At 38.9% G+C, this 144,179-nt stretch overlaps 1 protein-coding gene across 1 annotated transcript; it reads left to right on the top strand.

Annotated features, from left to right (window-relative positions):
• The first annotated feature begins 23,590 nt into the window (after nt 1–23,590).
• FREM2 (FRAS1 related extracellular matrix 2) lies at nt 23,591–140,106 on the top strand. The gene is made up of 24 exons (XM_036385973.1): nt 23,591–28,739; nt 32,377–32,466; nt 85,750–85,896; nt 88,044–88,274; nt 91,018–91,143; nt 92,027–92,278; nt 105,241–105,390; nt 107,309–107,518; nt 107,705–107,902; nt 109,913–110,077; nt 110,160–110,342; nt 113,729–113,859; nt 114,759–114,917; nt 115,808–116,111; nt 117,962–118,093; nt 118,685–119,016; nt 128,302–128,494; nt 130,402–130,506; nt 131,647–131,774; nt 131,864–131,998; nt 136,281–136,407; nt 136,593–136,780; nt 137,674–137,820; nt 139,500–140,106. The coding sequence occupies exons 1-24, from the start codon at nt 23,591–23,593 to the stop codon at nt 140,010–140,012; spliced, it is 9,495 nt and encodes a 3,164-aa protein (XP_036241866.1). The 3' UTR covers nt 140,013–140,106.
• Nucleotides 140,107–144,179: the final 4,073 nt, after the last annotated feature.

The raw sequence follows: 144,179 nt of genomic DNA, 5'->3' as shown, positions 1-144,179 counted from the left end.
AAACAATAGCCTCCTGTTTGTAGCTGCCTCCGGTTCATTTAGTAGAAAATGTATAACCCAAGTTTTATCAGATTCAGCTATAAAGACGAGGTGCTCAATATTTCCTGGGCTAAGTGGAGCTCTTTGATCCATTGTCCTGCTAATTACCAACGGGGTTGACCTCTTCCTGGATTTAACTGCTCTTGCCCAATTTTTTTCTGGCTCCATGTATTTGCTTAATTAGACACAGCCATGAATGCTCCCACAGTTCAAGCCATCTTGAAGTGCTTTGACTTGTCTTTGTGGATCCAGCACCTTATGAGTTAAGAGTCAGTCCTGCTTAAGGACTTGATGCAAAGGCCGGGAAAGTCAAGGAGAGACTCGAAGTCAAATGGCCAGACCCTGGTATGGTAAATAAAATCCAGCATGAGTCCATGAGTGTAACCGGAACCAGGCCAATTTGTACAAGCAGAGAATTTGGTCCAAAAGTTTACATTCTAATTTTAAATTCAGAGTAACATTGTTTACACAACGGACACAAGAAAAACCAAATTAGGCATTGTGGAAACATTCTAACAACAAGCTGAGGAAGACAATGTTTCACTGTCTTTAAAAATGTTCCATTTTCTAGGTGTGATTCAGGTGTGAGATGTGGTAAGAGAGCTTATTTTCCAGTCTATTTAATACTGAATTTTATTTACTTGTAGACAGCTGTTCTGGAAAACATGCTGAAAGGCATTACAGTCCCAGCCCCAAGGAACATGCCTGTGTCAATTCTGGCATTTATTTATCTAGAGTACTTTTAAAACCATGATAGGAACTCCTTTCTCCTTTAGTAATCTATTTTTGTGCTTCTCTGTGCTAGCAATTAGATTGTTTCCCCTTTATAGCTATTTGTCCACAGCTGCAATATAGGCCCATTAGCTGTTATCTTCCCGTTGGATAGGGAAAATTATTTACGCCTTTCTATTTTTGTGATATCCTGTTATATATTTGAAAATGATTCCTATATTCTCTCCCCAGAATAAAGAAACTTCTCTAAGTCATCTTTGTTTCTATTTATCCTGGCAGTGTGTAGGGCAAATTTGTAGGATCTTAGTGTAGCAGAGCTTGGGTTAGACCTTAATTTAATGTGAAGGCCCCATCACCTGTGGGAAGCATGCCCCTCTTCCTAAGTGTTGACTGTCTTAACAGAATGGCTGGACTGGTGTTTAGTTCTCGGAGGAGCCATATGTCTTTCTTGTCCTCACTTTCATTAGGGCCCTGGGCATCCTGAGGGGTGTAGGAATGCAGAATCCCTTGTAGAAACTATGTAAGTTTGCACAATCTATGACAAGATGCATTAATGGGGAAAAACCATACAGATAGTATGGTTTTTAATACCAGCCCTTTTAATACCAACCCATGCTGATGGGCCAGACAGAGACAGAATTGGGATCTTCCTTCCATGAGGGATGAAACCACACAAGTGGGTTCAGGAATTGGAGCAGGAATTTAACAGGAATTTGATGGATTGTGTCATGTTTGAGATAGATCATGAGAAACTCTTCTCAATTTACATTCTGGAAACAAAGATCTGAGATAGAACTGGTTAGACTAAACCTAAATTTTACAGGTAGAGAGAATGAAAGCAGAAGAAAATGGAAAAGGTGGGTAGAGAAACAAGAGGGACTCTTAGCAAGTTTTATTTACTGTGTGATTGCATGCTGGATGTGTTTAAATAAGGTTTAAGATTTTCCTTTGAGAATGAGGCACAGATTACATATCATAGTACATGCGGTCTTCCTTTCATTAAAGATGGAGGGTTTTTTTCATTATCAGGCTTTTGGTGCCTGCAAAATTAGGTGTGAACATTCAATTCATCTATAGTTTTGTGTGTAAATTTATGCTAGGGAAGAGCTTTTCTCAAAACTTAGGATATATCAAAGGCATAGCTTGAGATAGCCACATTGATGAAGGTTAAAAATTAAGTGTTTTACCAGCTTCAAAGTACTCCACTGGTTAATTCTGCCTCAGCAATATCTCAAACAGGAAGCACAGAGAGTTAATAGTTGGTCTTAGTCAGGATTTGAGTTTTTTTCTTTGACTACGGTGCGCAAATGATTTCAAATATGTTATTCAATTTGTTTATATTTTGGGGAATCCATGTGGTTTCTCATATTTTCTCCCAGAAGTCTTGCTAAGAGGTGGAATTCAGAGGATACTCACTTCTACAAGCAATTCCTACACACACATCTCTTTCCAACCCTAGATCCCAGTGCTTATAAATACAAGATATTTTTTATAGTTCTTCCTTTTAATGTTTTTCTTAATTCCCACTTCATAAATGCAGTGTGTGTCATCATCCATGTGTTACCAACAGAAAGCCAAATACTAGGAAAATTCTAAAGCTACACAGTGCAAATACAGGTATGACCTCTGTGTTCTCCTGTCTGCAGAAATATTCTGGTTCTAGGGAATTGTGAATCTCAGACACTGACAACCTTCAGAAGGTGTCAGAGAGTGTAGCTTATTCTTATCTTCAATCTCCTAATTAATGTGTGCTATAGCTCATGGAACAGCTACAGACATCCTCTCTGGGTCACAGGCACTCCATGAAAACACTGAGCCAAATTACATTTTCCTCTGCTTCTCATGAGGTGATGAAAGCCTTTATTTGCGGGTTTTTTTTAATTTGTTTTTTTTTGTTTTGTGTTGCTGTTGTTTTTTTGTTTTCTTTTTCTTCCTAAAAAAAAAAAAAGAAAAGCTATTTTGCACTTTCAAAGCACAGTTCAATTGAATGTGTCATTAATGCCACTGCCAGCTTGGGGAAGAGGTGAATTTTTTATATATTTTCATGGTTAAGGAAACCCATATGGAGAATTGAAAGGGATGATAACTGGATTGTTTCTTGTTATTGTGCACAATCTATACATAAAACTTTCTTCAATTTAATTCTGCCCCTCCTAGGAGCATTATGAAGCACACCAAACTCTGAACTGTCCTTTGAAAGAGCAACAGTTTCCAGTGAGAGAGAAAGACATTTTTTTCACTGTAAAATTTATTTTGCTGGTCTTCTCTCCTGCACACTTGTTTAAATGATGTCGAATTGTTTAAATTTTTACCTGCTGAGCCTTTCTTTGGCAGAGCACTGGTACAGTTTGTACATTAAGTGTTCACACTCCCCGCATCAGAAGGCAGGAGGAACCCACAACATATCTCTTCCCTTCCCTTCCCTTCCCTTCCCTTCCCTTCCCTTCCCTTCCCTTCCCTTCCCTTCCCTTCCCTTCCCTTCCCTTCCCTTCCCTTCCCTTCCCTTCCCTTCCCTTCCCTTCCCTTCCCTTCCCTTCCCTTCCCTTCCCTTCCCTTCCCTTCCCTTCCCTTCCCTTCCCTTCCCTTCCCTTCCCTTCCCTTCCCTTCCCTTCCCTTCCCTTCCCTTCCCTTCCCTTCCCTTCCCTTCCCTTCCCTTCCCTTCCCTTCCCTTCCCTTCCCTTGTGCTTTGCATTCAGCCATACACTTTCTAATCAGGAAAAACTAAAAATTTCAACTGACTACTCTTGAAGTGTTCATCCACACAGATTAGGCTTTTCACAAGTTTTGACTGATGAATCTTAACATCTCTATCTCTAAAATAAAAATAATGTTAGCAACTGGTAAACATCTGAATGGGTTTTTTCCCAGTTGATAGAAATTTCTTTTGAAAATGGTAAATTACAGTTTTACTGCTCCTGAGCTTCGCAGAGATTGATAAAAATACTGCTAGACTTAGGGACTCATCTCCTCAGGACTGACATTCCTGGCAGCACTGTCACCCTCCTTGTATTTATCTTTTCTTTTACTCTAAAATGTAATTCTCAAAATAGCATACGACAAAAAACACTCATCAGCTTCTCTGTTTAGCTGAGACCATTTGAGCAGCTGGCTCACTACTCCTTTCCCAGACAGCATCTTCACTCTTCTGCAGAGTTCAATGGGGGTGTAACATGAAAACATATCCATGGTAAGAGTTGGCATTCAGAGGGAGAATTTAAATTTAGGCCTAGCTATTCTTGCCCCAAGCAAGCAAATGCCTAGAAACTAGCTATATTCAGATGCTAAAAAGTGCTGTACTTGCACAGAAAATCCCATTGGTTCACTAAAGGTCTACAAGCAAAAAGGTGGTTAAGTATGCTGACAGGTCTCCCTAGGGAAGGGATGACACAGGTTGATGTCAACGGGCTGTTGTGACAGCAGAGACTACAGAAACTTGCCAAGATTCAGAAGGCAACCACTTTTTTTCCTCAGAAGATATGATGATAGTTTCTAATAGTGGAAGAATTATTAAGATAAAACAAAACCAAATAAAAATAGTAATAATAATTTTTAAAAAGGGATTCCTTTTTCCTGCTTGCTGGGGAATATTGGTGATGAAAAAGGGTCAAAGGAACCAAGTTTTTAAAAAATTAATCTTGTTAGTAATACTAACATGTTGAGGATTTCTGTTTAATAGAAGCTTACATTCAGTGTCCAAATCTGTTTAGGAAAAGATCCAGTGAGTAAAATGTGGAAAAAGAGGTAGCACATTGTGGAAAAAGTAGCATTACCTTTCCTGAGGCAAAGATAACAGAGAGCAAAGATAGACCACATCTTTGCAGAGCACAGTTCTACCAAATGAGTAAATGTCTGTAGTCCCATCATGTCAATGCAAGTCAGATAGAACAATCCAACTAAGTTTTTTTCTTTTGTTGTTTTTTTTTTTTTCCTTGTGTGTTGGGGTTTTTTCTTTGCTTATTTTGTTGGGAGTTTTTAGTGTCTATGATGGCATTGTGAGGGACTTCAAACTGGAAGGAAATGTTTGAAGGCCCTTCTGCTGCTAATATTAAATCAGCCTTGGAATTTCCTAACTGTGGAGACCACAGTCTCCTAATTCCAAAGTCCTATACCTGAGAAGGGCAAACGCTGAATGAAAGCTCTTCACAAATGATAAGAGGTCACTGAGTTAACAGTCAGACAGTGAGTGTGAGCATTGCTGCATTATTTTCAGCTCTGAAAACAAGAAAGTCACAATGATTAATACTACTCACAAAGCTAGGAATGACTGTGAAGTGAATGAATGAGGAGTGCAGGCATGGGGAAAATTACTATGTGGAAAAAAAGGCTTACTTTTTACTATTTATTTGATATTCCTAAAATAAGATCTGGTAAAATGAGAAGAAAGAGAATCCTAGTCTTAAAAATGAAATTAAAAAGTCCTCACACAAAAAAAACCTGCCCTCCTAAGGAAGAAAATTGAACACAGTTAAGAAAACAAAATGTAAATATAAAATGAGGCATGAACAGGCATGAACATCATTTAGAAATTAGTCATTGTGGGTCTGTACCAATAGAAGCATAAACAGGTGAGTATAGAGAGTTAGTCAATGTACTTATTAACAACAAGAAGGCTTTGAATGATTTCTAATTTTTTTTCTCAAATAAAAGGAACCCCTGTAGTAGGGAGAGAAGGTTTCTGCATTGAAAAGAATGAATTTATCAGTAAGAGAGACACAGCAGTTGTGCTCAGAATGCACATGTTTATGTCATCTAAATAGATGCATTCCTGGACAGGATTTCTTAGAGCTTTCCTTGGCCCTGAGAAGAAAGAGTATTAACACTGATAGACTCTAATTTAGCTAGCTAGTATGAATTGCAGTATGACTTTTTAAATCTGAAAAGTGGTGTTTCAGGCAGATAAACTATTCTAACTTACAAGATAAACCAGCTTATCTACATTTTCACTGTCAAACGTTTAAGGATGTCAACATTATTCCCAAATAAACTAGAGGTCCACACTTAACGCAAAAATAATTTAAACAAAACAAAGGTTGAAAATGAGCTAATGTTTCTTTTATTTCTTTACCAAAATTAGAATTTTCCATTTCATTCTAGGACTTGCATAAAGCAGTATAATTTTTCTTGATTTGTGCAAAATTGTAAAGATTTTTCTTGCTTTGAAGACTAATAACTGAGCATTTAAGAGGAAATAAAGCAGTAATGTAATGCTACAAGTCCACATCACAAAAATGGAAGGAAAATTTTTGTTCTCCACATTCTTTCTGCAGGACTGCAAGACTACTTTTTAAATTCTATTATGCAAAGAAGAAGAGAAAGCCTTGAGATCCCACTGGGATCAGGGAAATTATTTAAAGGCAGCATGAATGGGACTAATTTAGCTGATTATTGGTATCTGTATCTGATACATTTAAGTTCCTAACACAATCAGTGAAGGTCTAACCATTGAAATGAGGTTAATTTCACCAAGTGTAGCCTTCTGCTTTAACATGAGATGAATCTCACGCTCAGCTTCACAAACTGGCTTAATGTCTGGCCGTTGAGGGAACTTGCATAACTGGTTTGGATGTGGCCCTTTGAGTTGCAGAAATCCACATTTGAACAGGACAGATCAAACCCTTCATGTGTTAATGCATTCTCTTTTGCTACTTATAAGAATGTCCACAACTGAGAATAGCATTTGCTACATCATAAAAACACTTCATTCCTAAGTACTGATTACCTTTTTTCAGATTTCCAGGTACTTTAATAATTTGTTGATGAGAACAGGGAAAAAATGTCTGAGAGCAGATGGTTTCATTTTGGCATTAAAGTAAGGAAATCCACAAATTAGTCAGAAAAAATAATTTACAGCTTTATTGAGCAATGAAGATACAATCCCTCAAAGTGTACATTCCCACTTCTGAGGGGCTCATCACTTCCCACTCTCTTCAGTGAGGCTTGCATGTACTGAATCTTTCTCAAAGACATTTAAATTAAATGCTTGTAGTCTGGATTAAAAGCATCAAAATGTCCACAGAGCAGTTATATCAAACTGCTTAAACAAATTTGGGTCAATGATTTGGAAACTTTAGATAGGAGCAATTTTCTTCTGCCCAGGAAAGAGGGCCCCACAAATGATGTCTTTGTTAAATATTTAGTCATGAATTAACATGTAGTGCCACACTAAAACATTCCATTTGAGATCAGAGACCAGAAAGTTTATTTGAGCCTGCAGCCCTGCTTGACAAGATTTGTAGCAAACACTTATCAAGCAGGTTGGTGTATTCACAAAAGTACAAAAACGTTCCCCCTTACACATAGCTATGGATGCCATCCATCTTATGATGCATTTTAACCCTGCTCTTTTCAGAAATATATAACCTGATGCCCAAACATGCTTATCACAATCTACTAGAAATCTGCCATGAAGAAATTAAAAGAGAAGGGGTTTTGTTTGCCATCACTTTCAGAAAGTGACTTGGGAGAGATTGACCAGTATATTTTAAGTATTGAAACACATCTATCAAAGAGCATAGCAGTAGCCTTTGGAGTTACTGCATTCATTCCAGGATAATTCTGAGGTGAATAGAAGAAAAGAAGAAAAAGAGCTGAATCTTAGAGATCATTTGAGCTGTAAGTATTTTAAATATATTATTTATTTGCCCTTGTTTTCTTGAATGAATTCATGATTGACCTGTACACAATGACGTTCTCTGGGAGTAAGGGCAGCTGTTCCATAAGGATCACACAGGGCTGGCCACAACTCTTCTGCAGTGATTAACAGAAAAAATAAACTAACTGCCTTTGAGTACATGGGCAGGTGGCAACACCAGCAGAGGTTTCTTCTCCTGCAAAAGTAACATTCATCTTGGCATTTACATATTTGTGAATGTTTGACTTTGAAGATTTATTCATCTATTAATTTAGCAGGAGGAGTGAAGGGAGGAGAGAGGGAATGTTAATGGAAAATCCTGTGTTTTTTAAAGAACAAGAAACTGACCTCCTCAGAAATCCATTATGTAGCATTACAGTGACCCACAAGGTTCATCATCAGAATTGTGCTCTTTGGATCCTTTTTAGTTAATAGGGGCACATTTGTCAACTTCTGCATAAATCAAGAAGAGACACATTTTGCCAGTAGTGTTTAAAGCTGGCAGTAGAGGAGGCTCAGGAATCCTGAATCACTTCTTGGCTTCATTTGCTAGAGACCCTCCTGACCAAATCCAAATTTTGCTCCATTTCCTCCCTTGTTCAAACAGGAGGAAATTCCTGCTCTTTCCACATTGCTATTTTATTTTATCACCTTCAGGCAATACTTGTTCACCTCACAGTCCCTGCTGCTTTCTGGTTTAATCACTTTAATGCTTCTTTTTCAACTAAGAGAAAAACAGAGACAATCTCTTTGTGTGCCTGGTGCCACAGGGGCCATTAGCAGCCAGAGGATGATTTTCAGAGCAAGCCTGGCTCAGCTGATGGCCTTCCAGACAAATCCCTCCACCTTTTACCATCATGACTCATACTACCCCATGTGGGACCTGCATCCCTGAACCTGCTGCCCCGTAGCAGCATTGTTGGTGTGTCTGTCCCATGCCTTCTCTCATGGGTGAACCTTGTGCCTGTCTGCTGAATGGACCCATCATAAATGTGTCTCATGTTAAATGAGAAATGTGTGTCAATCACATTGCTCCAGGGTTAATACTTCTGAGTCTTATAATATAACTAAAATGCAAAGAAGTTACAAACACATTACCAACATGAAAAGATGTGGAAGTTACAAAAGATGAATATATTCATCTAAAACAAGCTTCTCAAGCACTGAAGCTTTATTTTCTGAGATTACTAATGGAAGTATTTTAGAGTCTATAAAAAGGCTTGCAATGTCTACCAGGATCACGATTAGATGGTTTTCTGAAGGTCATCCCCTCTCCAAATGGAAAAACTCTGAAAGTCTATCTTGGTTCACTGCTGTTACTGTCACTAGATACTTCTGTACATGCATGTGAAAGCATCAATATATTTAGGGCTGGCTGCTGGGCATGTGCATATGAAAAAGAACAGAGCTCCACTCTACTGTAAAGGCACTGCTCAGGTTATCAAGCCTTCCACTTGTTCTTGTACCTATAAATAGACCATAAATTTTAGTTACTGTACATTCCTGACAATTTAAGAATTTCTGAGAAGAAAAGTCAGGAATAGCTGTGGGCAGGAACAGCCAAACCCTTTTGCTGAATTGGTATAAAGCACTAAACCATGCTACTAATGCTCACTCTGTCAAATTACCTGTCAGAGTTAAGCTCTGTTATCTTTGCTTGGCCTGCACATAATAAAAGCAAGCACAAGATTCCAGCTTAATGACAAACTATAATAGCTGTAGTCATCTTTGCATTTAAAAACACAACCAAAAAAAATCCCACATAAAATAGACACAATGTAATATTTCATTGCAACTGCTACTTTTGAGACCTCTGCTAGCAAAAATAGACATTTTTAACTTAACACAAGAAAGCATGGCAGAAACTACAAGGGTTTGGAAAGAGTCACTAATGATTCAAATTTTTTTCCCATACTGCCTTATCTTCCCTCAGGTTCCTTGTCCATTCTTAGCCACTTCTGGGTTTTTTGCCCCACCTCTCTCTCCTTTCCTGCCCAATTTGGACAACTTTCAATATTTCACAAGCACTAATCAGAGTACCATGAGGTGTTAACATCTGTGGTGCCAAGCCTTACCTTCCTTCATCCACCTGTCCTGTTGTTTATTTCTCCCCTTCCTCCCATCGTCTCTGCTCATGCAGACCTGAGGCCCTTGTTCCTTGAGAGCAGCAGCAAGAGGAAGAACATGCTCATCTCTACTGTGTGGCCTCTCCTCACCTCACACTTGTTGCAGCTCTGAAGAGATTATTTTGTTTAGGCAATGCTCAGATCTGTTTTGCAGTCCTTGTTTGGCAGCCTGCAGTAGCCCCATACACCCCTACTGATCATGCAACTGTGTGATTTATCGAGAGATCATGATTCAGTCAAATCTGAATGATTTCAACACTCTCCGGCTGTTTCTAACAAAGTTTCAGATATATTTAGTCATTCCTAGTATTACCAAATCATGGATTCTACTGAAATTACCTACAGTAGTTCTCAACTATTTCTCTGATTTTCGTCAGGCCCAGCAGTCTTGTCCTGGAAATGCAGAATGAACTCCATGTGATATCATTATAACTGCTTTCCATGTGCGAAGGTCTCCTTTGTGTCCTGATCTCAAGGAACATGCTTGAGCTGGACCAAGGGTGGGAATGCTTGTGCTGCTCCCTCCTCTGCTTCTCTCAGTTGGGAAGGTCTGCAGCTCTTATTTTGCTGTGCAAGAGGCACAGCAGAGAAGCTGCAGCCCTTCATGGTGTAAGAGTGAAGGACAGACAGAAGGTTAAGACTGTGAGAGCAGCAAGGACTTGATGGGAGTCAGAAACCGGGGAAAAGAGAAGAAGCTGCAGGGTGAGGTGGCAACTGAGCTGCACTTTTGCTTTAGCAGTGAAGAGGGGAGTCCATAGAGTGTTTCTTGGGTGTTTTTTAACAAGCTGAGGCAGGAGGGATCAGGTCAGCAGGTGATGTCATTGCCTCCTGAGTCTGACAGTAGTGAAGAAGTGGAGTTGATTCCCTGGCCCCAGCTTTGCTAATGACTGCTCACCACCTGAGAATTACGGCCTGTGTGTGTTTAGGAGGAAGCTGCTAATAATAAATAATAAATAATAAATAATAAATAATAAATAATAAATAATAAATAATAAATAATAAATAATAAATAATAAATACTTATACTGGATACAGGAAATTAAGACCTGAGACATATGAAGGGTGCTACTAAGCATGCTCAGTAGCATTGTTTTAGATGCCTTTCTGGTCTTTTTCTTGCCTCTGTGCTTCATAAGACTGTAGATGCTGTTCCATATGTCCTGTACCATATTTACTAGCCCAATTTGTTGTCTCATGTTCTGTGTGGCACCTGAGAGCACTAGACACCTATGCTTAAGCATTTGAATACCTCTCAAGGTATCTAACAAAAACATTTCAAGGAGAAAGGACATGGAGTGAAGACATGAACACCTAAATAGCTGCATTTTCCAGCATTAATACTTTATTATTACTTTACTTTTTTTTTTAAAGCAAACTAGATTTATATCAATATTTACTGAGAGTTCATATACTACCAGCATGACATGCTACACATGTACTATAAATATCTAACAAATAGATCACTCCCTGAGAGATTTCCGAGGCGGGGCTGATCAGCCCTGGGTATTACCAAATCTCTCTGGCTGCTTGTTAGGGCAGAATTAACCTCTTTAAATAAAAATAGATCAAATTGGTGGAGTGGGGGATGTTTCTATGTGTGTGCTTTTGGGTGGAAGGGAGTTTCATCAGTTCTCTCCTGAGCCCTTAGTCTAATGGTGGCTCTGGTTCATGAGAATCTTCAAGGAATACCTACGGTCTTTTGGACATATATTGGGCACATTTCAGATGTTTTAAAGGAAATTCAGGCAGTACAGCCCTGGAAGGAATACAGGACAAGCCTATGACCCCTCGAGCCAGAAGACAGGATGTCACTGTTTAGGTGGCCTGTAATGCAAGAGTTTGGCAGGAGTGCTAAGATATGCATCTAAGAGCCTCGGAAAGCACTTCTGGAATACAGCTTGAACCACATATTTGCACTTTGAATCTTAGCAAGATTAGGAAACCTTTGTTTACTCCTCTGTCTCTAGAATTATGTTTTCAGTGGGAGACACTAATGCAGATGTATGTATTTAGAATTTGAAGGAAAAAATAAGAAAACTCTGCTTGCCAATGAATATCCATGCGTGTAGTGGGTCCTGTATCTCTACTGCTTATAAAAGTTGTTTCATATAAAACAGGCTTCATTTCTTGTGTGTTCTATTACATTTTCATTTTAGATCCAGTATATTACCACTTGTTTGGATTTTTTTCCTTTTTTAATACAAGAGTCCTGCCTAGAACCACCCAAAGAGTACACTTCTGCACAGAAACACAGATTCCTGTTAGTCCTGTTAAGAAAGCAATGGAAGTAGGTATGAAATGTAGCAATTAGAAAAATGTACCAATAACTAGAAACAGCAATTAAATAAAGACAGCAAAAGTTCAGCTAGTGGTAACACAGAGGTATTCTCATTATTCCAATCAGACCTCCTTGACTACTGATGCCAGAACATTTAAAACAGTGGGAAACTAAGACGCTTTCTAGAAAAGCATTGTCATTTCTGCAAAACGCAATAATAAAACTGCATTCTCTTTAAACAAATCATAACTGAGCTACTAACACCAAGTGTTAGAAAGCAACACTGATCCTTCATGGACACATACAAAGCCAGAACATGACAGAAGAAGCTACTCCCAAAGCAGCACATATTCCATTAGCACCCTTATTTTCAGATGGATTGACTATTTTAAAAGGGAGTGATGGAAAAGAACATTATTTTTGTCCTTGGTTTTGTTTCTTTTATGTAAATAAATGTTCTTTAGGACTCTATGGTAGAAATACATGTTTTGGCACAGGCAACCTTCTGAATTCTGCAGTCTCTCCTGTGTCAGGTGGATCTGTTCCCATCAAAGAGTTTTCCTGACATCTCAGCCTTTAGACTGTATCATTAAAGATCTCCTGGGATTTAGCTTGTCCTTCCTTGAGTACCATGTGTGCATGCTTGCTCTAAGGCAGAGAGGTTTTGATCTGCACTGTCTCTATTTATGATTGACTAGCAGAGATTGCATGGCCTCCCCAGGCAATCTGCTTTGTTGGATTAGACAAATAGGTATTTGGTCTAGGTTGAGTTAATCCCACCCTAAGGCAGGAAGGTGGACTACTTGACCACCTGACATCCTTTTTAGTCCTATTTTTTCCTACAGTTTTCTGATTCTTTCCTGATAAGTAGGCTGCTGGGCTCTTCACAAGGTTAGGCACTGGAAAAATATGAGGATGAAAGGCTGAATCTATGAATGTATATACAAGCTTAAACTTCATTTATTTCTTGGAAACTGAGATCCTAAAGACTGCCCTAGATCAGAGACCAAGCCCAACATTATCACTGCATCCTGAATAAAAAAAAAATTAAAAAAAGAGATATCATAAATTGCAAATGGATGCAGAAAAATCAGTTATCTTAGTTAAGGCTGGACCACAATCTTCCCTGAATAGCACTGACAAGCTTTGACCACTGAATATTCCAGCTCCATTTTCAGGTGTTCATGATAATCTACCCAGCAGAGTTATGTCTGGCAGTAAGCTCCCCACATGATGATATTTCTACAGAAGATATCAAAGGAATGACAATGCACTGACTTTCCTTAGCAATTGTTTCAGAAATAGGGAAAGTTTCCTGATGGATTGATGTCAGATTGAGCTCCATTTTAACAATGAATTTAACCATACTTTGGACTGCTGCCAGACCTTGAATTGGGTGCTCCCAAGGTCAGCTCACACCCACAATCACCTGGCATGGGAAGAGACCTACGTCATAGGTTCTAAGCTTCAATGCTTTGTAAATAAGTTCCTTACCAAAGAACCCATAACATTAAAAAAAAAAGGAATTTTGTTTACTGAAAAGATCTAATCCTTTAGAGAGATTCATGTAAATATTCTATGCAATATTTAGAGAACCATCGAAGTTCTCTAAGACAGAAACTGTATTTCAAGTGTACAGAAAAGGTAAAGTGCAATTTTACTGCATATTTACATAAAAAGCAACACTTTATGTGCCCATGGCTGTCTACCTTTGAGCATTTTATCCTGTGAAATATTCCTGCAAAATATAACAAGGTTTCCACTTAACTCAGTATATATACACGTAATATTCGTATGTATACATGTCTTGGAAAAGTATTTATTACAATATCTGTGTTAGTATAGTAAACCATCCTATTCCATATCAAATATAGTTTATAGGAGATTGTGCTGTTGTGCTGAATAATGAGCAAAAATACAGATATGGTGTAGCACCTAATCATGAATGCTGCAAAAAACCCCAAATTAGGAAAGACAACATGAAATGCACTGTTTTTCAATGTGTTTCATCAGTTACTGTCAAAAAATTTCTGCTTCTCTTCAGAAATACGCACTTTGACCACTGTAGTTTCAGGGCATTTCAGAACTTCTAACATACTGTTAACATCTAACATACATAATCTCTTAAAAGATTACATGTTATTATTGCTACTTTGTAGCATATAAGAGAAAATAACCACAGACATGTAAACATTAGGCCTCTAATACAAGCAATGATTTCAGGTTCCCTGTTGTATATGGCTCAGCACTGATAAAGGGCAATTCAGTCTCATGTCTCCAATGTTCCCATTTTCAGGATAGAAAGGATGCTCTTTTAGAGGTGTCTGTCTATTTTCATCCCTGTACTGCACCTGACCTACTCACCCAGGTTTTTCTTGCAGTAAATGGAGACAGAGATGCTTTCAGAGCATTATTCATCTTATTCTAAAGTTGATACCCAAGGTAGGTATGATGAATTGCAAATTAAAGCAGCTTTTCTTTCCACTGATAACAAAAGGAGCCTGGAGTGATGAGCACAGAAGAACCTTCACTGTAGGCATCTGAAGTCAGATGAGACATTTCCATTCATCCAAATTCCCAGATATCCTGGGGAGTGCACTCACTTGAAGGGGATTGATGGTTTTTGTGAAGTACACAGCAAGAAAAGCTCCAAAGAATATTTCTTCTTTTTTTCCTGGGTCCCGTCTAATTTTCAGGGCTGAGGTAAGGGAGTGAAGTCTTTAGTCATTAGATGGGAGATTAACCAGCCCTTCCTTTCTTCTCCCTGCTAGGCACCAGGAAGGACAGGTCTCAAAACTGTTCTGTAGCTGGAAGTTCAGGTAATTGAGAGGAACATTTTAAGTCCTTTTTGATAGTCAAAAAGTCTAAAATCAACCTCCAGTATTTCTGGAGTGTTTATTTGTACATACCAGCTGATTTACCTCTTCCTTACAACAAACAGATCGTAAAGACTCAAAATCTTCATGACAAACCACTTACTGTATTATTCAGACATTTTACATTAACTCTGTAACAAAAATAAATTCACAGTGGATGGTCTATGATCACTGACACTTTATTTTGGAGAGAGATCTGAATGGATTCAGTTGTTTGTGTAGATATTTTGGGATTTTTTTTCAGCATATATATCATACTCATGTCCTTTTCTCTATTTTCTTTCAGACCATTTGTTTTAGTTATTGTTTCTCTTTCTTTACAGTATTCTAGACTGCCTGGTTTAAGATGTGAGAAAGAAACATTTGCTTCTTAGCAGAAAACTTCATCACTGAGAAGTCCTGCTGTAGTTATGGAAAAACAGATCTATAAGAAAATCTCTGTTACAGACTAGAGAAATTTAAGTAAAAGTGATGGAAGAAATTTAACTTCCACAAGTCCAAAATATTTTATTAAACAAAACAATGTAAACTTTCGGGGCGTTTAAATGGGTTCTGAACTAGAAATAACTGATCAGGGCAACATTGTGTTGTATTCACTACTGACCTCTTACCAGTCTACAGTAAGGGGCAGAAAAGCAAATCTAACCTAGGCATATTATGAAAGGTGTAACATTACAGTGATTAAGTTTTTTACATAAATGAGTGGCCTGGAATACTGCACAGAGAAATGGCAACTTGCTTTGTGAGAATTTTGGTTAATTCAAATTCTTTCATAGATGAGAAACCCTGGGAAGGGAGAATTCTCCTATGGATATGTATTATGTGTTTAGTGCTGATTTGGACCTTGAAGGTGGGATTTAATCCATATTGGGCACAGAGCAGATGGGGGGGGGGGGAGGGAAGTAGTTTCTTTAATCCTACGTGCACAATACTAAAGACCAAGGGCTTGAAAAGTAATGGGGAAAAGTGCCATGTCTAGCAATCTGGCAATGGTGCAAAGATACAAAGGTGCTTGTTTGGGTGCAGGGCAATCACAAGGCTGTAGGTTAAGCACACATCTCCCATAAAGTCCCAGCACCATTTATAGAGATTCAGTGAGCATAAAAGGCCTCCTGGTGATGTAGTTCAAAAATATTCTGTGAACAGTGGATCTACCAAGCACAGTGGATATACCAACCACATACACCTCACCTTCCGGCTGAGAGTGTTTCAAATCAAGCTGCCAATTTTACTTCCCTGAAATTGGCTGGAAATAGCCTAAACACTGCAAATACTAAGGTTATCTGACTGCAAATACTGATTTAGCTATCTAAGGCAATTGGCAGTGCTGTTGCATAGTCCCTGCTGGGGTTCTTGGTTTAGCTGCTGAGCTGCAGGTTTACATGTTGCAGCAAGGGTAAAGTTTATGGTGGGTCAGATACTGGTGGCCTCTGACCCTCATTATTTGGTGAGTGTATGTTTGCTAATTGGCCTTTTTTAAAAGAAAATAAGTTTTATAGCTAACTGCTTTTAAAACTGGCAAAGGAAGCTGTTGTGTGTTCAGTCTTTAAGCATGTCCAGAAACTCTTACTGCAAAATCCTACTTGCTCTCTCAATTTTGTGCCATTTGGCTAAACAAGTTCCCATTGCACTTGTCAGAGATTAAACGTGGTAAATTTGGTTTACCAAGTTGTGTTACACAAGTGCATCCAAAAACTTTTTTTTTAATAATTTAAGAATAAGAGTCCTGGAGGCAACAGGCTTAGAGCTTCTGAATCTCTCATAATGTGGAATGGCCTTTTGCACATTTAATTTTGCAGGTTTAGTATTTAAGCACCTAGTCTAAGCCAGGAACACAAACTTTCCATAGAAGGGATGGAAAGAAATGAGCACTTTTTAAGCACCTTTCACAGGATGAGGTATCCCTAACCGCCACCTCACTTCACTTATTATAGGAGGAGTGGTGTCTGGCAGTTGTCAAAATTTCTTAATTTCTAATATAAAGGCAGCAATAAGTGATTCAGATCTCTTCCTATCAGGAAGATAGACCCTGGTTCAACATACTGTCAATAGAGGAAGTGAGGTGCAAGGTCTAAGTCAGACATCCAAAATGGCCTGCATGCAGTCTTTCTATGTCCAAAGGGGTAAGGAATGACACATCTCATATTTCCTATTTAAGGTACATTTGCAAGACTGTCTCCTTACTAAAATGCTATAAACTCATTTAACTACAAAATTCCAGTTTATAAAGGGGCATGTACCAAAGGATCATTCAGCTTAGGCAGCTATATTCTGCCTCTCAACCAACATATTCATAACTGAGATGGGAAATCTGATACTGCTGTGCCCAAGTTTTTGGGTTGTTGGGGTTCTGGTTAAGGGCAGCCAGTTGCATGTTCCCAGCTCTGTGGTGGGCACTTTCTCTGAGAGACCTGTACTTCAGTGTGCTGAAAATATCCTTCTCCAAACACAAATCCCAGCTGTTCTTTGGCTTCCAGTTAATGTCTATGCTGCTTGAAGTTCGGCACTAAGTACTCATCAACACCTTCAAAAATCTTCCCTCTAAAATGAAGTGTAACCTGAAATTAGGATTCTTAGGGGCTAAGCACTATTTTTTCTGTGATGAACACCTGCAATCATAGCAAGGCAAAATCAGTTTAATCTACTGGTTCAGTGGCTGTTGCTCCAGAATAGCTCCTATTTCATAGCAAATGTTGACACAAATTGATAATTCATTTGAAAGTCCTGGAGAGCTGGTTTGAAACAACACTACAGTAAAGTCTAAAATCAACTTGCAACATCACAAAATTTCAATTTTAATAGGTATCCAGGTGAACAGACACCTACATCCATATGACTTGTATATTAATAAAATCCTCACCTATCATATTTTAAACAGACTGTGATTCTTACCTTGGCAAAACTCACTGAAGACAATGTGAGGCTTATTTGAATAGAAGCCACAGTATCAGACCCAAAAGTCTAAGATGTATTTATTCCAGTTGTGTGTAAAATGGGAGTAAAGTTAACATTGGCTAACTTAGGGAAATCTCTATGGAGAAAGGAAACACAGTAAGTGGTTGATATCACTACCTGGATATGAAGAGGGAGGGAGAAGTTCTTGTCCTCTTCACAATCTTAAGGCTTAGTTCTCATTTACTTTCCAGCCTGTGGCTGTCTAACATAAAGAGCAGTAGTTTATAGTCACAGGAAAATGTATATATGGCAGTGATACTGTTTGAATTATAATACAGTGAAACTGCCTGTGTGGGGTGGTTTTGTTATGACAACCAAAGCTACAAAGATTAGGAAAAAATTATTTTATAAAGCAGAACAGAAAAAATTACAGTGAAGGGAATCTTAAGTGATTAAACTGCAATTTCTTCAGCCTTTGATATGCAATTTTAATAGTTATCCAAGGTCAACTCAGAGATGGCAGGATCATTCTTCAGAAGATTTATAACAAATACCATAGCATCCTGAATTATTAAAAGCATTGAATTTGGGGATACCTGACAGCTTGTTTGACTGAATTTCTGGACCTAGTTTAACAGTCTTAGTCATGGAACATGACTGCATATTATATAAAATGTGCAGTATGTCATGTTTATAGTATAGGTGTGTATAAAAAATATTTAGTTGATAGAAAAGAGTTCTATTAATAGGCAGAAATCAACATCTTGGCTCACATAAATTAAAATAATTCTAAATATTTTTACTAAATATAGTCCTCTGTCAGCTGCAGAATCACTGCACTACTTTCATAAAGTAACTCACCCACAGACAAATACACCTCCTTCCATAAAAACAACAGACATCCAAAATATATGTGAAAGATAGTAACATTCTTCTAGATATTACTGCAATTGTTTTGATAACAAATCATGCTTATGTTATAAAAGCCTCACAGCCACTGAGACCACTACTCTAAAGAAAACCTTAACATGATGTGAGCACTTGGTACAATATAGTCTCCCCACAGCTAAACATGAAACATACAGAAAGTGATTAACCATAGAAACACATGATGGAGGAAGGTCATTTTCTGAACTAAATTTTAGCATGCACAGCTTCATTCTACAGGAACTGCTGGATTTCTCTCTCAAACTACTTCACAAATTTACCATAAAAATCAATTTGGGGCAAATATTCCTAATGCTCTGTTTCTAGGGCAGGCCAGAAGAAAAGACAGGCTAATGTGGTCAAAGGCTTTTCTATTTTTTGCATAGAAACTTCTGTTAAATCTATTAAAGAGTATTATTTTTATGTATAAGTCTTCCCTTGCTTATTATAAGGGGGTAAACCTAAAATCATAACTTAACAGGGAACTGAATATTGCCATTAGCAAAGATATTAAACTGTATTCAGTTTGTACTCCAAAAAGTTTCACCTCAACTTCATTTAACATCTGTGGTAGAATGAAATGTTTTGCCAATGATTACTTGTTGATACCACAATTTCAGTTATAATTATAATTTATATAAATATAATTAACACTATACATAACCACAAAAAAGTGCCTATTCTGGATTGTACATTGAGATTAAATTGTAATTGTCACTGGTGACAGTACCTGGTTACTTCCTGTCAACAACATTTCCAACCCCTCACCAATTTTATCCAAGAGCAATCTGAGAGAGACTCTAGACCTTAAGATCTTTAAATATTTTTTGGAAACACTATGTTGCTTAGAGTGTCTTTGTTCCTGCCTTCATTACACATCAAAGAACATGCATGTGTGTGTGTCAGTGTACATTTAAAAATAATGTTATACATTCCATAATCACAGTAAAGAAACTTTAGAGTCCAAACAGAAGACATAAACTATAGGTAATGGAACAGCTTATTTAGTCTAGTAAATTACTGTCTTTCCCCTTTGTTAACAGATCACGAAGTTGTATTTTGGCTTTGAAACAAAAAGAGTGATCAAAAGGCACAGGAAAAAAAACATAAAGGCAAATACATTGCTTCTGATGAGATCTAAAGTGGGAAGGAGCTTGAAGAAGGCTGACTTGAAAAGTAGGTTTTCAAAGAGCCAAGGTAGAAGTAAAAAGAAAAACACAGAGGGTGCCCAGGACAGGTGGGCAGAGCACCAGTGCCAGACAGGTGAAAACAATCCCTGGGACAGCAGCAGAAGAAACATCATAAGCTAATATGACAAAAATCTAAGAAGAAAGCTGGAGAGTGATTTTGGATTGGGTTTTGGAGTCAGTGTTGGTTAGGCCATATGGGCGCATTTACTGTAACTACATGAAATGTACAAACCAGCACTGTACTCATCCCAGCATCAAACCAAAACAATTTTGAGAACAGACTGTGTAACTTTCACTAGTCAAGGAATGCAACTTATTCTGACAGAAACCGGTTACATTTATTCATACCACAAGGCAATGGGAAATTAACTGTGGATGCCACATTAAGTGGTGCTGGACTTTGCACGAACATCTCTGCTGCATGGCAACAGATATTTGGATTGAAACAGAAGTCATGAAAGAAATGGAGAACAGGTTCAAGACAACGCCTCATTTATAGAATGTGAAGGTAAAGAAGACATTTTTAGGGGAGGACTCTTGAGGCAGCTCTCTGCCTCTAGAGATACCTGGCAGGAAAAGGATGACTGAAAGTTACAGCTTAGCAACACTCTTGCATAAACCCAGGCAAAAACTCATGCATGAAAATTAATAAATAGCCACTTGTGTAGTAATTCATTAATGAAATAAGAGAATAAAAATAGTATGGAAGCAACAGAAAGGTTGTTGGCTAAGTACAGCAACACACAGGCAACTAAAACACTCTCTCAACTGGCTGTTCTAAAATTTTCAAATTCTTACTATATTCCAGCAGACTATTTTGATCTTTGGACTTTGAACATCAAATTACTTGACATATTGGAAGAGATGGACATTTGCTCTGAGGCACAGTAGATACTGCACACCTTGCTTCTACATGGCCTTCAGAGTTGAATTATAAGAGCAAAATTACTTACACAACCAATTAAGTATCCAAATACTCCCATGAATCCCACTTGCTGTTCCTGGTCTCCTAATTTCCTTGGCAAGATAGAAAATACTTGACAAAAGATGGCAAATCTTTTTGCACTTGAAAGTTATGAAATACTCACATTGCTGGAAAATATTAAAAAATGCTGACATTTTTATGTCATATTTTGCCTCCTTTACCAGTATTTAAGAGCCAAAATTATTTCATGTTTACTAACTTATTTGATGAGCGTATCTAGAATTGTTTACATTGTTTAGTACAGAACAGCTACAAAAAGTAATATAGTAACAAAAATCAGGCATTGCTACTATTTAGAAACTAAGATTATGCCTTATCAACAGAGGGCAGTCTTTGATAACTATACATTTGAAAGAAGACTTGGAGAGCAGTAAACTTCTGTTTGTTTCACACAGGATTGTGAGCTGTGTAGGTTTCAAGTAAGGAATATACACCCATGATCCATCATCAAAAGCAGAAGCCAGATGTTCTCAGGAAGGGTTGAATTTAAAATAAGAACATATTTGCACTCGTTTTTAAATAAACAAATGTCTTAAAATATTTATTTATTAATGCTGTGTTAAATGAGGTCTTCTGTGCCCTAAATCTTTCTGTTTTTATTTAGATTTGGAAATAAAGTTTAGTAATATAGCAAAACTGAAAGCTCTCACGCAAAGATATGTATATTTTTCCCCTGGTCAAGTACCAGTTCCTTAATTCACTAAAAATTTATTTTAAAAGATCAATGGACTTTTTATTAGGCCCAATTCTGATCTGCCACACTAACTTCAGGGACAATTGGTAGGAAAACCGTTTGGATTTACATCTGTGTTATTAGATCAAAACTTAGCCAAGATGAATTTTCTTCAGGTACAATTTGAACACAAGATTGTTTAGCAAAATCCAAGGAAAATACTTTTAAAATTCTCATCAATTCTACAATCTGGAATTTTTTTTTATGTTGTCCTGAAAAGAAGAAGAAATAAAGCAAGTCTTGCACTTTGTACTTGGACTGTGACACAAAAGCTCACTGGCTTGTTTGACAAGACAGCAACTCTTAAAAATAAAGAGGACTTCTGCTGTTTGTACATGGAGATTTACTACTTGGCGATGGAGATAACAGAGGTCAAAGAACTAGAGCCTATACCCATGGAAAATAAGAGATTTCTGTGTAAGATATGGGGCAACTCCATCCCTTTATTATTTTTTTTTCAGCAAAATATCTCAAAAGCAATTAATATTTTGAATATTGAATGTCTTGGTCATTGATGCCTGGGACTCAGTTGAAGTATCTTCCTTTGAATCTTACAAATAAGACATTCATTGCTGAAGTCCAGGATGCATGTTTCATAGGGGTAGACAAATGGTATTAGTACTGCTTAACTTGGAAGATATCTAACTACTAGAACTACTACTCCTGCAGCAGCATCCAAACCCATGTCTGTTGCATAGGTTTATTTAATAAAATAGCTTTCAGCAGTATTCCACAGGTATGTCAGTAATAGAATATAAAAATATATCACAAATTACGATAATCCAGTGCTGTAGAACTGAGTGTGGATGTCTACTGATGTCCCCCCCCACCCCAAACCAAGCTGAATTATTTATTAGAAAGAATACTTAAATGTGAATGTAGCTGTGCCCACACTGCAAAATTCAAATTCCAAATTCGAGTTTTGCCATACAGAAAGCAAGATCACGTGCCAATCTTGCTCCACTACTGAAGGATACCGTAAGGGATGATTTTAAAAGAAGGAATAAAAAAATTACACAAATGTTGAAACAGCCTCGTGCTGTCTTTGAATCTATCTCTTTAGTGGTGTTTTTCGCTTTGTTAGAAACCTTTCCTAACCCAGCATGCGGATCACATTTCATAAACAATGACGAATGTCAGCAACTGAGACACGCTGAATCGGAACTCAGAGCCTGCTACCGGGCATATTAAAAGGCAAGGAACTCCAAGCCCGGGCTCCCACTGATGTGCTTTTAACTGCAGGCACAAGGTGGCAGAGGTACGTGAGGCTTTCATTCCCGCGCTGCCGTGACTCGCCGCCTCCGGGGAGTGACACTGGGCACTCACTGACTGGTGCCACTGATGCGCTCTGCGCCCGAGACATTTATCCGAGATTTCTTGTGGCGCACAGAACCGCGGGGCCGGCAGGCAGCTCCGCCGCAGCCCTGGGCCTCTTGCCCTCGTGTGACCCGTCCCGTTCTCCTTGGGGCACTTTTGTCACACCCCCGTTCCCCGTCATCCGGAGCCGGCTCTCGGGCAGCCCCGTTCCTGCCACCGCTGGAACCCGGGCGCCACCGCCGCCACCCCGCGGGGAAGGGAGACCCCGAGCCCGTCGGCGAGCCGGGAACAGCCCGGCTTTAGTTCTGCCCCGGGGCCAGGCGGGAGCGGGGAAGCTCAGAGCAAGAGGCGGCGGTGCGCTCCCGCCGCTCCTGGGGCTGGCAGAGGTGCGCTCCTACGCTCCGGGAAAGCCGTGCCGCCCTCCCCCAGACTAGAGGGCTCCCTTCCCGCGGCAGCTGGCGCCAGCAGAGCAATCCGCGCAACCACCTCCCCGCTCCCGCACCGCCGCCACCGCCCGCACCGCCGGCCCCTCTCCCGCCGCTCTCCCGACGCCTTCTCCTCCGCAACCTGTTGGGCGGCCGCGGGAAGGAAGGAGGGGGAGCCCCGACCCTCTCGTAACTTGCATGATTGGCACGCAGCTCTGCCCAATCGCGAATGGCGGATTCTCCCCCCGCGGGTACCCATTGGCTGCTCGGAGGCGCGGGGCGGGGCTTGCCGGGCCGCGGAGCTCCCCTCTGGAGCGGAGCGCGGCGCGCTCAGAGCGCAGCGTGTGCGCGGAGTGAGCGGCGCCGCGGCGGAACTGGGGCCGCGATTCCGCCGCTGCCGGAGGTTCTCGACGCTTACGCTCCGCCGGCAAGGACGATGCAGCCTCTCCTCGCCGGGCCGCGGCGGCTGCTGGCCGGCTTGCTGCTGCTGCTGGCCGGCTGTGCCTGGGCTGGGGCGGAGGAGCCGCCGCCAGGCAGCAGCGCCGCGGTCTCCTCGCCGTGGTCGCCGGAGGCGGACCCCGTGGTGGTGGCCAACCGCGGGCTGCGGGTGCCCCTGGGCCGCTCCGCCTGGCTGGACCCCACGCGGGACCTGGTGCTGCAGGTGCAGCCGGGGGACCGCTGCCACCTCACCGTGCTGGACGAGGACCCGCTGTGGCAGCGCCCGGGCCGCCTGAGCCCCCGGCGCTTCCCCTGCGACTTCGGAGCCCGCGAGGTGCAGTACTCGCACCTGGGCGGCCGCAGCCCCGCCCGGGACCGCGTCCGCCTGCAGCTGCGCTACGACTCGCCGAGCCGCGCCCTGGTGCTGCCCCTGGTGCTGGAGGTGGAGGTGCTCTTCACCCAGCTGGAGATCGTCACCCGCAACCTGCCCCTCACCGTGGAGCGCCTGCGGGGCACCAGCAACCCGCTGGACGCCCGCAGCCTGGAGTTCGCCTTCGAGCCGGGCCGGCAGCGCTGCCGGGTGGGGCTGCTGCCGCTGCTGGCCGGGCTGCCCCGCTACGGAGAGATCCTCAACTACCCGCCGGCGGCGGGGGGCGGGGGCGGGGAGGCGGCGGGTGGCGGCCCGATGCCGTCCGTGATGTGGGACTGCGAGGAGTTCCTGCGCCTGGGGCTGCGCTACCGGCACACGGCCGCCGGCGGCTCCCCGAACCGCGACCTGGTGCCGCTGGTGGCCGAGCTGCGGGAGGCGGCGGGCGGCGGGGCGCTGCTGAAGCGAGAGTACTTCCAGGTGCTGGTGCGGATTCGCGCCGGGAGTGAGAACGTGGCCCCCAAACCCAGCTTCCTGGCCATGCTGATGATGGAGGTGGACCAATTTGTGCTCACCGCCCTCACGCCTGACATGCTGTCAGCTGAGGACGCGGAGTCGCCGCCCGATCTACTGCTCTTCAACATCACCTCTCCCTTTGGTCCTGGCCAAGGCCACATGGTCAGCACGGACGACCGGAGCTTGCCTGTCACGTCTTTCAGCCAGCGGGATGTGCGGGAGCTGCGCATTGCCTATCAGCCACCCATGGAGGACTCCGATCGGGAGAGGCTCTTTGAGCTTGAACTGGAAGTGTTGGACCCAGAGGGTGCTGCCTCAGAGCCCTTTGCCTTCGTGATTGTGGTGAAGCCCATGAACACTCTGGCGCCCGTGGTGACCCGCAACACTGGTCTCGTGCTCTACGAGGGGCAGTCAAGGCCTCTCTCGGGCCCTGGTCCCAGCCCCAACCTTGTGGTCAGTGATGAGGATGACCTTGAGCAGGTGCTGGTGAGTGTGGTGGCAGGGCTGAGGCATGGCCACCTCACTCTCCTGGAGGATACCCCAGGACCTGCTGTCCCTCGTAAACACTTTACAGTGGCTGAGCTGGCAGCAGGCCGAGTCATTTACCAGCACGACGGCAGCGAGTCTCCGCTCAGTGACAACCTTGTGCTGCGGCTGGAAGATGGTGGCTCTCGCCACCGCGTTGAGTTCCTTTTCCCCATTACCCTGGTGCCCACTGATGACCAGCCACCCCTGCTTAATGCTAACACAGGGCTTGCCATGGCTGAGGGTGAAACAGTGCCCATCACCACCCGTGCTCTTAGTGCCACTGACATTGACTCACAGGATGCCATCCTGCTCTTCACAGTGGAGTCTGGGCCCACGGCTGGGCAGCTCCTGCTCCGTCAGGCACAGCCACCGCCTGGCTGGGAAGAGGAGGAAGAAGAGGAGGGCTTTTCTTGGAGGAAGGTGCCAGGTGTAGCAGGGAGTTCCCTCATCTATGAAAAGCCAGTGAGAGAGTGGCTGCAACAGGACATTGTGGAAGGGCGTCTCTTTTACCACCACTTTGGGGCTCACAGCCCTGGCCCTGGGGTTGTGTTGGACCAGTTCATCTTTAGAGTCCAGGATGACAATGACCCACCCAACCGCTCTGGACCCCAGACTTTTGTGATCAGGGTACATCCTGTAGACAGGTTAGCCCCAGAGCTCCATAGCAGCAGCAGCCTGCATTTAATCGTTGCAGAGCAGCAGGTGACGCCCCTTCGCAGGAAGCACTTGTGTTACACTGACCAGGACTCAGGGGACCGGGAGCTTCGCTATACAGTAATCCAGCCCCCCACTGACACTGACTCCAACCACCCTCCCGAGGCTTATGGAGCACGCCTTGGATCCCTCGTGCTGACTGAGGATCACTCCGTGGAAGTTACGCATTTCACCCAAGCCCAGATCAACCATCACAAGATCTCGTACCGTCCCCCACAGGAGGAGCTGGGGGTGGCTCCTCATTTGATTCAGTTTCAGTATCAAGTGCAAGATGCAGCTGGCAATGCAGCCAAAGGGACTTTCACTATCTACCTGCAGCCTGTGGATAACCAGCCTCCCGAAATCACTAATACTGGCTTCACTTTGCCTGAGGGAGGCAGCCATGTCCTTAGTCCAGCTGAGCTGGATGCCAGTGACACGGACACTGAACTTGCCCGTCTCAGATTTATCCTGACCCAGGCTCCTCGGTATGGCCAGTTGCAGCTCTCTGGGTACAGTCTGGTTCCAGGAGGCATCTTTGGCCTGGAGGATATCAGACAAGGGAGGGTGGTGTATGTGCACAGTGGAGCTGAGACCAGCAGTGATACCTGCAGGCTTGATGTGAGTGATGGGGTTCATTTTGTGCCCATCACACTGAAAATGAGTGTGCACCCAGTTGATGATGAGGTTCCTATGCTACGATTGCCCCCAGGCACTCTTGGTTCCTACCTTGATGTGCTGGAGAATGGTGCTGCTGAAATCACTGCTAATGTCATTCAGGGCACAGATCAGGATACAGATGACTTTATGTTGACCTTCATTGTAGAGGATCCTCCTCAGCATGGGAGCATCCTGGTTCAAGGGGTGCCTGCAGAGAGATTTTCCCAGAGAGATCTGCTGGATGGTGCTGTGGTATATGCTCATACCGGTGGTGAAATAGGCCTTCTGCCCAAAGAGGATGTGTTCAACCTTACCTTGTCTGACCTCTCTGAGAAGTGGCGTGTCAGGGGCAATGTTGTTCAAGGAGTTTCAGTCTTGGTGACCATTCTTCCTGTTGACAGTCAAGCTCCAGAAATTTTTGTGGGGGAGCAGTTCATGGTGACAGAAGGTGACAAACGGGTCATTACTCTTGCTCACCTCAGGGCTGAAGATGTGGATACTCCTAGTGATGATATACTGTGCACAATTGTTGCTCAGCCCACATCTGGGTATGTAGAGAACATCTCTCCTGCCCCAGGATCTGAGAAATCCAGGGCAGGTGTAGCTATAAGTGCTTTTACCTTGAAGGATCTCCGTCAAGGGCACATTTTTTATGTCCAGAGTATACATAAGGGTGTAGAGCCTGTTGAAGACAGATTTGCTTTGCGCTGTTCTGATGGCATTAACTTTTCTCAGAGGCACTTCTTCCCCATTCTTGTTGTGCCGATCAATGACGAAGAGCCTGAAATCTTCCTGCGAGAGTTTGTTGTGATGGAAGGCATGAGCCTGGTGATTGATACCCCCATCCTCAATGCAGTTGATGCGGATGTCCCTGCTGATGAGTTAACATTCACAATCACCAGGCTTCCCAGGCACGGCCACATCGTGAACCAGCTGGTCAACGGAACTGTCCTAGTGGAGAGCTTCACCTTGGATCAGATAACAGAGAGCTCCAGCATTCTCTATGAACACGATGACTCTGAGACCAGGGCGGACAGTTTTGAGGTGCAGCTCTCAGATGGTAAACACACCATTAGGAAAATGGTACCCATCATGGTTATTCCTGTAGATGATGAGACGCCCAGAATGGCCATCAATGATGGTTTGGAGATTGAAATAGGGGAAACTAGAACTATTAATAACAGAATATTGAAGGCTACTGATCTTGATTCTGAAGACAAAACCTTGACATACATTATAACTTACGGGCCAGGACAAGGCCTCTTACAGAGAATAAAGCCTTCAGGTGGAGTTGAAAATATCACCTGGGGAATGAATTTCACCCAAGACGAAGTGGATAGAAATTTGATTCGATATGTGCATTTTGGTCAACAAGGAGTTCGTGATCTTATCAAGTTTGATGTGACAGATGGCATAAATCCTCTCATTGACCGCTACTTTTATGTTACAATAGGCAGCATTGATATTGTCTTCCCAGATGTCATCAGCAAAGGAGTTTCTCTGAAGGAAGGAGGAAAGGTGACCCTTACCACTGATTTGCTTAGTACTAGTGACCTGAACAGTCCAGATGAGAACTTAGTTTTCACCATTACCAGACCACCTGTTCGTGGTCATCTTGAATGCACAGATCAGCCTGGGGTACCCATCTCCACTTTCACTCAACTCCTGTTAGCAGGCAATAAAATCTATTACATTCATACTTCAGAAGATGAGGTGAAAATGGACAGCTTTGAGTTTGAGGTGACTGATGGCTATAACCCCGTGTTTCGTACTTTCAGAATTTCTATCAGTGATGTGGACAATAAGAAACCTGTTGTCACAATCCATAGCCTGGTGGTGAGTGAAAATGAGTACAAACTGATAACCCCATTTGAACTGACTGCAGAAGACAGAGATACACCTGACGCACTGCTAAAGTTTATCATCACTCAAATACCAGTTCATGGCCAGATCATGTTCAATAACTCCAAACCAGTCACCACCTTCACTAAACAAGATCTGAATGAAAATCTAATCAGCTACAAACATGATGGCTCAGAATCAGTTGAGGACAGTTTCTCTTTCACTGTTACAGATGGCACTCATACAGATTTCTATGTTTTCCCCAACACTGTGTTTGAAACAAGGAAACCTCAGACTATGAAGATTCGAATAATGGCTGTGGACAACAGTGTACCTCAAGTTGTAATAAATAAAGGTGCTCAGACTCTCCGTGTTCTGGCCACAGGTCACATCGGGTTTCTGATTACCAACAAAGTGCTCAAAGTGGAAGACAGGGACAGTTTACATGTCACTCTTAAGATCAGAATCACAGAGGGTCCACGCCATGGCTTCCTGATTCACCTGGGGAAAGGCAACCATAGCATCAGCCAGTTCACCCAAGGTACTACAACACTTCATGTCCTTTCTTTAGATCACTGGAAACATTATTTTTCATGCTAAACTCTATAGTAATTGATGGGAGAAACATTTCAACAAAGAGCTTATTTAAAATGGTTTCCTAATATTTTGCATCTGTTTATTTTTTATTACATCCATGACAGCTTTAAACAGGAAATGTGGTCTGCTGGGTAAACACTGATTAAAGGAGCTTCATTTCTTTGGAGAGCTTATTCCAAATAGCTGGGATTTGCACTTTCTGTCAGTCACAGTGATAAAAGTTTGGATAACAGAATTGGGCTGTACATCTTAAGAGACAGTGCTTTTTTTAAGCAGTTTTATTTAGAAAATGCTATGGGAGTGGCCAAGCTATTGTTAACTAATGGCTTGGATATCGGTTGCAAGACAGTCTGAGCACACCTAACTGTAAAGCAAAATCCTTTCCCCACCAGTGGGAAATAATATATTATGAGTGCATTTGTTAATTACACAAATTACCTTAATTACACAAATCTTTACCACAAAGTGTTTGTGGTAAATTAAAAGGTAATGTAAACATTTAAAACTTATGTTAGCGGTACTTACTTTTTACATGGCACTAAAACATTCAGTGATATAAATAGGGCAAAACCCACATGTGTCATATATACTGAAATAAAGCCTCAACCCAAGACTGTGAAGTAACTTTAACTGAAATGGGAGCATTAGCTATTCTCTGGAGAATTTTCCATGTTACTTTACAATTACTTAGTGGCTAGTTAATTAACAATGAAATTAGGTTTTTTTGCAGCCTTCTGCAGCTGTGGAATGAGCAAACAGCTCCAACAGCATGGACACTCAGAGTTAAATGGGCCCAGTCAGGCTAGGCTGTGTAGGTGGAAAGGCTTGTGATGAACACTTGCAGTTGGTTGAGTGTCATTTCACAGAGCCCATACTGGTACATATCCAAGTTACAGTCTTGGCTGGAGTAACGTTCTTGTCAGATATACCAAATCTTTCAAATAGGCCTGATGAACTTTGCAATGGCTGAAGTTTTAAGTCTTAAGTTTTGCAATGCTAGCGCAAAAAAGAGGATGAGAGGAGACCAAACTGTCCAAGCTTTAGGGACCAAACAGTTCCTTAAATGTAAGGCTTCAGTTGTGAACTGTGAATAATATTGAGAGTGTTGTCAGAATACGGGAGAAAGAAGAGAGAAAGGGAGTGAGCAAAAAAACAGATTATCACTTATTTTAGTGGATTTTCTCTTACACTGAAGAATGTGTAATTAGTGAACAGGTGTTCTTTGAAAGCAGAGGAACAGTGATATCCCTTTTTTTTTGTGAGGATGTGTAGCACTTGGGAGAAGTACATATTCCATTTCCTCCTGTGCCATGTGGCCAGGTGTACATTTGTCTGATGACCAAAATGAAGTTGCTACTTTGCTTTGAATTGGCTGTCCAGCCATATGGCCTGAAGGCTGTCCTAATATCCTGGGGCTGCCCTAGCTAAGTAAGAAGCATGCAGCTCTTAGGAAAGGTTGGTTTAAAAGCTAGTGAGGATCCCCAGAAAGTGATGTAACTTCACAGTTTCACACACAGCACAAGTGCTCTTATTTTGTGTTGGATTGAAGAGTGTTTTTAAGAAATACACATTTCTTCAATAATATTGGCCTTTGAGATGGTCTTGCTTATGCTAGCTACACTGAGACAAATATTTGTCTAATGTTCAGGGCAGAAGTAAACAAGACCCTCTTTTGTCATATTCATTATGATCCCAGTGTAAGCACAGATTTTGCAAAGGACTTTGGGCAGCCTCTGCATGGACTATTGGACCTGTTATGTGCTTTTTATGTTTTGATCTTCTCCTCTCTTTAGGCCTCCTATCCTGTCATGTGCCACCTCTTTCAAAATGCTGAGTAGTTCCAGTTTCATCAACACATGTGGGTTCTTATGGGGCTTGTAAAACTTCATTAGACTCTTCCAGTTTGTGTTGGAAGGGACTTCTCAATCCTGTCGTTATTCACAACTGGGACAACTTTGAAGTCAAATGAAGCTCTTCAGGACATCATGCAAAAAATTTTGAAAGCTGCTTGCTAGTTTGTGAAGTCCATACTCAAACTCCCATTTCTTGGATTTGTTCCTGTGGTTGTATGAACAGGCAGCCTGACCTCTTTGAGTAGTGTAACAAGATTCATTGTGTGCAAGCAGCAGGAACAGTCTGGTTTTTCAGATTCCTGTAACTGAAAGAGAGGACAGAGCAATTATTTAGAACACAGCCTTCTGATAGTGGGGATAATTATATTTTTTGAAATAAAAAATTATGCTTGATGTATTTCAAAATTATGTTGGAGAATTCCAGTATAAAATTAATTTTTCAGGCACTGTGGTTACCCGATTGTGAATTGTGCTTGTTATAACTAGGCAAGTTTTGATATAGCTAGCACAACCTAATCAGCTGTGGAAGGAAAGCACAGACTTGCTCAAGTGACTCCAAACATGCTGTTAAGGAAGAGAAAACAGATCATTCTTTGCAATTATTTTGACAAAATTAAGGTCTTTGGATGGCAAGCGGCCTCTTTTTCTTATGAGTTGGTCCTGGTCCTGCAAGCACCAGTTCAAGTGCTTATCTTTATGTATACTGGACCCATGGATTTTGATAAGGCTACCCACATGAGCAGAGCTGAGTACTTGTGTGTTTGCTGGATGAAAGATTTATGTGTTCCACTGGCATGAAGAAGTATTTGTTTGCATCCTCTTTACAGTCCCATGAATTTTTGATCTTTAACTTTCAAACATTTATGGAAGAGATTCTTCAGTTACATATATTTGCTGATAATGCTCTTCACTTGTTTGCGCTCAAAGATGTCTGATTACTTTTGGAACTGAAGATTTTGTGAAGCTCTAACAAAAGTGCTCTTGTTTTTTTTTTACCCATGCATCCACCCTAACATCAGAGGAGAACTTGGGTGGTACTTGAGCTCCACTTTAATGTGATTGATTTCTAACACTTTTTCTTGAAAAATGTATCAGACTTGGGTTTTTACCAACAGCAGTCCTTCAAAGAAAGTGACAAAAATTAGTTTTTATGTATATACATGTTTCTCATCACTACTCAAGGAAACCAGAAAAGAAACAGTATTAACAAATGTTTGTTTATCTTTTACATATTTTATGATAACTGCTGGTTCAAAATTCTACATCAGTTTTTTTTCCTTACTGAAGTAATTTCTGTTTACTTTAATTGCATCTATTTGGGTTCTTAAAACAGTCAATCACTGTAACTGTCCTCTGCAGAACTTTGCAGGTTGAAAAATGACAGAATCAATATCCTTGTGGGGATACACCTCTGTTTAAGAAAAGGAACCACTAAAAATATGAAGTAGTCCTGATTGTCAAGCCCATGTTTGTCAATTTCATTTCAGTCATTTTTGTAAATACAGCTTAAAAGAAAGAGAGCCCTGGGGAGGAGGAAGTAAAGGTAGAGAGAATGAATGATATCTGTAAAATTTCAACACTGTTAATACTGAAATTCCTCAGTTCTGCTGTGGGACCTTGACCTCCGTCTTGTTGAAGCTAAACCATTTAACACATGTCAATTTTTTTCTAAAAAAAAGGTTTCCTATCTTCATAATTTAAAATAAAGTCTATTTTTCATCTTTCCAGCTGATATTGATGATATGAAGATATGCTATGTTTTACGAGGGAGTGACAATGCCACCAGTGACATTTTTCATTTTTTGGTTGAAGACAGTGGTGAGTACTCCTAAAATCTCAGTTTTTCTTCTTATTTAAAGACAAAGAATTGAAGTGTCCTTTGGGAGTTGAAGAACATCAAATTTAATTGAGGGAAGTCTGTGTTATCTCCTGGAATGTGATTGATTTTATGACTTTCCTATATTTTGAACTATTTCTGATGATTATGAAGAGAAGTATTGATGAAATGGTAATTGCACCTAATGAAAAAACCTCAACCTACTCTAGCAAGAAAATGAAATTCTGTAAGTCTACTCAGATACCTTCTGTACTCAGATAGTAGTAGTATACTTTCTGTAGTTTTGCCTTTGTATTCCCTCTCCAGGCTCTTCACACATAAATTCTCCTAAGTCTTTATATTGAGAAACTTTTCATTTATTTATTGTTGTCTATCTTTTTAAAGCTTCCAGTTCTAAGACTATTCATATCAAAACATTATTCATATCAAAACATGGACCTGTTGTGTAGAGTTCAAGTTTTTATTCTATGTACTTAACAGAATCCTCAATGGTTTGTCAAAGGTCTTTGTCAGGCGACTGGTGTCAAATCTCCTGGTTAATACTATTTTCTGGGATTGTGAGGGATGCAAAAGAAAATTATTTGAAAAAAATTGAGAATACTGGCGTGTACTCATTTGAGGGAGAGCTATGTTGCGGTTTTTTAATTTGTTTTAAAAGCAGAAAGAAAGAACAATTTAAAGGGTAAGCAAAATAGATCAACAGGCTTTTTTTTTCCCCTTCCGAAGTCTGACTTAATGTGGATATTCCTAAATGTAAATATTCCTCTGTGTGGTAACAGGTGGCTAGATTATGTTACTTTAATGCCTTTTTAAATATGTGATACATAGTTCTATGAGTAATTGGCAATGAATTTTATTAGTTGATTTAATAATATACTTCTTAGAAAGTATGCTTCAAGTTAGCTGATGGTCAGCTCCTGTACACAGCTTGTGTTAGTGCTTCACAAGAAGCATAGCCAATTAAGGGTATTAAGATCAGTGAACAGGGATTTGTCCTGTCTGTCACAGACTGGATGACAATGTCACAAGGTGACATTGTTCATGATTTTTGAGTTATTCTTTTAGTAAGTGAACAAATATTCAGTCTTGAGATTGTTTTGAGGTTTTATGTGATGGGGGTAATTAAAGCTGATGAAAGTTTGCTCTCAGTGAGCTGTTTAACATCAGTTCTTAAAACTGAGTTGCCCCTTGAGAGACCAACATTTGTGGGACTTGTCTCTGTGCTATTTAACACTTCTTAGTGGCAAATATGTAGTCAAAGTAAATTGCACCTAATATATGATTTTATTTTTTTCATGGGAAAGCTTACCTGTCGCATCTGCTTCTATTTGGCAGAGTTGTAACAGCCTGTCAATTGTAACAGCATGCTACTTTTCAGAATACAAAGAGTCATGATAGCAAGGTGCTTGTTGATTTTTTTAGAACCTTTGGAAGTTGTGACATTACTGTCATCGACACTACTTAGCTAGATGGTAAGATGGTTTTTGCTATCCTGAGGCTATTTGTTGACAGAAAAATGAGCTGTGTTGCATTTCACAGTATTTCTGATTTTGAAGATGGTAAAGATGTATTTAAAGTTGATGAAGTTGTGATCAAAACATTAGTAGTTGTCTGTCTGAAATATCTCAAGTTTATTAGCAATGTCTTTAGAATCTGTAACAGCTGAAAAATCCAGCAATTTAATCTACTTCTATTTCCACCCTCCTCAGAAAGACTTCAAAGCCAGTGTTTTGCAACTCAGATGTATTTTGGCAGACTTTCAGTTGTACCAAGGCTATTGTTTAGGATTTTTTTTGATTTTAAGCCAAATCATATTAAGAGACTCCACACAAGAGCTGAGTGAAAGATGGAGCACAGGTGATCAACATCCATTGTAGAAAGCCACGCTTCAGACTTCTTCAAGATTTTTGCAGTAGTAACAGGTTTGTGCTACCCTGCAGTGCCTAGTGCTATAAATCAAATAAGTGGGACTTCACTTAAACTGAATTGTGTGATTGTCCCTGAGTGATCTGGTTTAAATCAAGAAGCATTTCAAAACATGATTCAATGAATGAATATGCATTTGTATAATTCAGCTAAGTAATTTCAAATAACTTAAAAGCCCTAAAATAAGTCACATCTTGCAACCCAAGTATTTTGTACCTTATATGCTTTCATGCCTCAGCAAGGGGAACATACAACAGCACTTCCTGCTCTTTTCATATGACATGAATTAGAAAGTTATTTTTGCCCCAGACCTGTATGTTGCCTGTAAAATACTTTTCTACATGTCCTGTGATATTTGTTCATAATCTCTGAACTGCAAATAGGAGAAGAGCGTGACTTCCTCTAGGTCTGTCTTTGGTGGCTGATCTGCCATGCTCATTATACCATGACTTATGAAAACAAATGCAGAAGCTCTTTTGTTGGCCTCTTAAATGAGGAAAGTCTGACTGGGGCCTGAGGGTGTTATTTCATGCCTGGAGACCAAGTACAAGAAGTCATCAAACTGCTCTGGTGTGAGCTTTGTTGTGGATTTGGAATTTTGTTTATCTTCTCACATGCAGTAGTATTTATGGTAAGCAAGTTAGGGCAACAGCAGAGCTGGGTGGGTAGGTGAGGGGGAAATGGCCAAGTCAGCCCTCTGGCCCCTTGCCTGCTCCCCTTCTCTCAGCAGGAGTGAGTGCCATGCTGCATACCAAGGCACGACCTGGGACCTGAAAGCATGAAATATGGCACTGGAACAAGGCTCTTTGCTTAGTGGCCAGCAGGGAAAACTGATGTACAGACAAACGAAGAGTAGCTTGGGGATTATGGCTAGCTCATAATAAACTTTGTGATGCTAACTAAAGAGAACAGAATTGGGCTGAATATGAAGAGAAAGGAAATCCATGTAAAAGGAAAGTAAGTCCTTAGGACTATAATTAACAAGCAAGAGCATAGGCCTGCTGTATTCAAACCAAAATTAGAGGTTTCACCAGGAAGAACTGGTTGAGGTTTAAAGCTCTGAAGGAGTCTTATTGTCAGCATCAATTACCTACAAATGTATGGCTGTCAATATTTTCTGGCTTTAAATGGCGTTTTTAATAAGAGCAATTAAAAAGTAAAATAAGCTGGACACAATTCCCCTTTTTATCAACACTAATGCTTTTTAAAGGTAGAAAGCCTATGCTTCCTATGTAGGGAAGATGTTCTGCTATAAAGTGGATGAGCCCATGCATTTCTGTTGTACTTAGAATAAGAAGACTCTGTAGTACATCAGATGCTGCTGAGTTAGTGACATTTTCAAAGAAACTACTGTGGTTCATATTAAGAATTTAATTTCCATTTTGTTTTGAATTCTAATTTTAAAATAATAATGTGGAGACCTTTTGGTACCAAAAAAGTGTTATGAGTCCATTTCTGTGAAACTTTGAAAGAAGTGTGGAATTTTCTTTTTCACAAAGGTTGCAAAATAGTCTCAGTTGAATCACATTCCTCAAGACTGGCCTCTACATTCCATTAAGAAGGTGGAGAAAAAACCCTTCTTAGCAAGTGCAAGCATGTGACAGTGGTGAATCCTGATGTTTACATTATAAAAATTCTTAATTCAATGATTAATAAAGGAATGAATGCCACCAGAACGCAGGGAAAGCAGGATTTCTATTTCTCATGGGGAGGTAAAATGCAAATCTAGACTGATAGCTGAACTCTTGCATGTATTTCTGGTATGTAAGTTTCAACACTATTGAGAGACTGACTAGGCTGAAAAAAAAAGATCCAGTTGAAAATGATTCAGTCTTTTAGTAAATGAAAAATACACTCATAGACTAACTTATATCTGATAATTTTAAGGAGAAGCTGCAGTTTCTGCAACAAGTTCATATTACTGGAAGCTAGGCAAAATTATGTGTGTAGGGCACTGCATAGAGTTGGTGCTTCAGCTGTGCAAAATGGCATTAATCTGTATGGAATGAAAGTTGACACAGAAATTAGCTCCAGTTGAGCTAATGTTGAGCTCTGGTGCCTGTTTCAGAAAACTGCACACTACAATTTTATGCTACATCCCTTATGAGGGATGTCTGAGGCATTTTTACTCCTTATGTGAACTGGGCATAAAAAATGAAGTTAAAACTGAAGTCTGTTGTTTACCTTCTCTTCATTTTTGCTTATCTGAGATTCATTATTGTCACTGCAGTAAGTTGTAATAATTGACTAAGAATCTGGATTTAATGCCCAGCTATCCATTCTGTAGGAGATATTTTCTCATTAAAGATGCTGTTTAAATAATCTGAAACTGGTTAAACTGGTTTAAGGCAGTTTTTTTGCCAGATTCTGCTGATTGTGTAGTGTAAAACAAACATACCCCAAAACTGGCAGTAAACTCATACCCCAGCAGAACCTCCATGCCTCCAGAGGCAGTATCAAGATGAAATACATTCCCCTGCCCAGCAGTGGCTGTCTGGGCTAGCAGCACTACTGTGACAGCCCGTGGACTCCCTGTTAAAGAGCAGCTATTGTATTCTTCTTTTGATTCCCATAAGAAAAATTCTTTATTCTATTTAGGTTTTGTAGATAACTCTGAAATGTTCAAGATCAGGTCATGTAAAGTCAGTGAAGGAATGTTCATCTCTTGTAAATAGTGGTCTGATCCCAGATATTTTTAAAAGAAGACCTTTTTCTTGGCCTGCTTGTTACTTGACTCGTGCTCTCATCGCAGTACTTTGCTGTGTTTGTTCTCCCTCCTCCCCTGTCTGTCTTCTGAAGCTTGGGAAACTGTCAACCAGGATTGCAGCAGCCATGGAAGAAATTTATGTGTTCAGCCTTAGTATTTTTTTGTTGCAAGAGGCCAATGCCACACTAGTAATAATGCAAAATATTACTAGTGTGGCATTAGTCAGTTCCGTTACATTTTCCTGTTTTGAGTAACAAAATGAGATTAGCCTGATGTGGGCTTTTTGGTCTGGAGCATTCTAAAAAAACACCCTGATAGTGTGAGGGGAAAACCCATTTCCTATTCAGCTTTAATTTGAACCATAATCTGCCTGTCCCTTACCTACTTTCATTCTCTTCTCAGTGCTTGAGTCCTCCAAACTGTTTCTTTAGGACTGCTATGATATCTTGCAACACCTTGCCTCAAGGGTAGAAAGGTTTCAAAGGAGAAGTAATGACAGATTCTCATAGCTGGTTTAGGAATGTCAGGATCACTAGGGAAACAAGAGTTGTTTCATTTCAGGCTCTTTGGGCAGCTTTTCTGACTTAAAGCCAAAGCATCACAAAGCCATGGCTCGCTAAAACTGGTGATTTACATCATTAGCTAAATCTTACTTAAACTTTTTGTTACAGATCCCTAAATGCCTTAACACAGTACTGCATTTTGCTGTACTAACATTTGACTAAATCCCTACTGAAGCAAGAATCTTCAAAAAGAATTCCCTGAAATTAGCCTTTAAGCCAAATTTATGAGAAAATTTAATAAACTTTTCCCAAATATGTTTATGCAAGAAATAAAGAATCATGTTCCACTGCCTAGAGAAAACTCTCCATTAAGTTTGTGAAATACAGGTATTGCATCTGTCATCCTTTGTTTTGCTAAACAAATATTTTTTTAGGAACTTTACCATTCTTGTATGCTTTATTAATGTATGACGGGAATAATATTTCACCCTTGACTTTAATTATTAAACTATAACAGTTGTCAGTGCTATTTTTCAAAGCCAAAATGCCAATGTTTTTTCCTGGGTGAGCTATAATAATAATAATAGTATCATATCAGACCTTTTGGACTGAATATCTGATAGTTCCTAAAGTAGCAAATGGGTAAAATACGATTGGGGATTATTTGCAGCATCCTCACTTGACCTCACTTATGGCATTTGGGCACATGAGTCTTGGCAAGACACATCAACTACATTTATCTTTGGCTTAAAAATGAAGACATCACATGTTGATGGTTTGTTTGCCATCATTTGCCAAGGACTGTATTGGATTCTGGTCCATTGCCAGGCTTGTTGCTGCTGTTTTAATATACTCTAGGATGGTGCCCAAACAATTTTCCATATGTCACACTTCTTACTGTAAGTATAATCAGAGGATTTAAATTGCTTGACACTACAGTTTATCTATTAAAAAAAAATCAAATAAACTTTACTGTAAATAAAAGATGAGTTCATGGGGATGTTATTGTCAATGTGGCTGCAAGGTGTCAGCAAAATTATCTATCCGTGAAAATATACAGGATTAAGAGATGCTTATATGGGGCATATAGAAAGTCTGGTACAAGCCTTACTAATCTCAGTGGAAAGATTTTCATTGTCTTCTGTTCTAGTTATTATATTGATCTCCTTGTCCTGGGATTTTAGACTGAATAATGGGAATTACTGAATTTTCCATTTAATCCTCCAAATACGGACATAGAAAAGACCTGTTTTGTCTAGTTGAAACAAGATGTTTGTTTGAGACAAGTTCAGGTAGTGATTTAGCAAGTGTGACATAGCAAGAGAATTTTTGTATGGTTCTGATTATTTGAGTTCAAATGGTGATTTTATCCAAAAACAAAGAAAGCTTTCCCTCTGCTCCCCAAAATTTTTAATAATTTTCTTTAAAAAGCAATGCAGTGTAATTGAAGGGGTAAGTTTAGATATTGCCTTGGATTAGTAAAGGAGAGTCAATTATGGTTTTAATTGTCTTTTATACAGAACTTAGGGCACTTTGTCCAAACACGGAAGTCTCGGATGCAATTCCTTCCTTCATTTGAGAGGCTTTTTAACACATACTTCCACTAATGTGCCTTCGCTTACATTCTGGCCTGTTTTCTATTGATTTTCTGTTTGCTGCCCAAGTATATGAGTTCACTCTTTTGAATATTGCCTGCACTTGAATGTTCCACTTTCAACTAAGTATTGTTACATTGGGCCAACAAATTCTGCTTTTTTTTTTTTTTTGTGTTCTCTCCTCCTTTTCCCCCTATATTTCTCCTTTGCTGGTGACACTGCTATGTTCCACAGAATAAAATGGCTTAGGATCAGTGCCTTCCAGAATAACCCTTAGGTTGGTGGTTTAGATCAGGGTTTAGAGAAGGCAGATATTGATTCTGTTCCAGTTCTCCTTGAGTCAGGGCCAATGGTCTTTTCTTCTGTATTGAATGGGTGCCTGGACTGTTGGGCTGGTTGAGTAGAAGGAAATGTCTCAAACACCAATACCTATTGATAGTATTTTTCTAGTTTCCACCTGAGATCACTTGCTAGTAATCGCACTTTCAAACAACAGATACAGTTGCAACAAAGTTTACCAGTTCAGCACTTGAAGCTCAATAACGCTTGTTTTCCTGAGCTGAATGGTGCCATTGATTTCATTTGACCTGGTCAGATGAGAGACAAGGAAGGTATAAGGTAGCCCTATAAGTACTTAACAGGCTTCTTACTTGAAAATAATCCATAATTTAGCTTTTATATTCTTGTGATAAAGAGTAAGGCCCAGATAGCAGCAAAAGAAGCATGACAATGAGAAGTAAAATTAGGTCAAAATGCAAGAATTAAAGGGATTAAGAAGACACACAAGGCTTAAGTAGAAGAGTTGAGAACTCTCAGCAGTAACACTGATTGCCAGTGACATGAGAACCTGCAGAAAGACGCTAATTCCTAAAGTGAACTATAATAAGCTTGTGAAATTATCTTGGTAGTCAGTTGGAAATATTTTTGATTTAGATATTCTGAAGAGCTCTAGAGAAGGGACACTGGCTGCTGTCAAGAAATCCTGCTAACAGCTTGTTTAATTTCCCAATTTGTTTTAATCAAGGGATCCTAAACAGCCCTCAAGATAAGTTTAGCTTTTATCACTTCGCTGGCCAGTTAAGTGTGTAGAGTCCTCTAGAGTTCCCATAAAGGTCTGTTTGAGTAGTAAAAAAATGTATGCCGGAAGTTTCTGGATTTCTTTAAAAATTAGGTTGATACTTATTCAAAGAGTGATAAGCATCTCTGAAACAAACAACAGATGCATGAAAAAAAGTATTCCAACAAGGAAGGTTAATGAGTATTAAGTAATTAGTAAGTACTAATCTATGGAAGGATGCTAAGAATCAAATTAAGTTAAAAATGGGGAAAATATAGTGATGGCATATTTTGTCATCAAAGTCTCTCAATTTCTGCATCTTAATTTGCAACATTCTTACTGGTGCAAGTTTCTGTTTGCCTTGCTAGATATTATAAGGGCAATTCTTGCCTTGTCAGCCTCTGTGTTTTTTCTGAAAAAAATGAAGACAATTATTTTTTTTGGGTTCATAAGCCCAAATTTTGCTTGGATACTGTTCAAATTTTTCCTGAAATTATATTACTTGTTCTTTATAATTGGCATTGAAGTAAGTTAGGGAGTATTTTGGTTGGCTAGAGCTTAACAATGGAAGCAGTAGGATAGGAATCAAGGAAAGGCCTGCAAGGCAGATCTCCTGGTGGGGAGATCTGTTATAGAGCACCCAACCAGGATGGAAAGGCAGATGAAATAGTCTTTTAGCTGCCGTGAGAAGCTAATGGAGAGCGCTGGCTCTTGTTCTCCTGGGAGACTTCAGCTTATAGCATGTCTGCTGCAGGTCCAGGACAGCAAGGAGAAAGCAGTCTAAGGAGGTCCTGGAATGTATGAAGACAACTTCCTGACACAGCTGGTCAGTGAATCGACCAGCTGGACCTGCTGTTTGTCAGCAGGGAAGGAGTGGTGGGAGATGTGGTGGTTGGAGGCTGTTTTGGGCACAGCTATCACAAAATTGAGTTTAAAGAAGAGGAGAACTGCCACCTTGGACTTCTGAAGGGCAGACCTTGGCCTGTTTAGGAGCCTGTTTGACAGAGTCTCTTGGGGGACAGTCCAGAAAGGCAGAGGGGGCCAGGAAAGCCACACGTTCTTCAAGAAGGAAATCTTAAAAGTGCAGAATTTGGAAGTCCCGATATGCCAGAAGTAGGGAAGTAGACCAACTTGCCTGAACAGAGAGCTTTGGCTGGAACTTGGGGAACAGAAGAGCTTATCACCTTTGGAAGAAGGGGCAGGCAACTCAGGAGGAAGACAAGGATAGCATGAATTTATGCAGTTAGAAAATTAGGAGAGCCAAATCCCAGGTAGAGGTTAATCTAGCTACTGCTGTGAAAAACAATTTTAAAATTGTGAGAAAAAAAGGAGTAAGGAAAAACTATCCTGAATTGGATGTGGGGAGAAAAATAATGACAAAGGATGAGGGACTAAGTTCACCCTCAGCAAGTTTGCTGATTACACCGAGTTGGGTGTGAGTACTAATCTTCTTGAGTGCAGGAGGGATCTGGACAGGCTGGATCTATGGGCCAAGGCCGACTGGAAGAAGTTCAACAAGGCAAAGTGCTGGCTTCCAGTCTTGTGTCAAAATAATCCCATGCAGTACTACAGGCTGGGGGAAAAGGATCTGGGGGTACTGATTGACAACAGCTGGACATAAGCCAGTGTGTGCTCAGGTGGCCAAGAGGGCCAATGGCATCCTGGCCTGTCTTGGTAATGGTGTGGCCAGCAGGATCAGGTCAGTGATTGTCCCCTTCTAGTCAGCACTGGTGAGGCCACACTGTGAATCCTGTGTTCAGTTTTGGGCCCCTCCCTACAAGAAGGACACTGAGGTGCTGGAATGTCCACAGAAGGGCAGTGGAGCTGGTGAAGGGTCTGGAGCACAAGTCCTGTGAGGAGCATCTGAGGCAGCTGGGGGTTTTACCCTGGAGAAAAGGAGGCTCAGGGCAGACCCCACTGCTCACCACCTGAAAGGAAGGTGTAGTGAGGTGGGGGTTGGCCTCTTCTCTCAGGTGACAAGTGGCAGGACAAGGGGAAATGGACTCAGGTTGCACTAGGGAAGGTTTAGATTGCATATTTGAAAAATTTTTCATGGAAAATCTCATCAGGCATTGGAACAGGCTGCTTAGGAAAGTGGTTGAATCCCCATCCCTGGAGGTATTTAAAAGACATGTGGATGTCATGATTTAGTGGTAAACTTGGCAGTGCTGGGTTTGTGGTTGTAATCAATGATTTTAAAGGTCTTTTCCAACTTAGATGATTATATCATTCTATGAAATTAAAAGCCAGGAATGATACAAGCAGAGTGAAAATCCTATTAGAGTAAATTAATTAATTAGACTTGTGTTGATTATTGTTTAGGTTTGGTCTAGGTCAGATTATCTTAGACTGGTATAGTGTGGCTTGTTTTCTCTAGGGTTTCCTTCAGTTAATTTTTCTTTAACAGATTTAACCAATTATTTTTTGGTTTTATTACTAGAAAAGATTTCATTTAGCAGTAGGCCCTTAGGAAGCTCTTTGAGAAGATAAAAAAAAATTTCCCCTTCCTGAAGAAGGATTTTGACTTGTTTAAGTTCAAGTCATTAGTAAAACATTAATTCAGTTGGCTTGACACACCATTGCCCTGAATGTTTGCTAAGATTCCAATCTCAGTAACTCTTAAGTTAAGTACCAGCGTTGCACTTCTGTCACTGCTGTATAATGCACATTTTCTTCAAGACTGTAGGAATGCTGTTACCACACACTTTGCTGCCTCTCTAAAGCTTTGTAGTTAGGGAATAACAATAATTAGAGAGGGAATTGTAAGGGTACCTTTTAAGAAACATTTGAAGCCTAATTCAAAGCCCAGTGCCTCCAGTGAGGCTCTTCGTGCCTCAAGGTTTTGGTTTGAGCCTCCATCACTGAAATCAGTGAGAAATTTTTTTTCACTCACTTCTGTGGTGTTCAAGAGCACATTGTGCAAGATAAGATTCTCATAGCTGAAAGGTTATTCAGCTGTCCCTAAAACTATTTTGCCCTAGAAGTTTTTATTTTACGGCCTTTGATCAAAGTATTTGATTTCTTATTCTCATGTCTGCTTTTTAAGCAGAACTTGTGAACTCAAGAGCCTGAGACACTGTAGCCAGTTAAAAAAAAGCCACTATATTATTACAAGACTTTCCTGGGCTTTGTGCTGAATTCAGTCAGTGTCTATGCCATTAAACTGGCTCATCATAACCGTAGAGCATTTGTAGTCCTGTGTGCTCAGATACATCCCTCCTGAGAGAATTGCACTGAGTGTTTTGGGTAGAGATACAAGATTCTAGTGGAAAGGAAACTACTCAATACCTTTTTCTTTTCCTGTCAGATGCACAGTGCATCACACTCAGCTCCTTCTTTAGGGATAGATGATGCAGTGTTGTACATTTAAGATCCAAATGATAGAGCTTCTCTACTGGGCATTTTGGGTGGGATTTTGGGTCCTGGATTAATCCTAATCAAGTGGAGATCCTTAAAGTGCTGTATTAGTAGCCATAATAAGTTTAGGTTTTGCTCATAACCTTGAGGATGAGTAGATGTAGATGTGACATAGTAACAATTGCTCTGGATTCTAATCCAATTTTGCCCATAGTTTCCTTTTAATGCATACTTAGAATTGCATAAATCATGTAAGTATTAAACAGAGCAGTGTTCTGCACTAGAAAGGTGTGCATTTTTAGTTGGTGAAGTGAACATTTTCAAGCTTGTTGGCTGATTTGGGTATTACACTAAACATAGGAAAGGACATGAGGTTGCCAGTGTCTTGCTTTTACTTATTAAATCATTGTGTATTGTATGTGTTGCAGATATTTGAGACCTGTGCTCAATTTTCTGTGCTGCCTGAGGAATCTTAAGTAGATATTTCCTATAAAACTGCTGTTACCTTTAGGCTGTAGGAAATGTGAGTTAGCCTGTGCTCCTGCAGAATCCCGTTGTTTGTACACCAGTGGCAAGTGGGAATGAGATAAAGCTTTGCTTTTGTTACTGTTTTGTTTTGTTACTGTTTTGCCACCACTGAAAAAACACAAGCAAGAAGAGGAAAGAGTAGCTGGAATAGGCAGACTTTGGGCATTAAACAAAAGTTTTATTACTGCAGTGGTTGAAGGGGCCTAAAAATGAAGGATTTCATTGGAATTCATCAGCCAGCCTGTGAGCTCAAATACTTTCATCTAGCTCTCCTTTCTCCTCCCCTCCCTCCCACTTAAAGATAGGCAGAAGGTAATTTAGTAGTATGTCCTGCAAGTATTGTAGCAATAGCATAGCAGAGTCCTGTGGGTCTTCTTAAGCTGCACAGTTACTATATGCTTGGTTCTTATTTTAACATATACTACTTCTGACTTGTTGAAGGATGACAACAGGATATCAAATAAGCAGGATAATTTTCACCAGTGTTGTTCTGCCCTGAATCATATAATGCATAATTCTTGAGTTTCAGATTATGAAGTATGCAAGATAGGATCACAATAGAAAAATGCTTTATTCAGTCACTTGTTTATTTAAGGGAAAATAACTCTTTAAAAGAAGAAGTACTAACGCACTTTTAACATGCAAAGTATCTTATTCTTTGTGTTCCTATTCCCCATTCAACACACACAACCCAACCACCCACATCTCTACACCAAGGTAGTGAGCCTGCAGTGATTCCTGTATCATATCTCCACCAACCCAAATTATGCTGCTATTTAAACTCCTTTACTGAATTGTTAGGTTCATAGCACAAGTAAATTCAAGATTATATTATTTATTTTGATCAGCCCATGAAAATATATTGGCACCATATTCCAGTTAATGCCCTACAAATGTTTACTAAATCTTTAGGAACGAGGATGAGACAGAGGAGAGAAATATTTTTTATGAGGTTGGTGTTTTTTTCTTTTTATTGAGTTTCCTCACCGTATCCCCAAAATAGCCTTTAACTAATTCCCTTTTTCTGTCATTCAAGAGAGCTGTTTCTGAGAAAATTCATTTTGCTATTCTTAACATGCTTGAAAATTGAAAGAAGCCTCAAATGAATCTAGATCAAAGAAATGCAAACCCATTGAATGAAATGTTAGTCTTAAAGTTGTAAAAATTTCAACATATTGAGTAAGAAACAAATGTAGTTTTGGACTGTTAGTCTCTTTTTAGTTACTTCTATTATTTAAAGTAGTTTGATAATCATCAGTCATAGGAACTCTGCTTGAAATCATATGATAAAATTATGTCCTTCCCTTGATTGCTACTGTAACCACCTATTAAAGCAAATAACTTAAGTATGCAACTTGTGATTTTTCATGGTTCTTTAAACTTCCCTTAATTACACCCTTCAACCAGGCCTTATTCATTGTTTTGAGGTACCAGATTCATCTAAACCTCTGAGGAGGAGGCATTCCTGGATCAATATCTGGTTACAAAGTTACTGAGATCTCAAGTGACTGCCTTACTTTCTGACACTGTCTGCTTCTAGGGAAACTTAATTTAACTGGGGCACCTCTGAGGTTCCTCTTAGTGGTGTGATGAATCTGTTTGTTGTTGAACAGACTTCCCTGGCTTCCACAGCTAAAAGAGAATAAATCTAAATCCTCTGTGAACTTGACTTCTATTTTTAGTAAGACTGTCTGCAAGGTCTTTGGGATGGAGCTGGGACATACTTTTGCAAATGCAGATGGCATCTGATTTGACTATGCATGGCTTTGCTTGTTTGGTCCCTCATCAACAGGAAAAGTGTTATTTAGGTAAAAAAATAGCTAAATAGCTTCTATAATGTTTTTTCCTGCACCTCTTAAATTTTGTGCTTGGAATGGAATATATGGACATTGGAGCAAAAATATGTTGTAAAACATCTAAATATTCTTTGTTTAAATCTTGTGGTTTTCATAGCTTTTGAGTACTTTTGAAACATAATAATTTTTGTGTAGTTTTTTTCTTTCAAGTATTAATTTTGACTTGTGAAGGGGTTTTTTTGGGTTTTTGTTTGTTTGTTTTTGGGCTGGGTTTTTTGTGGGATTTGTTTGTTTGGGGGCTTTTTTGGTTTTGTTTTTGTTTTTTTGTTATATTTGATGACTCAAAAGATTGAGTGGTAAGATTGAGTATTAGGTATGCAGATAACTATAAAGAGTTAATATAGGCTTTTTTTTCTACAGCATTTGACATAGCAATGAGTTACAAAGTGATCTTAAACATTTAGCAAACGCTGAGCTTCATGAAGTTGACAGTTTGGACAGTTTATGTTTTGTTTGAAGGATTGTGGAACTTGTCAGTATCACAAAAGCTGGGAAGTATAATTTCCTGAGAAGCCTTGTTTCATGAAACGTAACAGTAATGGTGATTTTGGTAAACAAAGAGGCTAAGCTGCTTCTGGTCTGCTGGCAATTTTTGGATTGATTTCTATGTTTCACCCATGTTAGGAAGTGGCATCACAAGGATCAGTGGTTGGAATTTGAATGCAGAACAATTCAGCTTAGAGATAGGAATGTAGTTTTTAAGAGCAGGTGATCTTAACTGGTAACAGATTTCCAAGGCAAGTGGTGAATTCTGACGTCTTCAAGAACAGATATCTTACAGAAAAACATCCCACCTGTGAAACTACATCCAACACAAAGTTACTGAATGGACTACTAGGTTCTCTCAATGCAGAAGATCAAGCTAAATCATTACAAATGCCTCTTTTGGCCTTGAAATTAATAGAGCAGGAATTTGTAGAAACTCTCAACTATTCCTGATTTTGCCTGCATCTAGAGATAGCAGCAAATCTCTCCTGGAAACTTAGAAAAAACTGAAAAGAGAATATATCATTTGAGAAAATTCTTACCAGTTCTGTTCTTTCAAATTGTATGTATAAGAAACAATCCTTACTCCTCCTTGACCCTCCTCCAAGATCCTTAAGGAAATTAAGAAGTGCTATTGTGAAGTCATAAAAGGACCTTTAAATCACATAGCTGAGAAGCCAAGAATTCAAAGAAGATAAAATAAAACCTGAATGGTACAGAACTCAAAACCTGTGGATTGTTACAGCTTTTCATATAGTCAGTAGTTATTATTTGTTTAGTATTTCAACATACAATCGTATCCCTCTCCCACCTACACACATTCTTGTAAAGTATATCTTTCTAATCTTAGTGTTATCTTAACATTTTTCACCTCAGGGAAGTTTTTACAAAGAATTCTAAAAGTAAGCAGCATTTGGAAAAAAAACAACCAAAAAGAACATGGAAACCTAACAGATTTGACCAAATTGATTTTTAAAACCTTTTGTATTTAACAATTTAAAAACCCTTAAATTTGCCAGATTGTATTTATTTTAATGTGCCAGATACTCTTAAAATAATATTTTATCTAAATGTAGGTGACAATATTTTTAGAGAATTGCATTGTTTATCCTGTTGTTATTAGCTAGATCAGGGTTATTCTGACATAATCAAGTGAAAAAACTCCATCTCATGTAAATGAATATGGAACCAGACTAGGCAGATTTCTTCCCCCTTCTCAACCAAATTATTCCCACAGAGGTTATCCAACACGTGTCCTGCCTGGTTAGTGTCTCGCTCGGAGGAGTTCAGCAGATCAGAGGGAGATTTCATGATCATCACACTACTGGCTTCTCTGTGGATGTGCTGTCACATGATACCAAATGTGGGGATATGGGTTACTTTCTGCTCTGATTATGGGATGTCTGTCTTTCCTGCTTCACTCCTGCTTTTCCCCCTCATATAATGCTGAGGTTGCTTTGGTGAGTAGCATGGCTCACAGTTAAGTCTTAAGTTTTGGATTCTTGACATGCCTGAACTGGCTTTGCACCTGAAGAAAAGCAGGTATTCCTCCTTCAGTGCTTAGCTTTGCATAAATAGTTCCTGACCCTGACCAGTGCTCATGGACACTGTTATCCAATCAGCTACACTGTGGGGAGACTGAGAGCATACTGTTTCAAGCAGCAGTCCGTTTTAAAAAATACTAAAAATATTTTTAATTTATATTAAAAAATTAAAATATATTTAAAATTTAATAGATCCATTTTAATAATACAAAAATGTATTTTAATATATTAAAGGTATATAAAATACATTAAAATATATTTTTATATTAATATAAAAATATATTTTCTTCTGCATCAGAAATACTCCAATTTTTGGTGAAAAATAGTTATTTGGAAGGGAAATATGGTCAAGAGATATTTTCACAGTTCCACAGAATGCTTTGTAGGTCAGCTTTTAGCTCTCACTGATCACAGTACCTGAAACTACAACTTTCAGGCCCAACCCACCTTTCCAGTGTAGCACTGATAAGAGATTGTCAAGAAGCTGATAAACACAAGCTTAAGGATTAAGGGTAAAATAAAGTGTATGGGGTGGGCTTTCAGTGCGAAGTCGTGTCCATGAGTAAATGCAGATTTCCTTCCTTTTTTGCTTTAATATCTCTTTCTCTGGGCTTCTTTTAAAATCCTTCTCTTACTTACCCACTTTAGTAGTCCTTGCCTTATTTCTTGCTAAGATTTAAAAAAAATATTTTCCCCTCCACAAACACATTACCTCTGAGAATTTCCCTTTGGGCAGTGTTGTTCAGCTTCATTCCAAAACACAAGGTTGTGTGCTAAATGACATAGAATAGGATACACAGGAGGAACAAAGACATGATTAATTGCCTGTGCTAGTGTATTTGTTTTACTTCAATCTAGCTGCATATCTGAGAGTAGCAGAAGCCACAGCATGAATTCTAACATATGTTTGTCCAGGCACAAACTTTCTGTGCATTGAGGTTATACACGCTAAATAAATAACAAAATAACAAGCATTGCTAAAACCCACATTTCAATCCCTTAATTGCTAATGTTTGGGTGCTAGCTAGATCAAGCTAGCACAGGTACACTGTTCTGTACTCTTATTAGTTTCTTAATTTTTCTCAAGATTCAACTAGCTTTGGAGGGAGCTTGTAGCATACTTCCCCAGGAACTTTTAGTTTTTGAGGTTTTAAATGCAAGATCTGAAGAGTCATATGTTTTTGTAGTCTGCTAATTTATTACATTATAACAAAAATATTCTCAATGTACAGACAAATTTTGCTCTTTTAAATTCAGAAAGAAAATAAAAAGGATGGGAGTCAAATGTTTTAACGAAAATGTCCAAATGTATGGTTGCAGATCTCAGGGTAATTTTGGGATCCCTTTGTAGTTAATGGAGGTTAAATAAGGGTGATTCATCTCAGTCTAAGAAACAAGCTAATAGATGAGTTGAATTGCTCTCCTGAGGTGCTCATTTCTCCATTTAAGTCATGGTACATCTTGGCTATTAGTGGAACTCAGAAAAAAAAATGTTGCATCTACGCACATAGTTCTGTAACTCCCACATAGGATTTTATTTGCTGAAATTAATGTTGCGGAAAAATGTAGTTACCAATCATATTAAAAACATTTATGCAGTAATTTCAGTGCATTTGTTTAATTTTTACCTATATATTGCTCAGAAAACATAAATTCAAGTTTTTTATTTTGCCTTTCCTGCCCAGAGCTTGGAGATGGTTTATGGTTTTACTTTATTTCTTTATAAGCTTAATTACTGCAAAATATGCAGTTGATACAGAGAACAGCTTTAATGAGTTAAGGAAATTAATAAAAGTAAGAGTGTGTTATCTTTTTCTTCAGTGTAAATTTGGCAAGCCCCTTTCATTTGCAGTGGCCATTCCTTTTATCTAAATAGTTGGGAAAGAATACAGAGATAATTTTTGATGAAATGAAATACCAAGAAGTTGTGATTCAGATAAAAAAATGCTTAGAAGTGCAAGGAAAAACTTTATCTTATATATATAATCCTTTAATACACTGAATGATTAGAGCAAATAGGGAGTTGAGCACTGGACTACAAAATTGAAAGCAAAATAGTGCAAACATTTCTTTTTGAACCTTTATCTACATTTTTCTAAATACTTATGTGGGTATAGAGTGTCTTGATCATGTATGTTTACATGCATGTCCATACACAAAATGCAATTAAAATATTATCTGTGAAGTTAAAGACATATTGAATATTCTGAATATTCTCGGGTTTTAGGAGTATAATTAATAATATGAATAGAAAAGAAGCTGTTGCTTTCCAGTACTGTTTGTGTCTCTAACTGAAGAAAGGATGGCTTTGAAATGAAGTTGCTAAAATAGATTTTATTTCTAATTTTTCACACTTGGACTTCATGCAAGCCATATACTCATGCAATAACAAAGTGCTGGGCCCATTTCTGGAGATCCTTTAGTTTGATACTCCTGTGCAGAGCAGCATCAATTAGGGCAGATTGTCCAGGAATGAGTCCAGTCAGGTTGGAAGTACCTCCAGGGCTGGAGACTTCACACCCTCTCTGAAGAATCTGATTAAAAGCTTGGACATTCTTACAATAAAAAAGTGCTGTTGTCATGTTTGAATGCATCTTGTAATTCTGTTTGTCCCCATTCTTGTACTGTCTCTGGGCACCTCCAAGAAGAGCCTCTCATTACATCTACCCATCAGGTACTTCTAAGTGCTGTTAAGTCTCCACCTGAGCCTTCTCTTTCCCAGGCTGAACAATAACAACTCTCTCAATTTCTCCTCAAAAGTTAGGTGCTCCAGTTCCCTAATCACCTTTGTGTCCTTTCTTGCTCCAGTATGTCCTTGTCCCTTGCGTGTTGGTCTCAGTACTGGGCTCAACGCTGCATGTGTGTCTCTTCATGAGCAGAAAGGAAGGATCACATACTTCATCCTGCTGGCAGGTCACCCTAATGCAGCCCAGATTGCTGATTATGTTCATGTTATCATGGATCAAAGTAGATAAGTCCAGGGCTCATATTGTGGCAGTAAGAAAAATATCTATTCCTTGTTACTTTATTCATATGGAGAAGCAAAACTCTAGTATTCAAGCATACAAACTACCACAAATGTGAGTGGCTTACAAATTTTATATGCAAGGAGCATTTCCAAATTAGTGTGAATCACTGATAGCTGAGACAGGGCTAGAGACTGATTTCCATGTTCCACATGGAAATGGAGCATGGTTGGGAGCCACCAACTCTAAGTAGAACTGTAAGTCTGTCTCATAGTAGGATTCTGGGGAAATCTCATAAAAGACTTTGTCAACTGCTTACAAAATCTATTATCATTTATTACCTTGGCTCATGGCAAAACAGCTGCAAGCTGCTGCCTTCTCTCTTCCTGCTCTGTATGACTATTACAGGCTGGAACATAGAGATTCATATCCATAATGGCTGGTAAAATTGGAAGAAGCAGAGTTGGAAGGCAAACTCAACATTTTAAAATTTTTCTTTCAATTTAACTATTAAAATGAGGGGACTTCAAAAGAATAATGTAAGAAAGAGGTATGAAAGGATATTCTTAAACTGTCTGAACTATGATGAAAGTGTACAGCTTTATAGCTGGAACTAAATCCATCCCTAATTTTTAATTTAGATTAATGAATGAGATGCTGTTTGGGTGGGAGAAGTAGGAGGGGGAGAGGGAATCCAAAATCCTTGCCACCTGGTTCTTAAAACTAAATGTGATGCTTCCAGAGTTTTACTGAGGCAATGTAGGTACTTCTAGAGGAGATTTTAGCTCTTATGCAGGCCAAATAGCCGTCTGGAGTTTGTTAATTCTCTCCATCATCTGTTTGCAGAGTTTACAGTGGTTGGGTTCCTCCCTTAAAATGTGGTTCAATGATACAGTCAAATTTGGCTTGATGACTTACTGTTGCCAAGCAAGCAAAATCCCCCTCTCCCTCCCTCATCCTTTCCTATCTCATCTTCAACCAGTTTATAGAATGTTAGATTGATTCAACTAACTGTTCTGGCAGAAAGCCAGTGGGGTTTTAGGCTGAGTGAGTGGTAGGGTGCTGAACTGGTTTGCCAGGCAGGCAGGCATGAGCAGCAGGGAGACCAGGCATTTAGGAATGCAGGAACTGGAGGAGGTGGGAGAGAAATGGAGTCTCCCCAGCTGAGGGCTTGAGGTGCTGTATTGGTTCAGGTGAGTTGTCCAGCTGTGCTGCTTCCTACTCAGTTCAGATGGGCCTTCTCTGGCTGCTTGAGGCAACAGGAAGCTGTGCTGCCCACCACAGGGGATGTCCCACCTCTTCATTTCATCTGGCTGTACCCATTCTCTCTGCCCGAGTGCAAGTGATGGTGTGACCACGTGCAAAAGCATAGATTCCCCCTATCTACAGCATCCCATAATTAATCACCCTGAAACCATCTTAGAACTACATTCTTGGCTCCTCAGGCTAAGAAGATTTGATCAGTGAATGAAGAAACAGCTTTCCAGGTACTGTTTTAAAAAAATAGTAAAACATATTTTGCTGACTACTGGCTTAGCAACAGAGAAAAGGCAATTTACAAAACAAGTCTATTTAATTTGTACAGTGACATTCCAGCTTGACATCTCCATTAGCACTTAGGCAAATTTTTATTGGAGGTGTGAATATGCTGAAAGAGACTGTAAATTTTGTGATAGTCATCTAAACATTAAAAAAACGAAAATAATAAGAAAATTAGGTGAAAAGTTATATACATATCTGTGCTATTTGGGAGAAAAAATCTAAATCTGTGCATGAGAAAAAAAACATAGGTATAGCATTACACACATTATAAAATAAAGTCTTATGTCTTCTAATTAACAATATTCTAATAATTTTATTAAATGTTTAAATAATTTAAATTGTTTAATAAGGGAAGTTCTCCTGTTTAATTTAGAATGTTGCACTAGTGTTAGTGATTGATTTGGCTTGGAATTGAAGTAACAAGTGATGAAAACATAGCTTAATTGCTCTTGTGGAAGGAACATAGTGCTGCAAGTTGATTATCACTAGATCAAAAGTGGGTTAAATATTTTAGGTACTTTACACAAGATGGTGGTTTGCATGTGATAGGAGATGTGCAGTTAGATCATTGAAATCGTGGTTTGTGCACCTATATGTATTGGGATTACAATCCTATAAAACTTGTGCAGTGGAGAGATCCAGCTGGCTACAGTTCATGCTCTACCATAATAAATGGCATCCCTTACATCAAATATTTCATTAACAAGTTAAATGTGGCATTCATGCAATGATTACAGCATCAAAACAATCTTCTTTTGAGATGGCAAAGCATGCAAGGGGTGGTGAACCAAGTCATTAGGCAAATGCATTAGTGCTTCATCGAATCATAGAACCATCAAGGTTGGAACAGAATTTTGAGATCATTAAGTCCAGCTGTCAACCCAGCAGTACCACTGAAACCCCTAAACCACTAAACCCTATCACCCACTATTGAGTAAAGGCTAGTGGAGAACCACAGTATTTTTCAGTAGGTTGTTTTTCTTTCTTTTTAAAAAACAAAGTCAAACAAACAAAACTCCTACAAAGTGCATCCTCTTAATTTTAAGGGAAAAGGCCGTGCAATTTCCAGAATTCATCCATGTTCTCTATTGCTTTGTGTGAGTAGTTGTTGGTGGTGTGCATGTCAAGGCAAGGTGATCTCCCACCTTGTACTGAGTTGATGGCTTTGTGGTGCTGGGGATGGAGGCAGGATGCCTTCATCCTATACTCAGGAGAGAAAGGCTTCTTCAGAAATCAGCTGAGAGTACTCGGCTTTTGCATGGAGTTTGCACTGAAGAGGCCTTTCTCTCCTTGCAAGGATTTCAGGGGGAGCTGGGGAGGCAGGTCCAGACAATGGCCAGAGATACTGCTCTAATAAAACAAGAAATTGCAGCATGTTTGTTCAGACATGCAGTGTCTGTAGAGATGCCAGCTATCCCCTTTGCGTAACAAAGGCAAGGCTGCCTGCGGAGATTTCTTTCTGAAGGCATCTCTGTTTAGAGACAGTGCATGCACGTGCATGCCATATTTCCTTTTTGTGTTTGTGCCTGGTTGCTTTTTTTTTAAGTCTACCATAATGTCATACTGTACATCAAATCACCGTACTTTATATTTTCATATATAGCCATGATTAAGTGTTTCAAATTTTCCATACCACGTAATAAGAAGCTATTTTACAGCTTAATAGACATGATTTGGTTTGAACAGAGTTTCCAAAAATATTGTATTAGTGTTGCAGGTCACCATGTTGGTTTTCCATGAAAATAAAATGTAATCTTTTTATACTTCTAGAGAAGGTGATTTGGTTAGCTGACTTCTGAAACTATTTTGAATATTCATAATGATTCTGATTCGTCAGAGCACACCAAAATCCTCTATTCTTGATGGATGCTGACTAATTCTAAGACGGAATAATGACTGTAGAGAGGTACCTGAGCTGAATTTACCATCTCAAGAAGGTACCAATAAGACTGTAGCTGCAACAGCATGGGAATCAGATTGACCTGCTGAAACACTCCGCAGGTATTTATACTGAATTTTACATTGCCACTGCCAGATGGGTTTTTAAACTATCTAGTTTAAAGCTAGGTGCCTTGTATCTGTATGTGCTGCAATTGATTATTTGGATGCACAGTGGCAATGTGTGGTAACAAAAGCTGGGAGCTGTTGATGGTTAGAGCTCCCTTTCTCTGCGTTGAGGGCAGGGTATGATGTAGAAACTGCTGTTCCTCCACAGCATGGGAGCGCTCTGCTCCAGTGTACTCGCTGGGACATCGGCAGAGGAAAGGAGCCCATGTGAGGACAAGGGTCTGAACATGCCTTCTTTTCCAGTGGAAAAGCATGACATTTTTCTTTTAAATGAACGTATCTAAGCTGCTGACTCTGATTGTCAAAACTTTTGTCCCTAAGCTCTTGAAGATAGCTATAGTAATGGCCACATTTAAAAAAAACAAGTTCTGACCGTCATTTACTGAGGAAACAGGTGTGTTGGTTTAATATGTTACTACATCCCCTTTTTCCAGAGGTAGCTGCCTCTTTACAGAGTCAGCAGAGTGGTATGCATGTGTTAGTAAGTCCAGAATTAGTCCTGCCCTGTAGCAGTGCAAGATTAGGATGCTGAACTATGTGTGTTTTAGGGCAGGGATGCACACTGTGCTTCTCTAGTGCTGCTAGAGGTCTGCCAGTGATACAGGAGGGGGTGAACAGCTGTGGAGGGTAAAGTCTTAGAGATGCTTTAGCAAAATTTGCCAGGGCTTTCCTGTCTGATAGGTAATGAGATCAAGATTGGCATCAGAAGGTACAGTATCATGCAACTTATTAAGAGCTTTTATTCACCACTCATTTGAAGTATATGTTGGTTTGTCTGGCCTGTCCAAGTAAGTATAAGCTGCTAGAAACCTATCCTGGCTGCACACATATTTAAGACACTACAGTCTAGTTATCATTGAATCCACCACCCTCTTAATTACACCGTTTATGTATTTTTCATTGCAGTTATGGACATTTGCATGTTGGTACAATACAGGACATAAAAAACATGTTATGAGGAGCAATCCTGTTTTTTAATGAGCATATACAGGCAAATTCAGTCTTAAAATTTGATTTAAAAAATATTTACTTTTAGCAATGTTAAATAAGTTCAGGTTCACCTATGAAGGGGTTGTTTTCAAGTCAGCAATCTTTGGTCTCTGGGCATGGCATGGATGAAATCAGACTTTCACACTTTAAAGAAACAGTTCTTATAAATAGTGCTTCATATTTAAAGAAATAGGACAATATCATGAGCATTACAGTGCCAGCAATTCTTTTTACTACAGAAATATTTGTACTGCCTGTACCTGTCATATCAAATGAAGGATATATTAGAATGTATTTATATCTCATATGCTAACATTGACTTAATGTGGGATGTTCTGTTGAGAGGGGGTTGAAGTTTGGACATAGGGATTGCCAAGTAGAATTGTGGATATGAATATCAAGTACAATAGGGAGTAACATGCAGCATAACATCAGAAAAATAAGAATAAAAGTTAGAAAATTATGGTTTGGAGGAAATGGGCAGATGTGTTGGTGTAGATGCAACTACATGAGAAAAAGATTGACTTTCAGATTTGAACAGTTATAGGGAAAGAACAAAGAAAAGGTTATTGGCAGAGAAATAAAGAGAGACTGAACACAAGTGCTATACATCCAGAAACAAAATGGAAAAAAATGGGAGTTTAATTTGTTACAAAACTAATTTAAGTAATGGAAGGAATTTTCCCTTGAGTAATATGAAATTAGGTGCTTTCTGTGGTACAGCAGAAGAAGAAGGTAATGATTTATGGACACTACAGAATTACAGTAATCAAAATATGATTTCTATGTAATTTTTCTTTCTGTGCTGCCCTTTCTTTGCCAGCTGGAGGTTTAAACTGTACATACATATATCTCTTCCATAATTTATAATGAAAACTAAACTGGGAATCTTTTTTTTTTCATTTTTTTAATAGGTGCTTAGTTTGTAATATCAAGGTTAAATGTCACTTTTCAATTTAGTTACTTTTTATATGTCTTTTGTTTCTCTTTATGTGTTTTAATGAGAGACACATCATCCTAGGCAGAAATGTGTTCTTGATAGCTTTACTTTAAAAGGGAAAAGGTCTTTCTTTGGGATCTTTGAAGCAGATTTTTTTTTCATGTGTGACTGAGAATATTCTTTGTCTTCTACTTTCCTCATCAGAAATATGTCACACTTTGTAAGACATATTACAAGAATCTAGAATTATGTGTGTGTTTAATCAAGTCCTTTATTAGATGAAACTGGTGGGGTTTCCATGAAGTAGATTGGAAGATTTACCACACTCACAGTTTTTTGTGAGCTCAACTAATTGCTTCCACCCTGTGCTAAACTTGACCTGATGCCCTACAGAGTTGCTTGTCTATCTGCACATCATCCTCCCCAGCATGTCTCATAATTCCCTTGTTATTATTTTTCTCATTTTCTGGGTTTTCCCAGGCCCCTTAACCTGAACCATGAACAATACAGATTTAAGTGTAATTCTGTGTTACTGGAACAGCACTACGAAATTTGCAAGAAAGAATAGAATGTTGGTTATACCCACTCCTAAGTCTTCAAATTTTATGCCATCTGATTTTTCTTGTGGTGAGAGAAATGTCAGCAGACTGGTCTTTTGTCACAAGTGTGTATACAGTTACATGTGTCCTTTGTGTGATAGGATTTTTTCAGTGACCTGATTAAGGAGGCTTTTAAAAATACATTTTTCATTTTAATAGAAAACTGATCCTACTTTAAATAATTGAAACAAAAATAACTCTGAGTCCCTTCAGTGTGATCACAGAGACACATTTACAAATATTTTTTCCTAAACCTATCTTCCCATCTCCCTCTGTCTTCACTTCAGAAAATCTTTATCCATTGTGCTTGAGGAGAAAATAGGGGGTTGGAGAAAGGCACCAGACCAGGCTGAGACTGAAATCTCTGTTCAGTTTTTCAGTCATGTTTGACCTGGCTGGTAATCTTGGGTAGTAACCTTAGTCCCTCTCTTGCAGTCCTCATTGGTAGGAAATCTCCTTTTCATTGTCCTTGTTTACCCTACAACATCTTTAAACTGTCTTTAAAGTAAAGGATTTATTTCATTTCAACTTAGATTTAGTTTAGATATATGTTTTGGGATGAGATGAATACTTTCCCTCTGTTGACAAAAGACACTCCTTAAAGGAACTGAAGTGTGATGTTTATACTGACTGGACTGCTGTACTACATTTTCATTGCCATGGAATTTTATTAAAAATTTGTATACATAACAAATATGGAGTTGCAAATTTGGATATGGACTATAGAAATAAAAAACAGAAGAGATCTGTTATGATGGGGTGCAGACTGCAAAGGCTCAGTTTGTTAGCCAGCAGATGAAACAGCACTGGCCACTACAAAGAGAGGGGCTACACAGAGGGGTTTGGAGAGGATGGCCAGCATGGGGTGAGCAGTGTGCAGGGAATCTGCAGTGGTTTTACTGGAGCACATGTGTTAGAGAGCCAGGGACACCTCACCTTTGTCCTCCTGCACAGGACTGCCCCAAGGAAATGTGTCGGAAATTCGCGTTTGATGTGTTCAGTAGAACTCTTAACTGCACTGCGATGAACCCGTTTGTGCTGTTTATTATTGGCAGGCCTTGCAAAGGAATTTTCATTTTATTTGGAATCCAGGAGTGGTTTGGGGAGCTGGCAGAGGGTTAATATCTGCAAAGCTCCAAGGTATGTGAAGTGCTCAAGGTGGCTGCTCACAGCCTAATGCACTGTTTGCAAATGGCTGTGTCGTGTCACTTGGTGGGACATGCCAAGTCCTAGGATATGAGCTGGGCTGTGACACTAAGCTGTTGATGGAGAACATATATTTTAGCAGGACTCTGTTAATCATGGATCACTTGTACATCATTGTACATACATTATTGTATCCTTGTGACTATGTAAGATAGCAACCTCTCTCTTTCTCTGACAAAATGAGCAAAATTCTGGGACATGGGTGTTGTGAAGCAGAAGAAGAGCTGGTGTAAGGTTCTGCAGGTGTTCAAGGAACAGGCTCACCCATGGGCATCGTGGTAGGGCATGTATCTGTATTGTATTTCCTGCTCACTTGATGAGTTCTGTGTTCACAGTTAACCAACCCCTCCTGAAGTGAGGCTACATTATGAGACATTGTGTTGTTTTTGCCCCAGATCTGGCACATTAACAATACACTTCTTTTATGGTCGCTCCCTCTCCCCATACTTTATTTTGTTTGGTGTGTTTATCTGTGGCCACTCCAAAAGGGAGCTTCAGCTTATGACACTGTGCTTTCTGCAAAATCAAGTGTGGGATGTTTGCTATATTTGTGACAGATTTTCAGGCAACTTTGTAAAATAAAGAGATAATCACCTGATTAAAAAAAAAAACGTGACCATTGCCACCATTTTTATCTCTCAGAGTGGGACATGTGGAATAAATCTTGTAAAGTATTGAAACAGAAATTAGATTAAAGCTTTTGTCTTTTTAGAAAAAGTTATGCTTAAATCCTCTCAGGAGCTACATTAACATTAATACTCTTTCTTTTCCTTGATGGTGGCATTAGCATGTGCATAAAAATATTTGTTAGCAAACTGATAGATATTTTGTGATGACTGCCATTTCATTTCATACACATAGGTTAAACATACAACAGCAAGGGGTTCAATTCACCTCTTTTTTTTTTTTCCCTGCCCTTTCTAGCATAAAGTACATAAACCTTGGAAGATAATTTTTAACCTAGGAGTTACCCATTCATTAGCGGAGTTGAAAGCAGGATACATTAGGCAGTTGTTTCCTGACCTCAGAGAGAGCTGCCTCAGAGTGTGCTCTCAGATCTGTGTCCAATAATTGGTCCTACCTAGGGGGAAGAAAAGAAAAAAGAAACTACACAAACTGACTGAATGACCACTGAAGGGTGCTTCCAGAGTAATAGCTGGCTTCTGGCAATGCTCCTGTTCATGTGACATAGTTTGAAATACCTTTCTTGTTACCCAGGGGTATCTTCTACCTTATGTTTTTAAAAGGTCATTGGTAAAAAGCAGGATTATTGATTAGTTAGCGGGCTGAATTTTTAAGATTAATGTTTATGTTGTGATCAAAAAATGTTCAAAGGCCTTTCAGTAAGTGAAAATGTGTGTGTGTGTGAGAGAGAGAAATAATTTTCTGAACTTCATTATCTACAGGTACACCAGACTGCTGATAGCAAACTTTGCTCTTTAGTTAAATTAATTAAATTTTTTTCTGCATGTCAGGATTTTAGATTTATCTTTAGATTGTGTCATGCCTATGTACAAAATCTGCTAAATCTGTCAGGATAATGCTTTTGCCTTGAGCTGTCTGAGAGTTAGTCCATTCTAACTCTCTTTAGTGCAGCTCCTCAGCTACTTGCACAATTCCTTTGTCCTGGAGAATCATTCTGGAGTGACTTCAGTTTTGTCCATTTTCATTTAGTCTAAAGTGACCTGAATGCAATTATAATGTGAATGGTATGCCAAAGGAGAAAATAACCTTACAACTGTAAAGAATGATGCTTTTTGGACCATTTACTTCCAAAAGTATGTGTACTTCCAAAAGGAAGTTTGATTCTTTGACATTTGTCTTCTTCTCTTCTGAAGTTAAAAAACTCCAAGGATAAGTAGAAATGAAAGAATTTGAAAAATCTGGCTTTTTTTCTATTATGTAATTTGTTTTCATTTTACTCTTTGCATACCTTGGTTGGTGGGCTGGCTTTGGCTGGGTTAGTGTTAATTTTCTTCACAGTGGCTGTGAAGAAAATTTAGTATTGTATTGTATGGGTGGGATCATGTTTTGTATTGGTGCTGAACACGGGGTTGATAATATAGAGTTGTTTTTATTTCTGCTGAGCAGGGCTTACACAGAGCCAAGGCCTTTTCTACTTTTGGGCTGCCATGCTGGCAGGGATATTGAGGGTTGTGAGGAGACACAGCCAGGACAGGTGACCCAAACTCACCAAAGGAATATTCCAGACCATGTGACATACTCAGTATCTGAAGCAAGGGAAGAAGGGGGGTGTGTGCACATTTGGAATTGTGGTGTTTGTCTTCCCAAGTCACTGTTACATGTGATGGGGCCCTGCTCTCCTGGGGGTGGCTGAACCCCTGCCTGCCCATGGGAAGCAGTCAATTAATTCCTTGTTTTGCTTGTGTGCATGGCTTGTGCTTTCCCTAGTAAAGTGTCTTTATCTCAACCCATGAGTTCTCCAGATTTTACCTTTCTGATTTTCTCCCTGATCCCACTGGTGGGGGAATAAGGGAGCAGCTGTGTGGGGCTTGGCTGCTAGCTGGGGTTAAACCACAGCGGTCCTTTTTGCACCTAAAAGAGGGGCAAACCACACACACTACAGAAAGTTCAGATTTACAAATGGAAAAAGGTAAGACTAAAAAAAGCAAAGCTGAAAAACTCCTACAGTAAGGGAAAATTTGTACCTAAAAACATTCCAAATACATATCATCACATGCCTATTTTGCATTTCTCTTCTATGGGAGAAGGTAAGATACACAGTCAGAATAGGCATCAACAGCAGAGACAGAGTTTCTCAATGGATCTTTAGGTTTTAACCTGCCTTTTCTGACATTAGATCATGTATCTAAAATATTCAAGAACAGAAGATGTTGGAATGAGCTTCCCTACAGGTGGGTTAGTGCCTTTGAGGTTAGCCAGTAGATGTCATCACAAGACTGAACATCTTTGTCCAGGAGCTGTGCAGCACCCTTCCCTAATCCTGCACACACTTGCCAGCTCATGACTGGCAGGAAACCTCATTGCAGCACTTGAGTGTGCATTTTGTGGCCTGCAGCAGGTGTGGGCTAACAGAGTGGTTCAAAGTATAACTCATCTACAGTCATCTACACCTTTCCAACAAATTGATTCTCCTTGAGCTCTGCTGGTAGTGTGTGAGATGTTTAAATGACTTTTTTTCAGTAGAGGAGCGTAACAGTGATGCCTGTGGGAATTAGGAAATAGCAGTGACAGTAAACTCACTAAGTAAGGGCTCACTAGTGTCTCATTGACAAGATCATAGATATATTTACACCCACTTAGACGCAGAATCTCACCTCTCTGTACTGTGTTCCAGAAGGGAAGGGTATGATCTGAAAAAGTGTCCAGTGTTAATCTTATTCTGTCCTTGCTGAATAATAATAGGAAATTTACCATTGATTTTATGAGAGGAAAATAAGGGTTTAAAAAAAAAGTTCTCTCCTGAATTTTAATTTAAAAAATGCATTCCCTGTCCTCATGATCAAGCTAATTGTTATAAGAATGAATTGCCTAAATATACATATCTTGCAATAATCCAACTACAGTGGAACCAAGAGGTAACCTTCTGGTCTCTAGCTGTCCCTTCACAGCAATCCAGGTTTTCCATAGGCCCCAAAGCTAGCCTGCATTGATGTCTGGTTTCCATAACCTTAAATTGCACTAGTTGTCGGCACTTTGGCATCTAAAGCACACTAATGCAGTATTCTTTTTCTTCTGAAATGTGTAAGCATGCTCTTTTGTGGTAGCCTATGTATGACCTGCCCCATGTATGAATCTCAGTAAGTTAACACTGAGGCCCTCTCAGACAATCATCACAGAGGCAGCTGGGCTGGTTTGTGATGTCCTTGTCCTTCAGCTGTTCAGTACTAAACTGCTGCTAGAGGCTGCACCCCAAACAGGGTGAGGGGAGACAACAGAACTCTGTCTTTCTCTGGTTCAGGATAATGCTTACCTCAGTCACCTTAACTTGTTGATGAAGAGACTTTAAGTTAAGCTGGGTAATTTATACTGGAGTAGATGAGAAAGGCTCACAAGATCTGTTGATTTATATTGGTAGAGGAAGCCTTCAGCAAAGGACCAGAAACAAATAGCCAAGGTATATCAGCTTCTAATACCATCTCATTCATTTCTTTAATGAATGTCTGGCTGCAGCCTAAAACTAAATATAACAATTTAAACAGCTGCAGTGCTTTAGCTAATCTTCTTTATATGCTCACTCACTGCAGTGTTTTACAGTATTGCCCCTATCCAAGACTAACTGGATACCAAAATCTCTGGCTTGCCATTTGCTCATCTCTCAGGATTCCCAGCTGCCCCTGTCCAATAAATACATGTATACTGGAGTGTGACTTTAGTGCCCTGAAACCAGAAATGAAGACACAACATTAAATGCTCTGCATTTTGCATCATAGCCTTATAAAACAGGAATTGTATTGATTCTCATGAGTGTTTACTTGAACTCAAGAATCCTTTTAGACATTGGACACATAGCTGCATCTGCTATGGAATTTCCACCTGTCTGTAGTAATTCATAATCTGCCTATAGCATCTAAGTTTTCCTTGGAGTGTGCAACAATTTGTTTACTGCACTTTGTCCATGACAAGTTCCATTGAAAGCAGCAGGGCCCATGGAAAGCTGCCAGAGAGATTCTGACTCAGAGAGAAGCCTCTCTGAGAGTTTGCTGGCATGAATGCTTGTCTGGCCAGCTTTGCCAGGACTGGGGAGGACAGGTGGGAAGCACCATCTCCCCATCTTCATTTTGTATTCCTCTATTCCGTAGTGCCAGTCCTTCCCATCGTGAGAGGACAGGATCTTTAAGGATACCCAGTGCACAGCAGTGAGAGGACTGCTTGGGTGCTACTTCTGTTATCTGAGGCAATCTGAGAACAGGCTCAGACTGGTGTTGCACTAAGGACAACCTAGCAAAAGGAAGCAAAGTATGGTAGGAGGAAAGTATCAATTCCAAAGGGGAACACATTAGAGTAGTAGAGAGTACTGCTTGTGCAAATGCTGCAATAAAACACACTTACTGCTTACTTGCCATAAATTGCTTTCATGGCGCTCTTTCTTCCAAATCTTTTATGCTGCCTGATAATAACCTACTTGTGATAATTCTTGTATAAAAAGAAATGTCTTGTGTCATAGTCTCTTGGTTAGTTTTTGTAGGAACCTCATTTTTATTACTAAAGAGCAATTTTGACATTTTGAAGTTTTGCGATTTCACATTATTTCAGTGCCTGAATCGACTGTTTGGTAAAGACTTTAGTCATAAATGTACAAATAACACCAACAAATCTCTTTAAAATGTGGGTTATTGCTATTGAAACTGTCAGTTTGTGAAATATGACAAGATTACAAGGTCAGTCATGACAGAAGCTTGTTAAATGAAAACATATGTGCCACAATAAAGCATCCAGCATTAAGTCTTGTCAGTTTGTTAAATTTGTAAAACTGCTTCATGACCATTTTGCAAGATACACAGTATTTTCATGCTCTCTTTAGTTTCACTTATTAATCAAGTAAAGTCAACTGGTCTCTTTCCTTCCCCTATGTTATGCCTGCAGTTGGATAAGGAGTACACAGATGTTGCTTGTGGTAAAATCATACATGGCAAGTTGGAGTGGAGAATGGAGACTGCATTTTAGCAGCAGTTTTCTGGCAGAGGATTAATAATCTACTATTAAATAGAAATGGATATCTGAAAGTTTTACAAATTACATGGTTTCGAAAACCCATCGAAAGGGCATTAAGAGCATTTACATCTGAACAGATGTCCAATATGGTATTCAGCTGTCTTGAAATAAGAACAGTTAAACTAAAAAACTTCAGAAATATTTTGGGAACTGGGAAATATTGCTTGAAAACCATATTTGCTTAATAACCTGTGCAGAAATTTGTGGACATTCATATTATTGACTGAGTTTATTGATGGCTCCCTGTACTGCCAGTATTACTTTACATTCCAATTTTTTGTTTGTTGATAATCATAGTTAACATTTACAGGATTCATTCTAATCTTTTGTAATGTTCTTCTGTTTAGGAATCTGTCTCGATGGATAAACTGTCAGGTTCATTTAAGATGTGAGCCTGTGGAGATGGCAAAGAGAATGTGTTCGAGAATGTGTTCCTGGTAAAGCTCAGAGCATTGCACTGGGAGAGGGAAGCAGCCTTACAGAACATGCCAGGGCATGACTGATGGTGTGGCTGTTCTCTTCTGTGTTGGTTCTTGCTGCACTGCCCCCACTCCTTCCTATAGTATCCAAACACCTTTCAGTAGTACATGAGCAAACATGATTAGCTTCTGTCACAAAATGTTCTTTCTTTCATCCTTTCCTTGGGGCAGAATTGTGTGTGCAGTGTAACCTAGCACTTTTTTTTTTTTTTTTAATGTATTTGTTACATTATTACTATGTTTGTAAAAAGGAAACCAAGGTGTATACTCTGACTCAAATTAGAGGATTCATGCTTTATTCCTTGGGAGGGTTCATTTCACAAACTCAGACCAGCCCCCAGGCAAGCTGTGTTTCCTGCACAGACAGGCTTTACCTTCAGGAGAAAAACAAAATCTATTTTGCCTGAGGAGTATTGACTAGCCAGTTGAACTGGAGCTTTAAGCAGTGTTTTAAATATGCTCAGCCCAGAATAATAAGCCCCCTGAAAGACTGCTTTTTTATTTTGTTTAAACATAAGTCAAAGTTCACAGTGAAGTCATCAAAAACTGTTTAACAAAAAGACTGGACACACCCTTTAAAGTCTCTGTTGGTCGGATGAATAGGAGTGTTTGGTTATCATTTAGCATTCTCTGTTGACTGAAGGACACATGTTAAAGATATATCACATCACTGTGACCATGAGAAGAGTGATAAAAATAAGTATAGCCTTTTTTCCCCCTGTAATTAATGATGAAAGCAAAGCCTTGCCCTGTGACATAATCCTTCTTTTTTCCATGAAATACAAAACAATCGGAGTTGTTTCTGAAGAAACCCATCCTTGACACATTATTACAACCAGAATTAAGCCTAAGTTTCCATCATCAAAATCAGAAATAGACCAAATACACATTAATTTTTCAAAGTTAGTATCTTGGACACAATGAAATTTAGTTTTACTCCTGACCTACCACAAAACCTGATTTAAAGCTTACAGGCATAATACAGCTCTGTGGTAAAAACGGTTGCTGTCAAATGTTCAATCTAATATGTGCTTCCTTACACTTTCTTTAGGGATGCCACCTCTCATGCAGTGATATCTACAAACAGTGCTTCCTGCCATCTGTTTGCTCAGAAGTTTGCCCTCTTCCCTTTCTTCAGCATGATAAAATATCACCCACTTAAGAGGAAGGTTTAAGTCTTGTGTGTTTTATCACATACTAGATATATCTGGTTAGTGTAGAGGTCTTTTACATCAGAATCAGGTGAGGAGATTCCTATTTATGGTTTCACATTTATAAGATCAACTTTCATTTATTATTGCAAAGGGCCAAATTTTTGGGCTTGAGTGATGTTGATAAAGAAGACATGAACATGAGATTTCCCTCTACCCATTGATCATAACAGGATAGCTATTTTGTGCATGTAATCTGTTCTTAAAAAGCAGACATACAGGAACATGAACCAGATTTCACAGACTCACAGGATATTCTGAGTTGGAAGGCACCATAAGGATCATCAAGTCCAGCTCTTAAGCAAATGGCCCATACAGGGATTGGACTGACAATTCTGCTGTTATTAGCACCATGCTCTAACCAACTGAGCTCATCTCAGTTTTATTTGAAAGTATACTCAAGGTCATTTCAGCTACTTCACTTCTAATAGCTGATTACAGTTTTGAGAGGAATCTATTGTATTGTGCAGAGGCAGTGTCTGCTTTAGTGGTTATAATCTGTGCAGAAAAAAATAGTATTTTTTTTTTGTTCTTTCTTGGTATCTGGTAGTTGTGGAGATGTTACTGGAGAGAAAATGTTGTATCTCCAAAGTGTGAAAGTACAAAAGTGTGGGCTAGCTGCCCATTTATCCCAGAATTGACATGTCACCTACAATGCTTTTGCATCTTTAGTCAGTTAATGCCCAAAAAAAGTAAATGTTAGAGCTGTTTTGTACTTCCTTAGTTGACTGAATGATTAGAGCCACACTTAACCTTTCTCCCCTCATTTTTCAAAAGATCGTGTGCTACCAATATTTGGGAGTATAAAATTGTTGTTAATTCTTTGCTCCCCATCGGTTCAGAAAATGTTTTCTGTCTTCTAAGTATTTAGAGCAGTAGTTGGAAAGACTGAAATAAAGATAGGACATACATTTCCCTAAAGAAAACCAAACTCTTTATATGTGTTTCCAAACTCTACTATAGGAATAATCTGCAATCAACTTCTTTCTGATGAATTTATTCTTAGTACAAATATATAGATAAAAAACACAGTAACTGATTGGCCTTATAGTTAAAATTCTACTTACAGAAAAAGGAAACTATTTTGTTTTGTTTTGTTTTTTAATGGTATTTTGCTTCCATGGGAGAAAAAAAAAAAAAAAAAAAAAAAAAGAAGATGGTGAGAAATTGTGAAGTTTGCGTGTCTGGATTTATATTCTGGTGAGTGGCATCCCTGGCCATGGCAGCAGGGTTGAAACTAGATGATTTTTATGGTCCCTTCCAACCCAACCCCAAACCATTCTGTGAAAAAGCTCTCAGAACATCTTTGTGCTTTTAACACTCATGTACTGATGTGTAATTTGAAAGCTGTATTTTGTATACAGTTTTATAATGAGATAGGTATGAGGTTAATTGCCTGAGACTGCAGCACTTGGGCTTTTGGAAGTAAGGTTTGTTCCATCTCCTCTCCATCTATGTTCAGGGGACATCTGAGATTCCTACAGTTGTACTCCCACCACACTGCTGTTGTATAAGACAAGGTCTTAGTGTTCCAATATTTTCAAAGCAAAGCTAGAAAACTCCCCTTTTTAAGCAAAAAGGCAACAAGAAGAAGCCTTTTTTGTGTGTATGTTTGGCCTTTTTAGCTAGCTGTATTTTGTATTTAATATTTGGACTTTTCAGTATAAGCCATAAAATATTTCACAGGGTTTCTTGTATATAAAAATACAGAATAGTTATGTATGAAAGAAAACAAAAGCAAAAATGGTACTTTGCAGGAAGCTGCTCTGCAGATTTGTAGCTTTTATCTATAATTAGCAATTAGAGAAACTGATAAATACCCGATAAAGTTTTTGCATCTAAACAGCCAGTGAGATAATAATATAATAGAGCCAGTTGGTCTTGGTGTTTATTATTATGTTTCTTACAATGAGGTACAGAAGTCTCATGTTGGTGCCCGTTGTCCTTCAGATTTTATTGCTGTTTTTTTCATTCATGGACCTATTTTCTATGTGTCTGGAAGGATTGCCACCACCTTTTGTGTGTGGATTGTTCATGTTTTAAAGATGGATTCTTATTCTCCTAATGTTACTAAACAGGAAGCAAGCCTTGCTTTGTTGTAGGCTCAGATTAACCTAAAAACTGTGCCATTGAATCAGATATGAGATTCTTTCCAACCTCTCCATGATTTTTGTGCTAGAGAATATGGTGATTCTCTTGCATGCACTGTCAGATACTGTTAAAACATCTCAGCGTTTAAAACTAACTAGAACAAAGATGAAATTATGAGAGAGTTTAATGGTTAAGGAGGTTAATGTGAAATTTATTTTGCATGTGTCTTAGTTACATTTACTGTAACACGAACAAGAGGAGCAAAGAAAACTAAAGAGCACATTGTTCAGATTCATCCTGCTTTCAGTCCATTTTCTTCTCTGTTTCTGCCCTGGTGTCTATCACAGTCAGGCAGATCTGTTTATTCTTTAATATAAAAATAAGTGAAAAAAGTAACGGAAAAAAGGATTTTCCAGCAAATATCTGTTTCTGGGTCCATCATTCACATAACTTACCTATATGAATACTTTATTATGCATAGGAGTACTATACTGGAAAGGGTCACTTGTGATTTTGCAGGGCTAGTGTCATAGAATCACAGAATTGTAGAATGATTTGGGTAGGAAGGGACCCTAAAGGTCACCCGGTTCCAACCCCCTCTGCCGTGGCTTTGACCACTTCCAGGGATGGGGCATCCACAGCTTCTCTGAGCAACCTGTGCCAGTCTCACCACCGTCATGGTAAAGAATTTCTTCCTGATGTCAAATCTAAGCCCACTGTTTTACAGTTTAAAGCCATTCCCCCTTGTCTGTCACTACATGCCCTTGTAAAAACTCCCTCTCCAGTTTTCATGTACATATGGTATATAGGGAATGGGCACTCAACTGAAGCATTGCTGAAAGGGGAAATAATACAGAGATCTTGTTTTTCAGATGCGACCTGTATTCCTTGTCCTTTGTTCTCTTGTGAGCTCAAGATGTTGAATGGTTTAGTAAATAGGATACAATTATAGATAGATTCAGCAATTACTCCAGTAATATATTTCTCAAGATAATGAAGTCTGTGAAAACAAAGTATTTTTTGAATTTTCTTATACTTATATATTCTTATACTTATTTTTTGAATTTACTCATACTTTTGAATTTTCTTATACTTACTTCTTATACATCTAGATTTTCATATTTAACATGTTACTACAAGTGAGTCAAACAAACCAGACTTCTGTCCTTTTAGTTTCTTTTTAAAATTATACATTCACTTTAGAATTCATTCTGGTGGGTGCTTTATAAGCTGCATGTTTGTGTGTTTAGGTTCATGTTTTAGGTAGGTATCTGCCAGTGTGTATATAAAGCACAAGTTTAAGAGAATTAATTTTTGTAGAGGATTAGATTTTTTTATGTGTGTTTTTTTCTGTTGAGACATCAAATCTTCATTTTGTGGAGTGGCTTCTGACCTTTAAAAAGTGTGACTGGTGGGCAGTTAGATGCAAGGTAGTGCCTCAAAATTTTTCAAAGGGATCATTTTGCAGTATTTCAGAAAACTCTGTTCTTCAGTCACATTTGTGTCCTGCCTATGGGTCTGATGGAAACGGGCCTTAACAGAAAGCCTGGTTATCTGTAGGAATAACTTTGGGAAGCATTGTAAGGCAGGAATCTTTATGACCTCTTTAAATGGTTGCCACAACAACTCCTGCCTTCTATCAGGAATAATTTTCTTGTTGTTAAAAGTGATGCGATTTGTGTCACCATCAAAGCATGTGTTGCTTGGTTTCACTCTCTATTAGGAATCAGACATAGGGATGCAGTGGTTTTGTAGTGAAAATAACATGGAAAACTGGCTTTTCAGGTTAAGGGCCAGATTTGCATTCTAACACACTGATTTATACCAGCAAGGAATGTCAGCATGAGGGCTTGCTTCCAGCATCAAGAGACAGCACTGCTGCCAAGCACAGCAGTCCCACTTTCTCTCCACCCCTGGTATTTATCACTGTGCCAATGCCTCCCTTACCCTGGCACAAGCACTGTGCTCTTGTGCCATGAACTCTGGGTCAGGGGAAACACCCAGATTAAAATTAAACTGTTTCTTTCTGCATTTAGTTCTACTAGAGATCATTTCCCTGGGGCGGTTCCTTAAATGGCCGTGCAAACACTTGTGCCAGCTCCAGGGGGGAAACAGAGCAGGAGCTGGGACTGAGAGGGAGCCTGTGGGGGAACAGGGAGTCCTGGATTTCTTAGGCAGAGCTTAGTCTGCATTTGCTAAGTGCATCCAGGAAGGTCTGGTTCAGGGATGCATTTTCAGTCAGTTTAACCCAATCTGAGTTAAATGAATACTGCCTCCCTCAGAACTTGTCCTGCTCTGAGACTTGTTCCTGACCCACCCTGTTTGCCTGTTGTTTCAGGCTGCATCTTTGATGCAGGCAAACATCCACACATTAGTCTGAAAGATATGGTGCCAAGAGGTAGGCTGTTTCTTATTTATAACCGGATTAATGTTCAGTACAAGTCAACTTGTACTGAAGTAGAGATTTACTCAGTAGGGCTTGCAAATTTCCCTTTTAGTAGTAGAGTCAGAGGCCATGTAACGTGTTCATTTTTCAATCTGCATACTCCCCTCTCTGAGGAAAGTTTTTAAGTGTAGTTTGTGCTAGATTGAAGACAGATGAAGTTAGATGACTAAATTCAGGTGACTGAGTGTGTCTAGTTGTCAAAGGTCCCACTGTAGTCTATGAATAATTAGATTGTACAATTTGGAATTACAAAACTATTCAGCCAATGCAAATGTCTTCTTTATGATGAGCTGAATTGCTCTCCAGGCACTGCTGGGCATGTTTCAATTCCCTCAGCATAGCACCAAGTGTACTGTGAGGGCTCCAGCCAACCTGCGTGACCTCTGTCCAACCCTGCTGAAGGGCATGGGTTTCCTGTTAATCATGTGTTGGATTTGCCAGCTGTCTGCAGATGTCTCAGATACCTTAAAGGGTCTCAAATGACCCTGAATACCTATCTTTAAGCAGTAGGATACAAATCCACTAGTCTTCCCTGGATATAAAGGATGCTTAGGATAACTATGTTAGGATGCAGACATCTACCTCATCCAAAGTTAAGTGAAACAAATCTCAATAAATGCTTTTCAAAAAAAAACTGTCTAACATAGCATGAGTGTAATTCAATGCAGGAATGTCTCTCTACACAGAGAGTTCTAGAGAGAAAATGGACAAAGGCTTCCAGCTGCTGCTGGCAGGAGCAGTGAAGGAACTGAAGTTACTAGAACCAACAGGCCTACATCCTGGAGCATTCCTAAAAGGGCAAAGATTTGGGTGATGGTTATAACTATGAACTACATATAGTTTTCTGCTCAGGAAAGCCATCACTTTTTTTTTTGTTTGTTTTGGGGTGGTTTTTTTTGGTTTGGTTTTTTTGAGGCTTTTGCGGTTTTTTTTTTGTCAGTGTCTTTACTTACTGGGGTATTTCTAGTGAGTCAGGCTCAGTGGAACCAGCAGTGTCCACAGCCAGTGTAGTGTCCAGGCCAAAGGCTCAATGGACTGCAGGTCAAAGTCTGACTAAAGGGAGAAGAAAGGTCAGTAAGTTATACCAAATTAAGCTGCAGTATTGAAGGTAGGAGAGAATGCCTGACATTACCATGCTGTTTTCATAGAATGAATTTTTCTCTTCAGAACACACTGCTAAGTCTTAGTTTACTGACAGAATGTGAAGTTTTAGTTATGTGTTGTGGGAAAATGTATGAACTGATTTCTCTTGTGTGTTCTGTGGGAGCCTGCTGCAGTCCTGGACTAGGTTCATGAAGAATTGTTCTTGGAATTGTTTTGGACAGGGAATGGAGTGTGAGTCAGGTAGAATGGAACTATTAATACGTAAAAAAATTACTCTGGAGATCTGCAGGATATTTTATTTCACCTCATCCAGAAAAATACTATTACTATCCATAACTGTAATATTATTATCCATCTTACTGGTTTATTTTAAACAACCAAAAATAATTAATCCTCACCCTGTTACACAGGTTCTTCCAAAAATTAATGAAGACTCAAATTCTCTGTAAGATGAAAAAGAAATCGCAATGCATGAATTCAGCTTTTAAAAAATGGTAAATTTTTATGGATAGGGTGCTATGAGCACATTTATTCCCATTTATTTTGGTGATATGAATATCACTGGTAATAAGCTACTAAGGATTCTTTAATGGCAGAGAAGCACAAAAACTGTGGACCAGGTCTTTACCTTAATGTGCAATTGTTGCTTTGTTTGCTTCAACTGAGCTGCAGAATGAGACTGATTTTGAATACAGAGTGAAGACACTGTATTCAATGGAGTTTAATAGAGTTCATTCTTACATAGGTCTGTGTGTATGTATCTATAGGAACTTATGTATACATATATAATTATATTGAATTATATATATACAGAGAGAAAGAAAGAGACTTGCCGTGTAGGAACATATTAAAGAGTATTCCATGAAAGTAGTACATCTCAATTTTTTTTTATTAATCTAACTATGTACAAAGAAATCTGTCCTAAGTTCATCAGTTGAAATGGACATAGTCTCGTAAAATACAGGATACATAGCTGCTGGGAAGAAATTTAGATTCTTCCCTAAACTTATATGAAAAATATAAATTTCCATGGTCGAAAAATGTGATGTCAATAATTTGAGCAAATCAGGTGTAAAATTCTTTAGCATTAATTATATTCTCCATATTCCACACAAATACATTGGTGTTAACTCATACTGTTAACTCATGTTAACTTATATATTAATATTCATACTGCATTATTTGGTGATGTTTGCACTTCACACTGGCTATTGGCAGATTCAAATAGAAATAAATGCTGGCCTTGAGTTCACTGCTGGTGTTTGCAGTACAGTGCTGAAATTCTAGGAATGGAGGGAATTGTAGAAATAATATTCTCTAAAACATGCACGTTTATAATTTTTCTTTTCCTATATTAATAATAATATTCTGGCATAGGTTAGAATATATAAATATTATACTTACTACAGTCAAGAGATTTATACCTTGTTGAAAGGTCTAAAGAACTCTAAGCACTCTAAGCTATCTGTTTGACTCACTATTTAGTTTTCATTGGAATGTAATGAAAGTTTCCACTGTTCTGTTATTGACCCAAATAAGGCCGATTTCTTGACTACTAAGTGTCAAAATGTTTTATGTATTGACTCAAATATAGGACTGTAAAATCACAGAATCATTAAGGTTGGAAAGGATCTCCAAAATTATAGAATCCAACTTTTGACTGAACATCACTGTGTCAACTAAGTTTCATGTCCGGTCATTCCTTGAACACTTCTAAGGATGATGACTCCACCAGCACCTCAGGCAACCTATACCTGATCACTCTTTCATTGAAAAAAAAAAATTCCTGTTGCCATAAGTTGACTTTCCTTGGTAGAGTTTGAGGCCATTTCCTCTTGTCCTGTCTCTACTGCTTGAAAGAAGAGACCGACCCCCACCTTGCTACAACCTCCTTTCAAGCAGCTTTAGAGAGTGATAAGGTCACCCCTGAGCCTCCTCTTTTTCAGGCTAAGCACCCCCAGCTCCTCAACCACTCCTTATATGATTTATTCTCTAGATGCTTCAGCCCCATTGCCCTTCTCTGGACACCCTGCAGCACCTCAATGCCTCTCCTGTAGTGAGGGGCCCAGAACTGGACACAGGATTTGAGGTGTGCCCTCACCAGTGCTGAGTACAGGGGCACAATCCCTGCCCTGGTTCCACTCCTGCTGGCCACACTATTGCTGATACAGGCCAGGATGCCATTGGCCTTCTTGGCCACCTGGGCACACTGCTGGCTCATGTTCAGCTGCTGTTGTCCAGCACCCCCAGGTCCTTTCCTGTGGGTCACTTTCCAGCTGCTCTGCCCCCCGCCTGTAGTGCTACTTGGGGCTGTTGTGACCCAAGTGCAACACCTGGAACTTGACCTTGTTGAATCTCACACCATTGGCCTCAGTGCATTGATTGAGCCTGGCCAATCGCCCTGCAGAGCCTTTCTGTCTCAAGCTGATCTGCAGCAATCTGCTGCATCATATCAGACTTAGTTGTCTTTCCATCATGCTACATTATGATTCTTTAAACATTTTAAAAAATTCCACACAATACTTGATTACTGCTGACTTTTATCTGTATTTATAGGAGTTCACTAGTATGTCAACCCTAGACAAAAAAATGTACAAAATATTAAGTAGTAGATTGCAGAGAGCATTCAGGAATTCACAGGAATGATTCACAGTAAGTTTTGCACTATTTGTAATAATATGGATTTATGAGTTTTTTTGGTTTTGCTTTGTTTTTGTTTTTTTCTTTATTTTGCAACCAGTGGGTGTGCAGGAACACTAAGTGACAGGGAATATTTTATCATCAAATTTGATTTGGTGTCAGCAGAAATTTAGATATAAAGCCAGCTTCACTCAATACTGCATGATATAAGAAGAGAATGCATGTACTTTTTTCAACTTTTTAAAGTTGAAATAGACGTATAGCCTTACTGGGGTATGCTCAAATTTCAACTGGAATATTTTCATATATATATATATTTTTATATATATATATATATGTAAGTATACCTTCATGTAGTACAAATCATAAATATACTTTTATTTTGACCTTCCATGCACTTCTGCATAACATTTTTTTTATTCAGATCTTGTTGCATACTTGCTAAGGGACCAAAGAGTTAACCTAAGAGGTTATAGCTTTCCCATAGAATGTACTGTCCAAATCTCCTTCTCAAGATCTCTTAGGAAGAAAATGTTTAATCGTAGTCTGAATGAAATTCCAGGCCCACTTTTGTGCCATGAGTTTTGCCAGCCTGTTCTCCAGTAGATTTAAATAAGTGTTCTGCTTATCAAAATGTGTCTCAGAGAAAGCAGTGCCCTTTGAGGACACTGGTGTGAAAACTGGCTGTGAAATTTGTCTGGCACATATGGCTGGCACGTCTGTAGCTGTTGAGTAATGTTAAAGGAAAGCATAAGAAAAAAGGTTGGAAGATTTGGCCTGGATTGTATGTCTCTGTAAGCAGCTACTGTATTTATCCCAAGAAAGGCATGTGATGACAGACTGGGGAGCAGTAGCCACACATGAGTAGGAAAGAGAGAGACAAGTGTGTCCAACAACCTGTAGAGTTCGCTGTGACAAAGCACTGAGAGAACCCAGGATTAAATCTACCCTGATTTATTTCCTTCTAGCCAAAACTAAACCTTTTCTGTCTCTGGAGCAACATAGTCCCTTAGTGAGCTACTCAAGACAGAGCTTAATGAACAATCTCAGGCATCAGCAGGGTTGAGGAGGCTCAGCAGAGCATCCACCTGGTAAAGCTTTGCCTCTGGCAGGGCTGAGTCATGTGGCACTATCCTTTGTGCCATGAAGAGGTACCTACTCAACTAGAGCTTCTTTGTGTCGCTCTAACAGGATGCACATACTGTGTCTTGCCCCCGTGTTCATGTGCAAAGGCATGTTAAGGTATCTTGGTGACTGTAGATTGAAATACCTGTTCAATAAAAGAACAACCTAGGACTCTTAATGTAAGCACATACTAGAGCAAATGTGTCTCCACTGAACAAGTAGTTTTTGAGACAGTGCACACACATTTCTTTTCGCTTTTCGCTCCAATGTTCTTTAACATAAGGACCTTTATCAAACTTATCCTGAAAGTTGCTCATTAACCAGAAAGTGAAAAGAAAGTGCTTTCCCATGGTTATGCTAGATGGTATTACCCTCATTGTCCTCTCAAGAACTTACTCAGGGAGTGTGTGAAGAGGTGAAGAACAGAGGTATTACTGGTGTCTCAGCAGCTAAGAAATCTAAAAGATATATTGATTTATTAACATGAGGTAAGAATCATGTCCAAAGGATTAGAAATATGTTTGGACAAAATGTTTCAAGGTCTCAATATGTTTTCTTGAGATATTTGAGTTAAAGTGTGTAAAAACAACTTATTGTGAGGCCTCCTTTGGACTGCAGCACCCAATTTTAGAATCACAGAATGATTTTGGGTTTGAAAGGACCTAAAAGCTCATCTGGTTTCAAATATTTTCTTCCATTTGGTCAAAAAATGTCTCGTTTCATTTGTTCAACAGATGAAGTGTTTTGGAGTGTTCCACAGTAGGAAGTGGAGACAAAGGCAAGAAACCCCTGCTTTTGGAGGTGGAGATTAGTGAGAATATCCCTTTGGTCAGTTTGGATTAGCTGTCCTATTTGTGTTCCCTGCCAAGATCTTGCCATCCCCAGCCAGCTGAAGGGTGGTGGAAAGTTGGAGAGACAGTTCTGATACTGTGCCAGCACTGCTCAGCAGGAGCAAAAAACGCTGGTTATCAACACCAGTGCAAAGCACACCACTGTGAGGGCTGCTGTGAGGAAAATGAACTCCATCTCACCACACCCAATGCAACCTTATAAATAATATTAGTAATACTTGCCCTCTTTGAAAAGGAATGAGAAAGCGACCTAGACAAGTGATTTTTTTAAATAGGCAAAAAAATTGCAGGTACTTCTTTGGAGAGCTTAAGGCTAGAGATCACCCTTCCAAGTAACAAGATAGGACTGACCAGTAGAGTTAAAACAGAAAAATTTCTCTGACACAGAGAAACCAGTCAAGGATCTGACTTAGCAAAGGTGTGGGCATGAATAAAGTTACATGTGCATTTGTTAGAATGATTGAAACTTAATTATGGATCACATTACTTTTCAGATCTATCTCTAACTAAGGACTCACTGCCATATTTTTCTTTAGAATGTGTGGCATAGATTGTTTTGCACAGGAGGATTAGCAGTGTATTGCTTTCAAGCTGACCAACTGGTCACTCAGCTTTTGTGGATGGGCTGAAATGTGCATCTTTCTGGAGGTGTCAAGCAGAGAACCAGCAATCAGTAACATTTCATATATTGCACAGTTTTCAGAAGATTAATACCTTTGCCATCTCATTTTCTACTGTTAATTAATATCCACACCTATTTGATCCTATAGAACAGAGAAAAAAATCCTGTGAGTAAGTTATGCACCTCTCATGTACCTCTCATTAATCAATCCTGCTAATTAAGACATCCATTTTCTTCTAGAATTAGGGTAAGAAGAGAAAGAAGTATTCTCAAAAGATATCCAGGGGAGGGACTTTCACAGGTAGCTCTGTGGCAATCAGTGACTAGAAGGGTTTCTGTAACCATCTTTACTTACACAGCCAGAGGGCTGCCCAGGCTAATTCCATCTGAGATGTCCTGTTAATCTCACTGAGCAACCAGTAAGTTTTGTCATTTTCTCACCTCTGCTCTGTTCTCCAACCTCTGCTGTATCCTCTATTCTTCATGGCCCTATGATCCATGGGGCTTCTGTGGCATTCCTGGAATGGGCTTCTGTGAGCCTCTGTCACTAGCATGCTGTTGCATCCTACAAGAATCAGAAATCCTAACAGGTAGCAAGGGCACTGTCACATTTAGTGGGGGAAGAAAATTAATATTTTGAGCAGCCATGAAATCAGTTTAAAATAGCAAGTTTAACACCCCCAGCCAAAAGGAGGAGGTAGGTGATGACAGCTTAGCACTGTGTCATCAACTTTGTTCAGATTGCTGCAGGCAAGAGTTTTCCCAACCACTTCCCAAGTGCCCCCCATGGCACTGCAGCCCAGGGAACTGCCCTGGTTTGTGTCTCAGCAACCTCAGCAGCTACAGCAGGTGCCATGTGGGAGGCTGAGGTCATGTCCCAACAGGTGAGTGCTATGCAGCTCCCTTTCAAGAAAGGGTGGGAGATGGCTTTCTTTAAAAGTGATAAACATTTGTGCTGGCTGGCAAGCTCAAACTGTTGTGATCGCACCTCTGCACGTTTCTGTACAAACTCTAGGGCAAAAAATGTAAACTTGAGACCAGAGATACCCAGGCCTTCATCTGCCTGTATGCAATAGCCAGCAGATTTGGTGGGAGCCAGACTTGACTTGACTTGAGAAAAAACATTCCTGCCCTCACCTTTGGGAAAAACCTGAAGGATTTTAATTTCTCAATGCATGTGGGAGAACAGTGGTGGAAATCTTCATCAAAGACTTTTCAGAAGCTTGAGGAATGCCAAAACAACTTAAATTGCTTAAACAATAATCTCTTTTCAAGCCAAATAAAATGTGAACTGTACATAAGTAAGTTGTTGAAGTTTGTTGTATAATAAAAACAAATTTGATGGTAAAGGTGCAATTTTTCTACTGCTGATTTTAATTTAATTACTACTTATCTCAAAGTGTAAATGAAGATTTCATGCAGAGAAGAAGGAGAAAGAAATGATGTGTCGGAAGCAACATACTATCAAGATTGAGTTTTCATAATTTCACAGTCACTTCTGTTCCCTGTCCTTTATGTCTGTTGAGCTCCTCTCTTGGAAAACTCACAGTGCTCATATTATTCTGGACTCTCAACTCTACTCTTCATTTCTGAAGTACTTTTGCACTTATTTTTAATATTTAAACAGATTTTTGACATCTTGGCTTGAATCTTTTAAGGAATATTTGGCTTCTTCCAGTTTTTTGGGTTTTTTTTTTTCCTTCTTGTTATATATGTTATGACTACAACACAGGAATTTCAGATGAAATAATACAGGAATATATTATAATTACTGCCATAGGAATATACAATTTTGCCCCTTAGGATAGACTTCAATAACGCTAAAAATTTTGTCATTATATAAAAAAATAACACATTATTGCAGAAAGAAAAATATTTCTTTCCTCAGCAGAACTAATATCTTTGACTACTCTGCAAGGGTTGTCTCAAGTTAAAGTTAGTGACTTCAAAGCGAATCCTTTTGGGTTCTTGTTTATATCAACAATTTTACATGTTTTCTGTTTTTTAATCTGCCCTTGCTGAGCAGGACTAAATCACCTGCAAAAGGTTATAGGTTTGACATAGCTTAAAAAGGATGAAGGGCACCACAAAGGAGTTTCTCAGGTCAAATAATATTAAAAGTCAAATATTTGAGATTACCTGGTACAATTACTCTGAATTGAGTTGAAAAATAAATGAACCTGCCTGACATTTGTTCTCCTCCAATCAGTGAGGCATTTTATTTGTTGTATTGCCAGAACAGAAAAAGAACCAAAATGCAAGTCTCTGGAAGTAAATTCTTAATAACAAAAAGCAGTTCAAACACTTTGACACAGAGTTAAAACAATGCTTTTTGTGTCTATGCTCAATGGGCTATAGGAAGTCCAGTTGATAAAATGGAAACACTATTCCAACTTGTTTAGAGTAGGTTTTGTAAATAATAACAACTTCTTTAATTCCTCTTGCATTCATTTTCCTCTTATGTTTGTAAAATTTGAGATTTATGCGTTTGGATTGTGATCTGAAATGGAGGGGAATTTTCTGCCAAGACAGTGTTCAACAGCTAGGAAAAAAAAAAAAGTTGAGAAGTTCAATTACTTCTTCAAGGGAAATTTGCCAATTTGACACAAAAAACCAATTAAATATTCATTGTGAAAAATTAGAGGTCTCAGTTTCAGATGATACCCCTTCATGCACCCTGGTTTTAAGCATGAGAATGATTTTGCAAGCATTGAAATATTAGGCATGTATGTAGGAGTCTGCAGCAGTGGGTTCTACATGAAAATGTAATCCAATGAAGGGAAAATTGGTCTATTCTTTTCCCAGAATAGAAGAATTTCTTAAAATAGTGCAATATGAAGTGCAATAATATTTTGATTTTGATTATATTTCTCCTGACTCCTGTTCTATTGTAATGTCTTGCATTTCTGAGGTTGCAGTACACTTTTCTGTTATTACTCCTCATAAATGACTGGGGCTAAGGATGTGCCATGACCCTCAAATTTAACACTTTGTCTGAGTAGGCTTTGAATGGGAGTAGTTTTCCTATGGACTAATACATGTGTACTTCAAAGATATAAACCAGAAGAGAAATCCCCTATGTGATAGTAGCTAAGATGGTTGAGCTAAACCCGTTATTCTGTGAGCCAAGGAAATGAACCTTGCTTCAATTCAGCCAGAGCCTCTTGGGAGAAGTTGTCTGGCGCCACAAAACAAATTAGTGAGCAGAGACTGAAAACTATTAAGTTTATTTTAAGAATGTGTTGTCAGAGATCTAATAAATTTACTTGTTGCTGCAGGCCATGCATGTATGAAGCCTTAACTAATCGAGGTGGTGTTTTTTTCCCTCAAGGGAGGTGCAGGGTGTGGATCTTTAGGAAAAAGATATTGTGCTTTAGGTAATGTGGGCATTGTTTAATTATAGACATGACAGCTTGAGTGGTATGTTTGGGTTTTCTCTGTTAATACTCACAAGGCAATTTAAATTAATTTTCTCATGCAAAGTTAGTGACTACACAAAATGCTAATTAGTTTAATGACAGCATGGAGATAACTTTATAGTAGCAGAACAGTTTTTCTAAACAAAATCAATTTTTTTGTTGTCATGTTTAAATATTCCAAAGATTACTTCTAAAATGTTTAAATTTACAAATTTACCATATTACAGTTAGGGCCAGTTGTGTCTTTGAGTTTCAGTTCTGTCTTTGAGCTTTCTCAGGACCCTCCTTTGTCAAGAAGATGACTTAACTGGGTTTTAGTTAGCCATATAGACTGGTGGGTTGAACACACTCCCATTACATTCATGGTGGTCAATCTTTCCAAAAGGTGATCCACCTGTTCATATAAGATGTGCCTGCAGTTCCTGAAGATGTATTGCTTTCCATTCCTTGTGCCTAGACAGCTAGGTTTAATTAAACATACATCTTTTATAGGATGGCATTAGATGATATGAATCCTGTGTCTAGGAAAGATCTCTTGCCCACCTTTTGTTGAACAGGAGCCAGCTGATTATGTTCCTGTTCTCTGGAACCTGAGCAAAAACATACTGTGTTTTGCCAGGAGTGGTTATTCACTGGAGATACTGAATTTATTTGCTCTGAGTTCTTTTCTGCTCAGAAGCAGTGGTCATCCTGCAGAGCAAGTCCCTTGCTTACAGCACAGAATCCAAAACCAACAAGTGGATCTTTTGGATTTCCTAGAAATCAGTTACAAACTAAGTACTTAATAGGAATAAAGGCTTTCAAACACACACGGTGCTCCAGCATCTTTTTTGGTGATTCAGATTGGGTTGCTCTTTATCCACTTTGCTCTTTCCTTTGAAAACTCATAGTTTCTTGATGCAGCCAATAGAGTGACAGTGTCCCGGCTCTCAGCGAATTTCCACAGAGCTGGTTTATAATTAATTTAAAGCTATGACACTAATTGTCTGAAGAGCCAGTGCATATTTGCTTGCACAGTTTTTTTTCAATGAAAATCAGGTTAACCTCTTAATCAGAACCCAGTTAATCTCCTGCAGAAGAACGGGACATAGACTTGAGTTGGGAATTCCTTGAATTAATCCTGCATGAATCTCCAGACTGCACTTGGAGACATCCTTAGTGATGCTTAGTTGAATTTTATGAGGATCCAAATTTAATACACACTGGGTAACCTTGACATTCATGTCTTGTCTCTCAGTTCTCCCTCCATTTTGTAAAAAAGCAGCTACATGGTATTCTTCAGATATTTCTTCTGCTACGTGGCTTCAGGCATTTGCTTATTCTCAGCCCCAGCAAATGTGGCCCTTCCAACTTGTTCTTGGAGGTAGATATGAAACAGAAAAAAGAGTTGCAGACAGTTTCCATCTTTCAGTACTTTCTGTAGTTCATTGGATACCAGCAATTATACTCCAGGCAAGCTAAGTCCGTAATGCTGGGAAGTGTGTGTTTTCTCATGAGAAGTTCAGAGAAAGAATTGTTTTAGTCCCTAATCACTTGGGGCTGGTTTAAGGGGTTCATTTTGACTGTTCTGCAAATATATTGAGTTACAGTGGCAGATAGAGTGCAGGAGAGCGCAGAGTTCAGCAAGTTGTTTTAGTGATTGGGGTCTATTTCAGTATACTTGAAAGACACAAAGGTGAAGCATTTTAAAGCTTTTCTAACCAGATCATATCATTAGGTTATCTTATGCATTGTTAAAGTCAATTCAAAACTTTCTAGTGGCATGTGTTGTGTGCTGGGTTAACTTAGGCATTTCACTTCTGCAATTTCCACATGAAATTAAGAGAGTTTTACAGGATATACCCTTTCTGATGGTCATAGCAGAGGGAATAGCATTTGATCATAGAATCAGATTTGTTAAAACTCTTTTTCCACTGCTTCTTGGTTTTGATATATGTTCTTTGTGCAGGAGGAATTTGAAAGTTGGGTTTTTTACCGTTAAGCAACTTTAGCTAATGACTAAAGAGAGCAGATACATCGTACCTTGAAGCTCTGCAGGTTCCAGATAGCTGTGTTTGTACAGACATTGCTTGTGCACACAATGAGTCTGTGTGGCTGTGGGTATGCAGGGTAGGCACACTTTTGCTGATTCATCTCTGATTTATGCCACAGATACTCAGCAAGGAAGTCAATATCTGCATCAAGATGCATCAATTTCTGTTGTGTCAATAAGTGAATACTTATTGAGGTGCAGTTATTTGCTTTTATTTATGAATTAGGGTCTGGAGTAGCTCCAAGGGACAGCAAAACTGCAATCAGACTTTCCTTACAGAATGGCCATTTTTCTTGGCCCCTCAGGTCAACAGTGCTCAAGGTACACAATTTAATGTTAGAATTATTTTTATACTGTCTTTACATAGCTCTGTGATCTATGGAGAAAACTGGAACTGATTCTTTCCTTCTCTAAGCTCTTTGCACCATGATAGAAAATTCTGACAATCTAATTTGTGTTTTTTCATGAAGGATTTATAACTTTAAGATATCTGAGCAGCACGGCTGGAAAGATGAATGCTTGAATGGGAATAATAATTTAAATATTTTTCCCTTCAAGCAGCTGACTGACCAAGTCCTCCTGCCCCTCCTCTTGTATTCATGTTGTGTAACTGGATCTGTTTTTTCCAGATGACTTGATCTTTTTAGGAATTTCTTGTTTGATGACCTATGCAAAAATAATACATCAGTGTTTTCTGACAGGCAAACAATTTGCTGACAGGATTTCTATGAAGACCAATTCCATGTTATATCTATCTTTGACTTGCCATATACAGGCAAACCTTCTGTCCTTAAAGCCTCCGTCATGAAGTCACTTTGTGACTCACCTTACTCTAGAGCCTTACTTTCAGCACCTTACAGTTTCTTAATGTGTCTTACGACTCTTGCCATCTCATTTCTCATTAATATCTCACTGCACCACCTCCCATCTAGCATCTTCTGATTTAGCACTGCTGCACTCTGATCTCTGGCAAAATTCAGGAAACAAGTTTTGCTGCCTCGCTTTAGCAGCATCTTGCCAACCACGTCTCATTGATGCAGAGTTCCTTTGGATTTACCATGTTCTAACACTGCCCTCCTTCCTTTTCTGTAGTTTTAAAAGTAATGGTTTCCTTCTCTGGACTTCTGATGTACTGTACTGCCAGCACTTGTCTGGAAGAGGAATAAAAGCAAAACTGGTATAGTAGCTTAATGATTTGCCCAGCAGGTAAATGTCTGACTGTGCCCAAGGGCAGTGCTTGCGAGCAGTGCACAATCCATCTGCTGAGAGAAATAGTATTGTAGGGCTGGCACTTGTTTTAATAGTGAACCAAATTAAAGTGTCATGTGCTGTTTTATTTCCAACATTTTATAACTTCTAAAAGCTATACTCTTGATATTCTTCACAGGGTTGTGTTTGTGTGGTGCTTGGCTCTACTATGTTGTATCAGTTTCATCCAGATTATGCAAGGGGGAATTCATCTTACCCAGCATTAGATGGCTGTAATAAAAGTGTCTACAATGTAAAGGGTCACAACAGGAAATTTTAAACTCTGCTGAGGAAAAATGCATGTATTTTTGCATATTTCAAGGCAAAGCTAATATTATTAAAAAATAAATGCCTAAATTAAGTCTTAGCTTTACAAAATGCCTCTTTCCTGGGTTTGACTATAAAGACAGTTTAGGATTTCTATTCCCAAAATAAATACCTAAAATTAGGTAAGATGTATCATATGCTTCCTGCTCTGTTTTATGAGAGGTCTGTAGTAATAATAATAATAATAATAATAATAATAATAATAATAATAATAATAATAATAATAATAATAATAGTAGTAGTAGTAGTAGCTAATAATAAGAAGAACAGGGGTTTTATTCTATGGGACAGTGGGCTGTGAAATGTCTTGTATAAATCAGAAAACGTGTCTTCTGAACATGAAAAAAAAGCACAATGTGAAGACACAAAGGTTTAAAATACCTAGATTCTTTACTTAAAATTTTTAAGCTGATGGGTTTGGTATTGCACATTCTAAAAGGTGAACATTACATATTTTAGGGACAGTAGTACGTCTGTAAAAATGGAGGCTCAAGCCCCTTAAGAAATATACTTTTTTGTGTGATTGTTGGGGATTTTTTATTCTGTGAAAAAAAAAATAGAAAGACACAGCTGAAAGCAAGAAATAGGTGGAATGAAGACAATAGTAAATCTTTTTTAATGCCTGTCTTGTGCTTTTTTACTCCTAAATTTCATTCATAAGAGGCCTCTATGTAAGATGTAGATTGTGTGCCTTTGTCCACAGCACATTTAACCTTTAGTTCTTTGGATAAGAGAACAATTTATGCCAGATTTTCTTTTTTTTCTATCCTCTGGTTAGAATATCTTTTGTATAAAAGGATGCAAACTCAGCTAGAAAATTTTCCTTTACCTTGGCAGTTTCAAATATCTGACATTCTCATTTGTAGTAGGCTTGTGCAGCAGTATTTTGTCTCACTAGTGGTACAAATAGGTTCTCTCTGCTCTAAAAGACAGTAAATTTCCATCCTTTTTATATGTCAGAAGCTTTTATCCTTCTGTTAAATTATGGTCAAATTGGGCAGTGTGTTCAAGGGTGGCACACAAATGGCTTTTCTCACTGGATTAGAGAACAAGAAGTATTCTGTTACATTTGTCCCCATAAACCAATGGGAAGACATAACATACAGCTAACCTAATGTAAGTGCTGTTGTAGTCACTGCTGTAACACTACAGCTGCTGGTTCTCTCTGCTGCTCATTAGTTTCTGATATGTGTGTTTGCAGCCTTCCCCTTTGTCAGTAACAACAGAGATCAAAAGAGCAGAAAGGAGCAGGGTGAGGAGTGCAAGGAGATACTCCAGTAACATTTCCCTCCTTTCATTTACACAGTACCTTTGCCTCCATGTGACACTGCACAACTTTAGTTCCTGGTTTTTCTAGTAGGCAGGTCAGTAAAGAAACATAGGGGCTTATCTTTGAAGCAGAGTGAAAGCATGTGGAGTGGCTGCCTCATGGAAGAAACTGGAATGGGTAAACCAACCTTCACATGTCTCTTCCTCCAGTAATTAAGCCATGAATTAATTTAAATGCTTAGATACACCTCTCTGCTATTCACTTGTTTCACTGGCTTGGGTATAGAAGTGTTAATTTCTAAAGGAAATTTCTTGCACATTTAAGACAATTGTCACCTGAGCAAATCTTGTTCTGTAGCAGCACCTTGTGGGCAGGAAATCAGACTACAGTCTCCCACACAGCCCAGCATTCTCAGAAGACAGTGGCTGAGTGAGCATCTGCCACCAGTGAGCTGAGCAGTTCATTTTATTACTGCTATAGAACTTACAGGATTCTAGAGTAATAAAAAGCACATCCATTAGGATGATATACAGAAGGCACCCCATATACATTTTAATTAATGCTTGATGCTTTTCTCTTGAGAAATAAGAAAATTAGTGTACTATGTTTGTATGCATCTAAGAAAAAGTTTACTCCTATGTATAGCAAGTGTGTTCTGGTTGAGTTCCTTACTTGTAATTTCTTAGTTTTAAATCTTTAAAACCTTTGGATTGTGATGTCCAGATAGATACATATCTTACCCAGGATACAAAATTGCATTAACCTCAAACGACAAAGTAATCTTTAACAAAAATGAAATGTTTTAATTATATCTTTTTAATTTTGTTTTGCAGGAGGCAATAAACTGAAGAATCAGCATTTTCGCCTGAACTGGGCATGGATCTCCTTAGAAAAGGAGTATTACTTAGTAAATGAAGACACCAAGTATCTTGATGTTGTTCTTAAACGGAGAGGTTATCTGGGGGAAACCTCTTTTATAAGTAAGTTCAATTCTAACCTTATCAGTTTCTTCTATAAATCACTGCCCAGGCACTTGAAATAATGATATGAGTTGATATCAATGCAACTGTATCGTATTGCTGCTGTTTCGTGACAAACAAACTAAATTCAAAGGAATATGTTTCTTTATTAAAGAGTGTATCTTTTATATGCTATGCATATGATTTCTATAGTTAAATAATGAAATTTCTTCCCAAGACATGGTCCTCCTTTCTTTGATTTTATTGATACCACTGTTTATTTGTTTCACAGAATACAGTTCCTGTCCAGACCTTCTTTCCCCTATAATGAAAAAATACAGTTATAGCATTGAAAAGATGAAAATAAACATATATCATTTTCAGGAAGGCTCTTGTGGGCTGGTCTGACCAGCAGCCAGCTCAGAAGTGAGCACTAGGCTCATTTTCTTTACTCAGTGTTGGCAGTCAACTGAGGCTGATACAGGAGGTGTTGAAAACTGTTTGCAGTGTCTGGGGAGTGGAAAGGTGAAAAAAAGGCTGTGTTATCACATTCTGCAACCTCACTCCTGTTTCTAGCTTCTGGATCTGTTTCCTCCTCTGATGCATTTGCACCAGGGAACATTATGCTTGTAAAATTTCACACTGAAACCTAAGGTGAGCTTACACTGCTTAGAGAAAACACTCAATCTAAGGCTTTTTTTGCAGAGATATGTAAGCATTTACCTGGCTAGTTTCTGTTTAGGGCTTTTTCTGATTAAAAATCTGAGTTTCAGGTAGTGAGATGCAGTAGAGACACCTATTTTGGCATGAGATTTAGGGGATATAGACCTTAATCAACAGGATCTTAAAAGAATGTTTTTTAACAGTGAACTAACTTTAATAATATATTTCTTTTAAAGAAAGAAAAAGAATGGAAGAGATAAATACATAGTTAAGGATGTGTGGTTTAAATTAATCACTGGAGTGAATAACAGATACTGATGTGACCTCTGATCCTTCAGGTAGAGTGTTTACAAAATTTTCTACCTATGGATTCAAGGTCAGTTTCAGTATTGAGCTGACTGAAAAATCAGCAAACCCAGTCTGAGTAACTTGCCTCCAACTACCTTAATCCAGCAAATGGAATAGCAGAGTTGAAAAGAGCATAAAACATACTGGCCAAGATGCTTACTGGCCTTTCTGGTCCATATGCAGTGCCAAAGTGGCTGAAGGTTTATAGGCTATATAAAATTAGCTAAGACTTAGGATGAGGCATAGAAGCCTCAAGAAAGAAAGGCAAGGTTTGTAGGGAAAGGTCATGTGTTTCAATGCATTAAATAATGCAGCTGAAGAAACAATCAGAGAAAGGAGAAGTTTTAAGGGATTTTTTTCTGAAAACCTAGAAAAGCCTTTAAGATTTCAGTTGTACTGTGGGATTTAATCAAGGCCAAACGCATGAGCTGGAGACAGTTCTGAAATACTGTCTAATTTCCATGAGGGTCTTTCATACAGTCTTAAAGTGGGATGAGATGCCTGTGAAAACCTGTTTCAGAGCAGTTTGAATCTGAGGCTGAAAGGCCTGTGCCATCTCTTTGGATTGAGTTATATGATTTTTTTTCCCATGAGTTGCAGCTTCAGCTTCACTTTAACCTAAAGATTGTCATTATGCAAACCCGGGAATAAGAGGACCATAATTTTAAAACATTCTAATTGCAATGACAATGAGGGCAATGGTTCAGGTTTTGCATCTTCTCTTGTTTTTATTCAGTATATTTTCCTTTTTGTCTTTGTATTTCCTTAGCTTTCCCTTTAAAGTCTGAATCCGGGGGTGGTTGTTTTTTTCTAAGAATTATAAATATTTTCTAGGGTTTCAGGCAGGATGCTGTTTAGATGTTCTGGAAAAGAAGAGAACCCAGAGGGCTAAAAGGAGAGAGAAAAGTCTGTTGTCCTTTTTGGACATCTGTAATTGAATTATAGGGAAATGGAAACTTGATATAACTTCAGAGAATGTAGAGTTTTTCCACTTTTATGTGTGACACCCAACATAAAATTGATCAAGAGAAATGGATTTAGTTTGAATGTTCTCAGGTTGTGGAGAATATATTTTTCTACATGTCTTTTAAATGTCACACAATGGGAGAAAAATTACTAGTGATGTTTATAATGACCTGAATTTCTGGTTTTAACAGGTATTAGCACCAAGGATGGTACTGCCAAGAAAGATAAAGACTTCAGAGGAAAAGCCCAGAAGCAAGTGCAGTTTAATCCTGGTCAAACCTTAGCTACATGGCGAGTACGGATTTTGAGTGATGGTGAACATGAGCATTCTGAGTCCTTTCAAATTGTTCTTTCTGAGCCTGTCATGGCAATTCTGGAATTTCCTGCTGCATCCACAGTGGAAATTATTGACCCAGGAGATGGTAAGAACCTTGCCAGAACTGTACTGCTAATATGTGCATATACCAAAAGATAAACTGGAGGGTAAATGCTGTGAGTAACAGTGGATACTAAAGGTTTACTGTCCTCAAAATATTTCTGAAGACAGACTTGGGCATCAGGTAGCCATTTGTCCTCCATCACTTTAAGTGCTTGATGAAGGTACTCAGGCAGCATGTTTTTATGAAAGACCTGCATTTTTTTATGATATGTTATTTCTAGGGACTCTGTTGGTCTGTTTTCATTATAGGTGTAACAGGTTTTCCATTAAATGTGTTTGCAGACTGAATTTGTTTGAATGACTGAAGAGTTGGCTGGGGACTGACTTGATTTACTCTTCCATGGTAATTCATGTGGGAGAGGATGGTACAGGAAAGTTTGGGCTGGTTGATCACAAGTTTGGTCTTGGAGTGAACTATTTGCATCAGTTAGACCTTGATATGACCCTGAGAAGCTCAGTAGTTGTAAAGTTCATTAGACCAAGTATAGCACACGCTGTGTCAAGAACAAATAAAATTATGGTTAAATATAATTAAAGAAATATGCTGATTTTAAAAAATTCTAAAAAAGAAGTATTTTTTTATTCTTCTTTATTCATGCTCTGGTTGCTTTGCATCTTTTCAGCTGCATCCAGACACTTGGACCATGGGCTGTAGTCACACAGAACTGTCCTTAAGAAATCTTTTAAGTGCTGGACAGCCATAACAACTTGAATTATATGGTCTTCGCTAATTAGCATTTGAAGAGTGTTGGGCATGGAAATTATCAGAAGTGTCTTAGTTCCTAGTTACAAATGCAAGCTAAACCAGAGCTTGTCTCACATCCATTTTTAATCACTGGGAAAACTTAACTTGGAAAGCAGCATGTATGAGACACAGAAATAACTTGAAAATGTGTTAAATCTCTTTATCTTTTCTATGATCAGTAAGATAGCACAGTTAAAGGTAATTGGCTGAGTCTTCTTTATGCCACCAGCAGTATTTTATATTTCTTACATTATGATAAAATTTTTAATTTTTTTTTCAATTTTTACAGTTTCAGAGAATTTGTATTAATTATATGTAAAGAGAAGTTGCAGAGGGCAAAATCAAATGCACAGCTGCAAATCAAGGAACATCTAGAAGAAAACTAGAGAGAGAACATTGAGGACTGTGTTTCCTAACAGCATTTTGAAGCTCTGGGTTTACCAAGCTCACTGAATAAGGACCATCAAAAGTTTTATTCTCCTTCCAGTGAAAAAATCATTGATTTGAATTGTGTAGCTTTAGGATCATGACTGTGAGTTTGTTCAGAAAGCTGTACCAGCCTCTTTGGGTATGGGACATTAGTTAATGTTTTATTGGAAATATAGATTGCGTAGGGATATGGGATTTTATACTAGCTGTGATGGTGTAGCTCAATCTCCTCCAAGCTTTTATGTTGTTCATGTTCATAAGGTCTGTTAAACTTTTATAGTGCCATTTTACTCCTAGTTGAATAATTATGAGAGAGAGAGAGAGAGAGAGAGAGAGAGAGAGAAGAAACCAAATAAATCAGATTCCTGCATGTCGGAAGGTTAGGTTTGTTAGTTCTAAAGGTTTTGTCTAAATTCTAAAAGGAGAAATAGAAGGAATTAAATGGGTTGTTTTTTTTCAGTCCTGCCTTTTGCTTTACTTTAAAACAAAAAAGGCAGGATTTGATATTTTTCATGTTGAATTCTTGTCTTGCCAGAATAGTGAGTAGTCATGGTCTTATCAAACCTGAATTGCAGCATTTTTAAGGCAGGCTTTTGACCTCAAGTCATGCTAGTAGTAGTTGGAGAAATAAAAACTGGAACATGTTTTCAAAGAAGTCACCTGACAATTTTCAGAACACTGTTTGCCAAAGTACTCTGAAATGATGAAAAATTTGCTTTGTGCAGTCAGCTGATATCACTTAATTTGATGCTATACAGAATTATATTCTTTTTGGGTTGTAGTCACACTAATGAAACTGTAAAGGTGCTTTATGATTATGTGCATGGCCACCTTTTGTTCTTGGGTTTTTGAGAGAACAAGAACAAAATTGATCCTGAATCCCAGCATTAAAACCCAGCAATCTGATTATATGAGCATAAAATAATGAAGAAGTTCAGAATGCATCTTAGTGGGTTTTTCCCCTGAAAAAAGATCTGATATCCTTTTTTATGACACTGGCTGTATTGGCTGGGTCTCCTACTAAAACAGTATTGTAGACATGTAACCAGCTAAAATCAAATGTCCAAGTCAGCGTAAGATGTCAGGAGTTCAATCTTGCTCCTCAATGCCAAATGATTTTCCTGGTTATCTTGGTGCAGTAAATTAAAGAATGGCCTTGATGAACCACAGACTGTGGGAGCTATGCTATTAATATTTCAGTTAACAGTTGATATTGATACTGCAGTTAACAGTTAATAATTAAATACCATGGAAATAATAAAAAGACAGACTTTGAGGACAAATTCTCCAAACACTGTCTTGCACCATTAACCCTAGATAAACAAGTCAACACATTAGAGACCACTTAATAAGGACTTGTGAATTCAGACCTAATGATCTGATTTTCTTTTCCACTTCTGAAACACTAAGGAACTCTACATCTCTCACCCTCCAAGTTTTACTACAATTTAGTGGCATTGCCAATAAATGCAAGTTATTTGTTGCACTTCAGAATATTCAAAAATACTCTTAGCTAATATACAGGTGACTTATGAGGTTCTTTTCTTTGCAGAATCAACAGTCTTTATTCCTCAATCCACCTATACTATTGAAGAAGATGTTGGTGAGTTATTCATTCCAGTCAGAAGAAGTGGAGATGTGAGTCAGGAACTGATGGTCATCTGCTACACACAGCAAGGTAGTAGAATCTACTATAGAATAAAAAAATGGCAAGAGTGGAAGAGACAGAAATTTAAAAATATTTTTCCATCTATTTTATAATAAAATTGCTTATAACTCTGTTAATTACTTTTTCATCTAAATTTCTTCAGTCTCAACTGGAAATGCATTCATCTATGCAATCTGTCTGAGAGTATTACTGAACACAGTTTAAAAAGCATCATGGAGAGGTGATGATGATCTGTGTTCTTTGTATTTCTGTGAGATTTTTATATGCAGCCCCTTATATCTGAAATTGATGAGAACTGAAAACACTGCAGTGATTGCCCTGGCTATCCTTCACTTGTTTGTATCTTGAAAAAAATTATACAAAATAATATTGCTTAATTTTCATACTTGTCCTTCCCCTGACTTTCAGTCTCTTACTAATAATACATGTGCAGGGCATGGGGTTTCTACCCTTGTGGTTTTAATATTACTTTTTATCTGAAGAGCTGAAGCAATAATTTGTGTAAAGTGATCTGGAATCCAGATAAATTGTTTTCACAACATTCTATCTGTTCAAGTCCACTAGTATCTTCAATATGGGTAAAATACACTAGGGTAGTTAACTGGTAATCCTCACAGGGGCTATTTTGTCAGTCTGTCTCTTGTGATAGGCAATATTCCTTCTGACTGGAAAGGTGCAAATGATATGAAGAACCACACTCTTCCATTGTATCGTATACAGAAGTAGTAGAGACCTCAGAAGTGGGTCCGTGGACCTCTGACTTTGTCCACAGCCCATCTTATCACGAAAAAGTAAACAGAAATTCAAAGATAATGAAAATAAAATTCCACCTCTGTGAGGAGATCATTGTAACCATGCTGTGTATAGTGACTGCTTTCCTTTTATGCCACAGGAACAGCCTCTGGCACTGCCCCAACCTCTGTACTTTCCTACTCTGACTACATATCCAGACCAGAGGATCACAACAGCATTCTACGCTTTGACAAAGACGAACGAGAGAAAACGTGTCGGATTGTCATCATTGATGATTCCTTGTATGAAGAGGCTGAGACCTTTGATGTTTTACTGAGCATGCCCATGGGTGGAAGGATTGGTGCAGAATTCCCAAGCACTCGCATTACCATTGTGCCTGACAAGGATGATGGTAAGATATCATATAATTGAAGTGATAACCCCAATGCAGGGACAGAAACTACAAAGAATATCCCATTCAAATCAGCGTGTGGGTTTTGTTTTTCTTCCTGCTGGTTAAAACACATTCTGCTTCCATCTTGAGATTAGAAAATATTATTGGAAAGCTATGCAGGTTTTTGAAAGTATTTAGTATTGCTATTTTATTGTTTGACAAAATCACATGAGCAGTGATTCAGAGCAAGGAGCTGCACATTTCTATTCTGTCACATTAACAGACATAATTCAAGATGTCACCTTGCACGGGCAGCCTTCTTTCTGTGATTCTGAGGCTGTGTCTGCAAAGACTTTGGGCCCATTCAATCATACTGCAAGGGCCCTATTGGAGGCCCTCATGGGGCAGAAGCCATCTCACAGCTCCCAAGAGGGAAGCTATATTTCTTCTGACTTGACACTGCACTTGAATTTCTGCATAAAAGTGGCCATTTGTATTTTCTTTGTGTTTTTAATAAAGCAAATATTCAGATAAGAGTAATGTTGCTTTAGAAATTGCCTCAGTAAGGAAACCCTACAGAATTATGTCATTTGCACAACTGGTTAATAGCTTTAAGATATTGCTTTGAAAGGGACACTTCTAGTGGTAATCAGAAAAATGGGTGTGACTAAGAGTAGAATCAGCACACTGAATCACCAACTGCTTTCAAAAATACATGTATTATTGCTGCCTTAAGCCTCTCCTTTAATGCTTCAGCATTGGTGTGACAGCTCTTTTTCTAGGAGTAATAGCATGAAAGCTTCCTGGTACAATTGCCCCATTTATGTGTGGAATTTAGAGACTGACATCTCAACTGTAAATTCTGAGATAAGTCTACTGATAAGCTGTTTGAGTCCTCTCTGTGAGGCCATAAACCATCTATTGTGACACCATCATATTTCCTAAAGACTAAAGGGAGGAATTACATAGTACAGTACTCTCTGAAAGTCTGATGCCAAAGCCGACCTTTATTATCAGCACAGTGCTTTCTCTCTAGGTAAGGATACAAAAGGCAGCTCTTCAAGGCAGGAAGTCTGCACCCATCTAATTGCCTCATAAATACTCAGGCTGCCTGAAATTTCTCACCTGTAATCCTGTGACAGAGGTGACTTTGTTTTCTCTGTGGAGCATTTGGGGAATCATATAGCATTAATGACTACAACAGGTTGAAAAAACAGGTCTTGTAAATTAGATCATATAGCAAATGCAAGCTAAAATAGAAATCTTTGTAGAATAGAAATGACTCTGTTATTATAGCAAACACAAATTTATTCCTTTAGGAGCTTCTACAACAGTTTGATTTGTATGAATAATTTTGATGAATTCATTAACTTTAAAATTTGTACATAGCAAAGTATAGAACATTTAGAGAATAGCTATTAAAGCATGTATTCATGGAGAAGCTGATTACCCAAAAATTGAAAGTGTTCTGTCTGCTTAAGTGTATATATGGAGAGTTTGGGATGGAGAGAATTAGTTAATTAGTTAATATCAGGGATGAGCTGAAATCAGACCATCTAACTTCAGTGGGAATCTCAGCGACTCCAAGTAACAACAGAGTATAAAACTTAATATTTTATGAAACTCACACAAAATATTAGGGAAGTTAATGAGAAATCTCCTTTAACAATGCCATTAGAAAGCAGGAGAAGTAATTTAGTTTGTGTACCATTGCTTAGTTTTAAATTTCTGCATTTATGAACACAAGCTGCCCCAGATCTACAAACTTTTCTGCACAAATTAATTTAGCAAAGAATAACCTTATGGGATTTATTAAAAAAGCGGGGAAAGTGTTTGGGAAATTAGAATAGAATATTTTCATTATGTAGCAACTGAAATATCTATGTTTGTTGGTAGGAATGAAGAATATTTGGGATATTGAAAGATAAGGGGTCTTTGAATGATAGGTTTGGAACACTTTTTTGCAAACATTCACTTTTCTTTTTACACCCAAAATGTTGCATATGTGGTATTTGAAATTATGTGGCAGAACTCCTTTTTTACAGTGAAAGAACTCCCACAAAGAATTCCAGCACATACAAAAGCAATTCACTTACCAGTAAAATTTCCTACCACATTCTTTTTAGTTTGCATAAAAATATAAAGCATGAAAAGTCTGTATTTGTTTCATCTGACATCTGTTGCAATGCCTTATCTATAAAAAGCAGAGTGCAGACTACAGAGTAGATAAATTATAGATTACACCTTGAATTTTTTTTTATGTATTCACACACACACACATACAAATATGTGTTTACAAGTACATATTTTTGTAAGGTTTTAGCACCCTGGCAGTCATGATTAAAATTCTGCATAAATAAGCAGAGGATTTTAAGCAGCACTGGTTATTATTGTTTGAAGTGAAAAAAATTGATTTTACTAAGTTAAACCAGCATGGAATGTGAAAAAAAATTCTTTAGCTTTTAACAGAAAGGTTTAATTCAGAAGATGTCTAAGATAGAGGTTGGTAGAAGTTTTAGCACATTTGTAATAGCCTATCAGCTGTAGTAATGCTGTAATGCTAAATTCTGTGGTCCACTTTAGTCTCAACTTCACATCTACTGATACGTATTTTTCATTGTTTGTTTTAATTAATCTTCTGCTTGACAGAGTTTCTTTGGACAAATGTAACTGTGTGTCATTAAGTGATGTCTCCAAGAACTGTGACTGGATTAACATTATGCATTGACTTTTCAGGCCAAACAACAGAAATAGCAAAGGTCAAAATTTAATAATACATAAGATCTTTCCTATGGAACTCAAGTCAGCACTAGCAACATTGCCTTATGTCCTCTGGCATTCAGTGCAAGTTAATTAGGAAACACTCACCTTCAGCACCTACCATCCAAGTCTTTTATTTTTAGAAAATGCCCTTAGGATCTAACTAAAATGCCGTAGTTGCTATATAATCCTGCCAATAATAAAAGTAAGAGGCATGCTCTAGTGAACTACAGTGTATTCACTAAATTTTGGGCAACTGAAAAGTCTAAATGGGGATTATACAGTTGTGCTGTGCTGCCAAAGGAAAATCTGGGGAAAAAATTTTAGTATGTAGAACATGCACTGGTATATTTAGAAATTGTGAATGGTGATTTTCAGATTGGTGCTGCTATTGGGACATCTCCTAATGTGGAAGGGACTTTTCCTGATAGGTACTAAAGTTAGGTAGAAAAAAAGTAAAGGATTAAGTTGATGAAGTAAATAGCAGAAAAAACTTCATATTGAAACCCTGGATTCGAAGTTACACATGCCACTACAGTTAAGGCACTAGAAAGTAAAAACATGGATTGTTGGGGTCAAATGTAATAGCTATTAACTGTGAACCATGGAAGAAAAACATGCATAGGGAAAAGACCTATGTGAATCATCCACTTCTGGGGGGGGGCACTAATCTCACTCGGTATTAGCCTCTATAACTTTAGACATCTGATTCAAATAGGCTATTACAGGATTCTTCTATAGTTATTGAAAAGAGATGCACTCCCAGGAAACATCCCATCCTAGGACAAGTATCTAAATTTTTGAGCCCAGTCACCAGGGATGACTGGTGCATCTGAATTCATTGATTTATGACAGTAGATATAAAACCTACCTTAGAAATTTTATTCGCAAATACAAAGTTGTAAGCACTACTGGGCATGAAGGACATGCCTATACTGCATGGAGAGCAGAGTTCAGCATAAAGCTCGTTTGAAGGAGGCACTTTACATAATAGATAAATATTATGCATCTAGGAAAAGGAAGATGAGGTTAATGTGCCCTTTTCATTCTCCTTGGACAGAGGAATCCTGGAATTCAGTCTAAAACCCATGAAAACACTCAGACCCTTCTGTTCCATGGAAGTGCCTTAATCCTCGGGCACTTAGCAACTAAGCTAGATCAGCCTGGAAGTGCTCTCTGTTTTTCCAGCTGAAGTGGTGACTCTGAAATCATTTCATAGAGAGAGAGAGAAAATGAGATCTAAGTCTTTTGTTAGTATTCATATGGGAATGAAGAGCCTGTAATTTGGTTCCAGCACTAGAAATGTTCATGTGTTGTATGCCACAAGTCTGATACAAAATGCTTTAACAAGGTTTGAGTCAAAGCTCTGCTTTTTCATTGTCCCAGTATTTTGACTGCTGTGCTAATTTAGACTCTCTTTTACTTGGTTTTATATTGTGGGCAAATTTAAAACTCAGTTTGTAATCACATTTGGAAACCTGAAGAGAAGAGGTGCAGTGAATGTAGAGCTGGAAGTTTGCACCTGAAGGGAAAATACTTACTTATTTTGTTATTTTGTGTGCTGCACATTTTTTGTAAGTGGTTGTCTCCCCATGTGATTTTAATTCCATGCTACTGTATTTAGTGTTGCCATGAGAGCGCGCAGCCTTACAGCCAGGCTGACAAACAGTCCTTCTGCCTTAGTGGAATTGTTGAAGACTCATGCTGTTCACAGCAGGAAGTACATTAAATACATTTCTTCCACTTCATTCACATTAGATGGGCAAGAAGCTGCTCAAACTTCTTCTTGACATTTCAACACCAAGGCTGGGAAAGCAAAGGACTCAGGTTTATGTTGGAGATCTGCTGACCATTATCTTTACACCTGATCAACAGAATCAATCACTCATGCCATCCACATCATAGAGGATAGCACTGTCTAGGAATATTTTACAGATGAGTAAACTGGATGATGGTATCCTAGTGTAGAAAGGGAATGTTAGAGGTCAAACAGAACAGATTAATTATTTAGTCTTCTGGAGATTTCTTTAAAACACTTGCTGTCACTTTCCTTACACTTAATTAAATTTTGAAATTCCCTAGACCACGTTCTGGAAATTGGTACCCACTAACACTTTTCCAGCTTCCTTGGAGTAGTAGAGTATATTAATATTTATTATCAATAGCCTGAAAAGTCAGTACTGCAATGTTACGCTATACATGTACGCTTTGCATTGGCTTCTAGCAAGCAGGCACTATGAACTAAATCTCAGGGTGTGTACTGAGCCAAATTTAAAGCTTACAATGAATAAGTGTTTTATTAGTAACATTGTTTATCAGAGGAACATCCTTATCTCACAAGGCAAGTTGGAATCTCCTTATTTCCATTGGTCTCCAAGGCAGACAAGTCAAATATGCCTTTTTCTCTTTGCCAGTAGGTCTGTCAGATCTTAAACTTAACAGGAGGTTGATTAATCTTGGTAGTTGACATCTGCTAGTGCATTAGTCCAATTTTAATTACAATGTGTACATTACAGGCTGAACACTGTTATATTACAGACTAGAGTCATGATTTGGCCAACTATCCATCACCATTCTCTGGACATGTCTAAAATAGTGAACTAGTTCTTTTTTCCTATGCACATCCATCTCTGAATACTTTCTCCCTTTTGTGTTTTTATAATGCTTGTGAGTCTGATGCCTCTGGCACTTCTGTGCAGCTTTTAACTTCTTTTGTCCTCCCATTAAGTAAAATCTCTATATGACCCCTCCCCTTTCCCCAGCCTGTGGCAGGTGGCCAGGTTGGCAACTAATCAGGGGAAAAAGTGGATGACAGCCAGCTTATGACAAGTTATACTCCCAGTTTTCTTTACTAATAGCTTCTTATTATCACCAGTTCAACAGAGTAAAAAATGTTCAACCCATGATGATAGCCTTAGAGATTTCAGAAACTACCTGTTTACTCCCTATCACAGAAATAATTTAATGTCATGTCTTGCAGTAGGACATTCTGTAGAGTAACCAGGCACATCTATGATTTGCTTTCTTAGCATCATTTGTGGCTTACAGCTTATTATGTATGTGTGTCCCATTTTATAAGTATGTGTGTGTGAACTACAGATGTTGGATTAATCTCATTTTTATTCATCTGCTTAATAACTAGAAATGTAGTCCAACCTTGTGATCTGGGCTCCTTTGATAGGTGAGGAGGACAGAACATGATCTCCAGGCAGTACTTTGTCACATCTATTTCAGATGGCCCTTTTACAGTAGGGAATGCAGCTGGTAGAGCACAAAGCTCTTCAGCCTTCACTGCTGTATGTTTTTAAATGGGTTGTTTATACGTCCAATGTTACACTTCTATGTGAATTGCAGCAATATTTTGAGGAGAGTGTTGAAATGCAGAAAGCTTTTAGTTTTTTACTCAAAGCACACAAAATAAGCGATAAGCAGAAGGCACAAGATTACATGAACTGTAGAAAAATTATGCCTTCTGTTAAATTTACAACAAGTTTAATGAAATAGTGTTATTATGTGAACTGGTATTGCACCCCAGAGCCTAATGCATTATTGGTTTATGACAGTTCACTCAAGAGTACATTAAACTGCTTTCTCCCTTGTGTCTTGCTGTAGCATATTGTGTTTTTGATGGCATTGGTCTTTGTACTGTAGATCTCGCATTTATTATAGACTGTTTAGAAATGAAGGAATGCCTAGCAAACTATTCTAAATTAATCATCTGTTCATTGTTGGATATGGTTGTAGGGAGTGAATTTAGTGACTGAGTGCTTTGCATGTTCAAGATTTGGATAATTGAGTTGAGTAGGATATCTTGTTGTGTTCAGTTTTCCTAAGGCTTTTTCAATCATCTTCCTGACTCTGAATTTCCTCATACTGAGACTTTGTTCATAGTCTTTAAAGACCCAAAAGATACTGAACTCTGTAACCACAGTAGCCCATTGGGCTTTAATGCCATCGATTCTCCTTTTAAACATGTAAATTTTTAAAAGATTAATTCAGTTATTATCTCTCTTCACTTCCAGGACACTCTTTTGTCTCTCACAGAAATGGGATCAAAAGTCCAAGAGATAGTGTACAAGAAGTTTTAACATACAGCAGAGCATATTTTCTTGTGATAGCTCTGCTTTTGTGGTCTGATAAGTCTGGCTGTTCTATTTTCACTTCTGCTCTGTCTTCACTGCCAAGTCCCATCCTCAACATTAGCTCTGGTTAAGGGATATCTTGCATGCTTTTCTTCTACAGCCTCGGTGAGCTAAATATGTTCTGATTGTATGTGGGCAGAAGAGCCTATAAGAAATTGTGTCCACTGGTTAAGCAAACTCAACGTAACTAGTAAAAGTGCAAAAATCTAAAGTCAGCTCAGCCAGAAATGGCTGCATACTATATCTTTACCTGGCTGCATACTGTATCTTTACCTGATTTCTAAAATGCTGCTGAACTTCTCATATCATTTCTGTTTGTAGCCTTCATTTTTTTACCTGATGTTTGAATCACTGACTGTAAGCACCTTCAAGCTTGGCCTCTTTGTGAAAAACCTTGTGTGTGGTATATTTAAGTGCTACTGCCAAGGCTTTCCACTTATCTGTCTGCCTCTGTCTCATCAGTTTGTTGAGAATTTGTTACCAATCCCCTTTCCCAGGCTTGTTATATAAATGTAATCTAATTAATTTTAGAAATAGAGCATGTAGAAGATTCTGAGTTGGTTTCATGCTCTGTGGGAGGTATAGCCAGTAGAAGAAAGGTATGTGAAATTCAGATGGTTGCTGCAGGCAATATAATCATGGTTGGGTGTGTCCCCAGATTCCAGTGTCTGTTTCTTCATCTGTTAGTCTTTATATTTTTATTTCCATTGGTAAATAAGGCAATTATCTGCATTATGGAATGGTTTAGGCGAGTGATTGGAACTTGATGTACTTACAGCAGGAAAATCTTCTGGCCCTGTCCTCAGACTGAACATAGGAAAAACTCCTCCAAAATGTGTAGTAGTTCCAGTGATATCAAGGCCTGTAGGTCGTACCCTGAAGGGTGTGGAGAATCATAACAATACTACTCTACTAATAAATATTTTCAGGTATATGTTAGTTCACTGATATATTAATTTGGTGTTTCAGAAAGGTAACAATGTTTCTTAGCAAACCAGCAAAGGTAAATTAATTGTCTCAAGGGAAGGTCACTTATTAGAGTGAACTGCACACATTAGCCTTTCTCCTAACATGCCATTTGCAGCTGGGAAACAATTTAAGAGTGCTCATTACTGTCTTGTACATAACAATTGACTAATTCTTGAAAAATTAATTTTTACTTTAAAGGCGCACATCCTCAACAAGTTAAGCTACAGCTTGTCCTCATGCTTTCAAGTATCTTTATTCTCCATTGTTCAGGAATGCTCGTAGCTCATCGAGCTGTAACTGCACCATTTATCATCAGCAGCCTGACATTAAGCAAAATCAGAATCAGCTCTGTTCTCCAGGCTACAAAGCACACTGCAGGCTGTCAAGAAGGAAGGTACAGGTGACCAAAGATGGTGTGTCACTTTAGCCATCTGACTGCCATCCTCACTCTTGCAGCTAGAGCTGTAGTCTGCTTCCTTTAGCATGCTAGCTTGCTCACATTTGAGTTTTGCTTATTGATGTAGCAGAGAGTTTAAATATGGACTCCAAGCCTGCCAGGCAGGTGCTGCTTTGTGATGGTACTGTGTCTAGAGAAACTGAAGAATGGATGCACTTTAACATAAAGGGTGAGTTAAAATGGAAAGTGTTATGTTAAATTAGTGTGTATCATAGATTAATTAAATGGGAATCATATATAATGTTGTTCATAGCAGTTGCTGCTTCACACCATGTTACTCTACTGAAATTACTAGTTTAATTTGCATAAAGTGAGAATAATTAAGTGATGAGCCAGTGTAATCAATGTATAGCACTGCCATTGTGAATTAAAAAAGAAATGGCAATTTCCTTACAAAAACAAAGTATCTTTGGTAAAGATGGTAATAATTTGAATCCGTCCTATTACCTGTTACAGGGTTTACAGAATTGTTTTAAAAAACCTCTTTAAGTCAATAGACAGAAATGGTCTGTTGAGACAAATAGAAAAGCAGACATTATTTGCTTAAGATAATGTCTGTGGCAATTTGGCTGAAACTAGCAATTTTGATTCTTAGGGGAATTTACTTTTTCATTGGAAAAGTCATGACAACACTACTAAGAAGATGAAAGCTGTTAAGGATTGCAACATATGAATTTGAAAATAATCTGTTTTGACCACATCAAATAAAAAGCTACTGGCATTTGCACAATAGGTACCTGCTACAGAATTGAGCTTTGACTGTAATCTTGACCCCTGCTTCTACAACATTCAGTGAAAATAAATGACTTGGCAAATTAAATTCATTGTGCTAAATGCAATCTCAGTTGCTTGCATAGTTTCAAGTGTGTGTAAATAGCTGCAGAATGGTGCTACCTAGTTTCAGATTTTAAAGTCCTCTTTGATATGGTTTTAATATAAAGCTTTTGTAATGGATGGTTTCTCTGGGCTTTTCTTTCACTGCTATTAACATTCATATATGAGAGAGATTTCAGAAGGTGACCTTTACTGCTATGAAGCAGTAAAAAACACTCATGCCTTCTTACGTTTAATGAACTCTCATTCTTAAGTGGTCTACCTACAACTCGCACACTTCATGTTTGTAACATTGGAATCTGTCACGTTAGAGACTCATCACATCAGTCCTTTAATGCCAGCTTTGATCCTGAAATGCAGGTAGCCATTGTCTAGGGATGGATGCGTTGCCTGAGTATGAGCCAGATCAGGTCCAGCCAAGTCTGGCCATGTTTGTCTGGTTTTGTGCCCAAGTTAATTAGCTGTGCCAGCCATCAGGGCTCCTTACTTTGGATTCAGCATGGCCCTAGCATGTCCAGACTGTACCAGAACAGGCTTGTAGGCTTGCAAAGCCTGGTTTGCACCTTCTGCACTACCACAGCAGACTACTGTTAGCTCTGGCAACTCACAATGTTAACATCATAGCCTTGTTTGTACTCTTCATGGGAAGAAGGAGGGCAAAAGGAATAAATAGTCTTAACCCTAGAAAAGATGAGCCATAAGTTCATTTGTAAAGACTGCTTCTCCTGGTTCCACTATCTGAATATGTTGGACTGCCATGTATGTTTCCTTCCATTATTTCTTTCCTCCTGAAAGTGTATATATATGTGTGTGTGTGTGCATCACTGGCAGCATGTATCACTGAAATTCACTTTAGTTTTAAGCCTTATCAAGATGTCAGCATGAAAGAGTCTGTACTTTTGTGTTTGTCCTAAATATACTGCCAAAAGGATTTTTTTATAAACAACCTACTCTTTCGCAATGCCTCCCTAAAGCAGTTTATAAGAACATAATTTTAAAAAGTAAAGCCTCTTTGGAAATAAACATTTTTGTGCTATCACACTGATTTGATGATGTGCTTTCAAAGTTAGATGTGTTCCTAACAACATGAGAAGTGTGTTTGTTTTCCTGCTTGATGACTGACAAGTGCTGTAGTTGAGATACGCCTTTGACTCTCAAAGTACAAGGACAACGCAAAGTTTTCATTTCTGTGCCAAGAAACCTGGGACTAAAGCTCCTAACCTTTCTGCTCTGATTACTGTAACTTCATGCCAGTGAAGTCTGTGGGTCTGAACAAAAAAACCCTTAGAAAACTTCCTCTTATTTCTCTAAGAGAAACCATTAAATTTGCAGTAGTCTCTCTTCAGAGTGATTACTAGATTAAAGGTCTGCTGTAAGTGAGCCTGCAGTCATTGAGCAGAGTGTTTTCCAGACATGACCTGAGACAGACAATGCTTTCCCTGTTAGGAGCTTGGCTTTGCTCCTTCCCCTGGGGAGCTACTAACACAGCTTACAGGAAATGAATTTAGAAAACATTTGTAAGGATTTGTTTCCTAGGATGGGTAACCATGCAGAATGTGTCTTTCATTGAACATACATACCTCAAAAAGTGTGAAAAACTCACTCTGAAATACAAGGCAAGCTAGCTGAGGGCTTATATATTTTTTTCTTTGGCTGTGACTACAGGAATGAATAGTATGTGAGGATACTTCTTCAGCAGCAGTAAAGCAAGTGTTAGGATAATGCTGTAAAAAACAAACAATATTTTATTTTATGCCTTCCATCTAGTTTAAGGCAGATGATGTAAGTTCCCTATGTAGCCAGTAAGTAGAAGGGAATGCTTCCACACCTCCTCAGATTTTCAGGTCGTAGTGAGTGAGCCATTCTGCCTGTCCTCCTGTATGCTCATTGTGCTGGGAAACCTGCAGTGGCCTATCTTTGTCCTTGCAAACTGAGAGCAAGCAGGCTCCATGTGAGTACCTCTCACTAAAGTGCTTAAAATGAGGTGCAGCCAAGTCCAGATCAAGTTCCAGAAGCATTGGGACATAAAAACAAGATTAGGCTTAGGAAAGTGTGCTGAACCCTAAGCATACCTGTTTAAGAAATGACATGTATTAGAATTGATAATTTTTTAACTGCCTTTATCTAACTATTGGCACGTTAATAACCATTTGGTCTTAGTATGTATTCTGTATTTTTATTGGCTAGAGGCTGAGGAAGTCTTTGTCCATCTTAAGAATTTAGAAGAACATTTTATGTCTGAAATTACACATTGCTTTGCAGATCTAATATCTAGTGCTTCAGTACCCCTGTAAGGAGAACTCTCATCAAAGTTAATAGTAGTTACACAAAAGGTAGAGTGTGTATCCTTTTAATGTTCACCCATTAAAAATGTTTCAGATAAGAGCTTCACAGTTCCAAGTGTAAAAACAGCTACTGACAAGCCAGCCTCTATGGGCAAATAAAGTAAAATCGATGTCTGTCTGCCTGTGCACACAAATACACTCATCTTTAAGTACATATACTCTTGAATTAAAAAAAAAAAAAATGGAACTGACAACATTTTCATTTTCTAAAGTTAGACTTCTTCCAAGTTTGTCTTTCATCCTGCAAAGGTTGATGACTTTGATAATGCTCGAACAGGTCTACGAATCTGCAACATTTCTCAGTAAATACATTCAGTTCCATTAATTTGTTGCATGATTTCAGTTTTAGCAGATAAGTAGGGAGGCAGCTGCAGTTTTTCATTGATGAGGAATATTCAAGGATTTCTTTTTTTGCTGCTCATAGAGCACTGAGCAATTGCTGTGATCTTTGCCGACTGAATTCAAGTTGGCTGTATGCTGCATGGTATTTCAAACATTTGTGATACTGTAGCCTCATGATGCTGATAAATTCTCACAAGACAGCATAAGAAATTTGTGACGAAGTGCAAGGAGAACTTGGGTAGGTCTTTCTGTGCTTGCTGTGATTTCTGCTGTGCAGTGGGAAAGCTGAGGCACTGGCTGTGCGTGATTAATCTTGCATGTTTGAAACAGGAGTGGAAAGAATAGAAAAGAGGAGATGATATACATCCAGGATGAAGCTGGGTTATGTTTTTAAGGCTCTTTACTTTGTGAAATTACTGTGGGTAGGAAAATTGGAAAAGGGAGGAAAAAATGAAGCCAAACAATGTGTCTATTAAGTAGAATAGCTCTTAATCTCCTTTGCTTTTTGTTCTTCTTTCTTATGAACTGTGGAGCTTTAATATTAAGATAAAGCCTGTTCACATTTCAGTTTACATGAAATAAGATTGATTTTGTTTTAAATGCTAGATGTGGGAGAACTAAAATTAAGTATTTGAGCCTTTAGTTAGCTGGAAAACGTTACCAAGAGTAGCTCCATGTCGTGTTCCAGTCTGGTTTTAGCAACAGGAATCTGTGAGAACATTCAAGTTAAAGTTTCTTATCTGTACTCACCTTCAGAAGTTTGCAGCGAAGTGAAAAATGCAAGGAATTTTCTGGCTTGTGCATAGGACTTAACTAAAACAAGTTTAATGAGATACCACATTTGGTTTTGTACGCAGATTCATATAAGCTGACGCAAAAAGTTGAAAATTTAGGAGGCAAGAAAAAGAGCACAGTGCTGATATAACAATTGCTATCTAAAACCATACAAACTAATACTTGAAAAGAAGCCAAAAATAGCTAGAAGAATTCTAAACCTTGAAAAAAGAAGCTTTATTTCTCTTACTGAGATGAGCAAAGTGCTCTCCATTGTTTAAGGTGGATTTTATGGTCTCTTGTTAACTTCAGTGTAAGGTAAAGAAGCATTTATGGACATTATTCCTCTTTCATCAGAACCAGCATTCTACTTTGGAAATGATGAATACTATGTTGATGAGAGTGCTGGCTACATTGAGGTCCGTGTCTGGAGGACTGGAACTGATCTGTCCAAAGCCGCCTCTGTCACGGTGAGGTCGCGCAAGTCTGAGCCCGTAACTGCAGAGGGTGAGTTATTGCTTCCCTCCCATTTCACACTGCTGCTACTCTGCGCATGCTGCTACACACTGCTGGCACATGCTGCTACATCTCACAAGTGCTGTTCAGCTGGTCTTGGTACAGCTTCAACCACATAAAATGAAAATTGTACGTGTCTTGCGCTTAGCAGATCTCTTCTTCTTAGAGTAAATTAAGTGGTTACAGAACTTCAGAGAAGCACGAGTAAGAGCTACTGTGAAGTATAGCACAAAGAGAAATGCCTTTAAATCCTCATATAAAGACTGCTACAAAGGCAGTTGGTTGCTGCCTCAAGAGCATACTCTGGGCACAGTTATGATCACTGGCAGCGTGCTGAGTTTGCTTCTCTCATTTTTACTGTAGGCAAGGAGAAATTATTACCTAGTATCCTATTCAGGTGCAGGATTGCTTCAGCTGTGTGCTTCTTGGATCCTTTGACAGAACTTTTGTCAGCAGAATCAAGTGTTAGCACACTCTATTTTTTTTCACAAAACATACATAATGTTTAAACTAGGATATTCATATAGAGGCAGCATAAAAATTATCTTCCTTAGATGCTTATCCTGAGTCTAACTTTACTGTTATTTCAGGAATATCTAAACATAATATATATGTATGGTGTATGCATAACACAATATACATAACATAGATATATTTTTCTTATGAAAAAGAAAATTATTACGTCTGAAAAAATACATGATTGCTTCAGTTCTGAACTTGCTTTTATGATCTGATGTCTTTATCAAATCTTGAATATTTAAGTTATTTTATTTCTGGTAAAAAAATATCTTTCTTTACATTAATGATCTTCATTCATGTTGCCAGGACCTCTAGGATTAAAAGCTGGGAATGTCTCAGCTCTTGATCTCTCTAGTCTGTTGGTCACAGCATGAAAGCTCTGACATGGCTGGCTGGCTGCCTGTAAAACTATGAACCTGGTTCTTTGCCTTACACAGTACAGCAGTGGATCTGCTGCTCTGAGCTCTCAGTCCTGGAGTCCTGCCTTAGAGGCTTAACTCTAGGGGAGTACAACAGTAGAGCTGTTAGGCAAGTGCCCATCTGATTATGGCCTTAAATCTGGACAATTTTGTCAAATTCACAGAATTCCAAGCCTGATTTCCATTTCAACTTAAGTGTTTCCCCCAAATCTTTGTTTCAAGAGCTCTGCTGTTTATTCTCCCCAAAACCTCATGTTAAAACTGAGTCCTTCCTAAAGTCCTGGATACCTTTAATGCCTTGGTTCCAAGACAGTGTCTTGTTTTAGTCAATATCTTGTTTTGTTTGCCATCTTCTTATTGACATGCTATGAATTGGTTTGATTTGCTTAAAAGAAAGCAAACCCAGATCAATCTTCCTTTACAAGTAAGGTGACCAACCTCACCTGATATGTTCTGATAAGAATTTGACTTGTTTGTTTTCCATTCATTCTGTTTTACACAAGTCCTCTGAACAACAGTTCTTCCCCAGTCAGTTCACTGGCCTTGTCTTCTTTCCTTTTTACATTAATCTTAAAACTTCCATCTTTGTTACAAAATAGTATGAAATTTCTTCCAAAAGACTTTGTTTCATCTCCAGAGTCTCTCTCAAAGCTTTTTGCTTACTTTCATTTCTCACTTCAAGCAAATTTCATTAGTTTTTCTGGAAAAGAACTGTTGGTTTACAACAGAACAGAATCAGCTTCACTTTGTGACTCAAATCATCATTAAACAAAAAGTTAATAAATATTGACTTATTCTATTGTGTAGTCCCACTTAAATACCAAAAGACAGTTTTGCTTTACATGAATTCCAGAATTGGCAAATACTAAAGTTATAAAGGAAAAATATTTACCTACAGTTAACTGCCTAATGATAGATATTTTTATTTTTAATTATATGTAATGCTATTTTTATCTCTTTTCCTTTGGTAGCTGGAGTAGATTATGTAGGCATCAGTCGTAACCTGGATTTTTCCCCTGGAGTCAATATGCAGACATTTCGTGTGATAATTCTGGATGATCTTGGACAGCCGGTATTAGAAGGAACAGAGAAGTTTGAGCTTGTGCTAAGGATGCCCATGAATGCTGCCCTTGGAGAACCCAGCAAGACCACCATCTTCATCAATGACTCAGTGTCTGATTGTGAGTAATTTATTTTTTTTTTACTTTTTCATATTTTGGAGATGATGTGTTAAGTCATTTGCTATCTGGCCGCTTGTGTTCTATATCTGGTGCAGTGTGGCATAAGTAAATGTGAAATGATGGAGGGAAGATATGATAACTTCTGCAGTTATATTTTACATGTGCTTGCTATGTTTTTCTGCCCAGTGCCAAAGATGCAGTTTAAGGAATCTGTGTATGTAGCCAATGAAAATGATGGGCAGGTTTCTGCCATGATATATAGGAGTGGGGATATCCGATACACATCCACTGTGAGATGCTATACAAGGCAAGCTTCAGCTCAGGTTATGATGGACTTCGAAGAACGACCTAATACTGACAGTTCCATCATCACATTCCTTCCTGGTAAGTTCTTGATCTTATTTTAGAAGCCTTTAGTCTACCATGTCTTCTTTTTCTTTGCTTTCCTTTGCTTTGTTTGTTTTGTTGTGTTTTAATTGTATCTTCTCATAAAGTAGTGTCAAAAGGATCACTCTAGAAAACAAAGGTTTGGATTTTTTCATACACAATGGGATGATGTTACCTTTATTTTCTTCACTTCTAACTTAGAGCAATAATCACTAAAAACCAAAAGAGTATATCTTCATTTAGGTTCAGCCTGAGTGCCAGAATCTTTTTGATAGCAAAAGCAGGTTTGGCATAGCACAGTAGAAGCACAGATCTGCTGTCAGAAAGGAAACTTTAGAAGTTCTGCTCTTTGTTAAGCAGATTTCTGGCAAATACATTTGATGTGCACTGAAATGAGCAATAGATCTTTCAACAGGTATATAGCTTCCTAATTCCTGTTTGAATTTTTTTCTCCCACCAAGGCTTTACTAAGACCGCCCACGAATATAAGGTACTTAATATCCCACATTTCATGAGAGATGAAATGCAAATAAATCAAATATTACTATGTTGAAAGAATATTGCCTAATTCTTTCTACATGTGCAGGAGGCAGTTTGGTCTTCTAGCCTTTGAAGTTTACACGCATGTGATATTTTTTACAAGTCTTAAACAAGTTCTGTCCTCAGCATTAAATCCTTGGTAAATCCTTATCACAGAAATTACAACCTTTGTACTTCTGTAGACATGTATCACTTGAAAAAGTGAGTGGTTCACTCTGTCTTTATTTAGGGCTGGCCTCAACTTTTCATGCTGTCCTGTACTCTAGACCTTTGCTATTGCTTCTGTGCAACCAGGAAAGAGTCCAGCTAGTAAGAATTAATGGATCTCGGCCACTTAGATGTGACTTTTCTCTTTTCTTTAGTGTTGCCCTACCATTTCTCTGTAAAGACAAGTAACAAAGAGGTCTACTAGAATTATATTTTGACTCTGCATATTAAACGTGCAAGGCATGTTTAATATGCAGCAGTTTCATTCCAGTTTTCACATTTTCCATGTAACAATAAGCAGGGTAAATATTTTGCATTTTTTTTCTCCTTAAGGGATAATTGATTTTCTATAGTGAGGGGAAAAGGCAAACTCAGAAAATGAACACAGTCAGCATCCTGCTCTGGTTCTTCATCTTGAAGAGCCTTGATCTTCTTTGCATGTGTAATGATGAAAAAATACAGTAAATTGACCTCATCTCTCTCCTGCTGTACTCTTCCTTTTGTCGGGGACGTAAGAGTCAGTCCCATGAGGAAGAGCCCACCAAGTCATGCTGGGTGCCAGACACTGAACACCATTCAGAGGTCTTGCTGCTTGTGTAAAAGACATAAGAAAAGATGTTGAAGTTTCTGAACATCTAGTAAGTCAGGGCACATTAATGTGTGAGTGCGAAATTGAGAGGTTTGATTCTCCAAAGCATTTTTAAGGCAATGTTCCCTGTCACTTGAAATGAGTGGAAGTTCAAAAGACTTTAAAGTTAAACAGAATAGTATAAGTGAAGGTCCAAACGGTTGGAGGGTGACCATTCAAAAGAGACTTGAAATATAAAATTCAGGACAAAATTGCCATTAGTATTAGTAATGGTAATTAGTAATTACTATTACCATTAGAAAGGTTTTATTTTTCTGTTTCCTTGTGCAAGTATTTACTTTTTTTAAGTGGACCCTGTTGAAGAATCACTGAGAAGGAGCATTTTCTTCTTAGGTAAAACAAAAGAACTAATACATGTAAAGTGGACATACCAAATAAATACTTGTCTTACAGAAGTCCTAAAATGGGGGATTCCACCTTAAATGAGTTTCCATAGAAAGGTAATGATTGCTAATTCTGCTTTCACTGCTGTCATTGCTCATTAACTTGTATGGTGTCAAGGTGTATGCCTTGGCCAGCAGGATTCAGGTGCCTTGGGCTTGGAGAGAAGTGCTGTATTGGAGCAAAGAACATCTAAGTTCTGCCTGATACTAGCTTCAGAATGATTGCAGGTGAAACTGAGAAGCCTTGCAAGCTGGTGCTTATGGATGATACTTTCCATGAGGAGGAGGAAGAACTACGCCTGGTTCTTGGCACTCCAAGAAGTGACTCTTCCTTTGGTGCCTCTATTGGCGAGCAAAACGAGACGCTGATAAAGATTCGGGATGACGCAGACAGTAAGAGAATAGCTTATTGTTACTGGCTTTTGGAAGCCCATTTGCATGCTCTAAAATATTTTTTTTTTCCTTCTAATGACAGAGGCTATCATTAAGTTTGGTGAGACCAAATTTAGTGTGAGTGAACCAAAGGACACAAGGCAAGTAGCAATTGTGAAAATCCCGGTGCTTCGTCTGGGAGACACTTCCAAAGTTTCTGTTGTGAGAGTTCATACAAAGGATGGATCTGCTACTTCTGGAGAAGACTATCACCCTATATCAGAAGGTAGGATCATACTTATCAGATCCAGCTATTTGTTTTCATTCATGACTCTAACATAATTTTTTAAAAATGAAATAACTTTGGGATTAGAATACTTTGCAACCACATCCCAAAATGCATTTTCCTATTCAGTGTGGACAAAGTAAATTTGAACAGGAATACAACATCCTCTGTGGTAAACACCAGCCAGTTGCTGTTGGTATACTAATTATCAGTGAAGATATTTACAAATATCTTCTTTGAAAACATCTGTACTCCTTTGACAACATCTGTAGCTCAAGAAATTGTGGAAGACGTGGGACTTAAACCTTAGTTATATTTGCAGAGTGTAATAATATTACTCTGAAGGAACATCTACTTATAGGATATGATTGTGTGGTTGTTTCTTGAGCAATTCATTAAGATAATGGAATTTGCAGTATGTAGGAATTAATGTATATTTCTTTTTATTTTTCTATGTTCTTAATAATAAAACTTTCCTTCTGTATTTCTGAATTCACTACCTTCTGCTCCAAACTACTAATGAATGAGGAGAGAAGTTGTACAACAGAATGAGAAATTTCTTAGCTGATAAACTTCTTTCCATTAATAGCCCACCTACCTGCTTTAGGCAATGACTAATGGACTTTGTAGCATTATGATTTTCTTTTTCTTTTAAAGTTTATGATAATACATGATAGTGCTCTGTGTTTTAAGATTAATCATTCTTTGCTGGAGTGTTTTCATAGTTTTGGATAAACTATTTTGGCATCCAGTCCAGCTGGAATATATGACTTACCTTTGAACATTCAGCAACAACATTGTGCTATATCTTCAAATTCCATAGCAGTGACATTTCCCACTAGTGAGATCTGAAGAGGCAATTTATTAGCCACAAGAAAGTCATCAACCCAGAGCTTGCTAATTCCAGTTACTTCGCTCCTGCATTTAGAATTTTGCTCTTTCCTCCTGAAAACCACAAGAACTTTTAGTGTCAGCTGATACTTATCCTATATGCACATTACCTGTAGGCATTGTCTTGCTTGTATTCACCCTGCTGTGCACCAGCAGCACACGGGAACAAGGTTTTCATGAGAAATCTACTACTGCAGAGCAAGAGGCTCTCAGCCTCTGCCCCCAGGCCTTTGAGAAAGGTCTGTGATGTGTAGAATTTCCCCACAAGTTTCAGAATACCGGTGGGTTTAGGGAACCTGCATATTCAGCCATAGGTACAAGACCCACATCACTAATTGGGTTTTCTGAAGGAAGTGTGGCAAACTGAAAATCAGTAAAATTCTTAGGTGTCACACAGCTAGAGAGTTCATATGTTTATTACCACAAAGAGTATTTCCCTGGCTTAATAATGCTTGGGATTGGAAGGATCATTAGATCTGTTAATCAGCCTCACTGTGGATTGCAAAATTCTCCCAGTTTTCCCAAATTATTTCTGTATTGATCCAAATAACTTTTGTTGGAGAAAATATATCCTTTAGAGAGGGCATCTGGTCCCAGTTTGAAGGCTTTGGAGAGGAAGAGTGTTTCTTAGCATTTGGCTTCACTGATCAGTCTCTATCACCTAACTGTGCCTTATTTCCCATATAGATTTCAGCTTTAATGCACTACTGCTTTTTGTGCCTGTCCCTTTAGAGTGCAGAGGTCTTTATCACCTGGTATATTTTGATTATGGTGGTGTTTCTATATCCCGGTGAGAACATCACTGTCTGCAAGTTCTTGTGGTCCTAAGTTTCTCTCCGTTATTTCTGTACATCTTCAAAGTGAATTTGACATCCTTTAAAAATCAAAATACTAGAAATGCACTTATTATTTTGGTTATTATCACTCTCATCCTTTCCAGGCACAAATGTTAAATAGTTTCTGTACTTTTTATTTCTTTAGTCGTTAATACAGTCAAGGATAATAGTACTCCCTAACTCAGTGTGGTGGGTTGATCTTGGCTGGACAGTAAGTGCCCACCAAAGCTGTTCTATGACTCCCCCTCCTCAGCTACAGAGGAGAAAATATGACAGAAGGCTCATGGGTTGAGATAAGAAGAGGGAGACATCACTCACCAATTATCAGCATGGGGAATATTAGTTTCATTTTTTTTATTAATCAAACCAGAGCACAGTGATGAGAAATAAGACATTCCTTCCACCCCTCCCTTCTTCTTGGGGTAGCTTCCCTCCCACATTCCTTAGCTCTGACTGCCTTGAGGGAATGGGGGTTGCAATCTGATTACCACATGTTATGTCTGATGCTTCTTCCTCCTCACACTCTGCCCTATTCCAGAATGAGGTCACGCCCACTGGAAACAGTTCTTCAAAAACTACACTATGGGTCCTTCCTTTGGTCTGCAGTTCTTCATGAACTGGTCCAGTGTGGGTCCTCACAAGGTCACAAGGGCTGCCAGCAGACCTGCTCCACTGTGGGCTCTTCTTTCCTGGGGCCACAGGAGCCTGCTCCACTGCAGGCTTCCCCCAGGGTCCCAGCCTCCTTTGGGCATCCACCTGCTTGATCATGGGTCCTCCACGGGTTGCAGGTGGATCTCTGCTCCACTATGGGCCCCCATGGGCTACAGGGCACATCCTGCATCACCAGGCTCTGCACCAGGGGCTGCAGGGGAATCTCTGCTCTGGCTTCTGGAGCATCTCCTGCCCCTCCTTCTCCACTGAGCTTGGTGCCTGCAGAGTGATTTCTCACATATTCCCACTCCTCTTTCCCAGCTGCTGTGGTTCAGCAGTTTTTTCCCTTCTTTAATCTGTTATCCCAGAGGCACTACCACTGACACTGCTGAGCTCAGCCTTGACCAGCAGTGGGTCCGTCCTGGAGCCAGCTGGCATTTTCAGATATGGAGGATGCTTCTGGCAGCTGCTTGCAGAATTCACCCCTATAGCTCCCCACTACCAAAGCCTTGCCACGCAAACCAAATACAATCAGCTAAGGTTGAGCTTTTTATCACCATGACTTACTAAGTTTTTTCAGAGACAATGATTTTCAAAATACAATGCTCTTGTGGGGCTGCAGCTTTGTTCCTTATTTTTGTTATATACCATTGTATTTATTACATTTTGTTGAGTACCATTTATTTAGAATTCTTCAGTCTTTTGGTCATTCATATAGGTTACCAACATTTTTGTAATTAGTCACAGATAATTTTCAAAACATTAAGATCCATTAGACTAAATCTTGAGCTTTGCAAATCTCTTGATTTATGTCTCATTTTCAGTGATTTCTACCTGTGTCCACTGCTATTCATTATTATTATTATTTGTGGCATCAAATAGGTTATACTAAATTTGCAAACATCTGTAATTTGAAAAGTGAGTATAACTGCCATCTCTTATGGCTGGGCCTAGAATCACAGGTTGTTATGATCAACAGGTTTATTTTTAAGTGTCTCATGTTTTCAGAAATTGAGTTCAAGGAGGGTGAAACACAACACTTTGTGGAGATTGAAGTTCTTTTCGATGGAGTGAGGGAGATGAGAGAAGCTTTCACTGTCCACCTGAAGCCTGATGAGAACATGGTTGCAGAAATACAGGTAACAAGTTCATGCAAAGTCCTGAACAACAAAATCTGGTAAACAGACCTCTTACTTACTTTCTGGCTCATTGTTTTCCTCTTCTTTTATTCACACCATCTTGGTTTGTATATTAAAAGACAAAAAGAACATCGCAGCTGTCACACTAACACCTAAACAAAACAGTTTGTTTTCAAGGCAATGATGTTGATGGGGCCACAGAGTCAATGAAAGACTGAAGTCTTCAGAGTATCATTTGAGGCATATTCTGCTCATATAATCAGTCTTACAAACTGGTGGCCTCTCAGAAACACTCTCTGGGAATACAATCTCTGTCTTGTGAAAAGAGTAATTTCAGGTGAAATATGACTTCTCCTATCAAAATCATGTTAATATCATTCTTATTGTATAAGATAAAAAAGCCACACATTCTTGTTATTTAGCATTGTATCATGCATACTTTTAATTCAAACAGTGTACTCCTCTGATTTGGCATAAAATGTGCTTGAAAGTCCCTGTCTGCTTCAGCAGTGTCACACCATGTATAATCTGACTCCAGACAGCCAGACAGAAGAGACACAGCCTTTGCTGATGGCAAACACCCCATTTCCACCAGGCATTAAAGCATACACTACATAGGAGGTTCTACCAGAGTACTGAAGTGATAACAAAAACACAGGGAGACAAGGTTAAAGGTCTGGGATGTTCACTGTTCTGTAAAGAAAATTTTCATTTTAGCTCTTCCTTTTGCACCCTGCAGTGTACTTTCAGTGCCTCAACCCTTTCTCAATAGCTCATCCAGATGAGGTCTTAGAACTTTTTTTGGAAAGATGTTTTGAAGGCTAGACATACTCTGATTGAGGTCCAGCTTGGTTATTTGAATTTTCACAGGCAACTGTTTCTGTATTTTTCACTGTCAGACAGCCAAGGCCATTGTTTACATTGAAGAAATGAACAGCATGGCAGATGTCACCTTTCCCTCTGTGCCTCAAGTTGCATCTCTGTTGATATATGATGATACTTCTAAAGCCAAAGACAGAACCAGTCCCATTGCTGGCTATCCTGTCATCTGTATCACAGTGAGTATCTCTGTGGAAAAACAGAAAAAATCAGTATATGGATTTTGTTCAGTGGAATTTATACACCCAGTATCAATCCATATGGTGATGAGTCACACATATTAGTCACGCATATTAGTTTGAGCTAGAATTATCCTTAGAGCTAATCTAATTTGTCTGGATAATGAATCCATTCTCAGGAGGAGAAAAAGCATAGAAAGATGTTTCACTTGTTCCTCACTAAGAATAGTGCAATATTGATACCCACACTGTGTTTGTGATTGCATGACCTTAGTATTTCCTGCATTATCCTGCCTTAATTTGTAGAGTTAATATCAATGGAGATAACAGATGAGCCATTGTTTTCAATGAGTGCCACAGACTCTAAAATGAATGCTGAAGGGAATACAGGCTTCTTTCATTTTTTTCACTAGTAGTTTTGCAACTGAAAAGTTTACATAAATATTCATATACCTTGAAGAATGTTTTGTCTATCTTCAATTTGTTTTTCACGCATTCCTTTTGCACAGGAATGTCACAAGTTGAATGGTTCTTCTAAATAAAAAAGAATCAAAGAAAATAAGTCTTTAAATGCAAAGTGTATTTGCAGAATTAGATCAAAGGGACAAATTAAAATTAAAGTAGTACATGGGAGTGTGGCTTGTGCCTTCATAACTATGCCATGTTTTCACCTATAAAGAAATTTAAAATAATATTTTTTAATTCAGTAAGCATAATTAGATATACCTTTTAATGTACCCTAACAGTGCCAAATACCTAAATAAGGTGATTTCTTATGAGATTTAGTGGGATTGTCAGTTCCATGTTGTTGAGATTTGTGACTCTTGATGACTTGAAATTCCTTTGCTGTGAAGCAAATAAATTGTTAGTGCATTTGCCTTGTTCTGCAGGCCTGTAATCCTAAGTACGAGGACTTTGACAAGACTGGCTCTATTTGTGCCAGTGAGAGCATCAACAATACCCTGACACGGTACCGGTGGCTTGTGAGTGCCCCCACGGGCCCCGATGGCGTGACCAGCCCCATGAAGGAGGTTGACTTTGACACCTTCTTCACTTCCTCTAAGATGATTACACTCGACTCCATTTACTTCCAAGCTGGTTCTCGTGTCCAGTGTGCAGCTCGGGCTGTGAATTCAGATGGGAATGAGGGTCTTGAGCTTATGAGCCCTATTGTCACTATAAGCACATCAGAAGGTAAGGCATCATCACCTACTGCAAGATTCACAGGTCTCTTTTGGATCCCAAATTCAGTCCTAACAAAAGCTGGTTACATGGTCAGGTGTTTTAACATCACCATGTCAGCTTTTCTTCTGCTATTCATAGAGGTGGTGCAAAAACTGTCTTGACACTGCAAAGCATCGTATAAAGAAAAAGTTTTTCCTCTCTCCTAATTCTTCACGTCTTTAAATAATAACCCACATAGCAAATTTGTATGTTCATGAGAACAATATGTGACAGGCAAGTAAATTAGTGAAACCTGGCTCCTGTTGACTTTTGAATTCAACTGCAGTAATGATGCAGTACAGTCTCAGCTCCTGTTAGGCATTGAAGAATCCACATGGGAGTGGCATATCAAAGCCTAGCCAGAAGCAAAACCTCATTTAGCATTTAGGCCTCACTGGACACCTGAGAATTGATGTTTTCCTTGACTGAAGACTAAAGCAACTGTGCCCAATAACAGGGCATGGAAAAAATTTTTCCTTGGTCAAAGCATTCATAATTATTCATCCTTCTGGTTACATGAAACACACTGGCTTTGTTATTGTAATAATGCATTATTTAGATTACACTTGACAAATTAGCAGAGCTAATTAGTTCAGGCTCAGGACTGAATTGTCATGTATAAATTACTTCCAGTACCTGAGCTAACTTATGATGTGGAAGGAAAGAAGTGCAATGATCGAAGCAAACTACAAAAATCCTGAATATTTTCCATTTTGAAGATGCCTGACCTCCAGTGCATAGACCAACTCTCAAAAGGAATTCAGATTGTGCAAAAAAAAAAAAAAAAACCCAAAAGTAAAACCACCAACCAAAACAACCGACCAAAAAGCTGTCATGTGCAGAAAAGAAATTTGTTTCATCCTGACAGAAGTTTCCTACTTGGAAATGTTGAGCAACATTGGCTCCTCCAGCGCCAATAAGCTCTCCAAGAGGAGGGCCCTTCTCCTCTTTTCTTGAAATCCCTCAGAAATGGGCAAAGAGGACTGTTTCAGTTTCCCACATCTGCTTCTTACTTAGAGTACCTTGTAATCCTTTGGCCATCACACGACAGAGACCAGAATGCAGACACTACTGCATTGAACTGTGCAACTGGAAGTTGCATACATCTCAGATCACATGATTACAAACCTAATTTTCTGGTCCTACAAACTTGGACTAATACTGGAACACATGGAACTAACATTGGAAAGGATTTCCAAAATAAGTTACACGTTCCCCTTTCCTGGAGAAATTCAAAATTCAAATTAACAAGGCCTTAAGCAACTTGATCCAGCTTTAGAGCTGTCTCTATTCTAAGCAGAATATTTCTACATATCCTGTGACACAATCTTTCTAACTACACTTTTATTACTGGTGGATCAGGAGACTCATGAATTTCTGAGGACAAATCACTGCATACTCCAATCCAGTGCCAAAACCAACTGAACAGCGGTCAGGTATCTTCCATATCTTCATCCAAAATTTAGGACGGTGGGAGGAACTAAAACATATGCCTCTGAAGACCTCTGTAAGAAAGTATGTCACCTGCAAGTGAGGTTGACACATGCAACTGAAAAGACACAGATGCAATATCATCACCTTGTTCTGCAAATGTGATCCTGTTATCAAGTAATCATTTGTGTTTGAATCCTCTTTTGAGTAAATTCCCAGTTGAAACCTCTGGAAAATACTTCTCAAAGTATTTACCTGTCATTGAAGAAAATTCTCATTGTTTTGGATACCTTTACTGTGGAAGAAAAGTACATCTTAAAAAGTGGAAAGAAAAGTATCGATTGTTTCCTATGGACATAAAGTAAGTTGCTTTCTCTTTTTCCCACTAGGTCTTTGTCAGCCGCGTATATCAGGAGTAGTTGGAGCAGAGCCATTCTCTGCCAAACTGCGCTACACTGGCCCAGAAGATCCTGACTATGCCAACCTCATCAAACTGACAGTCACAATGCCACATATTGATGGTATGAGAAAATCAGCTGTGGAGTTAGGAGAACTTATACAGTATGCTGTTATTCGAGCTATTTTACTGGTCAGGGTATTTTAAACTGACAAGTTAATAATGTAATCTTTTAACAGTAGGACCAAAGGAAAATGTTATGAATTAATAGGTGCAGTATGCAACAAGATGCATAAGATACTGTATTGGTACATCACCTCTGATGTGAAGAACATCATTTTCAGATTAACTGCATAATTTACATAAATTGGGCTAGACCTAAGCTTTGTAAAGCTCCTTTGAAGTGCATAGGAATATACCATTTAATTACTATTCGCACTATTTTTTATTTAATAATATATTGTATATTAATATATCTAAATGTTAATATGTTTAGAAATATTTTTTCTTTTCATAGTATACAGACAGTTATTGTGGGTAAAATTCTCATTCATACTTAGCATATCAACTTTCTTTGAATTCTGAAGTATAGTAATTGGTGTAAGTACAAAATACAAGAGCACTGCATAACACGCTTAGTGTTTGACAAAGTCTGGCTAAATTAAGGAGGTCTGACAACTGAAATGTAGTGATAGTTATAAATTAATGTTTTTAGGCATGCTGCCTGTTATTTCTACAAGAGAGCTCTCCAACTTTGAGCTGACACTTAGCCCTGATGGAACTAGAGTTGGAAACCATAAGTGCTCCAACCTGTTGGATTACACAGAAGTAAAGACCCACCATGGCTTTTTAACTGATGCTACCAAGAATCCAGATGTGATTGGAGAGACCATTCCCTATCAGTACAGCCCAACAATCAGAGGCTCCAATACCTTGCGCTTCTACCGCAACCTGAATCTGGAAGCCTGCTTGTGGGAGTTCAGTAGCTACTATGACATGTCTGAGCTCCTCACAGATTGTGGAGGCACCATTGGCACAGATGGGCAGGTATGGAACTTGATTTTGTACTGTATTCTTGTAATAAAATATTTCCCTCGTAATACATCTGTGCTAGTAGAAATAAGAGAATAATTTGTTCTGAATGGAATTTGTTATGATTTTCTCACAATACAGTTCTGGGTTATTGTGGGGCAAACCAATTCCTCTTTTACTCTACAGTGAACCAATTTAGTCTTTTCTTAAAATGAAAGCCTTCTGAAGACTTGCTTTTAGCACATAGATAGCACTGGGCTAGTTAATATTTATTGTGGTATATCTTTAAAAGCAGATTTAAAACATTGTGGAGAGAGTTCTTGCTGACAGCAATGGACTGCTGAAGAACTACCAGCAGCTTTGCTGATCTCTTGTTCACTGTGCAGACAGCACAGTGTTCTCACCTTACCCAGCAGAAAATTACTTATACAGGAAGTGAAAAAAGCTGCCAATATGGAATGGTTGAAGTACAGAGCTGTGAAACTGGTTGGAGAGTTAAAAGCAAGAGATTGGAGAGAACTTCAGGGAAATTATTTCTAGAAATTCATAGTAATGTGGAAAGAAAAGGGTGCAGGATTTCTTCTAGAACAGTGACAGTGAAATGAATCCCTGGGTCTTCCCTGTATAATTACTAAATAAGCCTGTCTGATCCCATTCAGGCTCTGGAATACAGTGGCTGTGAATATGAAGTTTATGTACAGAAAAATATCTTTGAGGAATAATCCTACAGGCTGCAAGAAGGACTCATATCACAGAAGTCTATCCACAGCTAACTCACTGTCCTGGTACACTAGCATTCCTTTTTGAACCACAATGAAAAGAATGAGCCTGCTTTGTGAAATGGCCATAATTTCTCTGCTCTTTTGACATTTTGCCAGGGATACATCTGCTATGAGACCTTAGTAGACTTATTTGCACAAATTCTTATTTTCTATGCTATTTTCCCAAATGGCATAAAGCAGGTGTGGAAAATGTGTCATTGCCCACAGAAATATATAATCTTGTGCAACAGAGCTAATTTACTGCTAAAAGCATAGTCATCGATGGACATACAGATATTTAATTAGATAAACTGATTTTCTTTTGTTTTAATTTTGTTATAATTGCATGCCTAAAGTCCACCTTACTCCATGGGTATTCACAATAATCATAGTCAGTTTGCTGGACAAGAAATTGCACCACAATCTCTTTAGCACTTGGTTAACTTCCTAACATTCTGCCCCTCTTAACTAGAGATTATATACTCTAAGTCAGAAAATGAGAATAAAATGGAGGTTCTGCCTGTCTCACATACAAAGGCCTTGATGGATATGTCATCTCACTGCTTTGTCATCAATTCTGGTTCCTTGTCTGTTACAGAGACCAGTTTAAGGTCTCTGCCTTCATGTTGGAAGCTTACTGTCCATGCTCTGCTTGGGCTTGGCCTCTGCTGAAAGCAGATCCTCCTACAGGTGCATTCCATGAGATCTGTGAAGCTGTCAGAGGGAAAGGGAAGGCATCCAAGTGTGGGATGTAAACCTTACACATTCCCACAAGATAAAAATTACACTTGTCTTTACTGTTCTTAGAATGATTTCATTTCTCCATTTCTTTGACTCATCATTCCTTTGACTATCTCCTTATGCCCAGGCAATATGAAACTGCAAATTCTTATTTCCCATACAAAGCAACCATAAGCACACACAACTTGAAGCATCTGTATGAAGCTTCCATATGAAGCTATGCAAGCCACTTTTCTCTCAGTGAAAAGGAAGGAAAACCTGGTGTGAAACCATTTTAAATACTTCTGTGCCCTCTAGACAAAAGGGTGAATAGCTGCTTTAGACAAATATGTATCTAAATAAAACCTATTTATCTCTATGTTCATATAGACAGAGGAGGAAATAAGTACCATTCCAATATTTTAGTAAACTGCAGCTGAAGCTATCCTTTAGTGCCTTCTAGGTTATGGTAAAAAGGTTTACAGTATGTTAAGTGAAATATCAAGCTGAATTACTTCTAGCAGTGCAGCATTTCCCTGCAGCCAGTGCGTGCTTCACTGCCCTCCCTGTTTTCCCCAACTCCATTTAATTCTTCTCCAGGTTTGGTCTTTATCTTCACATGACCCCTCCAGCTGAGAGGGGAGGCAGTCAGTGCCCTATCTCTGTGGTTGTCACCATTGTTGTTTTTTTCTCCTTCGGTGAACAATTAATAATCCTCTTCTGTGAGAGGAAAGCTGGCAGCTATGGTTTTCACCATTTTTTTAGCAGACAAAGGAAGCCCAAATTCTATTATTCAGACAGAACAGATAAATAACAAAAACACTCTTACCATATCCTGCTACCACTGCAAATTTAATATATTGATTTACCAGATACTTTGGCTAGAACTTTAGGCTCAACATTTTGTTTCTTGGTTCCAGTTCTCCTGTACCTATGTGGTCAAACAAAGACAGCCTTGTTGATTTAGACAGAGAGATTTCACAGAAAGAATGGGCAATATCTTAAATGATGTGGACCTTCACTTCATGGGAGCTCCTGGTATGGTAGGGGAAGAAGATGAACTTAAGTAAGCAAGAAGTGAGGTAGTAGACCTGCAGCTGGTGCAGTTCTTCTGGCACAGTTCCTAGTGTTTGCTGAAGGCTGCAGCTGTCTTGGTCAGTTCCCATGAACTCATGAACTGTCATAATACATACAGAGAAGGTCTTAGTTTTCTCTTTATTTTTTTTTTTCCTTTGAGGCCTTTTGATTGTGACCCACTCTCTTTCTCAATTATTCTGTGCATGAGCAAACCCTGTGTGAGCTAGATGCAGCACTCCTTTCAGTGTGCAGCGTGACGGTTTGTTCCTGGGGTCTGCCCAAAACTGAAAAACCAGGCACTTATATATCTAAAGATGGACTTAGATGTGCAGTTTAAAGAACTTCTACCTAAAATTAAAGACCTGTTCCTCTTTAAATTGAGCTAATCAATTTGGATTAGTGTTCTGTACTTGTGAAGGTCAGCTTTGATGATTAACAGTTTTCTTTAGGACAGCCTGCACTCACGGTCTAAAATTCAGTGTCTACTTTTGGATATGTCTAGGCCTTAAAAAGGGGGAACTCACCTATTTGAAGGCTGTGTTCCAGTATTTCCAAGTATCTAACAAAGGCTGGGTTTTACTTCATGGGGACATTGTGAGAGTCAAGTACTACAGACATCTCACATTCTCCCAATACAGGTTCAAAAACAATGACAGATATTCATGAAATGAAGTGAAAAAATGAGACAGTGAAAACCAAGCAAGTGACCGTACTTTAATGAAGTGTATACTGAAGTACTGGCCTACACTTATTTCACATATTATTATGGAGTGTGAAGTATCATTTGATCCCATTTCCTGCTGTTTTACCTGTTTGCTATAGCCAGGCAGTTTGGCATCTGAAGGCTTCTGTGTGGTTCTGGCCAAGTATTTATATATGGATGTTGCTTTCTGTAGTTTCAGTCCATTGCCAGACTTAGAATAGGGAAGCAAGGAAATTACCATTCAAACTAATTTTATTAATGACAGCTCGTTAAGCAGGTCTTTTATAGGAGCAAGAAGGTGAAGAACATGTAGTAAAATACTTGAATGTATAGCTTTATACCTTGAAACTATGGTAATTGAGTATGGCTGAACAGTTCACTTTTTTCTCTTCAAAAACCAGTTATTTTTGGCCCAAACTGAAAATGTCTTTCTTCCAGTATGTTCAGGTCACATTTATGCTATGCATGTTATAGCACTGAGCATTTCAAAATCCCATTATGCAATCAGGTTTTAAAATCACTAATGTACTGCAGCACCTTATACAAGGCAGCCTGCAGAGGGTTTTTATTACACAGAAACAGTGTAATAAAAGCAGCTTTATAGGAACTAGTTTTGCCAAAATCGTACTTTAAGGTGAAAACTCACCTATTCTGAAAATCTTACTAGATGCTGTAAAATTCAAACAGACAGAAATGTCTGTTTTCAGATTTTTATATTCACTTTAGTGACTCCAGTCAATTTTAAGAAAACTCTGCAACTCATGTTCCCTTGACATGGAACCTCTCTATAAGGCAAACATTTTTTTCTCTAGCTGCAAAGGTGCGTTTAGTAAGCTGTAAAGAATAAAAAGCTATAAAGTGAATGCACCAGCTGTGTAACAAAGTCAGAGGTTACATTTTTTCAAGGGACTGGCATTTCAAGGCTGTATTGCATTCTCTTCTCCATTCAGACTTCTTTAAACAAACCTGCTTTGCATTTCACCTGTGACCTACCTGTCTGAGTGTCTTCTTAGGGCCAAATCTTAGTTTTGCCATATTGACATTGTGTAAACAGTTAATTGATAACATTGTTAAACTTGTGTGTCTCAAATTCACAGACATCACAAGTAAATGCAATAGAAGATGAGACCTGGAATAATTTGGAGAATAAAAATACAATTTTCATACTAAGCCTGTTTCATTGAGATACACAAAATAAAACACAGACTTGTGTTATTTCTAATGTCTAATTTAATCAGTACTATCAATGTGCACACACACATACACTGACAAGCTCTGCCCTCTGGAAATGTAAGCCAGCTAAATAAAGCATGCTATAAATGTAGAACAGAGTCCATGACACAAACCCTTTATTGAAAATAATTTTTTATTGTAAATATTCTAAATTGTTATGTGATAGATTCTCGAAATAATTGTGTATTTTACTTAATGAAGTTTGACAGATTGCATCTGAAAGGGGAAGAAAAGAAAAACATGTATAGAAACTCCCATTCACACTTACTAAGTTTTAAATAGGAATTGTCAGTATTCTAAACCAGACCTTATGATCTGTGATAATTTATCTCACAAAAAAAATGTATGAAGCTCTATTTCTTAGATCAATGTATAAATCATGTTCTTCTCTCACACATGTGGATTTTGAGGTTTGACAATTTTTAATCTAAATTTTTCCAGATATTATGTGTAAGAGTCTGTTCCCTCCTTGGAACAATTTTTGTCTTCTGTCATCTCAGGCTCTCCAAACCTGGCATTGTCATGAAGTATGAGACAGAATTTCCCCAGTTCATCTGTTGTGTAGCTGTAGTCTGTATTTCTCTCCTGGTATCAGAAGACTAAATTCATACCCCCTTATTATTGTTTAAAATCAATGTTGCTGAATGTAATTTTTTCTGTGTAATTGGTTAAATCTCCTGTGCATGGGATGCATGGATACATAGTGCACCTGTCCTGTCTCTCCACAGCAGCTAAGCTGATCCTACACTTACACAGCTCTAAGTCACCCTTTTGGTTTCATCAGTGTCACACTGAGATATAAAATGAACAGCTGGCTATTCCCAATAGGCTTTGCATGAAGTGCTGGAAAAGAAAGATAACTCAATGGAAAGAATGTTTTCTCATGTTGGTCTAAATAGCATTATTAGGAGGGCTGGAGAAGTCAAACTCCTCCATCTGTGTAACACATTCCATCGATTCATTTGGGGGGTAGGGCAGTGTCTGTTCACTTTGACACAGCTTTCCTCTGCAGTTGACTTCCTCTTTATTTTATTTTCACTATATCAAAAAGATCCTTACCTATACGGTGTCTTGAGATTTTTCTGTTCTGCCTACAGAAGGGTAGATTCCACCTTGTAGGAATGAGAGGCTCTTAAAAGTATTCGTTTACTATTAGAGAGAATTATTTATTCAGTAATTCTCTGACTATCAGTGTTGTAGGTTTGCCTCCAGACCTGCAAATCCATGAGTGCCTGTAGAAGGGTGTGTGTGCATAAAAACTCAAGGAACTTTTAGCAACAAATTCTTCCTCCCCCATCCATGCCATGAATCACACATAAGGGCAGCAGTACTGATGGAAGCACATGAGTACACAAACAAATTCCTAGGCTGAGGCAAGCAGCTCTGCTGCCCAGACACCTCTTGCAGGTTTTGCTAAAAGGGAAGAACCTTTTAAATTCTACAGCCCTAGAAATGGAGAGATTTCAGATTTCTCCCCAGAGCAGGAGTAATATGTCAAAGGAGCAGTGTTCCTGGCAAACTTGCCGCAGAAGGCATCCTGCTACTAGATTTTGACCAGTGCAAATAAGCTGAGGTCTCTAACACTATGGTCCCATTAAATGGAGGCAAGAAGACCCCAAAATGTGGCTTACAAATCTCATTAGTGGATTGCTTTGTGTAAAGTACACATGAAGAGCCAATGATACATTGAAAACTGAGAAAAGCTTTGTAATGAGGGGTGGTTTTTTTAGTTTGGTGTGTCATAAGGTACTGAGCTAGAAGGAGTTTTGTGGATCACCTTATCCAGGCCTCTGCCTTAAGTCTATATAATGTCATTCCAAAACTAGTAAACTTAATCTAAAACTTAACAGGATTTCATGGCCTCACTATTCTTGCAGAGTGCCACCACACTGAGGGCTGGAAACTCTTCTGGTTTCTAGGCTGTGTTTGTCCTGGCCATCTTAGAGCCATTTGCTCCCGTGTCAGCACTATCTTTCATCATCAGTGGCCCTTCTGTGCACTTAGTGTCCTGATGTATATAGACAGCATTCTTGCTTCCTCTCAGCCTTTGTTGTACTGGGCTCAACAGCACTGCTGTTTTAGACTCTTCTCATCTGATAGTTTTGCCATTCCTGTGATTATGTTGATTTCTTTTTCTGCAGTCTACAATGCAAATTAGACTTTTTCAAGCATGGATGATCAAAGCTGTTTCAGATAAGCTCTCAGTAGTACTCTGTATAATGGCATGCATGCTTCTAATTTCCACCCCATTCCTCAGTTTATCTTAGGATCATAGCACATGGAGAGGGTAGGAAGGTCATAGTTATGATGTGATCAACTCACATAACAAAATTTCTTTCCCCTCTATTGTGTCTAATGAATGTCTTTCATTTCTACAGAAATCCCTGTGACTGGTTTCTATTACCTTATACTTTAAGCTATAAGATTTCATCTCACTGCTATTATTCTAATCCTCAAGGTCATTAAATTCTCACTTTGATATTCCAGTCCTCTACTTTATCATTAAGCATTATGTATGCTTCTATTTAAGAAAATAATGAGCATATATTAAATCCTGTTCCACATACTTTTGTCTCTTCCTTATAAGCAAACTAAATTTCAGATCTCTGACTTCGGTGTCTAATTCTTACTGTAGAGCATCCAGATATAGAACAAAAAGGCAGAGAGAAAAGCCAACACAGTTTGTCTGGGATGACCTTACAATAGTAATACATTTTTTATGCAATCAAATGTATTCATTCAGTTCTTGATACTGGTCCAGGAAATGACAAATTTTTGAGGTTCCCCCTGAATCAAAAGCAAACCATAAGACACTCAAGAGCTGCATCATTGCTATATTTTTTTAATGTAAGTGAGAATATAATGTTGTTATTTGGAAAAATTTAGTGAATCTGTGTCCAAAATAATTGCTCAGATACTCATGCCAGTATCCATACTCCCACAGATAAATTTGCAGCTTAAATGGTACTAAATGATAATATTTTTGTCTAACTTTACTGGTCGTCTAATATATAGAGAAAACTTTTTTCTGTTCCAAATAGAAGTTCTTGATTTTGATTATGTACAACCAACAAAGCATTAATATAATCTACAACTCTAGTTTCTCATCTAGCAGTCTGTGTTAGTGTTTTATTTTTCAGTGGCGCCAGACTCTTTTCAGTGGTGCCCAGTGACAGGACAAGGAGCAACGGCCATAAACTAAAGCAAAAAACATTCCACCACAACATGGGAAAGAACACAAGAGGGTGGCAGAGCACTGGAACAGGCTGCCCAGTGAGGTCATGGAGTCTCCCTTTCTGGAGACATTCAAAACCCAGCTGGACATGTTCCTGTGTAACCTGCTCTAGGTGACCCTGAGTGGCAGGTGGGCTGGGCTGGGTGATCTCCTGAGGTTCCTTCCACCCCTAAAATTCTGTGATTCTGTGATACTGTGTGTTTCCAAATGACTACTATCTAAATGCTACCACATATTATAGAATGAGTCAAACAGTATAAGTCAAAAACTTTTCGTTAGCCCAGAGTGCAGATCAAGGAGAGTCACACGTGACAGTGAGTTGTGGCAGGCAACTATGAACATTTGCCTTAATGAAGTCCTTAATTAGGTCAAAGTATTTAGTGAGTGCAAGCAGTAAAATTGTGGTTACATTATATTAGTAAAGGTTCTGTCAGGCATTTCAAAGTGTAAAGCAGCTGTAAGTTGATGGTCATTCAGCCCCTTGACTTGCTGCTGGTTGAACCCAGCTTCCTTATAAACTTCCTTGAATACTGGGGAATTTTTGATAATGCAAAACACTCTTTAGAAGGATGTAAGGTAATCAGGGAAATGTTCAGATGTGCAAATTTATATATGGAATTTCTGTTGGAACTAAATCAGAGTTCAACAACTTTTATGACTTCGAAAAGTTTCCCACTGGGAGATGATCTCAATGTCTTTCCTCCCTCTAAGAAAATCCAGAATGTCTAAAAGGATCTGGATTGCACATTTCATACTGAGATATGTGAGTGACAAAGTATTTGTAACCAAACATAAACACGAAATCTTCAGACAGGCTTAGATCTGTGTATCATATAAGAGCTGTCTTAAGAGGTGACAGTTTAATGACACTATTTTTCTTGTCTTCTTTCATAATATATATATATATATAAATGAATATGTAATTCTTCATAATTACAGCACAATTGTTTGGTCCAATGTATAAAGAAAGGCTCTATTTTTAAATCCATATCAGCTTGCTTGTTATGTTTAGCTCTTCCAGACAGTGAAGAACAGTCTGATTTCTGTGTTTGCATGCAGCATGTTAGTTATTATCCATGCACAGAGGAAGAAAGAGTTTCAGAGGTGGCTAAGTAAAGTCCAAGGACTCAGTCTTGCAATGATATTCGAGCTTCAAATTTCAGCATCTTCCAGAAGAGCTTCTTAGTTGACAGTAACAAGAACATAAACAAAAGAGTTGGTTAAGGCATAACCATAGAGCAAATGAAAAAGCATATTTGAAAAATTCCTAAAGCCTTCATTTGTAGTTGTGTTGTTTATATACTAAAAATACCTGAACAAAAATGATGAATCAAAGTTAAGTGGGTTATGTTTTATCAGTTTGAAGTAAAAAGATTAAATTTGAAGGGATATAAGCTCAGCTGAAAACCACTGAAACATGTTTTTGCACGTCATCTGTAGTTTACAAAAAGAGAGAATTTGATTGAGTCACAGTATTTATTTCAAGTTCTGTCTTCTCCTGCATTTAGCTTGCCTGTGCGATGCTGCCGTTCATGATCACTAACCCTGATATACAATTCTGGTTTTTATAGGTTCTCAACCTAGTGCAGTCCTATGTCACGCTGAGAGTCCCTTTGTACGTCTCTTATGTTTTCCACTCTCCAGTGGGCGTCGGGGGCTGGCAGCATTTCGACCTGCAGTCAGAGCTCCGGCTGACTTTCGTGTATGACACTGCCATCCTGTGGAAGGACGGCATCGGTAGCCCGCCTGAAGCAGATCTCCAAGGTGGGTGTTGCAATTCTTGCCATGGAACTCATGCTCCGTTGCTGGGAGTGTAGTTTGCACACAGCAGGATGGTTTTTCAATCATTCCAATACCAAAAACTAACTAATAATTTCATTATTAAATTAAATTATGAATTGCAGTCTGTCGTTTCCTAGCACTCACAGGTGTCTGCTGGAGTTTTAATGAAAATCATGTAAAGTTGACATCAGCTCTTTTACTGCAAAGAAAGTAAAAACTTAAATTACTTTTTACAAATAGTGACATTCTATGCGCAAGTATGTGCATAGTATGGGCAAGATTAAAATACATAGTTACACCTGTGTGCTGTATTATTCTTTTTATGCAAATTTACTTAAAGTTTTCCAGCCTTACACTTCAGGTGTTTCCCATCTTTCACACCCTAAGGTAGAATACAGGTTACCAGCTGTAATTATGTACATAAAGAATTTCAGGACTCCTGGGAACCTAAAGTCGCTTTTTTGCTTCTGCTCACTCTGTATGTGAACTACAGAAATCATTGCTATGCCATTTCTGTCTTTATGTTAAGAGCAGGAAATGAGGAGCAGTAAGGGGAATCTGCAGTGCATGAAGAATGAAGCATATGTCATGCCATGCCTAAAGAATGAGCCACATGCCACAGATCATGTGGTGTGCTAGTCACCAAATAACAACCAGATCTAATCCTCTGTCTCAGCAGTTACATGGTGCATCTATGCCACCATTTCCCATCTTTAATTTTTTTATTTCTCTGTTTAAGAAGTTGATGGCCACATCTTTGGAGGTGCCAAACGTTTTCAGTTCCCTTTGAAAACAACCAGTACAAAACAATCCTCAACATATCCCAGTGTTACTTGGGTAGTATTTTTTCAGCAGTTGTTTTGCTGAGCAAGGAGGGGTTAACTAGTTTCCAGTGTCTTTCCATACCTCTCAATTCATATAATTATGCTACATAAATTATAAGTAACACTGTAATGCAATCAAGGTCTTCTAAAGCCCAAATTAAAACCTGAATATATAGTTATTTCTATTGTACCAAGAAATATGGTTGGTACAGATGATTTTGTACAGGTGGTATACACTCACATTGATGTGTTCAATTTCCAGCACATTCATGGGGGAACATTCCTGTTTCCTTCTTTTTTCTGACAAGCAGAATGGTGATACATCACTGGCTGTTTGTAAGGGAACGTTGGAGGAAATGCCTAAACTCTAAAGCTTTGCTGAACTCCAGAAGAAAAGGGTCTTGGTTGCAAGCTACAGAAGTAAACCACTTCTGGGTACAAGATCTTGTAATCTGAAGTTAGAATACCTAAGGCCTGTATTTTGTGCTAAATTCCTGCCAAAAATTGCCAGCAATGCAAAGCCTATCAGAAGGAGTTTCACAGATTGCAGCACCCTAGAGCAGATTGCTGTGGAAGTCACAGCCAGCTGCTCCAGCTGATGCTGATGGTTGCTGCCTTGGCACAGAGGCACTGATAAAGGGCATCTCTGAAGCAGCTTTCATTGGTAGGAGTCAGCTTGAATACTTGGTGAAAATAAAAGTCTTCATTCTGCAGATTTCCCTGGCAGCTGACCATGCTGCCTGAACTCAAGCACAAACTGCTGTGTGAATTTTCCTGAGCATACTAGACCAGCTGTTTGGGCCCATGGTAACATGTCAAAGCATGGCTTTGCAGGGAAGTTCCCTATATGCTTTGGAAGCTGCATCATGTCCTGAAAACTCAAAGCCTCACTGCGTAAGTTCTTGTTTGAGAAGAATCTGGAATCAACCCAAAAAATACCAACAGGCCCCCCAAACACGTGACATGGCAAGGGTAGATGAAAGAGTGGGTCTGCTGTTTCAGAGGAGTGTGATTTCATTGACACCTGCAAGTGGAGCACACTTGTTAATTGGTTTCTGCTGGCAGGTTCCCTGTTCCCAACCAGCATGCGCATCAGTGAAGAGGGACGCTTGGTTGTCAACTTCAAGACTGAAGCCCGGTTTCATGGTCTGTTTGTTATGTCCCATCCTGGTAAGTGTAATCTACCCTTTAGCAGCACTACAGAAATAAAGACATCCTCCCCAAATTTGATACTATTTTTTTTTCCTATTTCTGCTTCTGCTAGCTGATTTTTTTTTTCCTTTGGAAACTGTGCTCTTCAGATACAGATGTTTCCTCTGTTTGAGATTTCTTACTTTTCATTGATGACTGTATTCAGGTTGTCAAACTTTGAATACACATTAATCCAATGGAAGGCAAATAGTTCCACTTGATCAAGAGCCTGATTTACGAAGGATGAAGATCTTGGCCATTGTGTCCATTGGGGACCTATAGATACATGTTTTTAACCCCATAGTTATAATTACTATTTACTTACATTGCCCTAGGAACTTAGCATTAAAATTTCTTCTCTAACTTGAAGCTTTTCTAGGATATTTAGACCTTTTTCTGGAGCTTTTCTAGGATATTTAGAACTTTCTCAGAGAGCAAGAAAAAGTCTTGTGCAGGCATTGTATGATTCTGTTAATATAACACTCTCACTGACATTCAATTAGTCATTGCTGAGGACCTGTTCCTGCAATTTAATCTGTTTAAACCCCACTGCCTTTATTCAGAATAATTACAGGTGTAAAACTCAGTCTACAGACATAAATCTGAGCATGAATGCCAGCCATGGAAAAGAATATCTAACTAAATTAAATCTGCTGAACAACAGTGAGAAGAGAAAAAAAAATAGGAAATCTCTTCTAGTTTAACTCGGTTATTTTTAATCTATATAACTCCTTCACGGTGCTTCTACTTTTTCTCACCTGTTCTCTAGTGTGTTTGGTTTTGCCTATAAGCAGAGACAAGTTTAAAATAGAAGGGTTTATAGATCTCTGCCATTCCACTCTCACTGTTTTGATGGTCTCTTAAATTTATTCTTCATACAGTTCTCTCATTGTGAACAAAAGCAGCAGCTGAATAGGCACTTGAACAAGAATCAAGGAGGCCCAGCTGAGCTGACTGTAATTTATTTTAGTTTCAGTTAATAAAACCCAATGCCCTGTGAAGGTATTAACATCAGCTATGGCATCAAGGTTTATGAATCATTGAGAATGTTTTTCAGGCCCCAAGAGTTTGCAATGAAACACTAAAGGTGACAAATCTGTCTCTCTGGCATGTTTCTAGCTTCATCTCTGACTTCCATGGTTATGTCAGCTGATCACCCAGGCCTCACTTTTAGCCTCAGCCTCGTCCGAAGCGAGCCAACCTACAACCTGCCAGTCCAGCAGTGGAGCTTCCTTTCTGACTTCGCGGTAAAACCTCGGCCCTCACCTTGTCCCCTTCTTCCCCAGCCCATCATTTGGGATGCTGGTGGCACAGCTCCCTCTCTCTCTGTGCCCAGGTTCGAGACTATTCTGGAACGTACACAGTGAAGCTGATAGCCTGCACCACTGCCCCACATCAGGAGTACAGCCTGCCCGTGATCTGCAATCCTAGGGAGCCCATCACTTTTGACCTGGACATCCGATTCCAGCAGGTACCCTTACAATGACACCTTCATCATGTTTCCTTTCTAATTTGATTCCCATTTGTTGGTCTTGTAGTAATAGTGCTAGGAACTGAATTTCTTGCTAATAAAGAAAGCATTCCTAAATTGGTGGGAGAGCACATACTCCTCTCCTGCTAAATAACTGTTGATTTAGGAGAAAGTTACTGTGATGCAATAGTAACATTTAGGAATTCTGGTTTTGTCCATTAGATTTGGTAGTAAATAGTTTTATCGGGTAATTAGGAAAATATAGAACTATCATCAGAAGGTTTTCATCTGACACAAAATCAGAGTTAGGTCTCAGGTATTGAAAGTGGAACCTCCAGAGGAAGATTCATTCAGTCGTAAGGTAGAACTTCTCTCACTGACTGTAGAGGGAAGTGTAGATAGGCAACACTGCTTAGCTTTAAAACTCACAAAAGTGACCAAAACAAATCTGAGCCATAGCAATATGGATCATATGGAAACATATGGTAACAGGCAAACTGCATACCTTTCACAAAGTCCAGCTGTGAAGCTCTGTAGCTGGGAAAAAATTTGGGGAAGTGGATTCTTCTGTAGAAAACATTGGTTTTAAAAAAAAACAACTGGGGGTGATGTTGGATAGTTAAGAGAACATAAACTTCCAGCTTTCCAGGTTATCAAAAGGGCTAGTGTGACCTTGGGATGTGTAAGGAGGAAGTTATATCATTTCTGTTATTTGGAGCTAGTACAGCCAATCCTGGAACAGTGTGGCTGTGGTTTCATGCTCATTAATAGTATAGATTATGCTATTAAATCATCTTACAGAATAAATCCATATCAGTCAGGGGTACACAATCACTTTTCTGTTGACTTAGCCAGAGTACACAAGGGAATGTATGCAGTCTTTATGCTTTCATTTGGCATTATGCCACCTGTGGGAGAACAGATGATTCCTGAGAGGGCATTAAGTCCTGGCAAGGAAGAGGGATGATACATGATCTGATGTGAAACCTGCCTTCTCAGACTTAACCACATTTCAACATTTTGGAGACGTTTGAATGGAATGGGTGAGGGGAATTTATACTAGTTCAGCACTTCAGCCTTTGTCTGGCACTTCTAATCTACTTCTAGGGACTCTAAAGCAATTAATAGCAATGCTAACCCACAACTTGTTCCTGATCCTAGTATAAACAAAAAGATGTTGATATTTCAAAGAAAGGTAAAAAAATGTACACAAATCTTTGGAAAATGGGCAAAGTATGCTAGAAAGAGACCTAACTCTTACCTGGAAGTAGCCTATAAGTAAAAGCTATGGCTAAGAATTAGAACTGCCTTGGAATAAATAAATGGACACTGTAGGGGTTATTATATCAGATAAGGCCTTAATAATACACTATATGGAAGTTTCAGGTGCATCAATTCAAAATAGGCATAAGGTGCAAAGTTGCAACAACATCACAGACTGTGGCCAGCTAAACCCCCATCATCAACAATTTTCAAACCAAGACCAGTTCTCTTTCTTGAGATACTCATAGCAAAATAGGCTTGGGCTTTCTGTGGCCGATGATAGTTTTTCCATCTGATCACAGTTTGAAGCACTGTGTCCCAAAGCAGGTCCCAAAAAAGCAGCAGCACAATAGCACAAATTCCATAGTCAGTATCGAGCACTTTATCTCTAATGCTTTTTAGTCATTCTGCAAAACTAAGTAAGCATTGGTATCCACTCTTTTACAAATAAGAAAATAAATAGTGAAGGATCAGACTGAAGGATGCCTAGTCCTTATACTAGGAACCACCTGATACCTTGCACAGGCCCACTGCATCCAATCCTCTGGTGCCCAGTGCTTAAAAGACATGGACCTCTTAGAGGAGTCAGAGGAGAACCAGAACAATGATCAAAGGGCTTCAACACCTCCCCTATGAAGAAAGGCTGATTTGGGGTTGTTCAGCCTGAAGAAGAGAAAGAGCTATGGGGACCTAATTGTGGCCGTCCAACATATAAACAGGGCTTATAAGACAGACTTTTTAACAGTGACAGGATAAGGGGCAACTGAAAGAGGGTGTATTTAGATTGGATGAAAAGAAGATACTTTTTACAATGAGGGTGGTGAGGCAGTGTCACAGGTTATCCAGAGAAGCTGTGAATGCCCCATTCCTGACAGTGTTCAAGGCCAGGTGGGATGGAGCTCTGAGCAACCTGGTCTAGTGGAAGGTGTCCATGTCCATGGCAGAGAAGTTGGATGAGATAATCCTTCAGTGTGCTCTCCAACCCAAACCACTTCATGACTCCCTGAAATCAGCGAGTGTATTTGTCACAACCAGACCAAAATTACTTTTGACTGCAAAGTCTAATGATAAAATGATGAGGCAGGACAAGAGTTGTGTCCCCCAATTCTTAGTCTAATGCTCCATCTCCCATACTGAATTACCTTCTTGGGCCTTTTTAAAATGAAGCTTTTCATTTCCTTGGAAACTTTTTCTTCTCATTTCCTTCATAATTGTTTTCACTGGTCACAAGGGAGGAACCATTTTAAGACTCAAGAACAAAATTTATTTGGTGTTTCCCCACTGGTTTAACATTTCCTTTTTGGACATGTATCACCTTTTTCCTCTCTCCACGGCCCCTGAGGAGTCAAGCAGGTAGCCTGGAACTCTAGTGGGATTGTATTAACACCGTCTCACTCTGGAATTCCTTGAAAAAGAACAATATTCAACGTCCAAGCTTTGCTTTGTCCCAATTCTTTCCATGTCTCATTTCTTTCAATGTGTATCACTATTTCCTGACAGAAGCCCTTCATACTCAGGATACTTGTTGCCCTGGGATGGACCAATCTCAAGAGTGCTCTGTTCCTTGAGGTACTGAGTATTACATGGGCTTTGATCCCATAGGTGATCTGCAGTGTCCCCACATCATCCATATGCAGAGTTGATGGATATGGCAAATAGGCAGAATAAACTGACAGTTACTCTTCTCACCCAGGAGATCCTCACAGATTGTTTTCTAAGAACTCTCATATAAAATGTCTCAAATTCCCATAAAAGTAATTACACTTAAACTACTATCCTAAATAACACAGCTGGAAAACAGTTGTACTAATCAAGTATTTGTGGAACTACAACCCAATGGGCTGTTTTTCAGGCATTTGGAAAGAAGCATTCCAAGGGAATAGAACTTTTTATCTTTTTTTCTTTTCTTTGCAAAGGCTGGGATGCTAGGGCTTCTTTTTCTAAAGAGTAGCACTCCATTTATAAAAAGGTTTGAGCTGTACATTCTTCTTGCCAGATCCTGTTGCTTTGATAGTTTTGGGACTCTATTGTGAAATGGACCCTTGTCAATGAGCCAGAAAGAATGTTTTCTTCATTTTCTTTCCTTCCTGTCCACACACTTATACATATATATACATAAATATACATATATATGTTAGCTTTTTTTTATTTGTTTAGTGTCCTCTTGTTATTTTTTCTTTTTTTTTTTTTTTGGATATATATGTCTTCCACATTATTTCTGCAGGTACTTGCATCCTGTTGAACTTTAGGCTCCCCCAGATCTTCAATTCACTGTATAATTTCCCTTTTATTATGCCATGTTGCTTTATAGTTTGCCTTTGTCTTGCCTCAAAACCACTACAGCCTTCTTTCTTGTTTTATGGTCTCATGAAAAACTGCTGCTGATAGTATTGATTAATTTTATCCTTTTCATGTAATCAAGGAAGAACCATAGCTTTGTGTATATAAAGATAAATACTAGCATAAAAAGATGTTCAAATGGTTTGTTGCATTTTCACATGCATGATCTGATATATCCTGCAGCACATTAGAAGAACTGATACTTGCAAATAAATCTTCAGCAATGTATGCTTTCAAATATTGACAGATGATCAGAAGCAGAGGCGAGACTTGTGTGTAAGAATGAAAATGGGATAGAGAAAACAGGCTGTGATGGGTCAGAGACAAGATTTTTAGGGAAAAGTTTTCCTCATGTTACCCCCACACGTAAGTTGTCCTAGACACCTCCTTAGCTGGGATAGCTGGGACTTGGAAAAATGTGATGGGAAAAAACTAATCTAGAATATTATCAAATGTCACAGGGGCAGTTAATCCAAAGGTTGTTTGCATATAAATATGTCTAGTACCAGGAGATTCTTTTAATCTTCTTATTAAACTGTATTATTGCATGTAGATGTGCAGAGCTGGTAAGTAATGTACACTGGGAGAAGATCATGCTTTGTTTTAAGAGTTTAAGATCATGCTATGTTTTTTTCATTAAAAAGTCTTGTTGAAGAGCCTTATGCTTTTGTGGTTGTAGGTCAGTGACCCAGTGGCTGCTGAGTTCAGCTTGAACACCCAGATGTTCCTCCTCTCCAAAAAGACGCTGTGGCTGTCTGATGGCTCGATGGGGTTTGGGCAAGAAAGTGACATTGCTTTCTCAGAAGGTATAATTCTGCATAGATCATGCGCATTTCATTTGTGTTCCACACTATCAGGACCCTGTTGCTGTCGAGGAGTAAGGGCGTGTGCTTGTTGCACTAAGCTTCTAGACAAGGCTTTATCAGCTCAGCCTCAGAGCTGTGTTAAATGCTCAGTGTAAGCAGATGTGAACTGTGTGCACCTTTTACAGGTGATATCATATACGGTCGGGTGATGGTGGATCCAGTGCAGAATTTGGGTGATTCCTTCTACTGTAGCATCGAGAAGGTTTTCCTGTGCACAGGAGCTGATGGATATGTACCCAAATACAATCCATCCAATACTGAATACGGGTGCCTCGCTGATTCTCCATCCCTTCTGTACAGGTTTAAGATTGTGGTAAGTGCTCTAATTCTGTGAGGATGCAGAGATATATATTTTTTTCTTTTCTAACTTGTCTTTTATCCAAAACCCAACTTTCTTTAAAAGTTCTCAACAGCACCAAATTTTTGACTCAACCTCCAGGCTAACATGAACTGATGGAGGCAGTATCTTGCCTTTTCCCTCATGGTTCTATTCTTTATCTTTCTGGGAACTACCTTCAGTAAGAGTTTGACGTAAGTTAGAATCCCAAGATAGGCTTTTTCTCTGCGTTGTCTGTATCCATGGACCATAGAGGGAATTTCAGGAGACATGCAAGTGAGGGATTGTAATTTGTTTCATGTTTAGCCACCCAAAATCTAGTGTATACTGCAAAGTTAGTCATCCAGGTTGCCTCTGTAGGGCATAGGGAAAGAGAAATACCTCTAAAGTTGGCTTGGATGACCTAATTCCCTTCCTGAACATAACTTTGGAGTAACCCCTAGTAACTACAGACCTGATGCCCAACTTTTAGAGTTAACTTTATATAAGATGATTATATAATAATCTAAACAAATTTATGTGACTGTCTGTTAAGGAAATGAAATGTAGCTTCTTTAGTCTGGGAAATAGACTTCTTACTCTCGTTTCAGACCACATTTATATATCTTTTTTATTTAAGAAGTGAGCTATGGTTGTTCTCTAGTTTTCCCCTTTTATTCCAGAAAGGCAAGGTATTAAATAGAAGTCAGTACAAGTGAGATGGGACCACAACTGTTTCTCATGGGTTTTCTCTTGTAGTAGTATTTCTCTAGACTGCATAAAATAGCATGTTTAAACTACACAATTCATGCATTGCAAGTAAATACTAAAACTGTTTTTCATGTGAGAAATAAATCTGTGTTTTACAAACATTTTTCCCCTCCATGCAGGACAAAGCTCAGCCAGAGACACAAGCCACAAGTTTTGGAAATGTACTTTTTAATGCAAAACTTGCAATAGACGATCCTGAAGCAATTCCATTAGTTAAACAGCCAGGCTCTGATGGATTCAAAGTAGACTCAACTCCTCTGTTTCAGGTATGATTTCTGTAGCTTAGTAGCAAGAGTACTGAACCAAGGAAGAAACACTTGCACAGGTATTGTTGGTAACTGTAAGTCAAATTGAAACCAACAGAAAGATTTATTCTGATTTTATTTGCAATCAAACACAATTATAGATGCTTAGAAACTTATAGATATAAAATCTGGAACACTTAATAAAGTGTTTCCATTGGGATACCCTTGCTTTTCTCTTGTATAATTCCACAGGCTAACCAGAAGTTATGCAAATTGTTCTTGTACATTTATTTTAAGAAGTTAATAAGATTCTTGTTGCACAGCATTGTTTTATTGCTTCCCATCTCACTTTTTATCTCAAAGATAAAAAAATTAAAAATCATAGGCATTTACAGTGAGCTTCATCAAAATCAAGTTGATACTTGGCATTTTCTGTACAATTCTTTCCTTGAAAACTTGCACAGTGTGGAGCACTGGAAAGCCTAAAAATTGACAACTAAAGGATGCAACTACTCCTTCATTAAATATAATCCTTCAGCTGTGTGCATTCAGCCTTTTGATCTGTACAAACCAGCCAAAAAGTTCTCTCTTCACTATTTGTCTCTAGTATTTGCAAAACTGCATGCACAACTCAGTGTATAAATTAGTAGGAAAAATATGAAAGAAACTTTGGTTCTGCTCCTGGCCACTTCAGTATTAAAGGTCCCATTGTAAGCAGTAGAGTATTTAACAAAGGCCTACTTAAAAGTATAAGTGTTTCAAATTTCCCCCAGGAAAATGGAATCTCATTTTTTATGGGAAGAATCCATTTCCGTGGATTCCAATGCCATGATTTTTGGTCCTCTTCCTGTCCAAAAAGTGAGAATATGAAGAAACAAAAGTATTTCCTGAAAAATACTTGGAAAAACAAGAGTGAAATAGAAAATATGTTATTTTCCTAAATAACAAAACTGGGCTGCAACCATTCAAATTAACAGGTAGTATCTTTAAGACAATATTCAGACAATCCTACTGGACCTTGTGGATGCTATATCTGGTATGTATCCAGGAAAGGTGAGAGAAATTGAAGGACAGTACTATCATCTCACACAGGTTGCAGGGACACATGCCACCCAGCGTGGATTAAGTTTTCAGGGACATGTGGAAATTGACTTTGAGCAGGGTTCCAACACCCTGCTCAAAGCAGGGTCACCAGAGCAGGTTGCCCCAGACCATGACCAGTTGTCTTTTGAACATCTCTGTTGAAGGAGACTCCACAGGCTCCCTGTTCCAATGTTCAACCATCCTTGCAATAAAGAATTGATTTCTTATGTTTAGATGGAATTACAGACAGGGCCTAATCATTTGGCAGGCTGGGCTTGGAAGGTCCTTTTCTGTGGCCCATCCACAGCTAAAGTTACTTTGTATGGCTTTTAGTACTAATAGCACCAAAACCATGCCAAGGCCATAGCCTTCTTCATCTGCACTTGGTAGCCACAGAGTCTGACTGTGGAGAGGAATGGAGACTAAACCCTCCGAAAATTTTGGCAGAAAATACAACTCTTCTGGTGCACATTGGCCCCAGTCAGGAGTTACCTGTGCATGATTTTGAAAGTGCTTATCCAGGCATTCAGTTCAGAACAGAGACTGATTTCCTCTGCATTTAGTGCTGTCCAGATTTAGTGTGTGTGTGTTTAAATACAAAAAATGTTTCTTTCCAGGTGTCTTTGGGTAGGGAGTGGTATGTCCATACAATCTACACTGTGCGTTCCAAGGAGAACACTAACCGCGGAATCGGCAAAAGAAGCGTGGAGCACCAGTACCACTCACTCCTCAGTGCTGGGAGCCCAGGAGCATCCACACAGAGAAGGCAGAAGAGGGGAGTTGAGCAGGCCCCAGAACTTGCAAGAGACATTGGAGTGGAGAGCAACCGAGGAACAAACATACAGCACATAGCCCTGGATCGCAGCAGCAAGAAACAGGTGCCTCAGAGGGAGGTTGCACTCAATGGTGTTCTCCCCAGGGAACTGAATAACCAAAGTGCAGGAATCAGCTTAGTCACAATCATTGGTGGAGCTGCTGCCATTTTCCTTGCCATCTGCTTAATTGCAATTATCATTTTGCTGCTAAAATGGAAACGAAATTCTGACAAGAAGGAAAGCACAAATGAGTCAGGCAGCAATGAACCAATGATGCTACCACATAATTACAGCCATGACAGCTCAGAGGTTTGATTCCAAGACCACAGTATTCAAGCCAGTGTCCAGAGTGCCTCATAAAACTCTTGAACTGCACATTTTTAGCAGCAGATAATGGTGACTCATGAGAAGCGTGTTTCTAAATGTACTTGAAATTTGTTATTCTGAGCTCTTACTGCCATTATCAACAACAAAAGAAGTTGAATGAAACCTCCCACTTTGCATGAAAGGAAATGTCCCTGATGTCCCTATACCACGCACTAATTTCAAGCAGCAGTTCAAGGGACTCCATTGTAAGGGAGAGATTATTGTTGTGGTTTTGTATTTTCTGACATTTCAAAAGAATAAAAGAAGCTGAACAAAGGTGCTATATATCCTGTCTGCAATAAGAGAGGAGGGATACACATAATACTTGAGAGGAGGGATCCTCACACTCAACTGTAGAATTTTGTACTGTTTCTCACAAAGAACTCAATGTCTACAAGTAGTTTGAAAGGTGATGGAATGCCTTTGGCATGGATTCTCCGTCCTGTAAGTTTTTGACTTCACTTAATCTGTACCAGTATTTTTTTTTTTTACTTATATGTGACTGAACTTTTTCAAAAGACAGCTAGATTATACAGCATAGCATTATAAACAGTTGCATGTCACAGGATCCAATACATGCTCTTTCCTGCAAATTCCTATTCATCTATTTAATCTGAATATTTTTTTTATTTATGTTTATACAAAGCTGAAGAATGCAACAAATCCAAAAAAAAAATTTGGTTTTCACTAAAACTGGGCACTTATGTCCTCTTAAGTTTATAATGGATCATGGAAGTGTTGTAAGGTAAATTTTATTTCTTAGTGCATGTCCACTGCTGAGAAATGCAAGCATTAGTATTTCAGTACCTAGAGAAGATGATAGTTAGATTCAAAATGCAGAGGACAAGGTTCTGCTGAACTGAGCCTAGGAGCCATGATATTGAATCCATCATAGTTAGTCGTCATACTAAATAATAAAAAGAGAAGAAAAAAATTAGCCTTTGATTGAATCAAGTAGTATTTATTGCTGTGTAATCATAGCACATTTTGACAAACATGCTGGGTCATTGTTGGGCATTTTTTAGCATGTGACTACTTCTGCAGGAGTAATTCTAATTTTCTCTCAATATTCTTGATTTAGGTAATATGACAAGTTTGGATCAGCAGTGTCCTGTGTCAGTTTTTATCCAGACACAACCTGTTCTGTCCCTGTCAAATCCTTGGCTGTGAAAGCTATGTAACCTTCAGGAAACTGTCCCTTTTGTCACACTAGCATTTTATGTAAGTAAGTCCTTTAAGTCATACAATTGTAGAATGGCCTGGGTCAGGAGGGACCTTCAAGATCATCTAGGTCCAACCTCACAGCCATGGGCAGGGAGACCTTCTACCACATCAGGTTACTCAAAGCCCCATCCAACCTGACCTTGAACACTTCCAGGAATGAGGCATCCAGAACTTCCCTGCACAACCTGTGCCAGTGCCTCAACACCCTCCTAGCAAATTTCCTCCTAATATGTAAATCCGCTGTCTTTCAGAGGGAAGTCATTACTCCTTGTCCTATTGCTATATCCCCTTGGGAAAAGTCCCTCCACAGCTCTCTTGTAAACCCCTTTCAGGGACTGGAAGGTGCTCTAAAGTCTCCCCAGAGCCTTCTCTTGGCCAGACTAAACAACCCCAGCTCTAAAGTCTCCCCAGAGCCTTCTCTTGGCCAGACTAAACAACCCCAGCTCTCTCAGCCTGTCTTTGTAGGGGAGGTGTCACAAACCTCTAAACGTCTTTGTGGCACTCCTTTGGACTCGCTCCATCATATCCATGTCTTTCCTGTGTTGGAGACCCCAGAGCTGGATGGAGCACTCCAGGTGGGATCTCAGAAGAGGAGAGTAGAGGTCAGAACCATCTCCTTCACCCTGCTGGCCCCACTGCTTTGGCTGCAGCCCAGAATATGTTGGCTTTTGGGCCTGGGAGTGCACATTGCCTGTCACGTCCAGCCTCTCATCCACCAGCACTCCCACGTCTTTCTCAGCAGGGCTGCTCCTAATCCATTCTCTGCCCAGCCTGTATTTGTGCTTGGGATTACCCTGACCCAGGTGCAGGAACCTGCCCTTGTTGAACTTCATGAGGTTTGCTCACCTCTCAAGCCTGCCCAGGTTCCCCTGGATGCAATCCCTTCCCTCCAGCATGTCAACCGCACCACACCATGGCTGGGTGTCATCTTGCTGAAGGTGCCCTCCGTCCCACTGTCCATGAGATTGTCAAACAGCACTGGAGTCAATGGAGTTCTCAATAGAGTTGAACTACATAAAATCTGAATTAGGATGTTGAGACCTTGCTAAAATATCTCTTCCCTTCCACCACCACCATCTTGTGGTGGTGGGTAGAGGCAGTCCCCAGCACACTTGGCATTTGGTGTTCCAGGGATCAGGCTGCAGAGATCAGTTAGCAGAGCAGGATGCAGTTTGAAAGCAGCCTGTAACACAATGCTGCCTCTGCCTCTGAACTTTAAAAAAAATATATATATCCATCCAGAAGGCCAGAAGGCTTCCTGGCCTGGTTGTGGGGGTCAGTCAACACAGATAGACCTGACCTAGTAATTGTGTATGGTTGTCCTGTAAGCCATAAAGACTCAGGTACATGAAGCCCTACTAGCCTAGGGATGTCAGTGCTGTGATTCATGCTGCAGTGTGAATATGCCCACAGAGAGACTCGTGCTGGTATCTCTTGCACTGATTTTTGTTGTTATGACTTCACTAATTTAATAGGATTTCATCAGCTTTTCACAAAATTAGTCAGGTCAGGATCTGTCCTACCTTATCTAGGGTTTCTGAAGATGGTGATTAGACAGCTTAATTGAAGGATGTTTGCAGCACCCAAAGGGTCAAACTCCATTACTAAACTATCTTTTATTTTAATTAATCCAAGTTCTAACCTGAAACAATTATCCATAAGCCATGGCCAATGCTTTAGACCTTTCCCCCAGTCATCTGACATCAATTTGCTCTTGTAATGAAGTTTCTGGTTTTGTGTTCCATGTTTTAAGTGTGTAAGATTGATCAAAGGCTTCACTCACAGATACCTTTTATATTTAGTAAGTTCACCACTAAGTTGCAAATGTACACTAAGATCAAATTTGCCTTTGTGCCTATGTGTGACATCACTATGAGAAAAGCAGAATTTTTCTCCTAGAACCTGCATGTTTGGTTGATATCAGCCAATGATTCGACAGTAGAATGGGACACATGTAAATAATAGAACATTCTAATATTTATGAAATGTCTGTTTTCTATAAGCAGAGATGATCTTTTTAAAAAATATATATATAAAATACAGAAATAAGGTGTTTATCAGTAGAGCTATTTTTCTGCTTTTGAATGTTACCAGACCAAAATATCATTAAAGGTGCTTGCAGGAAAAATATTTTTTTAATTCTTACTTGTTTTTATAAAATCGTATCAAAACCCATATGTTCTACATGCCAAATATTTAGCCCAGTAAACAACTTGATCACTGCTTTGAGCAATGTCTGATTAAAACTTTGTGAAATATTTAGGTTGATGGGGATAATCAGACTAATGTTTTTGTAACAATATATAAAATTATAGTGAAAAATGATGATAACAAAGAAAAGGACAAAGCAAACATTGAAAAGTTGGAGAAGCATGAATAAGATTTGTGAGTCAGATACCAAAGTCCTCTTCCTGAGAAAAAATTTGCCATGTTTTCAATAAGGCATGCTGGATTTGTCCCATTCTTAAGAAATTGGATTTTTTACAATTCAGTGAACTATAAATACATCTGTAACAGCATGCTTTTCTTTTTATTATTATGGCTTCAAGGTTTCAGATTTCAGTAAGATGTTTTGGAAGCTTATTAGCATTTTTCCTTTTACTTAACAAGTGGCCTTGTTTATACTAACCTGAATAAGTGCCTCGTTCCCAGTGATGTGCACAAATATTTTAATATTTATCTACCCAAGCAATAAACTGAGTATATTTTATATATATTATATTTAATCTATTTCCAGATTATGTATTCAATCCTCTTTTCCCTGGCGATGCTTATTCTGCTAGCAATAATACCATTTGTTTAATCATTTATACAATAATTACTCTGTTTAAATTTGTTATCAAGCTGTCATATTTATTTGCAACAATTTTTTGCTGATGTCTATGGCTGTGA

Source organism: Molothrus ater, chromosome 2 (assembly GCF_012460135.2).
Source record: "Molothrus ater isolate BHLD 08-10-18 breed brown headed cowbird chromosome 2, BPBGC_Mater_1.1, whole genome shotgun sequence".
Taxonomy (NCBI): Eukaryota; Metazoa; Chordata; class Aves; order Passeriformes; family Icteridae; genus Molothrus; species Molothrus ater.
Note: the sequence above shows the minus strand (reverse complement) of the source record. Positions and strands in the feature narration are given on the sequence as shown.

What these genes read in the sequence shown, in the direction of transcription:
- FREM2 (XM_036385973.1), top strand. Translation starts at nt 23,591, where the DNA reads ATGCAGCCTCTCCTCGCCGGGCCGCGGCGGCTGCTGGCCGGCTTGCTG. An exon ending in AATTATTGACCCAGGAGATG is followed by an intron (nt 88,275 to 91,017) that starts GTAAGAACCTTG and finishes TTTTCTTTGCAG; the next exon opens with AATCAACAGTCTTTATTCCT. An exon ending in GCTTCCTTTCTGACTTCGCG is followed by an intron (nt 131,775 to 131,863) that starts GTAAAACCTCGG and finishes CTCTGTGCCCAG; the next exon opens with GTTCGAGACTATTCTGGAAC.